Here is a 139,903-nt window from a genome sequence, read left to right on the forward strand (position 1 = left end):
TCTTTGCTTTTACCCATGTTTCTTCTATGACACCTTGGTAATGAAAAGTCTTTTTATAGAACATCAATTTACTAACCTAGCTGATATTAATTTGCACTGATAGGGAGTATAATTACTTACGGATTTCAGCTGGTTCCTTGCCTTACCTTGCCTTGGAGTACTGCTTTTTCTAAGTGTGTACAATACTTTTTCCTGTGTCATTCCACTTTATTACACATAACTTTATTTATGGACTTTAATGTTGTGAAATCTTTATATTTCCGGATGTCTTGATTTAATACTGACGTCTGCTGAAAAATTCATGTGAATAGCCTCATTGGAAATATATTTACTGAAAAAAATGGTGACGTGTCCAATACTTATTTCCCCCACTGTACACACAGTTGCAATCAAAATTTATTCAACCCCCATTGCAAATCAGGTATATTGTCGAAATTTACAGACTTTCAGCTGTTTGCAATGAACAAATCAAACAAAAGCAATTGAAATAGTTCAATGCAATGAATGCTTCAAGTGGTTTCCTCAAATTCAACTGAAAATGCTACTTACAATGATTTCTCCAGTTTCAAAATTATTCAACTCCTTCATGGCAAGCATCTTTAGTACTTAGTAGAGCACTCTTTTGCAGTTATGACCAGCTGGAAATGAAATGCATAACTTCTGGCAGCATTCCTGAGGAATCTTAGCCCATTCCTCATGAGCAATGGCTTCCAGTTCAGTAATATTTTTGGGTTTATGTGCTGCAACTGCCTTCTTCAAATCCCACCAGAGATTTTCTAGTCAGGTGACTGTGATAGCCCTGTAGAATCTTCCAGGGCTTCTTCTGCAACCAAGGCTTGGTGGAATTTGAGGTATGCTTGGGATCAATGTCCTGTTGGAAGGTCCAATGACGCCCAAGCTTCAGCTTCCTCACAGATGGCATGATGTTTTCTCTTAGGATTTCCTGATATGTCAATGAATCCATCTAGCCTTCCACACGCTGCAGGTTTCCAGTACCAGAAGATGCAAAGCAGCCCCAGAGCATCACAGAGCCACCACCATGCTTGACTGTGGACAGAGTGTTCTTGCTTCATTATTCTTCCTCCAGACATACATTCTTCCTCCAGCATGATCCATCATGCTGAATAGTTCCAAGTTGTTTCATTGCTCCACAGAACAGAATCACAGAACTTCTTTGGCTTATTTATACGATTTTGACCTGACATTTCTTGTGTTTTTGGGTCAGTAGTGGTGTATGTCTTGGAGTTCTGGCATGGAAACCTTCTGCATTTAGTACGCACCATACTGTGCTCACTGAAACCTCAGTGCCTGTTGCCACCAAGTCTTCCTGCAGGTCTTCTGCAATCACTCGAGGGTTTTTCACAGCCTGCCTTCTCAGAAATCTGGTTGCAGCCATTGATAGCTTCCTTTTTTTTGCACCGTCCAAGTACTTCATAAATTTTCTGTCCCTAGCCAGTTCAGGTATTTCATGTGTTCCAGCTCAAGCACACCTGGTGCAACTAATGAAGCCCTTGATTAGTTGCATCAGGTGTGCTTGAGACAACACCTGTTTTGCATATTTGTGCTGCTGTGAGGGATTCTATTCAGGGGGTTACATAATTTTTAAACTGGAGAAATCATTATAATTTGCATTTTCAGTTGAATTTGTTGAAACTACTTGAAGCCTTCGTTGTGTTGAACTATTTCAATTGCTTTTGTTTGATTTGTTTATTGCAAGCATCTGAAAGTCTATAAATTTTGACAATAAACCTGATTTCCAATGGGGGATGAATAATTTTGATTGATACAACACCCACACATACAAATCAGCCATAACATTAAAACCACCTACCTAAATCAGCTCATACCGATCGAGGCACAGACTCCACAAGACCTCTGGGGGGTTGCTGTAGTATCTGGCACAAAGATGTTAGCAGCAGACCCTTTACATCCTGAAAATTGTGAGGTGGGGCCTACATGGATAGGACTTGCTTTTCCAGCACATTTCATTGATTAGGTAAGTCAAAAATGTGTCAAAGGTTTTACATATCATGGTAACATCCACATGAAGGCCAGGACTCAAGGTTTCCCAGCAGAAAACTGCCCAGAGCATCACACTTCCTCTGCTGGCTTGCCTTCTTCCCATAGTCATGTAGTGCATCATTTTCTTCCTCAGGTAAGCAAAGCACACACACCCGGCCGTCCACATGATTCATCAGACCAGCCCACCTTTTTCCATTGCTCCATGATCCTGTTCTGATGCTCACATGCCCATTGTAGCCACTTTTTATGCATGGTGTTCTGACATCTTTCTATCATAGCCAGCATTTTCAGTTATTTTTGCTTCAGTAGCTCTACTTTGGGATCGTAGCAGAGCGGCTAGCCTTAGCTTTTCATGCACATCAATGAGCCTTGGTTGCCATGACCCTGTCACTGAGTTCACCAGTTCTCTTTCTTTGGACCACTTTTGGTAGGTACTAACCACTGTACACCAGGAACTCACCACAAGAACTGCCGTTTTCGATATGCACTGACCCAGTCATCTAGCCATCACAAGCTGGCCCTTGTCAAAGTCATTTAGTATGTGTATATATACACACACACACACACACACACACACACACACACACACACACGTGTATGTGTATATATTTTTCTGAATGTTTGCTCTTAAACAAGCTATTTTACAGTGAACTTTAACTGTACAACATTAAAAATTTTTTTTAATGAATTCTATGATGTTTGCCACAATATTAGCTTTCTACTGATGATTTTCTAATGTGCCAGAACATTTATACATTGTAAAACCAGTAAGTGGAGTAGACCTCTATTGTACTATACTGTACTTCTTTTGTACGCTTACTTATCATTACTCTCATGGAGAACATGTAGAACATCTATGGTTAAAATTTACTTTCTCATCCCTAAATAGAATGTGAATATTAATTGGTCAAGACCACCTATTTTGCGTTCATCCTATGTTCATCTTGGATGATAATTGGCTGGCAGATAGAAATTTATTAAACCAAGCTTATCTGTGAGTTTGGAATTAGAACTATTTTTTTTTCAAACAATTTGCCAAATATAAAAAATATCACCACAGAAGAATGAATATGAAGTCAGCCAGATGAACCCCTGGTCAAAGCCAGAGAAGGGAGTGACATCCTCCGCGAAGTCAGAGGGGGGGAGCGAAATCCTACTCAAATCCAGAAGGGGGAGTGACGTCCTCTGCGGAGCCAGATGGGGAAGTAATGTCCTCCACAAAGTCAGAGGGGGGAGCAACATCCTCCATGGTGCAAGATGGGTGAACGACATCCTCTGTGAAGCAAGAGGGAGGAATGATGTACACTGCGAAGCAGGGGGAAGGAGGATGTCCTTAGCAGAGCAAGAAGGCAGAGTGATGTCTTTAGCTGAGAAAGGAGGTGGAGTCATGTCCTCAGTGGAGTAGGAAGGCGAGCAGAGCCAGGTGGCATAGTAACATCCAAGGCAGAGCATGGAGACAAAGTGATGCCTATGGCAAGGCCATGAGCCTTAATAGCATCTTCTTTGGGGCAGGGAGGGTGGGTCGATGGTTCCAGCCTAGTAGGGAGCGCCCTAATCAAAAACTTTCCTTATGGGGCACATGACTTCAAGCCATACCAGTGTGGCACTAACCCATTTTCCCTTGCTTTGTTGCTCCCACATCAGATGGTTCTTCTCCAAGAGCCCCTGATGGAACTAAAAAAATTCTGCTGCATCCATTGATTGGTCAAGCTTTCTGCTGGATGGTGATACACTGAGAAACTAGAATTTACTAGAAAGAATTTAAGGCATAATGAAACCACAAGTGAGAGTGATTAGTTAGGCATGTGATATGCTGGGGCTGATGGGTAGTGTAATTCTGCACCCTTTGGCACTACCATGACATAGATAAGTAAATTAGAACAATTCTAATAATTAAAAAAAATCACTAAAATGTTGTTATGAGAAAAGGTGTTTCTGCAAACATACCCTGCTCCCAGCATCACTTCACTTCAAATGATCACTTCATGTTAAAACTATAATGAATTCAGAATTGAATTCCCTTGCACTGCTATGAACTATGATGACATATTTTGGATTACTCTTAATAAACATACTGATTTAATGCACTTGCATCCTGCATCTCACTTACTATAGAAGACTTCACTGCTAGAGGATGTAGCAAATCAGTCAGCCCCCATGCAGACTGTCAACTTCAGTATGATTTCCCTACAGTAAAGATGACAGTTTTCAGTGGGGGTTCAGAGAAAGCTTCACCTACTCTACGCTGCCTGTGGCCACCTACTCCATGCAGTTCGAAGCCACCTGCTTTATGCAGCCTCCTGGTCCACACCGCACACTGACTCTGCAGAATATGATGTTGTCCCACTGAGCGCTGACTCTGCAGAAGATGCCTCTCTACTGCCTGGTGACTCTGTGGAGGATGCTGGCTCTGTGTCGCCTACTGACTCTACAGAGGATGTCATCGCTTCACCTCCTGCTGATCTTGAGGATGTTGTCATCATCCCACCTCCTGCTGACCACGAGGATGACACTGTTGCCCCATCTCCTGCTGACTTTGAGGATGATGTTGTTGCCCTGCTTCCGACTGACTTTAAGGTCGATGTCATCACTCTGCATGCTGCTGACTTTTTGGATGACGTCATTGTTCTCTCTCTGGCTGATTTTGAGGAGGATGTCATTTCCCCACCTCCTGCTCACTTCAAGGATGACATCATCATCCCACATCAGTGCTCTGCCAAGGATGTCACACAGCCTTTCTGCTCTGCTGAGGACATTGCTATGCCTCCCTCGTCTGCCAAGGACATTGCGCCGCATCCCTGCTTTGCCAAGGTTGTTGCTCCATCTCCCTGCTCTGCTGAGGACACAGCTTGTTCTAGGAAACACCCACTTCTGGGCCCTGGGCAGCTTGTGGACATTTTGCCTAGAGGTCCAGACTTTTTTTGTTTTTTGGCCCTTTGGGAGCCATGCGTTAAAGGGTGGGGGGGGGGGGGTTCATTGCCCTATGGTGTCTTGATTGTTCTCACCTGTGTTGTATTACTGTCTCTTCAGTTTGCCTATGTATACCTTGTTTTCCTAGTTCCAGTGTGAGGTCTTATTGTGCACGCCTTGTCGTTAAGTTTAAGCCTTGGTTTCCAAGTTTTCTAGTATCCATGTTCTGTGTTTTCTGGTTTACACCCTTGATTATTTTTCCCAGTTTTTGATAATGGATTATCCTTGTGTTTCAATTTGTGCTTTTCCTCTGACCCCGAGGCAACTCGCCCCACCTATCAACTATAATGACAAATTTTGGATTACTGCTAATAAACATGCTGACTTTATGCACTTGCATCCTGCATCTCACTCAAACACATTATACCAACCTTCTGCATACAAGGAAGACATGTATCAATTGAACTACTAATTCCTCTTTAACAGGGTTTTCACTTTACGGTATTCTTAGACACTGACCTATTTGTGCTAGCATGAGTATATGTTTTGAACAGAGATTACAAGCTGCCCTGGATAAGAGCGTCTGCCAAATGCTGTAAATGTAAATGCACACCTCCTTTAATGCCCATTGCTTTTGTTTGCATGAATCAGTGCCTTAATGAAGACTAGAAACTAATGTAGTCCAACCTCCTGCAGCAATGTATGACTCGTACAACGACACACACATGCACACACACACACCTAAAATACCAGCAGCTGGGAGCGACATGACTTCTGATCTGCACTCTATATAATGGACTTAATAGGAGAGTCAAAATGCAGCACTTCTGTTACTATACTATGCTCTGTTATTATCACTTTGTTTGTATTTCCTCATATGTAAGTCACTTTGGATAAAAGCGTCTGCTAAATGAATAAATGTAAATGCATAATCATGTGCACACCTAAACAAACCTATTCCTGTGCTTTGTTTTACATACAGGGTGTCAGCCAGTATAAACAACATACACTGATTCATTATGTTATAAATAATAGTAGGAGTTGAAGTATGTACCAAGGTCCAATGATGTACTGAAAATCTGGCACAATGCTTACAGCAGTATCTCAGTATTAACATCTTTACTTATAATTCAAATCAATTCAATTCAGTTTTATTTGTATAGTACTTTTAACTATGAACATTGTCCCAAAGCAGCTTTACAGATATATATAAATTCAGGATATAGATTTTAAATGTATGAATTTGTCCCCAATGAGCAAGCCAGAGGCGACGGTTGCAAGGAAAAACTCCCTGAGACGATATGAGGAAGAAACCTTGAGAGGAACCAGACTCAAAAGGGAACCCATCCTCATCTGCATGACACCGGATAGTATAATTATAAATAAGATAGTATAGTTATAATAATTATACAATTCTATAAATATGCTAATACTGCATGGTCAAATAGTGCAGTTGTGTAACCTGGAAAAATTTATGACAGTTTTTAAATGAAGTCTGTTTTGCTGAACTTTTCTCTGTTCACTGATGGAGACTTGACTGCAAAAGTGTTTGTGGTAATTGCAGTGCTAAGGCTATAATAGTAATTGTAGTCATAGCCATCACAGCATAACTATTCAATGGTTGAATGAGAACCAGTGTAAAGCGCGTTGTAGAACCACTAAGGTTAAAAAAAAAAAAAAAGCACAATATAAGTGCAGACTAAATGTTCACATGAATTGAGGTCCAAAACCATGGTTTTTAAGCAGTACCATTCTCAGCAATCTCAAAGATCTTTGGGCTGCACCATGTGAGGCCATCCTCAGCAGCATCATGTATCTTCCAACTGATGAGGACTCCAAACAGACATAGGGCATCAGGATGGATCAGGCAGGTACGAAGAGCAGAAGGGGTCAGGATCACTGGTATCTCAAGAGCATCATGTGTAGCTCGACAGAAAGAGAGAGGGAGAGAGAGGGAAAGAGAGGGAGAGATTGTTAGGTATGCTTATTGCCCTATAATGGTTAAGGACGATGTACTTTGTGTGATTGAAAGCAGGGACTCTGGCCAGAAGGTAACATAGACATGAGGGTACCCAGCCACTCCACCATCAACAAACATGGGTGAACGTATGAAAGTGGGGGGAGGGGGGGGGGGGTGGAAAAGCATCCAAACATCCCAGTTCACCACAACACTCTATGCCTGTGATTCCTCCAGATCTGCTCCTTTACTTAAGAAAAAAGACTATTCACAAAAAGCTTGACTAAAGAAATATGTCTTCAGCCTGGACTTAAACACTGAGACTGTGTCTGAGTCCTGAACACTAATTGGAAGGTTGTTCCATAACTGTGGAGCTTTGTAAGAGAAAGCTCTTCCTCCTGCTCTAGCCTTCACTATTCGAGTTACCAACAAATAGCCTGCACCTTTTGATCGATGTAGGTGTGGCAGATTATAAAAGACCAGAAGTTTGTTAAGGTACTGTGGCGTGAGACCATTCAGTGCTTTATAGGTCAATAGTAGTATTTTATAATCAATGCAAAATTTTACTGGGAGCCAATGCAGTGTGGATAAGATAGGGGTGATGTGGTCATATCTTCTGGTTCTAGTAAGGACTCTTGCAGCTGCATTCTAGACTAACTGGAGTTTGTTTATGCACCTACTGGAACATCCAGACAATAAGGCATTACAGTAATCCAACTTAGAGGTGACGAAAGTATGAACTAGTTTTTCCACATCATGTAGTGACATTATATTTCTTATCTTAGCAATATGTCTGAGACGAAAGAAGGTCTTTTACTGCTGCACATGACAAAACAAAAAGGCCATCCAGAGTTACTATGTAATCAGAAAACTTACTTCTAGCTGCATGTTGTCCTAGTACAAATACTTCTGTCTTGTCAGAATTAAGTAAAAGGAAGTTAATAAGCATCCAGTGTCTAATGTATACATTTACCTTTATACATTCCTCAACTTTATTAAGCTGGTTTCTGTCATCTGGCTTTGCTGAAACATACAACTGTGTTTCATCAGCATAACAGTGGAAGCTAATTCCATGTTTACAAATAATTTGACCCAGAGGTAGCATATATAAAGAAAAAAGTTGTGGGCCTAAAACAGAACCTTGTGGAACACCAAACTTTACCTCAGTACACATAGAGAAATCTTCATTTACATCAACAAACTGATAACGATCAGTCAAATAAGACCTGAGCCAGGAGAGGGCCGTTCCCTTAATGCCAACAATGTTTTCTAGTCTACCAAGGAGAATACTATGCTCAGTTGTAATAAATGCTGAACTAAGGTCAAGCAATCCAAGCAAGGAGACACAACCCTGATCAGAGGCCAGTAGTAGGTCATTTACCACTTTAACCCGCACTGTCTCTGTGCTATGATATGGCCTAAATCCTGACTGATACATTTCATGAATGTTATTCCCATGTAGGTAGGAGTATAGCTGCTGTGCCACAAACTTTTCTAAGATCCTGGAGATAAAGGGCAGATTTGATATTGCCCTAGAGTTGGGCAATTGACAGGGGTAAAGGTCAGGTTTTTTTAATCAGGGGTTTAATAACTGCTAGTTTAAATGATTTAGGTACATAGCCAGTGCTAAGGGAAGAACTGATTATCTTTAGAAGGGGATTGGTTACTTCTGGAATAATCTGTTTCAAGAAGCATGTAGTTAAGGGATCTAGTATACAAGTTGATGATTTTTATGAAGAAATTAATTAAATTAGTTGGGTCTCTCTAAGGGGAGTAAAACATTCTAATCGTTGATCTGATATTGTTATTATTATCTACAGGGTTAGTTATAAGACTGTCTGGTTTTAAATTAATAGTCTGATTTTTTTGTGTAATATTTTCAATTTTGCCAGTGAAAAAATTCATGAAATCGTTGCTGCTATAGAATGATTGTGTGCATGTTTCTGTGCTGGTTTTATTCCTAGTTAATTTTGCAACAGTATTAAATAAGAATCCAGGGTTATTTTTGTTATCTTCAATTAGGGTGGAGAGATAGACTGATCTAGCTGCACTAAGAGATTTTCTATAGTTCAGGAGGCTCTCCTTCCAAGCTATTTGAAATACTACCAATTTGGCTTGATGCCATTTATGTTCTAATTGTCGAGTGGTCTGTTTTAAGGTGCGTGTGATTGTTATGCCAGAGTGTTGGCTTTTTCTCTCTAATTATTTTTCTTTTAAGTGGAGCAACCTTATCTAGCATGTAGCGGAACGTTGACTCTAAACATTTAGTTGCCTGATCAAGTTCTTTGGGATCAGACAGTAATCCAATCATAGCTGATAGCTCTGGGAGGTTATTGTTAAAACTCTGTGCAGTAGCTGATGTGAATGTACGTTTGATGCGGTAGTGTGGCAAGTTGCAAATATTCTGATCGATACGCAATTTAAATAAGATGAAATGCTTCAGACTGTGGATGTGTGACTATATTTTATATATTTAATCCGTATGTTAGTATCAGTCAAGAGTGTGACCACCATTATGAGTGGGTCCTATTACATTTTGATTGACCCTTACTGAATCTAGAATAGAAACACACAACTGCTGTTCTCAGAGGGTTTTCCAGGTTATCAAAATGAATATTAAAGTCACCAACAATTAAAGCTTTGCCTAGAGAAACAACCAGGTTTGAGATAAAATCTACAAATTCGCTAAGGAATTCAGTATATGGCCCGGGGGGGTCTGTAAATAATAATTAGCGGAATCAACTTGTTTTTGTGGCTACATATGTTATACTAGTATAAATAACATCAAAAGAGTTTAATTAATGACTCGGTTTTTGTTTGACACCTAGCTGATCATTATAAATTAGTGCGACACCTCCTCTGCCCGTGAGACGGGCTGATATATATAACTGGATCCAGGAGGACTAGCTTCACTTAGTACTATGTACTCATTTGGTTTAATCCATATTTCTGTTAAACAGATTATATTAAACTCCTGATCAGTGATGGTTTCATTAACAATAAGTGCTTTAGAAATAAGAGATCTAATATTTAACAGTCTTAGCTTCAGATCAAAGATGCTGGCTGTGCATTCAGTATGATCTAATTTTATGTTAATTAGGTTACTAAAACAAACTTTATGAAAATTTCTACATTTTTGTTTAGCGCGGGGAACAGACATAGTCTCGGTATTGTGGAACCAAGGTGAGGACTCAGTGCAGCAGTCGGTCGGTTTTGCGTGCTTGCCTGCTCCCTGGCCTTGGCTCTGGATTGTCACATATTAAATAGGCCTGTTCTGAGAATATTTGCTATGCTACAAGAAATGAGATCAGCACCTTCCCGAGTGGGATGGATACCAGCCCGCCCTAACAGGCCAGCCTTGCCCTCAAAACTACTCCAATTAGCTATAAAGCCCACGTTGTTTTCGGTGCACCACCAAGACAGTTCTGGCATTTCAGCAGTTCAGCGACCATAATCTGCTGTAAGATATGCCACATCACACCACATTGGGATGCCACCCAAAAGAAGTTAAGTGTGTTAAGAACTGTCTAGTGAGAAGAGCAAATTAGAGCCTATGATTCCTTCCTAGGCCTTCAAGCCTAAAAATTGGAATACCACAGTAAAAATGTGAACCTCTTACTTTCTCAAATGTGACTAAATGAATACTGGCATGTGAGTATATTATTACTCCTCCATTAAAACCTTGTTAAGGTATATTGAGGTATATTGGGGATCATGAATAGGGTTCAATAAATTGAAACCAATATAGCATAATTTATAATTTATAAATAACAAGTATTTAGAATGTGTACAACAGTTTCAAACAATGAATGGCTCACATCATGACCTTTATTCCATTGATAATCAGAAATGTAAATATGTTCTCAGTAGTTATATCATACACTTTCTGTGAAACTGTCAATCAAAGTAGTGTGTGCTGATTTATGGCCCTTTGTGCTCCCCTGATCAACATTTCTGTAGGTAACCTAATTTATGACCAGGGGTGGGGGTAACCCTATCGACTGTATCAGTGGGTCAATCTGGCCCCAGTGTGTCTGGGCTGTGGTGGAGGGGGGAGTGTGTGCATGAGTAGCCCCCAACAAAGGTGTTTATGTTAATGAGCCTGGTTTTTGGGCGAAATACGTCTGAAAAGCGTATCAATGGTTAATATTGGGCATGCGTTTGTGTTACTATGTGGGGGTATTTCGTTTGTGTAACCACATTGTTAGAAAAAGCATGATGTTTGAATGTGTACATATATGAGTAGAATATTTGTTTGTGAAATAAATGAAAACAAATGTTGATTACGTTTTTAGGGAGCCCGGTTTGCCTTTGAATAAAAAGTTTAGGAGGTAAAGCGTTTTTTAAAAAAAAAAAAAAAAAAAAAAAAAAGGAATCTGTTGAAAAGAATCGCACATATTACGTGTCTTTCAAACATAAACTTTTAGGAGGTAAAAATTATTAAAAGAGCTGTTTAAAAAGAATCGCGCATATTACAGGACTTCTAAACAAAGATCCTTATGAGGTAAAAATGTTAAAGTGTTGGCTAAAAGAATCACCGTATTGTTTAAACTAGAAGATAAATTTTCACAAGATGTCTTCCATTTGATGGCGTAAAGCATCAATGATGTTAAAACTGAATCACCTCTCCCTCTCTCAAAACCCTGCCCACACATATGTGTTTCAGACACACCTCTCTCTCTCTCTCTCTCTCTCTCTCGCTCTCTGTTCTCATTTCTCACAACTCCTGCATTTCAGGCAAGGGCAGTTCCATTTCAGCACAATATTCTGGGTTTAGTGCCCTTTGAACTAGGATTGTTTCACTATGTATAGCCCCTGTGAGCATAGGCTGTGATCTAGAATGACACAGTGGAAGTTTACTTTAAAGAGGAGGCTGAATGCACTCATCAGGTTTCATTTGGTCTAATATCTAGCCAATGGTGGCTCAACTCTTACTATCAGGGCGATGGATGGATGAAGCCCTGCCTTAACATTGTACTCCTCCATAGCAGCAGTTTCATAGCACGTTTGATAGCTAGAAAGTTATCTGACTATTGTAATCCCAAAGTCGGAATCTCAATAATTGATATAATTCACAATTTTGTCACATTTCCCCATTGTCATGAAGGGATCAACATCTAATATTGAATGTTCCAGGCTGACTACTTCACACCAAAATTCTTTGATCTATACCCAATATAGCCTTTTCTTGTCGGCAGAGACATACCAGAGACATGACCAACATGGTATTGCAAATAAAGAGCTGTATTACTGATCTTTACTGCAAAGTTTCCAGATAAATTTCTCTGTTGCATGAAATCTGTAATATAACGCTGTACTCCAGTGAGATTTCTATCTCTACCAAGGTAGGGGTAAAAAAAAAACTTTGTAGGAGAAAAAATCTACCAGACATTGGATGACCATTATACTTTTGTTCTGTTCGGTTCTGTTCAGTGGAACAGAGTGGCGAGCGAAGGCACTTACCTGCAAGCAAATCCAGATTAATCAACAGCAATAACTACTGTGTCTCCAACAACAACAATATCATATTTAACATTGCAGTAAGCACCCAATGAGTCTCAACAAAGGGTGCAGATTTGCTTGAGGGTAAGTGCCTTTGTGACCATGTTCGTGGTTTCCTCTGCAGTGTCTTGAAGGATCTAAACAGTATAGGGGTAGATGCTAGTGCAAGAGGCTTATTCAACATGAAATATATAGAAGTTATTTAAAAAGAACCAAGGTGAAGGTAGAAACAAAGCAAAAAGTGCCAAGATAGAAATATGGCTAGAGATTGCCATTTGGTGTTAATGAGTATGTGAATTTGTGTTTGTATTGTGCCTTGCAATGGACTGGCGTCCCATCCTGTTAAAGTGTCGCATACTAAGATACTTGAAGCATGATTCCATATGCCTCCATACATCACACCTACCTCCACAGTGACCCAAATGTACTTTATTTAGCTGAGCAGTGGGTGGACTACTCAGAAGATCCAATAACAGAGAGAATTCTCTGTCTTTTGTTAGTTCATCAGAGGACAGTGGACCAGTGACATTGTTTGTTTGTGTGTCTGTGTGCGTGTGCATGTGTGCATGCGTGTCTGTCTGTCTGTCTGTCTGTCTAGCTCATGTTCAAATTATTTAGCAAAAGCAAATTGGAGAACAGGTATCATGTGTCTGTCAGCACATCACCACTGAAACTATAAACTACACATCCCAGAATCCAGTCCAATGAACTACAAAACAGAATGCTAATTGCACTCACCCACTGTCAATCAGCACTGTAACTACACAGTAAATCCAGACACATACTTTGAAATGTGGCTTGCCTGCCATTCTCAGTGATGGGCCTAAGCCATTATAGTTTATGTAGTTTTATTCCACTTTGAACTATGTTTTGCCTGAGTATCAAGTTTTTGCCATTTTTCTATACTGTAAAACTAGGGCACTTCTCTGCCAGGACAAATTAAATTGTAAATAGCAAAATATATTTTTATTATTGAACATCTATGGTAACTGAGGAATAATCCATAATCCATCCTTCCCTCCATCCATTTTCCATACCACTTATCCATACCTATCACAGGGAACTATGGGCACAAGGTGGGGGACACCCTGGATGGGGTGAATAATACATAATGTTACATATTATTACAAATAAACCGTACAGAAGTAGCTTGATAGTGTTATGGAAAAATCAACATTAAAAAAGACAAATAAGAATGCCATGAGACTTACACATAGACTTAAACATATTTGAGATATTAATATGCATAATTGTTACTAACATTGCCCTGTGCCAATAGGAATGAAAAGAATTTATAAAACATTTCTAGCAGAGAAGCATGTTTTTGTGTATGGATGTGTCAGAGTATAGTGAAGGGGTTAATGGGTAAGTGTAGCTACCACTTGCACACTGCCAAAGTACCAATCTACAGTATGTATCATACTTGTTTTTAACAAAGGTAAGACCTGCCCACTGGGTATGTTGATTTTCATTTTAATGTTGTCTTTTCAAAAGTGTATTTTATGAACATAAGCATGCTGTTTAGTGGACAAGGGTCTGAGCTCTAACAGATTAAACTCCTTATGCCTTTAATCCCAGTGACACTGCCTGGAGGGTGGATAGAGAAAATATCGCAATAGCATAGTGACTCTCACAATACAATGGTCAAATACGAAGTGGGAGCAATTCAGAATGGAAGAAAATATAACTGTTATGGATAAGATGAATGCTGACTAACAGCAATAACTAATCACTTATTGTCTATGTTATCATTCTCTCTCTCTCTCTCTCTCTCTCTCTCTCTCTCTGTCTCTCTGCCTCTCTCTCTCTCTCTCGCTCACACACACACACACACACACACACACACACACACACGCACACACACACGCACAGAGCCATATCCTCCACATGCTCATTTCCTTTTCTCTCACCCTTTCAGAACACCCCCTCCCTCTCCTAACTCTTATTCAGACCTTCCACAACATCTCTCTCACTTTTCCCCTCCACTCTCACTCTGTTTTTCTCTTTCTGCTCTCATTCCGCGCTTACATGCTCACTGTCCCGAAACATGAAAGGCGTAAAGCCCTATGGGAATTTCTACCAGGCTGTGAGTGTCATCCACATCTGTGACTTCCACAGAGGACATCAGCATCAACAGCAGTAGCATCTTCTGTCTAGACATGTACTAACTATCCATACTGCTTCATTCGTCATGTTCTATCTTTTGGCAGATCTATCCAATTTTATATCCATCCATGGTGGGGCTCCAGCCATCTCTTAAAGTTTCACCTGTTCTCATTGTGATATTTATGGTGAACAGAACTTAAACTCTGAGAACTACTGGTTTCTGCTCCTTTTTGCCCTGGATCTGAGGAGTTTCTAAACTGATACAGCTTCAAAATGTTTTCCTTCTACTGCACTTTATGTCTGATTGCACGACTGGAGGACAGTCACAAAGAATACAGATTTACACTGAGAAAGAAGCCTCTAGCACACCAGTTCTGAAGGGTTATATATGTAAGTATACAGACATGCAAACAGAGGTTTGTTTTTTCTTTCAAGTGTTGGTCGGTATGTACAAAATGGTTAAGATAAAAGGGTGAGTACTGTAAAAAGGTTTTATTCTGCATTAAAGTGCTCTAATTCATCTATTCTAGAACCCACCAGCTTTGCAATATATCCAACCTTAATCTTGATGTAAATAGTATTGAATTCTATATGCCATGCAGGAATCTGTGTATGGGCATGTATATTTAATAAAGATTAAGCTTAAAGAAAGGAAGAAGGGAAGAGAGTGATCCATAAGGTTAAAATGTGTGTAGATTTTGTGTTGCTACTGGAAATCAGGGACACTGCTTTGTCTTGGTTCAACAACTTGTACCTTAAGACTGAAAACTAAATCTTACCCCTGAAGCAAAATAAATAAATTAATTAATTAATTAATTAAATTAAATTAAATTAAATTAAATTAAATTAAATTAAATTAAATTAAATTAAATTGAATTAAATTAAATTAAATTAAAATTGGAAATGAAAAGAAGGTTTTATCATTTTTAAATATTTAAAATAAAGTAATTGTTCATTAAATTGAATATTTAATATTGAAGATTCTGCACTATTTCTAGGTCCCTATTTAAATGTAAGCAAATTTGTGATATTGACCATGTTAATTGCTTTATACAAAAGGTCAGATTTTCCTCATGAATAATCTCTTCTATTGAAGCACATGTTCAGACAACACTCCGTTGGATTTTATCTAAAATGGATCATAAGATTTTGTACAAACTTATGGAGTCCATGCCAGCACGAGTGCACACTGTCATTAAAGAAAAGAAAAAAAAGGGGGACATACCTAAGATTCTACTTTTCACTTAAGCTGTTGTCAATAATGTAATTTATAATGAAAATTGTATTAATTATAAAAGGATGCAAAATATAAGCATTTTCACTAGTGGTTTCAGACTTTTGGACCCCACTGTGGATATAATGTTAGGAACTACAATATACATCTATATTAGGAAATCAGAACATACTTGTAAATCTTGTTCTGACTCCAAATCCCTTGTCTCATACTTTTTTACAATAATTTTACAATAAATTATTATACATTTCCATGGCCTATAACAGCTTTATAACATTATTAGCTATTATCTTATTACACTGGAGCTTTAACAGTTGAAGAAAGGATTTTTTGTATGAAGGAATACGTACATTGCTACACTAGTTCTGACTCAACAGGAAAACAAAAAAATTATTGCACACCATCTTACCAGACTTTAAAAATGACAGTTGATTTATTCAGTTTTAGAAAGGCAGATAATTAAGAAATAGGAATCTTCAGAGATGTTACTGGATCACAAGGTATGGATCTCATCTGTTGTCTTATGATTACACTGCTTGAGGAAATCTGTTTCTTTGACCTGTAGGGAGATAATAGTCTGGTTCCAGAAGTGTAAGGACCATTCCAGCTTCAGTGTGACGATGCCTCCCTTCTATTAGCCCCTTCTATTCCTCTGGAGCACATTGACCTAAACAAGTTCTTTAATAATAAAGGAATCACAAAACATTCCCCTCACCCTCACCTACATTCCCCTCACCTACCCTGAATTGTTCTTCTATTGGAGTGTTACTTCAACAAGGCTAGTGCCTTTCTTTCATGGAAACAGCTGGGGTTCATTCGACTAACCACATCTTCGGCATTAGCAAGAATCCTTTTCTTGTCCTTTTCATTGAATACTGAGGACTCAGTGTACGGACTGTGAAATGTCATATCCCCCTGCCTCTGGTTCTGCCTCACTAGAGTTAAAAAGTGCATGCAACATTAATCACATATCTGATGATGCTGGATGGCTTAGCAAATGCCCTACCCATGTTCCAGTTCTTTCTCAGTGAGGTCTTTTGTGACATGCTCCTCAGGTATATAATAGTTTATAGAGATTATATCGTGGTTTACTCATCCAGCCTGTGGAAGCATGTAAGTCATGTGAGAGCCATGTTGGCAAGACTGCAGTTATAGAGAAATGCAACAATAATGCACTGCATGAGGCAGGGGTTCATTCAACTCCACACCTACACTTATACACAATACACTTATGTCCTGGTTTCCTTGCCAAACCCACAATAACCCAGATATGCTACCTTATCCTTCTATCAGCTCACATTACTACTGTATGTACCAACCAGCAGCAGTCCTCTGTTGTCCTTGTGGACCTTGTCTCTGACCAAGGTATGCAGTATACCTCATAGGTGTAGAAGGCTTTTATGGAGCATCCGGGCATAAATGTCAATTTAACCTCTGACCACCACTGTAAGTCCTGCAGAAGATCATTGGTGTGGAGCAGGGGACTGTTGTATCTCCCCTGAATATACCCAGAACTCCCTAGTCCACTAGTCCATTCGGCTATAGGTCACTTGCCAAACACAGACTCCCAAGCTTATGAGTCCCTGCTCGTCTTCTGATGGGCTCTGCAGTAGTGAAACAAACACCATCATACCATCTCTGTCTACAAGCCTTTAAACCAACAAAGCAGAGTGAATTACATGGTCATCTGTTTTTCAAGTGCTTATTTCAGTGATTTCCATGGCAGGTTTCCAGGCATGCTGTCTCTTGTCTTTCAAAAGTAATTGGTCACCAGTTTCCATAGAAACAAAAAGCTATTGTGACTTACACACTGTTTCCTTGGCCTATGAACACACTGATTCATGTGTGCTCTGTCTAATGAAAGGAAAACAACAGACTGGTACACTACCGAAAATTTGCAGATTCTATAAGGTGTATCAAATGAGTCTATCATAATTAGCTCACTCACCTTATAGACAGGTGACAAATTGAAGGAAAAAACTGTGTCTCTATTATGCTGTTGGGACAATTTACTGCCATGATTTGGTTTCCACTTGCCCCCTTATTGCTAATCACTGCAGTTATTCTGGCTGATCAACTTTATCCTATGATAAAACATTTCTACCCTAATGTGAGTGGTCTGTGTAAATGTCCCTGAATGACAATGTTCCAGTCCACAGGGCATGAGGGACTATGAAAATGTTGTGAATCATATGCTATGGCCTTTGCAGTACAGTACCAGAGCCTTGTAGCATCCGTGCCAGGGTGCATCCAAACTGTTCTGGTGGCTCATGATGACCCAACACGTTACTTATATACAGTAGACTAAGACTTTTTTTCCTTTGTCACATGTCAAATGTACATGCACATTAATCTTTTATTTTATTAGATGTACCCTGTTTCATTACTACTGAATTGTCAGTACAGGGAAAATAGTTTTGTAAAATAACTGTGTGAACTTAACCTGGTTGACCAATTGAAATTGATATAGGATTTCCAGAAAGGGTAAATGTCTCCCTCTGCTGGTTGAAAACACAAACACACACACACACACACACAAACACACACACACACACACACACACACACACACACACACACACACACACACACACACACAGGGCTGTAACACAATTCCATCTGTATCTGTTTAGTGCTGAAAATATGTCTTCGTATTCTGATTTAAAATTGGAGTGGGTGTGTTCTGTACCAGAATTTTTTTTAAATATTATTATTATTTTTAGCCTTTTTTTGTTAACCTTACCACTATGTCAGGACCAGAAAGCCTGTGAAACTTTCTGATACACTTTCTTTGTGATGTGAGTAAATAAGCAAGCTAATTATGTTTCAAAACAACGTCTTTCCCAAAACAGTTATTTAGGCTACAGTTGACAACAATAGCCATCTAATAATAATATATCAGATTTACTTCAGTTTTAGTGATTGTTATATTTCAGAAAGATCAGAAAAATTCACTAGACAAGTTATCAGAATCTACTATAAAATTGGGAAGCATTCACAGTGCCGTTGTGAGTCAAACTGGGATGGATAGTTTAAGCTGCATATCATTATAATACGTATATGACTTTCTGAGAACAAGAATGATCATTTACATTCACGGCATTCTGCAAAGCAACTTACATTGAACTCATTTATACACCTGGGCTGTTTAGGTTTAAGAGCCTTGCTCAGTGGCAGCTCAGGTCCAGCAGTGGCAGCTTGGCTGTCCTGGGATTTAAACTTACGATGTTCCAATCAGTAGTCCAATGTCTCAATGTGAATAACGTGTTTGTATTCAGTTACACCCCTAATTTACAATTTTTGATCCATGTGAGGAATTTTCATTGACATAATTTTTAACATAGCTGATTAATGCTACTGTATGCCTATACTTAAACCTAAGTCTAACCTCTGTAACCAATAGGAAACCATTTGGCTCTTTTATGTTTTTAAGTAGAAGATGCAGGTTTTACAAAATATATATATTCAGATCCTTGGAGGGACTTATATATTTCAAGCAATTTCTCTTTTTTATACCAATGTTTGCCAGCCTTATATGGAATTATCTTTGTAACCAGAAGATGAACTGATTAGATTTGGAATTGATATGCCAGGGTCAAGGTAACAGCAAGGTCAAATGTCTGAAATCGTTTTTATTCAACAGCCTTCTTCCTGTTTGAAGTATATTTTAAGGGTATTTTAGGCATACAAGTGAATAACAAGAAGGACTAGCCTGTTGCCGTCGACTTCTACAGGCTGAAACTGTGGTTATGTAACGTTAACCTGATATACATTTGGTCTAGTACAGTGTATTGTCCTGAAGATACAACAAAACTGTCCCCTTAAAGATAAAAACTTTCAGTGATTTTGATTACTATCTTTTTCCTCCAGAAAACCAAACACTTCATGAGCTGCTACTAGGGACATACTGACAAGCGAACCATGGACAGAAGTCAAATGGACAACTCCACTATCAGTTACAACACTTCAGATAGCCACCTGGTCACACATAGCCTGTGGGAGATCATCACTATTGCTACGGTCTCAGCTATAGTAAGCCTGATCACAATAATTGGAAATGTTCTAGTGATGCTGTCCTTCAAGGTAAATAGCCAACTGAAAACTGTTAACAACTACTATCTACTAAGCCTGGCTTTTGCTGACCTTATCATTGGTATGTTTTCCATGAATTTATACACTTCCTATATACTCATGGGCTATTGGTCACTAGGTAGCCTTGCATGTGACCTCTGGTTGGCTATGGACTATGTGGTTAGCAATGCCTCAGTTATGAACCTGCTAGTAATTAGCTTTGATCGTTACTTCTCCATTACAAGACCGCTGACCTATAGAGCTAAGCGAACGCCAAAGCGTGCTGGGATCATGATTGGACTGGCTTGGCTGGTGTCCTTCATCCTGTGGGCACCTCCAATTCTGTGCTGGCAGTATTTTGTAGGCAAAAGAATAGTACCTGAGAGACAGTGTCAAATCCAGTTCTTCTCAGAGCCAGTGATAACTTTTGGGACAGCAATTGCTGCATTTTATATTCCAGTTTCTGTCATGACCATCTTGTACTGTCGGATTTATAAAGAGACAGAAAGGCGCACTAAAGACCTGGCAGAACTCCAGGAAGTCAACCATTCTACAGACTCTGACATTAAAAATCAGCCTCAGATGCCCACAATTAGGTCCTGCTTCAGTACCACGCCCAGAAGGCAAAACCAGGTATCCTGGGCGTCCTCCAGCCGTAACAACACTTCTAAATCTGCTACCACCTTCAGTGACGAGTGGTCTAAAGCTGACCACCTTACCACTTTTGCCAGCTATGCATGTTCTGAAGAAGAGGAATGTGCTCCTGGAGTCCTGGTGGTCTACAGGAATCATACATGCAGGGAGAACAAAACAGTCCTGTCCAATAATGGTGAGGAAGAGAATTTGTTCCTATCACCAGGTAAAACCAACTCTGAGTCCATGAGCATGCAGTCCATAGCCTTGTCCTCTAAACCTAACAACCCAATGCTGAAGAGCCAGATAACCAAGCGCAAGAGGATGGTTTTGATCAAAGAAAGAAAGGCAGCACAGACTCTTAGCGCTATTCTGCTGGCCTTCATCCTCACATGGACACCTTACAACATCATGGTGCTTATCTCCACCTTCTGTTCAGATTGCATACCTCTGTCTCTATGGCACCTGGGCTACTGGCTATGCTATGTCAATAGCACTGTCAACCCAATGTGCTATGCTCTCTGTAACAAAACCTTTCAAAAGACCTTCCGGATGCTCCTCCTCTGCCAGTGGAAGAAGAGACTGGAGGATAAACTTTTTTAGCAAAGACAAAACCCTCTGTTAGACAGTAAGTTCTCATGACCAAATTTGAACAAAATAATAATTAGAATCTAAAAGAATGTACAGATGAGACTAGGGATGTCACGATACCAAAAATCTAGTAGTCGGTACCGATACCACCAAAAGTACACGATACTCGATATCAAAGTCGATACCACGGTGTGGTATAAAAAATAAAATTAAAAAAATTTAAAAACTCTCCTGGAGGACATCCTCCTCTGGATCTCTGGCTGATACTGGCAAAGAGAGGCAGAGGGGGAGAGAGAGGGGGAGAGAGAGGGGGGAAGGTATTTTAGTTATCAAACACTGTCTGACAATGAGTCTCCGGAGGTGCACTCCTAAACGCGCGCACACACACACAGACGCTCACGCACGCACACACACACCCAGACACGCGCGCACGCGCACACACACACACACACACACACACCCCTTATACTCTGAATGCAAGCATTAGTTTAAATTCACTGATATGGTGGCAGGCCAAAAATATTTAATAAAGCATATCATGTGAATATTTATTAGTGACATTCAGCTACATTTAGCTGATAGGACACGGGCTGAATGGCGATGTATGGTGACCCATTAGGAGGTAGTTTATAACATCGCAATGCGTTAGCATCGTTAACAAATAACTGGCTATGGCTAACATTACATGGAGCATAATGTTAGCTGGTTTCACGGCTACAATGCCAGCTGCCTCAAACAAATATAATATAGGACCGTCTTTCTGGTGTTTCGCCAAATTCCAGGTGTTTCCTCGCTTTGTTTGAAATGAATGATAGCATCGGTTGCACACCGGAAACCGATGCTAGCTTTCCTCACAACGATTCGGGGCGGAGCTAAACTTGTTAAGCTAAGCTAAACTTCTGTATTTTTTCCCGTGTGCTTGTAGACATTCCTCCTCTTCTTCACCACTTGTGGACCGACTAAAACACTTGTGCGTATTTGGTGCCCCATCAGGTCCGGAAGAATTGCAACCCCGGTACTTATGGTACCTTCGTTACAATGGGTATCAATGGAACTGCAGAAAAACAAGTACCATCACGTTTTAAGAATGTTGGTACCGACTTGGTACCGAAGTACCGGTTTTCGTGACATACCTAGATGAGACAGTATCGGTATAAGGTAGTATGTAATTTAACCATAGATTTTCAGCACAACTACATCTAAAATGACTTGTTTGTCGATTGTTCCACATAAGATAAATATGTGCGTTTCACAAATGTATGATCTGATGTAATGGCCAATGATGTGTAATTGACATTCTTATTTTTATGCTTAATATAGTCTTAGAGGCTATTACTATTTTGGAAATTACACTTTAATCTGAACATTAAAAAAATGCTTGATCAAGATTTTACATGCTCATCAAATGCCTTTTCCATTCATAAGAGAAGAAACAAATAAGAGCTACAAGCTCAAACAAAGTTTTAAGGGACAAATAATAAAAAATAATTTAAAAAAAACAAACAATAACAAAAAAGACTACAGCAAACAGGAGCTATGTTCACTTAAGGAGACTTTGATGCTCAAGTTAATATTTTTGTGTAATGTTTTTGTAATTCCATCTTTTTTTTAAATTAAACTGATTAGTCAATCCATAAACTGCACCCCTTTTTGCTGTTTTGTTGGTAAGATTAACAACCTCCCTATTTGTGTTAATGTATTATCACATACTGTATATCATGTAAAGATTTTTTAAGGGATATTTGGGTTTATCAATTAAACAGTGATATCACAATATTTCATTACATATTATTAAAATTACAAGTGACAATGGAGGTAATAAACAATCAGTCAGCTGTATTATTATTATTATTATTATTATTATTATTAATTATTTGTGCCCTCTATGCAAACCTCTTTGTATGTATAGTTTGCATAAATATAGATCTACTTCAAAACTTTGCTACTCCCTATACAATTATACTAATTTGATCTTTATAAAAGAACCTCAAAATTGGTCTTCTAATAAATTCTTTCTAAGAACCAGTCCTTTTCAGTTACCTGAGTTTTTATCAAATGCTCAAGAGAATATTTATCATGACTTTCCTGAAGATCAACTCTCCCACAGTCTGAATGCTAATTTTTATCATATGATCAAGAGAAAATTTATCTTCTGTTGATCAGCCCTCCAACATTCTGTATGCTATTATTTTAATCAAATGATCAAAGAGAAAACTTTACATGAATTTGTACAGATCAGCCCTCCCACACACTGAATGCTATGCAATAAGCTCAGAGCTCATCCCTTTTGCAATCTGCAGAACGCACAATTTTGACCATATCTGAAGGCTTTACCATCATCCAGGCATATTTGCACAGGTGTTCCTTGTTGCAGTCCTTTTGCCAATAGATGACGTTTCGGCGGTTGAGGTTGGCACCAGCACAAGCGTCATACCACCACCCCCCACCTGCAACTCCCTGGAACTCTAGCTTGGCACAGTTCTGGAAATAGTTATCATTGTCACGATCCTTGGTGGTAAACTTCTGGTTATCGTGGAGGTAGTTTTCTGGGTCCAGAGTGAGAGCATCGACAGCAGTGCCATGGTACAAGCCCAGACGCAGCCTATACTGTGCATCTTCTCCTTCCACCAGTGCTGGGTCATATTCACCTGCTTTGGTTATGGCATCTTTGTCCACTAGCTTGATGCCCAGCTTGTAGCGAATGGGTCCACTGGTGAGTTGGTGGACGTACTCATTGCCTAACCAATGGTTGCCAGTCAAGGTTCCAAAGCCCAACTTATATTCCTCCCAGGAGCGGTCAAAGTCCACACTGCTGTTGACTGTGATGTGCTGGATCACAGTCCAGCCACCTTCCTGCATGGCACAGTAGGCTACGATGGGTGAGACTCTGGGCTTGATTATGTAGACACCATCCCGTGCCTGACCTCCAGAACTTTCCCACAGGTCATAACAGTCCCTGGGTAACCCTAGTACAGAAAGATTCAGATGACAATTCTATGAAAACTCAGTACTCAGTTTCTAGATAAAACTGCCTTATCAAACAAGTCATGGATTATTTGTTTTGAATATTGGGCTGTATTGTTTGGGACATGGGAAATTTCAGAGCCTGATAAATAGGTATAGAGAAATCAGGGTCGGATTAAGTAATTTTTAAGCCCCAAGCCATAAAAAAATTTAGGCCTTTTAAGATGACAATTTTATACATGCTATATGAAAATGATGGAACTTACACTAAAAATATATATTGAATAGGCCACTATGAAGCAAAACAATAGCATACCTCCACTAAAACCAAAAACAAAGAATGAGTAAGCACGCAGCTTGTATAGGACTATAACCCGAAAATGACAACTGCTCTCATCAATGCTTGTTAGTTCCAGAAAGCAGACTATTAAAAATGTAAATCACCACTATAGCATGCATTTTGTAATTATTGTAGTGTTTATAGCTGGAAAAGATGGTCATACCAGGATCAGCAGTGGCAAACCACACCTGATAGTCTACTAAACAGGTGGAATAAGGTGTGGCTCCTGCTTGATTGGAATAAAACCTGCACCCACACCAGCCCTTTGCGGATAAGATTGGATACCTCTGGCCTATACAGTTAATCTGGCCGTGACAATACGAAGAGGTTCAGTCCATGGTTGGTAACAGTTCATTCTTTTTGTGAGCTGATTTTGTCTCTAATGTCAAGAGCTTGGACATGTAACTTAGAAGAATCTGATTATATTCTGTGAGAACTGTGACCTCTGTTCTTATTTCAAAAGTTAGTGTGTACAACCCACACAAAACAAATTAGACATTTCATTGCTATTTCATAATAAACATCGCTGAAAAATGTCAATTGTATAGGTACATTTTTAAGGTTAACAGATTTGGATTATGGATTAATATATAGCCATAATAGAGCTGTGGATGTTTAAAATGGTAAAACTCAAAAAAGTATTATAGGGCATGGGTTCTAAAAATGGCAACACAGAGAAAGTGTTTTCCTACAGTTTCCTTAAATATAATTAAAAGTGTAGTAATTTATAAAGATAAACAAACAAACAAGTAAATGTCGATAACCGCACGCATGGTTTTTACCTTTATGTCCTACGTTCTGAATGAATTTTTGCTCTTCTGGAGAAAGAAGATGGATGTTTTCAGCTTGCTGCTGTGCAGCTAGTACTCCAGCTGAAATGGCAATGCTCAAGAAAGCCATCACTTTACCCTCGAAAAGCATCGTTCTTTACTAGTATGAGAACAATAGAAAGATTAATAACCATAGCATGAAAGTCCATTTAACTAGATTTCACTCTGAGTTTGTAATGCACTTCAAGTGAGGAAAATTTCAGTAGTAGTCTGTATACAATGTAATATACATCTATTATAAGCTATATATTCTCATTTGTAACTAGGGGAACAGGGATATTTTTAGTAAAAAAAAATCCACATACTCACCTTCACCATATATCACGTTTGCCACAGACAACTTACAACACACACAACCCTTACTCTTAGACAGATAGCTGAAATGAAAGAAAGTTCCAATCTGAATCTCAGAGTCCACACTGACTCTGTCACAGGCCACACACCCTGGCCCTATCAGCATTGGACTTCAGCCTCTTTTTCATGTAACACTGGAACACACCAACGATTAAAGACTTTAGGCCTATCTGTGTCATCTGGAACAGGACCAGACTGTACCGTTTTTAAGAATATTTTATGTCTGTTACTCTGTAATAACTTCTCCCATAACTTTTATTTCAATAAAAGTAGGAAATTGCATAATTTAGGCAGTATAATATTAACCCATTCTTTACCAATATTCAATATAAAGTATTAGGCTTATCTCTGTTTGGATTTGGATCACTAACTAGAGTGATCTAAAGGATATAAATCAGGGATCTGTATACTTTTTAATCTCACAGCTCACATGCTCCTTTACTGTATAGGGGTTATGTTTGAGTCATATCAGCTACAAAATATTTCACAGTCAGTGAGACAAATGTCACAACAGATTGATCTATGTTGTTTTATTGTCAACATGGTAGTGTATACAGTGGTTACAAGCTCTTAAAAGCACCCATAAAAAAACACCACATATATATTTATTACACTAATCTAATCTGTTCTTATCAGCAAGTGCCTCAGAGTTGGCAGATAACCAAAATCAGCAGGGCCTTCCCTGACAGATTATCCCTTATAGACCCTCTTACTTTCACTAGTGATATATTTAGCCTTCACCCATTCAACTTCCACAGTGGTCAGCCAAGGCTGTTGCTTTTTAGAGACCCCGATATCTAATCTAGCATTCTAAAGCTATTTAATAGCATTCAGACCAAATAAGTACAATACATGAAATAAGCTAGAAGATAAAATGTTGCCCTCACTTCATGCTAATAAAATTATATTATTATTTAAAATATGTAACATTAATAAAACTTTGACTTAAATATATTTTTTACTTATTTTCTCAGAATCAATAAATAAATAAACACTCAATAAATACTATCACAAGAGAAAATGTATCAAGAGAAGGTATTCACAAACCCAATTAATATAAACACACTGACCTAAAGCACCGTTAATGTTAATAGTTTCAAACATATTTCTCATATATCAAAGCTTGTGGCGCACAACTGGTGATACTACAGTAATTTAGCAAAGGACTGAAATGGGAAAATCAAAATGAAACAAAGGCATGAGTAACATGTCTTCTTGTTCACATACATGCTATCTCCTACGCGGACCACTGCCTCTGTGTCCCTTGTGAGTTCCTGATTTACCTTGGCTCTTAGGTGGGGCAAAGAACTTGGTCATGAGCTCAGACACATCTGGAAGCTCAGGGCTGGGATTGAGCACATTCATTGACTGTTCCATTTCCTAATAAATAAATAAATACATAAATAAATAAAAGATACAGTAGTCCAGTAGAGTTCACTACCAGAAACATATTAAAACATAATACTAATTTTGTCCAATTACATTTCTCAAACAGCATGCATGTGTCATTGTTCACTATGCCAATCACATACTTAATATTGTACTATTTAAGTCAGTATCAGATGTTAAGGAACGTTAATCATGTATACATACATAACCAATTGAATGAATGAAAAATTATAATGATCATTATTATCTAAAGAGAAAGATGTTTTTGGGGATGGAATGGCCATTCATAGCTGATTAAGGGCATGAGGATATATTGTTTGTTATTTCCCTTTCTGTGTAACACAGATGTTTGGTAAAGATTTAACACTCCAATCCAGGTTTCAACTATTTTAAAGTACTTTTATAAGGAAAAAACTAGACAAGACTGACCCTTCTCATCCCTGGGTCATTCATGTTGATAAGCTTTGGGAGAAGAAGAATGATCAAAAGGGGAAGCACCATCATGAGAACCTGAGGAATGTGGAGAAAACAAGTGAGCCATCCTATCATTTGTCAATTGATTACTATTAAGGTAGTTAAACTGTCATTCAGACTGATGCCATGTCAATGGAAGAGTAAGGGGAAAAGTCATTACCCTTGTTACCAATCACCTAAAAGATAACTAAGGCAACTCTGACCTAAGGTTGGAACTATTTAGAGATACAGCTGGTTTCTGACCTAATGTAGTAGATGGTGTGAATGCAGGCCTGCACATATAGGTGTTGTGTGCTGAGTCCATGCAAGTTTGTAGTAATGTAAACTAAGAGGATTAGTTTAAGTATTATTTAGCTGAAAAGATGTAATCTCTGATAAATCTCTCATTTCCAAATATATCTACACAAGGGCTTTTAAATTGTGATCTTAAGGTAGACCGGCTTCCTATGTGGACTACAGACTCCAGTATTTCAGTGTAAGTAGCTTTCTCTCTTATCTGCATCCTAACAGGTAAATACGTAATAACAACAAGCTTACCATAGGGTTCATGAAGAAATCAGACCAAACCCATGTGTCTCGTTTTGTAAAGTATGAATGCTGTCCTGTACATCTCATCTGAATAGGGTAAGGCAACTGCACTACCTCAGATGGCTTGATGTAATTGACCCTTCTGGCACTATAGATAAGTAAAAGCATAGGAGAATTATAGCATATTATACCGTAATGCAGGCATACTTCCAGACTCAAAAGAATTACGCATACTTGCTCACCGAACACTGAAAATAACCTTGTATCTATTTTAGCTTTCTTTACTGTAGGCTAAGATACAATAATAATAGAATAGTCTTTATCAAGAGTGTTAGAGCATAAGTACGAAACAGTGAGAAAATGACTTTCAACGCATTTTGAAAGACATTATTAGAATGCTTCTGATATTGTTTTGTCCGAGTTTTGTAAATGTGAAAAGAAATATTCTGAACTCACACATTAATCAGTACACATGTTTGTATTAGCACTGTATAAACAGCTACAATATACTATACTGTAAAACTAGTATATTATAACAAATTGATATCGGGCTCTGTTACAAAATGAGTAATACATTATGATGTGTTAGGTAAACCTAGTATACTTGGGTATGTGTTAGGTCATGTTTTTGAGGTTAGGGACTGTACTACACTCAATTACACGAGTCATACAAGTAGAGAGAGCAGGTTCAGTTGATCTAACAACCATGACACATTCAAAGTCACTGAGCTAAAAATGTTTCCCCATTCTGATGATTGATATGAATATTACATGAAGTTTTTGACCTGTACCTGCATCATTTCATGCATTACAGTGCTTCCATATATTTGGCAGTTTGTATAATTGCATGAATGTGCAGGTGGCCTTTTTAAAGAGGAAGGTATGTGTAATAAAAGCAAGTTATTCCATACATAACACAATCCTTTGTGTCTGTTACCCAACTTCTGACTAGAACTTCTTCTTTTTCTCTGCACTATATGGCCAAAAGTTTGTGGACACCTGACCATCACACCCATATGTGCTTTTTGAACATCCCATTCCAGATGTAGTCCCCTATTCACTGTTATAACAACCCCCACTCTTCTGGGAAGGCTTTCCAATAGCTGTTGGAGTGTAGCTGGGAGGATTTGCATATTCAGCCACAACAGCATTAGTGGTCAGACACTGATGTCGTGTGAGGAGGCCTGGGGTGCAGTCAGCGTTCCAGTTCATCCCAAAGCTGTTCAGTGGGGCTCTGTGCAGGACACTCGAGTTCTTCCACTCCAAACTTGGCAAACCATATCTTCATTAACCTCGCTTTGTGCATAGGGGCATTGTTATGCTGGAAAAGATTTGGGTCCCTTAGTTCCACTGAAGGGAATTTGTAATGCTACAGCATACAAAGACTTAATACAACCTTGTGGTTTAAGGAGGGTCCACATATGGTTTTGATGGTCAGGTGTTTACAAATATTTGGCCATATAGTGTATGCACATTGTTTGTTTGTTGTGCCAAGACCAGAGACTTCTTTCTATAAGAAATCAGTTATAATCTATGGTGACCAGAGTTGGGTATAACGCATTACAACGTATTCTAAATACTTTCCGATAACGCAGTAATGCAGTACATTTAAATTTATGTAATTTGATTACAGTTACTGATGTCAATAAAATTATGTTACTTGTGTTACAAATTTTTTGTTAAGAAAACAATATTAAGTAAAATGCATTTTTAAAATAATTCACGTTTTGTGCGGCTGAAAGGGGTGTAACCTGGCCTGGGCATTGTAGACCCGAAGATTTTTTCTTTAGCCTCAAATAATTATCCACTTGGAGCGGTTTGTTACTACATAACTGATTGTCAGTAAAAGATGGCGGTGTTGTAAATTTAAATCTTCGAGACCAGATTTAATTTTAAATCTTCGAGGCGAGACCAATCAAACAGGGTTTACAGGAAAATATGTGGTACAAGTAAAGATAAAACTGAAACAATAACATCCTCTCATGCTAAGCAGGGAAACAAGGTGTGTATATATATATGAGTTCCATTTTACATGAACATGGTATGAGAAGGAGAAGGAAAGATTATGTACTTTGCATGGCACTGTAGCAGCTAAACCCATTCCATGCTAACTTAGTTGTGCTTCCACTTGACTAGTGACACCAAACTAGCCTAGTTAGAAAAGTGTTATATTTTATCGGACTGGTAGTCCTACAAACAGTGACAACACCCGAGGCAAGTTTTATGATAAATCCAACTTTTTCTGATCATGTCATACATTGATGTGTGCTAAAATTACTGAAAGAACTGTGAGTTTCACACAAGTAACTTGAAAGTAAAGTAATTAGTAATCTGATTACTTTTTCCATGGAGTAATCAGTAATGCAATAAAATTAGAATTTTAAAGTAGGAATTAGTAATCTGCAGTGGATTACTTTTTTATTTGAGTAACTTACCCAACACTGATTGTGACAAACCTGTTCTATTCTATACCATTCTATTACAAATGTCAATCTTCTTTCTTCACCTAACACGTTTTGATATACAAATGATCATGACAATGCAATTAATATGCAAAGTAATCTCTGACCCCATCTGGTGGCTTCTAGCGACATTTTAAAAAATAAATAAATAAATTTCGCGTGCATTATACTACTTTGCCCCGAAAAGGGCTGACAACACTACGTCAGTTTGGTTGGTGCACAGTGCACAATCACTACAGTGTGACAAATCTAGCAACTGCACTGGACACTTACAAAATCCCATTCTAAAGATAAAAAGGAAAGAATGAGAAGGTATCAACATTTCGTATAGTATTCTTTATGTTACAAGAGGCATACCGCATTTTGCCTGCTGCAGTAATGTCAACTCTGACAGGCTCGAATCTGTACACCGGAGACGCAACGTGGACCACATAAGATCCGGACGGCACATCATTTACTGTGAAACTGCCATCAAGTCTAGTGGGACAAAGTAATGTTAAAAACATACGGCATGATAGTTGGTGCATGGGTATTGTAGCTGTTCCCCAACTCAAATAAGTTATAAAACCTGACGAAGCCAACATGCTCCTCTCCATCCAGCAGCACGTGAGCGAGCGGAGTCCACTCCTCAGTTCTCACGCCGTACACGAGCGCGCGGCCCTCAATGCGGAATTTCTCGCCACTTTCCGCTACTGCGTTAAAGCGCGTGCATAACCCCAACAACAAAACCGTCAGAACTACACGGTCACAATATTTAAAAAGCATCTTGACAAAAAAAAATATTTATATATATTCCTGTAAACGTTCATGAACATTTCATTTTACACTCGGTCTGTGTCGCGCTTGTAAGTTTTTTTTTTGCTGACTATGTAAATCTAAATTAAACTTTTGACTTCGGCCCACGCCTACGTGATGACGTAGAAACAACGCGTCGACCCCTGAGTTTAAAGTCCCAAATATAACAGTAATAATTTATGCGGCAGTCGTTGTCCTTTAATTGTAAAACAAATTTCACGGACTTCCCTCAGTATACAAATATTTTATGAACATAAAACAGATAGTTAAATATTAAGCTATTCAGATGTGTATAGCAATATTGTGGCAATTTATTGGAGCCCTAGAGCTTTTAATTCCTATAAATAAGGCCCATGTCGACATTATTTTGTAAGCGTACTAGTTTGGGGTTATTGAGCCTTGGATTAAAGTGGTTCAGTTTAAGTGACTAGTCAAATAGGTAATAACTGTAAGATCTCAATGAGAAATACAATAGCACTGATAATGGTGCATTGTGATATCCTTTAACCAACATAATAATAATAATAATAATAATAATAATAATAATAATAATAATAATAAATCATGGACCCCACTTTGAGAACCACGTATGTAAGATAGGGTGAATTCAGGTGAATTGGGACATCAGGTAAATTGCGACAGTTAAACATAGCAGCATTTATTTTCTAGTCTGATAAGTGAAAATCAGAACTTTTGTTACTAAACCCTTGCAGTGAAAGTCCCTGATACAAATAACTTAATTTATGTGACATCATAAAACAGGTGTGTGGTCAGCATCAAACAAGAAGCTATGGTAGGAAAATGGACATTTGATTGGCTATTTCTTTTCCATAAGGTTACAAAATTGTCATGACTAATATATTCTACATATTTATGATGCATAAATACATAAGATGCACTACTGTAACAAAATCATAAGGTTAGTCAAAATCATGCACAGATGTTTTTAATTGAATCATTTACAAGAGCATGGTTCAGGTGAACTGGGAGAGTCTTAAAATACAATAAGTGATGAGATTAAAATGAAGGGATATAAGGGATGCACGAAACACCCCATAACTACAGTTTGATGTGTTGATGGATTTCATGTGTATGTAATGGTGCTTTTATGAAACATCTTAATAAGCTTAGCTTTAAATTGGTGTACTGTGTTCAAATAGTGTGTTCAGATTGAGGATGATGTTTATTTGTTTAAGTCCTGTTACACTGTTGCTGCAAGTAATAAATTATAAAATGTCACTTACATTTTAGTGGTGGTTTTCTACTATGATTATTACTTCACACTGAACTTTAGAAAACACTGGTGATGTATTTGGAAAATATTGAAGATTTTCTAAACCATGCTATTGCTGTTATTGCTATAATACATGAATTTATTATTATTATTGTTATTATTATTATTATTATTATTATTGTCATATATAATAATTGTTGTTGTTATTATTATTAATAATAATAACAATAACAATAATAATTTTACTTTTTTCAGTTTTTCTTAGTTTACTGTGTTTATAAAATATTACAATATGTTGATGATGAATTTGGAGATTTAAAAAAATCCTTTTACTGAAATGTGATTTATTGATGCCATTAATAAGTATGCTTCAAATAAATAATGTTTTAAATATGCAATTGTGGATGAAAGTAGAGGCCTAAATCGATGTATATGTTTTCTTCGAATTCACCAAACATATCATTAAAAATGGGTTTCAGTCAGTTTTAACAAAAGGGTAATCCATGCTTCTTTAGAATATGATTGTGATGAGGAGGAGGGAGGGGCCAGGGTGTGAGGAGGCACACCTGGCACTGAGTTGAATAATCAGTGGAGAGAGTGATAAAGGCGTGGCTGGAAGTGCCTGCCTCCTCCTTGCACATCTTTGGAAGTTTGTTACATTGGTGCTGAAGCCCGGGAAGGAGGAGCCGAAGCCATCCACCAGGAGGTCCAGTGGCAGCGCCCAGTGTCATGGGGGATCACGTCCCTGCTGGCTGAGGACCCGATGACAGCATGTCTGGGGACCCCATTTTTCTCTTTTTTTTCTCTCCTCTCTATCCTTCTTGCTCTGTCTCTCCTGCACGCTCCTTCTCTCTCCCCTCTTACTCCCCTTGTCTCTCCTTTTACACCCAGGATGCTGGGCCAGCCGGCCGAAAGAACATAGCCGAAAGGGCAGCAACGCTCCTCCCGAAGGGGGGAGTAGGCCGAAATCTAGCCACGGAGGAGTGCTACAAGGAGGAGGGAGGGGCCAGGCTGTGAGGGTGCACGCTTGGCACTGAGTTGTATAATCAGTGGAGAGAGCGATAAAGGATCGCCAGAGGAGTAGCGCGAGACCCACATCACACATTTGTGTTTGAGCTATTTGGGTGAGTCTGTTGTGTTTGAGCTCTGTTCATTTTTATTATTTATGTTTATGTTCAGCCAGTTCCTGTCTGCTCCTTGCCTGTCCTTGAAGTTTGCTACATTGGTGCCGAAAGCCAGGAAGGAGAGTGTGAGGAGGAGGGAGGTCCAGTGGGCCAGGCCAGGTTGGGCCAGGCCAGGCCAGGCTGTGAGGGCACATGCCTGGCACCGAGTTGTCTAATGAGAGGGAGAGAGACGCACATGTGCATTGTTTAAATTATGTTTGTGTGTTTGTTAGGTTTGAGATCGGTTTATTATTAAACTTTACGTTTATGTTCAGTCAGTTCCCACCTCTTCCTTGCCCATTTTTGGAAGTTTGTTACATTGGTGCCAAAACCCAGGAGGGAGGAGGGGCGCACTGTCTGAGAGCCCTCACGACTGTGGGAGGATTGTGGTGCCGAGAAAGTGTGGTGCTGGATGCACGCCTAGCACTGGGTTGTCTAATCAGTATGTACAATAAGAAAATTCAAAAAGTGGTCAAAAATATCTGAATTCACCCTAAAGTTATACAAAAGTTTGTGGGTAGTGTTTAACATTCAGCAAATATTGAATAAGGTTAGAAAAGGCTTCAGGATAGAACTGTAGGGCAAACCTACATCATCTGCAGTTTAAAGAAACAAACAAACTAGCTGGTGCATTATGGAAGCTCTAAGAGGCCATGCAACTAAAGAACAAAGAACTGCACCAAACAAAAAACTTTTTAAAACTTTGTTAAAAAAGAAATGATCAGGCTGCAGGCATTTATGGACTCTTTTCAAACATTTAAAAATAATTATATCAGGAACTTAATATTAAGAGACCATGAAATGATAAGGTTCTATTAGGGTAAATGTCATAGGCCGGGCTAGGCTCCAGTGTTTTCCCCATTCCCGTTTGTTCCACGGTTTTCTTTGTGTTTCTGATGTTTGTCTTTCCCTCTCATTTCTGTGTGTGTTTATCTCTGGGCATTGCGTTTCACTTCATGCCTGTTCCTGATTAAGTGAACAAACCTGGTTTCCATCTCCTCATCAGACGCCAGTGTATTTAAACACTGGTTCTCCCTCACACCACGGACCTGAGTTCAAGTCCCGGCCTCGACAAACACACCGAGCCATACACCTTCCCTACACATACCACTACCCTTCAATAAAACCTGTGTAACCGTCAGTCATAGTGGCTGCCCTTACAAAAAATCCTGCAGGAATATTATTCAGCTACAGAATTTTCAGTTCATTTTCCTGTAATAATACCTGCAGGAATTCTCTGGAGGAAAAAAGTCATATGCAGCAAATATATCCTCCAGGAATTATGTCCTGCAGGTCTATTTAAAACACACAATTCCTGTGCTATTGACCTGCACACCAAGGCAAATTCAAGTACTTGGTCATGCCTTTCAGTCTCAACAGCTCCCCAGCAATGTTCCAGACCCTGGTTAATGATGTCCTCAGAGACAACCTGAACCACTTTGTTTTTGTGTACTTGGAGAACAGACGATGTCTTGATCTTTTCTTGCACTCCAGCTGAGCACACTCTCCATGTCCTTCAGGTCCTGCAATGACTGCTAGAGAACTGCCTGTTTATGAAAGCAGTGAAGTGCAAGTTCACCAAATGGCCCAGGCCCACCACCCTGAAGCAGCTACAATGGCCTGGGGTTTGCTAACCTTTGCCACCACTTCATCAGGGATTACAGCCAGGTTGCAGCACTCCTCACCAGGCTCACCTCCACTCCCTTTGTGTGGACCCCTGAAGCAGATCATGCCTTCACTAAACCCAAAAAGTTGTTCACCTTAACCCCAATGTTAATTCAGCCTGATCCCTCTCAACAGTTCTTAGTGGAGGTAGACGCCTCAGACTCGGGAGTGGATGTGGTCCTGTCCCATCGTGCAGCCCCAGACTAGAAACTGCACACGTGCCCCTGGTCCCACATTGCCCTGGACTTTGTCATCAGTCTTCCACCCTAACAACGTAATACCACCATCTTTAACATCATAGACTGCTTTTCAAGGCAGTGCATTTTGTGGCTCTCCCCCCAAGCTTCCCACAGCCTGAGAGACTGCAGAACTCCTGTGGACCACAGTTTGTATCTCGGGTATGGAAGTCATTTTGTAATGCTCTTGGTGCCACTGCAAGTCTGTCCTCAGGGTTTTACCCCCAGACCAATGGTAAGGCGGACCAGAACAATCAGAAGATGGAAGTGGCTCTTTGATGTATCATTGCCAGCAACCCCTCAACCTGGATCTCCCAGCTACCCTGGATCGAGTACTCCCTGTCCAGCCATGCTACCGGTATGTCCCCGTCTGAGTGTTCTCTGGGTTATCAGCCTCATTCCACATCCAGGAGAACAACATCGCAGTTCCCTCTGTGTTAGCCCAAAATTGCAGTTGCCACAAGATATGGAGAGAGGCCTGTTCTGCCCTTTTCCGCTCCGCTGACTGCAACCGTTGCGTGGCTGACAGCCATCGGACTCCTTCACCCAACTACCTGCCAGGTCAGAAAGTGTGCCTCTCAACCAAAGATATCCTGCTCATTACTAACTCCAAGAAACTCTTTCCTTTCTATATAGTCCCCTTCACCATCAAGAGCATTATTTTTTTATATATATATATATATATATATATATATAATATATAATCCCTCTGCTGTCAGACTCTCCAGATACATACAAATCCTCCCTTCCTTCCATGTTTCCCAACTAAAGCTGGTCCAAATCAGCTCTCTGCCAGCATTCATCTCCCCTCTGGCTCAGTTTGAGTCCCAGCCTTGCCAGAGACACAAAGCCACATTTTCATTCCACCTTGATCCCCCTCCCTCGTGGTGCACATACAAAGCGCCTGACTCTTACATCGCAGACTCGAGCTCGAGTTCTGCCCTCGAAAATGCACCGAGCCATGCTACCTTCCCCACACATACCAATCCGCACTATCCTTCAATAAAACCTGTTTAACCTCATGTCTGTGTTCTGCTTCTGGGTCCAAAGTTCTCATTGGTTATAACAGATAAAAACAAGTTAGTGATTATTTACATGCCACTGAATTTATCTGAGAAGATTTACACCAAAATACTGCTTATCTGCTTGGGAACTGTTGAGGATCTGGATTTCATGGAAGAAAACATTAACAAATTTAAATCACAGATTTTTTCACATAATAATGACAGGGGTGACACAGGAGGTGCACAAAGTTGTCAAAGGTGCCACCACACAGCTCCAGGTTCCCTGGTGTAATTACTATCCACTCTCTCCATGTATGTGTGGGTTTTCAGTTTCCTCCCATTGACCTCACATGCAGGGTGTATTCCTGCCTTGTGTCCAATGTTCCCCAAACAGGCTCCAGATCCACCATGACCCTGACCCGGATAAAGCAGTTACTGAAGATGAATGAATACTATTCATCCTATTTTAACATTGGGTCAAGTTAACATATGATGCTCTGCACCACTTGAGCACAGATATCTCTGATTCCCATGTACATCACTAGCCTAAAATGCAGTTGAACTGATTAAAAATATGGATTTCACTTATAATCCATGTTCCAGTGATGAATGAAAGATAAAACATGTATTGAAGTGCTTCTGTTGTTGGTTTCCCCTGTATCCACAGTCCATGAAATTGCTCTTTGAGTGTGTTTATTTGCAAAATATATTAGAGGATACACTGGATTAGGTTTGCTGCTCTGCAATAAATCAATATTTAATGTAGTTTACTTAATTTTTCAAATTCAACCACTGCAGTCGTGTGGCAACAATTCCTGAATTACTGACTGGCAGAAGAAAAATTCTAAACTGATACCATAATGATTCAGAGATCAGATTTTTTTTTTTTTTTACTATACTTGCATAAGGCTGCACACATCACTCACACAAGATCAAACATGACATTTTATTACATATCCTCACTTTCCTCTGACTAAAGTACATTTAAAAAATGAGGCAATGTATACATCACATATATAAAAATAGATTAAAAAAAGAATAATGAGTCTCTTCTCAGTTACAAAATAAGCCTGCCAAAGGAATCAGTTTTTGTAACAACATTCAAAGCTAAAGGATAGGAGACACAATTGCTCATTCATTTTGGAGCTAACTTTTTTTAATATAGGGGTTTTAATCCCCTTTATATTAAATATTTTTATTCTGCAAGCTTTATTACATTTGTATTAGGTTCATTTGAAAAGGTTTTTACATAGTTTTCAACTTGTAAGTAGTCATTATCTTATAATCAAATACCAACCATAAAAAGTTAATTTTAGCTAATATTTAAATTCAAACATGTTTCCTTCTCATTTATTAAAAAGCTGATCTTATGGAGGCTACTTATGTAGGCCAATATAATAAATAACACCAGTACAGACAATTAAAATTTATTACAAAACAAATGGCAAAACAAACAAAAGGTTTATAATGTGGTGTTTATTATAGCGGACATAAATATCTTGGCTGTCTCTAACTTTGCAAATATACATATTGCCAAATGTACGTGGATACCTGACCACCACACGAATATGTGCTTGTTGAACATTCCAGCTAGATTTACACCCCCTTGGCTGTTAAAATGACCTATACACTTTGGAATATGGCTGTGGGGAACATGGAACATGGCTCATTTAGCAACAAGAGCATTATTATAGTGAGGTACTAATGTCAAACTAGCAGGCCTGGGGTGCAGTCAGCGCTCCAGTTCATCCCAAAGGTGTTCAGTGGGGTCAGGACTCTGCAGGCCAATCAAGTTCTTCCACACCAACCTTTGCAAAACATGTGCTTATGGAGATTGCTTTGTTCACAGGGGCACTGTTATGCTGGAATATGTTTGGCCTTAAATATGCCCTTTAGTTCAACTGAAGGGAAATTCTTAATAATATAGCATACAACGGTATTCAGACAATTGTGTGCTTCAATCTTTGTGGCAACAGTATGGGGACTGTCCACATATAAGTGTCATGGTCAGGTTTCCACATAACGTTGGCCATATAGTTTATATATATCCATGTCAGTTCTTATTTGCAAAGAGTAAACAAAGAGTTTCTATATTCTCTGAAGTCATCTTGAAACCGATAAAAAGTTGCAAGGGCCAACATGGCATCCTCCTTCTAAATAGCAAAGACTTCTGGGTGGATCATCTTCCCAATTAATACATGCATGTTGTCCATCTCTCCTTCCATTGTAACCATAATGCTCTTCACCACTGAAGCGTCTTTTGTTGAAAAAGCAAGATAACTCCAATCAGATATAACTATAAAACAGTAAAATGAATTTCTGGAATCTGCGTAAAGCCTATACACCTGCAATTATAATACCAGACTATACACAAGGTGATAATCTTAAATGTATAATTCTTCATAGCTTTCCCAGACTGGACTGCAACACACCCTCAATTATGGAAGCTGGCACTTGACTTGAAAACATATGCACAGCATATCATACCATCAGAATCACAAGCATCAAGGCAAAATGCCCATTATTGCAAAATGTATCTATCATAGCTTCCCAAAGAAAATGTCTTCAGCACATATAGGCACCACAACCTTCTAATGTCAGGTGTGTCAAACTAGTGGTGAAAGTTGACCAAAACAGATTTGTAGAATGTCTAATTGAGATGAGTGAAAAAAGCAGAATATCTAACAGAGAAATTACCATGAACAACATTGTCAAATTGCACTTCCATCACTACATAGAGGGCATACTGAAAAACAGATTAACACACACTGTATTAAGAAAGTATTAACTTGTAAGTATTTGCTTGAATATTTTTTAGCATCACTATAGTGTTCCAGATTGATCTGTGAGAACATGTTTACTTTAAGGGCTGATTTATACTTCTGCAAGCATATAGCTGCAAACGTAAGGGTGCCATGTGCAGACACGTTCACAGAGTAAAGTCTTCCTACTTGGATGCAACATGAGTGTGTCCTCTAGGGGGCAGTGTCACAAGGACCACACCAGAATGTGAAGAAAAAGAGAGTGAGAAAATAAAACAATTGGGAAGCAGCACATAAACAACTTGTAGAAAAAGTATTGGATTTAATATGGGAACCTTTTATTGTTTCCCATAAAATAATCAGACTATCTTTGTCCTGCTCAGAAACAAATATATTTTTTTGTGCAGTCTGTATTACCAAGATGGACTGCAAAACATACCTCTGAGGCAGCCACTTATGTGACAGTGTTGTGGTTTGGCTCAGATAGGTTTGTCTAGGTCATTGGATTTGTTCAGGCATAGTTCAACTTTCAAATTAAATCAAACAGATGAGTGAAAATATATATATTTTTTGCATATTGGTAACTTACCAAATATTGCTTAGTGTGCTTAAGTTCAGCATTCCAAGAACTTATGCTCTCAGTAATGTCTAAAGGATTAAAACAAGTGAAATAAGCATAGAAGGTGATGCAGAATTAATTTTACATCTCCTTAACATATTCCTCTCTATCAGCACAGAAATACACTATATGGTCCAAAGTTAGAGGCACATGATTGTCTAGAATGCCTTTGTATGCTACAGCATTACAATTTCCCTTCACATGAACTAAGCCCTTGAGCACATAGCAAGGTCTATAAAGACATGGTTTGACAAGGTGGGACTGGAAGCGCAGAGCAGACTTTAACCCCAGTGAACACCTTAGTGATAAATTGGATAGCTAACTGCTCGCCATGCCTTATCGCCTGACACCAGTGACCAACCTCACTAATGCTCTTGTGGCTGAATTGGCACAAATCCTGGCACAAAATCTTTACAGAAGAGTAGAAGCTTTTATAACAGCAAAGGTGGGACCTTCTTCTGGTCATATACAGTGCATCCACAAAGTATTCACAGCGCTTCACTTTTTCCACATTTTGTTATGTTACAGCCTTATTCCAAAATGGATTAAATTCATTATTTTCCTCAAAATTCTACAAACAATACTGCATAATGACAATGTGAAAGAAGTTTGTTTGAAATCTTTGCAAATTTATTAAAAAAAAAAAAAAAGAGCACATGTACATAAGTATTTACAGCTTTTGCCATGACACTCAAAATTGAGCTCAGGTGCATCCTGTTTTCACTGATCATCCTTGAGATGTTTCTACAACTTGATTGGAGTCCTGTGGTACCTGTGGTAAATTCAGTTGATTGGACATGATTTGGAAAGGCACACACCTGTCTATATAAGGTCCCACAGTTAACAATGCATGTCAGAGCACAAACCAAGCCATGAAGTCCAAGGAATTGTCTGTAGACCTCCGAGACAGGACTGTATCGAGGCACAGATCTGGGGAAGGGTACAGAAACATTTCTGCAGCATTAAAGGTCCCAATGAGCACAGTGGCCTCCATCATCCGTAAATGGAAGAAGTTTGGAAGCACCAGGACTCTTTCTAGAGCTGGCCGTCTGGTCAAACTGAGCGATCGGGGAAAAGGGCCTTAGTCAGGGAGGTGACCAAAAACCCGATGGTCACTCTGACAGAGCTCCAGCGTGTCTCTGAGGAGAGAGGAGAACCTTCCAGAAGAACAACCATCTCTGCAGCACTCCACCCATCAGGCCTGTATGGTAGAGTGGCCAGACGGAAGCCACTCCTCAGTAAAAGGTACATGACAGCCCGCCTGGAGTTTGCCAAAAGGCACCTGAAGGACTCTCAGACCATGAGAAACAAAATTCTCTGGTCTGATGAAACAAAGATTGAACTCTTTGGCCTGAATGGCAAGAGTCATGTCTGGAGGAAACCAGGCACCACTCATCACCTGGCCAATACGATCCCTACAGTGAAGCATGGTGGTGGAAGCATCATGCTGTGAGGATGTTTTTCAGTGGCAGGAACTGGGAGACTAGTCAGGATCGAGGGAAAGATGAATGCAGCAATGTAAAGAGACATCCTTGATGAAAACCTGCTCCAGAGCACTCTGGACCTCAGACTGGGGCGAAGGTTCATCTTCCAACAGGACAACAACCCTAAGCACACAGTCAAGAAAACAAAGGAGTGGCTACAGAACAACTCTGTTAATGTCTTTGAGTGGCCCAGCCAGAGCCCAGATTTGAACCCAATTGAACATCTCTGGAGAGATCTGAAAATGGCTGTGCACCGACACTCCCCATCCAACCTGATGGAGCTTGAGAGGTCCTGCAAAGAAGAATGGGAGAAACTACCCAAAAATAGGTGTGCCAAGCTTGTAGCATCATACTCAAAAAGACTTGAGGCTGTAATTGGTGCCAAAGGTGCTTCAACAAAGTATTGAACAAAGGCTGTGAATACTTATGTACATGTGCTTTTTTGTTTTTTATTTTTAATAAATTTGCAAAGATTTCAAACAAACTTCTTTCACATTGACACTATAGGGTATTGTTTGTAGAATTTTGAGGAAAATAATGAATTTAATCCATTTTGGAATAAGGCTGTAACATAACAAAATGTGGAAAAAGTGAAGCACTGTGAATACTTTCCGGATGCACTGTATTATATTGCAGCATAAAATATTAATTGATAACTCATGATATATTTTTCAAAAGTATCCTTATATACTCACCTGTTATTTTAAGGGAACTCTGAAACCAGTCAACACCGACAGATCTGGGCCTTTACTGGACAGATATAAACACTTGAAGATATTAAACACAGCATACACAAAATTAGCTGTACATACTACACTGCCTGGCCAAAAAAAGGCTGCTGTTTGGATTTAAATAAGAAAATACTTTCTCCGCTTGGATCATTATTAGAGATACCCGATTATTCAGGGTGATATCGGCTGATACAGATAGTTATGCCTTTTATGCCTTCTTTTAAATTAATAATAATTAATTCCACAATTCTGAAGGAAATGCAAATAAAAACTTTATTCTCACCATTTCAACAATCAACAAGTTGTTTCACAGTACCTGGTCTCATAAACAGAAAACACATTACTCAAATTAACATTAACAAAATTCTGAAGATTAAATTAAGATTTCTTAACTTATTGAATGTTATTAATTCATATTTACAGAATTAATTGACTAAATTAAAAAAAAAACCTCCTGTTAGTCTCACATTCACTCACCACAAACAAAAGCATTTCTACTTCATCATTGACATCAAACTGGTAATATATAATATAAACTTTTTTTATATATTAACATTAACTGGATATGAAATACAGTGCTCTACAAATACATTTTTTGTGCAATACATACTTTGTTGTCAACTCATCTTCATTTAAATCTTGGAACGGTGTACTGGCCCTTTAATTCAGCGTGGCAAAAAAAAAAAAAAAAGACTCAACGCCGAAACTCCCGCTTCACTGCTGCTCACTTCCGAGTGGGAAAAATAGCCTTTATCAGCCGATACATCGGTGCATCTCTAATCATTATTGCACTGATTAATATGTTTCAGCTGGCAACAATTCTTTTAACTGTAACTGATGCAGTGTGTAGCTTCTCATTTCGTAAACAACCATGTCAAAAGACGTATCCCATAGTCGTGGAAAATATGTTACTGTGTTTCAGAATCTGCAAATTATTGGCCTGCATCAAGCAACGAAAACAACTAAGGTGATTGCTGAAATCCTTTCTGAATTGGGTTAACTGTCCAGCAGGTTATTAAAACCTGGAAAGAGTGTGGTGAACTGTCAATTTTGAGGAAGAAATGTGGTCGGAAAAATGAATGTTCAAAACCGGATATCTTTAAAACGCTTGGTGGTCACATTGTATAAAATCGACAGTAGAACTAATGGCTATGTTTAATAGCGAATGTAAGAGCATTTCCAAACAGGCATATTCCAGGATGGCAATGCCAAGATTCACCAGGCTCAAATTGTGAAAGAGTAGTTCAGGGAGCATTAGGAAACATTTTCATACATGAATTGGCTACCACCATCCTGACCTTAACCCCATTGAAAGTCTTTGTGCTGGAGAACACTTTACAGAGTGGTTTGACTCTCCTGTCCTCAATACAAGACCTAGGCCATAGATTAATGCAACTCTAAATGGAAATAAATGTTGTCACATTGCTCAAGGTTGTCAAAACAATGCCACGATGAATGTGTGCCATAATCAAAGCTAAAGGTGTACAACTTTTTTTTTTTTTGGCCAGTGTACATTGTTAATACAATCATCCATTTTACACATAATTTTTGATATCAAACCCAACTTCTTCTGGACAGTGATTGGAGTACATGGTTTGTGGAATGACTTTTCAACAGCAAATGTCCCATTGAGTGGATCGATGTATTATCTGACACCATTTACCTTCAGACTGTGTTTTCTTCTGATATGCACATCAAGATTCTTTTTGTTAACTGTAATTCCACAGTGAGTGCATCGAACTTTTTTCTGCTTTGCTAGTAAGGCTGATTTGGTGATGGACTCTGGTTCTGTGATGTACACTAATTCTGTGGCAGACGATGGTTCTGTGACAAAGGTGAATGCTTTAGATAAGCATGGAGGAGGGCTAGGAGATGGTCTAGCAGATCGTCTTTGGCATGCTGTTAAATGCTTGATTATTTGAACTTTTCTTATCACCGTTGTTGTGCAGTAACAGCAATGAAAATGTGCTTGGTCTCTACAGCTCAAGTTGCATTTGACTATGATGAAGTCTAAAAGTCAAAGTAAAAAACAAAACACATCTGTAAATAACAATGCTTTCAAATAATGACAGAAGTAGGTTTGATGGAGAATAACCCACATGACTCATGGAATACATGCTAACAAACATTTAAAACAATAAAACATAATTACTTTTATGTTTCACTGCCAGGCTTAGGTGGTTGAACACATGGTTTTTAACATGATGTAGCTCATTCGGATGGTACACTTCAGATGTGCAGAATGGACAATGGTATCTGAGGTTACTGCAACATGTGGTGCACCGTTCAACTGGAGCTTCCTGTCCCCTCTTCAAAACTGTTACATGCATCTATGAATGAATAAATATAAAACATTACACAATTACTTGAGTACCTTGTGAGTCGCATGCTTGAATAAGGAATTGAGCAAATCTGAGTGGGAGATTTACCACGGAGTAACCCAACTGTAATAAACACAACATTTTCAAAGACTAAACCTAACTGTAGTTAGTTGAAATGATAATAAGGGCAGTTAATATCTTGCTAGATTTCTACTTGCCAAAAGCATGTTAAATTTACCAGTTAACAGAGCATTATTCTATCTAGGAATGGGGAAAAAGAAAATACACCCTCCTTCAATTCTATGGCTTCACTGACCAGGGCCTATTGTATGGTCATCACCAACTTCTATAAACAAACAAATAACCTCAGGTTTCAACACATTTCAATATGTAGTAATTTTCCCCCTAAAAGTAAACCAACATTCAGAAACCAGGCAGGAAAAATAAGTACACCCTTCCTACTTCCATAATTATCAAAAGAGAAATTAGCAGCCAGGTATTATTTACAGGGTGTACTTATGTTTTCCCACCTGGTTTCTTAATATTGGTTTACTTTTTGGGAACAAATTACTACATATTGAAATCTTTGCTTTTTTGTTGTCACCAGAGGTTTATTTGTTTTCATGAGGACAACACAAAGGACAACATACGCCCTTGTCGTGTGCAGATTGAGCTTGTGAAAAGACCTGCGAGTCTATCTGCGCGAGCCCACCGAGCAAGGACACTGACAAGACACCACTCACACTGCTAAGTATACTTTTCTCCCTTTCTTCCCCTCACTGTTTATCTACTTACACACTAACATGTGTCATCAGTTTATACCTGTTATTTACCACAGTCACAGACCACGGCACACTCCCAGAAAACTGGGCAACTTGGACAACCTATGCTCTCTGAATGTGGCCTCTACAGATTCCCTCTCATTCTCTATAGGACTTTGGAATTGCCAATCTGCCGTCAACAAGGCGGTCCCAACAGACGAGGGGGTGGTACAGGTTTGCTTCTCTCCAAAATATGGAAATTTACGTATCTTTCTCCCCCTTACGCCTACATTTCCTTTTAATTTCATGCTATTGCAGTCACTGACCCTGCCAAAATGCACTTTCTTGTTGTTCATCGTCCTCCAGGTCAACTGGGGAAGTTCAACGATGAATTTGACATGCTACTGTCCACCATCCCGAATGATAGAACTCCTCTTGGTGACTTCAACATTCATCTAGACAAGCCACATGCAGCTGACTTTCTTGCTCTCCTTCCCACATTTGACCTCAAGCAGTAACCAGCAACTTGCAAAGCCAGCAGCTCGACCTCATCCTCACACAACTGCACCACACACAATCTTCTCATAACTCCTCTCCACATCTCTGACCATTTCTTTATCCAGTTTTCTATTTCTCTCCCCTCACCCCCTCAATGTCTCCACCCTCTATCTCCTTTCATCTTTGCTCCGTTTCCCCCTCACACTTCTCCTCCACTGTCACAACCTTACTTCCCTCTGATAGCCACCTCTCCTCACTGGACTTAAACACTGCAACTGACATGCTATGTTCCACTCTAACATCTTGTCTTGACAGCATCTGCCCCCTAACCTCCAGACCCGCTCGCACATCACCCCCTAGCCCCTGGCTCTGCATAACAACCAGGCCAATCTAAGAGCATCTGAAAGGAAATGGCGTAAATCTAATGATCCGACTGACTTAACCAATTTCCAAACTCTTCTCTCCTCTTTTTCCAATAGCATCTCCACTGCTAAAGCCACATACTACCAAGAGAAGATTGGCAGCTCTTCCAACACCTGCACTCTCTTCAAATCCTTTTCTTCTCTTCTCTGTCCACCTCCTCCCTCTACCTCTCTCACTGCAGATGATTTTGCCACTTTCTTTTCCAACAAGGTTACATCAATCAGGAACCACTTCTCAACCCCAGACATGCATAGACCGGCTCCTCCTCCATGTAACTCCCAACTGACTTCCTTCTCTCCCCTCTCAGAGACTGATGTCTCAAAACTCCTCCTCTCTAGCCATCCCATAACCTGTCCCCTTGACCCTATCCCTTCTCACCTTCTTCAGTCCATCTCTCCCACACTATTACCTGTACTCACACACATCTTTAACACATCCCTCTCTACTGGCACATACCCTACCTCATTTAAGCAGGCCCGGGTTACCCCACTGCTTAAAAAATCATATCTCTCAGACAGATCCTTCAAGGTATTGTGGAGGGGAGGTATTTCTGAAACTCAGCAACTCATAACTGGGGTTCCTCAGGGGTCAGTTCTGGGTCCACTGCCTTTTTCTATTTACACTACATCTCTGGGGCAGGTGACTGAGTCTCATGGCTTCTCATACCATTGCTATGCTGATGACACCCAGCTCTATTTGTCCTTCCAGCCTGACGATCCATCTATCTCTACACGAATCTCTGCATGCCTATCGGACATCTCGGACTGGACAAGGGAACACCACCTTAAGTTCAACTTGGCAAAATCTGAGCTTCTCGTCATCCCAGCCTGTCCCTCAATCAACCACAACCTCACGGTACAGCTCGGCTCAACCACACTCAAGCCAACCAGGACAGCAAGGAACCTTGGGGTGATTCTTGAGGACAGCTTGACATTTACAGACCACATTTCAACAACTGCACAGTCCTGTAGGTTCATTCTGTACAACATACCTCACAGAACAGGCTACACAACTACTAGTCCAGGCTCTTGTTATCTCAAAACTGGATTACTGCAACTCACTACTCTTGGGCCTCCCAGCTAGCTCCATCAAACCCCTTCAGAAGATTCAGAATGCAGCAGAACATCTCGTCTTCAACCAGCCCAAGGAACCCATGTCACACCCCTCTTCATCTCCCTCCACTGGCTTCCTTTAGCCGCCCGTAACAAATTGAAGTGCTTCATGCTCACATACAAGACCTTGTCTGGAAGAGCACCCTCCTACCTTATCACTCTCCTGAAGGCTTACGTTCCCTCACGCAATCTGTGATCGCTCAATGACCGATGCTTAGTAGTACTTACTCAGCTTGGCTCAAGGTCCCTTTCCAGAACCTTCACATTAACTGTCCCTCAGGGATGGAATGAACTTCCAACCTCAATCTGGACCACAGAATCTGTCACTATCTTCAAAAAACAGCTAAAGACCCACCTCTTCCGTGAACACATAACCAACACCTAAAAAAAAAACCTTACTCTGGCACTTACACCTCTACTCTGCACACTTTGCTTCTTCTAGAACTCAATTAAAAATCTTGTATAGTAGCACTACTTGAATTGTTCTCTGCTTGATATATCGCTTTGCTTGTATTTTCTCATTTGTAAGTCGCTTTGGATAAAAGCGTCTGCTAAAGGAATAAATGTAAATGTATTTAGGCCATAATAAATAAAAACAGAATTGAAGGAGGGTGGGGGGCGCACGGTGGCTTAGTGGTTAGCACGTTCGCCTCACACCTCCAGGGTTCGAGTCCCGCCGGGACCATGTGTGTGCTCGGAGCTTGCATGTTCTCCCCGTGCTGCGGGGGTTTCCTCCGGGTACTCCAGTTTCCTCCCCCAGTCCAAAGACATGCGTGGTAGGCTGATTGGTGTGTCTAAAGTGTCCGTAGTGTATGAATGGGTGTGTGAGTGTGTATGTGATTGTGCCCTGCGAAGGATTGGCACGCTGTCCAGGGTGTACCCCGCCTTGTGCCCGATGCTTCCTGGGATAGGCTCCAGGTTCCCCGTGACCCTGAAAAGGAGTAAGCGGTAGAAGATGGATGGATGGATGAAGGAGGGTGTATTTTCTTTTTCTCATGATTGTAATTTTGCACAAGCCAGCTTGCAATCCGTCAAGCCTCCCAGTTCCATCCCCTGGACATTTGATCCTGCAGCAAGGACCATCTCTACAATTACTGTAAACACTACATCATTATGCATTCATCCACCTCAGTTAATTTTTAATTTTGCACCTGTTTATGGAATGACTTTTAACAGCAAATATCCCATTGAGTTGATACAAGTATTGGATGGACAGGTGGTGATTGTCTGTGACATCTCTTACCTTCAAACTGTGTTTTCTTCTATTATGCATATCCAGATTTTTTTTGTTAACTGTAATTCCACAGCGAGTACACTGAACTTTTTTCTGCATATGAACATGCTTTGCTAGAGAGGCAGATTTGGTGATTGACACTACTTTGTTCACTGATACTGGCTCTGTAACAGACACTGGCTTTGGGACAGACGGCGGTTCTGTGATGGATAGTGGTTCTGTGACAGATGCTGGCTCTTTGATAAAAACTGGCCCTGTGATGGAAGCTGCCTCTTTGGAGGACACTGGTTCACTGGCAATTGGCTCAGTATCAAAGGTGGATTCTGTACAGGGCCATGGAGATGGGGTAGAAGATCGTCTTCTGCATGCTGTTAAATGCTTGATTATTTGAACTTTTCTTATGACTGTTGCTGTGCAGTAACAGCAATGAAAATGTGCTTGGTCTCTGCAGTGCAAGTTGCATTTGATGATGATGAAGTCTAAAATCACAGAAAAAAACACGTCTGCAAATAAATTATGGAAATATCCTACATGACTCATGGAATACAACCGAACATAACATAGTTACCTTCATGTTTCACTGCCAGACTTAGGTGGTTGAACACATGGTTTTTTACATGATGTAACTCGTTTGGATGGTACACTTCAGATGTGCAGAATGGACAGTGGTATTTAAGGTTACTGCAACATGTAGTGCACCGTTCAACTGGAGCTTCCTGATCCCTCTTCAAAATTGTTACATGCATCTATGAATGAATAAAATATACTGCATGTAAGGAATAAAACATGACAGGTAGTGCTGTTACTGTATAGGAAAATGATCCATGCAGGGTCGTGGGATATGTCCTGATTACCACACGAAAGTGTATTATTTTTCTATAACAGCGTGTCTCGTTTTACAATTTTTAATTTATTAATGAATGACATGCTTGACAACTGTTTGGCCATGTGGGATAAATTGGTCGGACAAGTCCACGCTGCAGCGATTACCATCCTTGGGAAAATGAAGCCAGGAAACGGGCCATCAACAAGCAAGTTTGGTGGTGGAATAAAGAAGTACAAATGGCTGTGAAAAAGAAGAAGCAGGTTTTGTAAGTGTGGTTCCAAACCTGCACTGATGAAGACCCCCAGTGTTACAAGGTGCTAAAATTGGCTGCCAAGCGAGCAGTAATGGCAGCCAAGGCTGCTTACTACAACCATGTATATGACGAATTGGACAAGCTGGAAGGAGAAAAAAAAAAATCTACCGCTTGGCCATCATCAAGCCACTCGGGACATCGGCCAAGTCAAGCACATGAAGGATGAAGACTGTCTCCTCCAAGACCCACCCGCCATCCTAAGTCAATGGAATGATTACTTCTCCAAAATCAGCAATGAGGAATTTGACCACCCACTGATCCAAAGTGCTGATTTGGTCTCTGGACCTGTGCCACCAATTACCATTAAGGTGATCGAAGAAGCGACAAAGATGATGAAAAATAGCAAGGCAACCGGCCCAGACAACATCCCAGCTGAAGTGTGGAAGATGCTCGGCCACCAAGGCCTTATGCCTCTCGCTGCCCTCTTCAATCGAATCATGAGGGTGTGGCTCCAGCCGCTTGGACAACCAGTACCACGGTGCCTATCTGGAAGGGCAAGGGCGATGTGATCGAATACTCCACTATCAGCCGATCAGTCTCTTGTGTCACGCCATGAAAATATTCAAATGAATTATCGATGCCAGGCTCTGCAAGATTGTCGCCATCACTCTGAACCAATGTGGCTTTGTCAAAGGGAGTGGAACGATGGACGCCATCCATGCTGCATGGTTGCTTTTAGAAAAGCACCGTTAGAAGACCAAGCCTGTCCACATGGCATTCCTTGACCTGGAAAAGGCCTTTGATTGTGTCCCACACAAATTCATGCACGCCCTACGACCCCACGATGTCCCTGAAGCCTACGTCCAGTGGATCCAACTACTCTACCACAATTAGGGATGCACCGAAATTTTGGCCGCCAAAAATATTCGGCTGAAAATGGCATTTTCAGTTTTTGGCCGAAAGAGAAAAAAGGCAGAAAATATGAGCCAAAAATATATGCCACCCCGCTCCTCATTGCTCAGACTTCACTTTCGATCTAGCAGACGTTTATCACTGCGCTACCCGGCAAAGGGCGATTATGTCAGAGGTTTGGAAATACTTCAAAGTTTCTAATAAGGACATCAAATTTGCCATCTGCAGTGTTTGTTCATCAGAAATTTCAAGAGGGGGTATAGTGCCAAAGCACTTTTCCATGACAGGTTTGATACCCCACCTGAAAACACAACATCCCATTCAATATGCAGAGTACAGTAAAACAACAAAACAGAATAGAGACCCTCTGCTATTCTGTGTTTTGCCTGTTGTTTTCATTAAAATGATTGTGAAGCATATTTAAACTTTTTGTATTTGTAAGATGCTAGCCTAGAGCTGCTAAGTTCATAACTTAACTGCTGATTTGCATAATAATTAACGTTACTTTATTTGGATACTTGGATAAAAAATATGTTAAATTTGATTGTTACAGAGCTGAATGAAGAATACTATATTTAATATTGTTTTTGTTTTGGTGTGTTAATTTCAATAAAAGTGTGATAATTTTATTGGTTTGTAGTTTTTCAATTCAGATTCATTAAATTCATGAAATTAATTAAAAAGTCTAATATTAACACAATTATACAAAAAAACTATTTAAAATGTTGTTTTTTTTATTATTATTCTTTTTTGGTTTCGGTTTCCGGTCAAGTGTATCCTGAATTTTCCTTTCGGTGCATCACTAACCACAATGTCATCAGTGTGGTTCGGTATGCATTGGGAACATCCCCTCCCTTCGCCAATAATGTTGGAGTACATCAAGGATCAGCCCTTTTGCCCCTCCTATTCATCCTCTGCATGGACACTATGACGTATGACCACCAATCGCCTCATCCATGGTCACTCCTCTACGCTGACAATGTTTTTCTAGCGAATGGACAACGGCAAGAACTCCAAGAGCAAACGCGGCAATGGAATGAACAGTTCAGCAAATTTGGACTTCGATTGAACATCAATGTCCCTACGCCTCAAGTCGTCCAACAACGGCAGGGAGTCACGCCAATCATGGCGAAAATGCTGGAAGGAAGGCTTAGATAGTATGGGCACGTTGTACACAGCAAAGAATACTCGGTGCTGAGGACAGCCATGCATCTCGACCCTGATGGCCGGCGACCACGAGGTAGACTCAAAAACGATGGATGTATTGAATCCAAGAGGACATGCAACACGTGAATGCCACCCCAAAGACAAATGGAGACAGACGTACCGACAAGCAAACCCTGCCATAGCGCGGGAATAACACTAGGAAGAGGAGTCCTTGCTTGCAATAACTGCATCAACCCTGTGACTCACTGACATCACCAAATTGTTTACTGCAGCATCTTTCAGTTGTTTGTTTTGGGGGTTTCTCCCTTCAGTCTCCTCTTCAGGAAGCGAAATGCTGCTCGATTGGGTTAAGGTCTGGTGATTGACTTGACCGGTGTTAAACCTTCCACTATTTCTCCTGATAAAGACCTTTGTCGAGCTGGCAGTGTGTTTTGGATAATTGTCTTGCTGCATGATAAAGTTCCTCACGATTAATTTGGATGCGTTTCTCCATAAATAGGCAGACAAAATGACCATGTGAACTTCTGAATTCCCATCCCCTGGACATATAGTTCTGCAGTAAGGACCATCTATAAAATTATTATAAACTCTACATCGTTCATGCATTCATCCATCTCAGTTATTTTTTGATTTTGCACCTGAAATCATCTTTGGAACGTGAGTAGTAGAGCATGATTAGTGCAATAACTTTTTAACAGTAAATATCCCATTGAGTGGATCCAGGTTGTGATTGTCTGTGACATCTCTTACCTTGGGGTGCACGGTGGCTTAGTGGTTAGCACATTCACCTCACACCTCCAGGGTCCCACCGTGGCCCTGTGTTTGTGGAGTTTGCATGTTCTCCCCATGCTGCGGGGGTTTCCTCCGGGTACTCCGGTTACCTGCATGGTAGGCTGATTGGCATGTCCAAAGTGTCCGTAGTGTATGAATGGGTGTGTGTATGTGAATGTGCCCTGTGATGGACTGGCACCCTGTCCAGGGTGTACCCCGCCTTGTGCCTGATGCTCTCTGGGATAGGCTCCAGGTTCCCCGTGACCCTGAAGGAAGGATAAGCGGTATAGAAAATGGATGGATGGATGGATGGATCTCTTACCTTCAAACTGTGTTTTCTTCTGATATGCATATCCAGATTTTTTTTGTTAACTGTAATTCCACAGTGAGTACACCGAACTTTTTTCTGCACATGAACATGCGTTGCTAGCGAGGCTGATTTGGTGCTTGACACTAATTTCGTCACGGACACTGGCTCTGTGACGGACACTAGTTCTATGACAGACACTGGTTCTGTGCTGAATGCTAGTCTTGTGATGGAAGCTGGCTCCGAGATGAACACTTGCTCTGTGATAAATTCTAGCTCTGTGTTGGACACTGGTTCTGTAACAGATGCTGGCTCTGTGATGGACACTGGTTCTGTAACAGATGCTGGCTCTGTGATGGACACTGGTTCTGTAACAGATGCTGGCTCTGTGATGGACACTGGTTCTCTGGCAGCCAGTGGCTCAGTATCAAAGGTGGAGTCTGTACAGGGCCACTGAGATGAGACAGAAGATCGTTTTCTGCATGCTGTTAAATGCTTGATTATTTGAACTTTTCTTAACACTGTTGTTGCACAGTAACAGCAATGAAAATGTGCTTGGTCTCTGCAGTGCAAGTTGCATTTGACTATGATGAAGTCTAAAAGTCAAAATAAAAAAACAAATGTCTGTTAAAAAAAAAATAATAATAATAAATCATGGAACCAATGATTCATGGATACAACCAAACAAAACATAGTTACCTTTATGTTTCACTGCCAGGCTTAGGTGGTTGAACACATGGTTTTTTACATGAAGTAACTCGTTTGGATGGTACACTTCAGATGTGCAGAATGGACAGTGGTATTTAAGGTGACTGCAACATGTAGTGCACTGTTCAACTGGAGCTTCCTGTCCCCTCTTCAAAATTGTTACATGCATCTATAAATGAATAAAATATACTGCATGTAAGGAATAAAACATGACAGTTAGTGCTGTTATAGGAAAATAATCCATGCAGGGGTTGTGGGATGTGGCCTTTATGAAGCAAAGAGCAATTACCACACAAAAGTTTATTATTTTTCAATAATAGCATGTCCCATTTTACACTTTTTTTTTAGTTATTAATGAATGACATGCCATGCTTTACAACTGTTCATAGTTACCAGTCCATACAGGATTTCACGGTGTTTGTTGCGGCCAAAAATGCTTGATGTTACCGCGTCTTTTTTCAAAATTTGCGATGCAACTTGTGGAGTTTTTTGTGCAGCTATTTTTTGCAGAAAACTACTTGAAATGGCAAAATTGCAATTGCACTAAACTGTTTTGCATGGTCTTTCGCAGTCATGTTTTTTTTTTGGCAAGTGAGACTTATTCGCTGTACTCATGTTCGACGCGCATGAATCAAAGAGGGATTTGGCTGAGTGCTCGTCTGGAACCAAAATCTGCTGTAATTTAGAAAAACTGAATCTGTATAATTGCATTTGCATAATATTGTAGAATTTGCTTAATTTTGCATTCATTTCTGCGATCACAAAATCCTGGAGGGATTGAGTTAGGTGTGATGCAGTGGAATGTCTGCGAATCAAGTTAGTTCCTGTTATCACTTACATTAGAGCAGCTATAAACAGTTGCTTCCTCACTTGTCATGATACTGAGACATCAAAAAAGTGCAAAGTCCTCTCTCCTGAAGACTCTCCCATGCCAGGAAACCTGCTCATTGTTATGAAGAACTAACGCTGCAAACTACTTCCATAAATGTTAAATAAACGACTCCTTACACAAAGCTTCACCATATCAACCATTATTTTTTTTTCTTTGTTAAATAACAATGCCTTAAATCAGTTTATTATTAACCTTAAAATTATGTGGCAGTAATACATACAGGATCTTTAGAATGAGCTGTTACTATACGAAAGATTAGAAAAACAAACCTGTGATTTGAATTACAGTCAGACTACTGTCAGGAAATGCATACAAAGTAAATCAAAATCTTTTGACCAATCACATTCGAGAATTCACTACTTCAGTACCTCATAGGTTGAGTTAAATGCCATAATTAGTGATCAAGTAAATTTGAGTTGGGATTTGCCAGAGAGTCATCTTAACTTCAGGCTAGTCAGCTTGCAGTCCAGTAAGCAATTTAGCTACCTATTAGCAAGCCAGAAAGCTCATACACCGCTTACTTAATTCAAGTACCAGCCTTTCAAAATACAAACTAGTGTAAATTATGTACTTACTTTGAAGGATATTGTCTACGATATCTGATTTGACCAGTTTTTCCAGCTGTTTTCAGTATGAAAAGTAGCTAAAGCTTGCTCGCTGCAGAACCAATCCGGGGGGTGGAGGTGCACCCAATCCAACTCCTCCCATAACCCCGAGAACGTAAACAACAGTGCGCGTGTGTGGCTGAGAAACAGGTAACGTCCCAAATACTCGGTTTGAAACCCCTGCACCCTCGAGGACGCGAGAACTCACTCACCATAGGTTCACAATGTGCTTAGGTCACCAAAGTGCACACTTGCTAAGAGAAGGCAGATCTGTTGGCAGTATTTGGGACAAGGCCACTCTATGTCAACTGCTGTTAGACAGCCTGAAAACGGACCTCTTCTTCCTGCTTCTTTATTATTTTACCTCCTCCAAACTTGTAACAAATGCGAAACCTGTTACACACCTCTCTTCATGAGGTGTGCATTTTCCTGTTTTAATTCGTCGAAATGCTTGCTAGTCACAGTCTGTCTGTAATCTAGTTTAGCTAGCTAAGTTCTTTTTTAGTTCTTCTAGCAGAGCTGACTAGCTGCTCGCTAGTTAACATTAGTTAAATGAGTAAAATAGGTGGGTGGACAAAAAATGTAGGTGCTCTTATGAGCGGTTATTATAATCTTTAACAGTTTGCCGGCTAGCATTACTTTTGCTGTAGGTTAGCAAAGCCAACTAGCGTGCTAGATATCACGGAACAGAAAGTCGTTCAGCTGAATAAAGCAAATCCTGTTGAAACATGTCAAGCTGTTGTCTCCTACAGATGTTTATTTGATCCGGGGTAAGTAAATTGCCTACGAGACTAATTAAAACAAAGGCTGCATGGAACATAGTTGTAATGACATCACTTTGAAATGTGAGTATTGAATGTTTTGATGTAGAGTATAATCAGTTATCGACGCGTGCATTTTGACACACATCTTTTTAATTGATTCAACCTCAACAGAGAATTGTTTATTCGACAAGTCTGTCCACTCATGACCACAACATTAACTAAAACATAACATCTTTGAGGAAAAGCTTGAACCCACACAATCATGTCACGTTAAAAGCCAGTTTCCTGATATACAGTGGCTTGCAAAAGATAACAAAATGATAAATAAAATAAACATATTGTTTCTGTCAGTATTTATGTGTGGGGTTTTTTTTTTTTTTTTTGCAAACTCATTTTCTGTTACAATGTAAAAATTAATTATTGGTCAGCAAATATTTAAAATGAAAATGCTCCTTGCATAAGTATTCAACTCCACTGGTACCTGAAGCTCTGGACGAAACATATCGTCTTAACGAGGACGCAGTTGACTAATAATTGGCCTTCACCTGTGAAATATTATAACAGCTCCAATTTTCTGAACACAAACCACCTCAGCTGAACTGTCATCAAAGAGACTTGTCCGTCTGAGGGAAAGGAGTGAAAAAAAGGGCTAAGGGGCATTCTAAGTAAGTAACAATAAATTAATGTAATTTTGTAACTTCATTTTCATAAAATTATATCTAAGAGGTTGGACATCCCTGTAAGCACTGTTGGATCAATAGTGAGTAAGTGGAAGCTGTATCACACCACCAACACACTACCTAGACAAGATCCTCGCTCAAAACTCGACATCTCAAATCAGTTACTTATACTATGCACTAAAAGTATGTACTCTTTTTCTTGTGAAGAAAAAGTACATTCTTTTGATTTTGTTTGAAAAGTGTAGGGAAGTATTGGGGCATACTTACACATCATGTTGTCTAGTTACGCACGCTGTCACCGTAAACAAACTTCTCGTTGCTTTCCAGCTTTTCTTCATTCATTATTCCTTATTTAATTTACTATTCCCTTGATTTATTTTTCCACATTTCATTTACACCACTCTAAAATGCGTCCTTGAATTCGGCGAATCACACAAACCGCCACAAAACTCCTCCTCCCTTGTGCAAGGAGTTGTGGGCAATATTAGCTGAAAAATTGTCCACGTATCCACATTTCGAAAAATCTCCCGGGAATAGTAGACCATCCGGGTACCTTTAAGATACTCATTTCAACATGCTACAATTTGGGACACACTAATTCTAATCTTCAATACTATTTGGATGGATAGTAGGCAAGTTGGGATGCAGCAAGAGACTGGTGATGGAAGCCACAGTGAGGCAAACAGTCACACTGAAGGAGTTACAGAGTACAGCGGCTGAGAATGGAGTGAAGGTGCATCAGACAACCATTTCAAGAGCTCTGCATAATTGAGGACTGTATGGGAGGGTGGCTAGAAAGAACCTGTTGCTCAATAAGAGTCTTATGGAAGAATGAGGATGACCCAATGAAGATGTTTTTTTTTTTTTATGGTGTGATTAGACCAAGATGGAGACACTTGTTCGAGACAAGGTTCAAAGTGCTGTGTGTGGTGCAAACCTAACACAGGCCATACTTCAATTAAAATGATCCCTAAAGTGAAATGTGGTGGTGGTAGCACCAACTAGAGCTTGAGAGAAAATTCACAATTCAAAAAAGCAGGACAACGATCCCAAACATGCAGGAGTGGTTAAAAACAAAAAGGTGACTGTTCTACAGTGGCCAGATCTGAATCCCATTGACAAGCTGTGGCATTATTTGAAAACTGCAGTCAAAAAACAACATCCAACCAACCTGAAGAACCTGGATCAAATCTGCCAGGAAGAATGGGTGAACATTACTCCCAAAGAGGTGCAAAGCTGGTATGAACTTACCCGAACAGACTTAAAACTGGTTCTACTAAGTACTAGTCTGAAAGGGTTGAATACATATGCAAGCATTACAAACTGCATTGTTCAGTTTGTAAGATCTGCAGACAAATAATGAATTTTTACTTTGAAAATGAGCATAGTGGTTTGCAGTAAAAAAATACTGGCTAGAACAGTCTGTCATTTGTCATCCAGACAAATCTGATGGCTGTTTAGGGGGTTGAATACTTTGTATATGCAAGCATTGTGTCATGTCAAGTTATGTGTTGTGATATACACGTTAATTTCCTTTTTAAACCTAACTTGAGTGAAAACACATTAAACTACAGTGTATTTTTAAAAAAAGATTTTCCTCAAAATCTGAATCTGTATTCAGAACCAAAAATCTGTTTCAAGAGATTTTTTTAAATTTACATGTTCATTCCTATCCCTAATTAGTAGTATTTTACAGAGGAATTTCTCTAAATTTTGACCATTGATGGGTTTACTTATTCCAACAAACTATCTCTGTAAAGTCTCCACAGTAATAAATGTCCATATAAAAAAAAAAATATATATATATATATATATATATATATATATATATATATATATATATATATATATATATATATATATATATTTTCCGTCTGCCGCGCGGACGGAACTAACTATATATATATATATATATATATATTATATAAAAAAGTTTCAGTGCAAATAATACTTAAGAATATAATCAATCAACTGGCAAAGCTTGTGATGTGTTATTTTAAAAATTACCTTATTCACCTGGAGTGACAATACCATTTTATAATCAGTGTTTTGTTTTTAAATTTATAGATGGACAATTAAGTCAAACTGAAATCTGTTTGTGTGGTTAGTGAACTGTTGACCTGAATAATTTGTTGCATTGTGCTTCTTCATCAACCAAATGCAACTTGTGACAGAAATATTGACAGTGCTCTCCAACAACATTAATGTAATTGGGCGGAGGACTATCATGAAATCGATGCAAATACTAAAGCAGCATTATGAATGCATGCATTTTTTTTTTCTCTATTTGGGCGAAATACACCAGCACGCAGGAAAAGCGGAGAAAGACTGGCTTTCTGCTCATTTCAGATAATGCAGTTCATATTCCCATGAGGCATGAAGAAAGATTGTAACTCACTTCTCCAAATGACACCTGACACTCATGTTTCCTTTTTTCCTGAGTCACTTTCCTGCATTTTAGTCACATTGTTGCTGCTGTAGTTGTCTTGATGTACAATGTTTGTCACTTAAATGCATCTCATCTTTTAAAGGTATCTTTTAAATTTCTTGAATTTCTCCAATTATTAAAATGTGGAATTACAGTCAGATTATACAGTCTTGTATTAACAAATTGGAGCCGAGATTAATAGCAAAATAAATTGCATGCTGCCTCTTCTATTTTGAAAGTATTTTGGTAGTTGGCATTATTATTATTATTATTATTATTATTATTATTGTTATTATTATTATTGTTGTTGTTTGATAATACTACTGCTATTACTACTAATTCTTGGTATTAATTACTACAACAGTTGACATTTTCCAGTTGTTAACTCAGAGGTTTATTCAAATTAATTTTTAATTCAACTGGATCGCTGAAGGAGCAGAGTTCACACAAAGTTATATGTTATAAGGGATTATGATCTTGTGACATTTGGCTGAGCTTACGCATGAGATCATGCGGTTGTGGTGTGGCCACTATGTAACAAGCCTAAGTTAAAGCAGTTGTCTCTGTCTTCTCTATTGTCCAGGAATGAGGCAGAAGAAGTAGAATAAAATAAGAAAGATGGCTGTCCTGCATCTTTTCTTTTTTTGGGGTCTGCTTTCTTTGGCCTCTTGTGTGCCACCTATCTGGTCCCAGCCTGAGCAGGTGCACATTTCCTATCCAGGTAAGAATTTTTGTACTTTATTGTACTCATGATGGTGTCTTCTCTTTCTGTGGTTTCGATAATGTGTAAAGCAAGTGCTATTAAGAGAATTTTCATAATTAGCAATGCAGTAATTGCATTGCAGTGAATTGTATTTTATTTAGTTCATTTTATTGTATTATTTATGTATTTATTATATTAAATTAGTGTGTTCGTGTTAGTGTGTTTTATAATTAATTAGTGTGGTAACCACTATGTGTGCGCTCTAATTAGAAAAAAAGCGCAAATTCTTGATTACAAATGAAATTTCCATGATTAACTATATCGAACAATGCATAGATTTTTTTTTTCTGTATTTCTATATTTTATCTATATATCTTATAAAATATATTATCCTCTTGGTAGTTTTGTAAATTATAGCAGATAATTGATGGATTAAACATATCACACTGATTAATTATGATCACACACACACACAGAATGCATCATACACATACAGTATAAGAACATTTAACTTGCGTTTAAGACAGTTTAGCAATACATTTTAAAATACTTCTTTACGGTAACTGTCACTGCGTTTTGTCCTTAACACAAGTCTCAGTGCTAGTAAATATCATTTTACCAAATTACAAAAGCAGCATTATAAAATATTTCAAGAGTAGATGGTACCATAATACTTAATACACAGGAGTTCTGAAAGAAGCTTTAAATGTTGTTGGCTTTAGCAATCATGTTCTGCAAAAAAAATGGACCCTGCAGTAAGCACTTAATTTGAGGAACAAATCCATTGCTGCAGCATGTGCATTGGGGAAATTCTGATTGTTACATGACAGTCATGTTTAAATTATATATATAGTTTTTGCAAAGTTAAGCAGCCTGTGACACCACTGTGGTTGATGAGATAGTGTATTCAAAACATTCCTCATTTCACAGTATTTTAACAGGGAAGTTGTCAAGAAGCAAAACATTTAATTCTTCTGCAGTAGAATCAAACTGATTGTAATAGTTGCAATCTGAAAAACAAAATGTTTGCCTAATAAAGAAAAATTAGTAGTTGTTGAGTCTTAAATGATTGTGAATAACACTTCCACAGGTGTGGAGGGTTCAATGTTGATCACTTGGACAACCTTTGACTACACAGAGAGTGTGGTGGAATATGGACTGTGGGGTGAGAAGCTCTTCAGTCGTACTGCTAAGGGAAACTCCACTCTGTTTATTGATGCAGGCTCAGAGAAGCGCAAAATGTACATTCACAGAGTCACAGTGCCAGAACTCAGACCTGGGGCTAAATATGGTAAGCATAATATGCACTGCAGTGGTGTGATGTGGTGTGAGACTGGTATTTAAACAACTGCTGTTTAAAGATGGTGCTTGAAAGTATGTGAATTTTCTATATATGTGTATAAATATGACCTCAAACATCACAAGATTTTCACACAAGTCCTAAAAGTAGACAAAGAGAACCCAATTAAACAAATAAGACAAAAATATTATACTTGGTCATTTATTTATTGAGTTACGGTGTGATGTTATACCTGCATTCTGTACTGGACTGTATTGATAACTTTATGCCATACTGGTGTAGATATATACGTAAAATTGTGTAAGCCTGTTCTTGGATCATAAAATTATCAGATTTCTCAAATGTCAGTATATGAATATCAGGACAATGATCCAAAAATCCATGCTTAAAAATAGTTGCTTTCAGAATTTCACAGTTCAGTGGGTTTGTGTCTTGTAACATTTACTGAATGTAAATGTGTGTGTGTTTTACAGTCTACCACTGTGGTAGTGAGGAGGGCTGGAGTGATATTCTCTTCTTTACTGCTCTGAATGATAGCACAAGTTTTAGCCCTAGATTTGCTCTCTTTGGTGACATGGGCAATGAAAACCCTCAATCACTGGCCAGACTTCAGAAAGAGACACAGGCCGGGATGTATGATGTCATCCTGCACATTGGTAAGATTTATAGCCATGAAATTATCTTCAAAAGAAAATATTCATTTAAAATATAAAGTTTTTGATCACCTGAAGTTTCTTCTGTTTTATTACAAAACATAAAGTTGTTTTATTACTAAATAAAATAATCAACTGGATGTTTCTTGTGTTTTATTAGTTGAATCACTATTATTGCCAAAGACAAAATGATTCAGAACAGCATTAAATAAGGAATCCTAAATCTGTGTGGAAATTATTAACCGTTTCCTCTCAGATCCTAATGGGACTATAAATGAGTGCTTTTTAAGGTGTAAACCCATTAAGCCTGTAGATCATTGGTCACCAACCCTCTTCCTTGAGATCTACCTTCGTGTAGGTTTAATCTCCAACCGAACATTGGCTACGTTTACATGGACAGCGGTAATCTAATTATTGACCTTACTCTGAGTAAGACAATATTGTGATTAAGGTGTTTACATGAGTTACTTTTAGAATACTCCTCTAGTGTACCCGTTTTACATTTTATAGGACATAATTCGATTAACAGCACACGTCATTACGTCACCGCGCCACGCCGTCCGACGTCCCTCCAGAATTTCACGTATCAACATACAGTTCATCTTTGTTATGGTACCGTATATAGTTTTAGGTGTTTTTATTTAATTTTTTTTACGGACGCTTCAAGAGCAGTTAATTATTTGTCATGCTGTACGTGCAAATAGACAACTGCTTGAAGCTGTGGGCTGCATCCCAAACCGTGTAATTACCGTCTATATAGTAGCCGAGATAGATGTATTTCTCCTACTACAGGCCTATAGTAGGCAAGTACGCGGTTTGGGAGGCAGCCGTGCTCTCTTTTGCCATAAAACGGTTGAGCACTGCCATGTGTGATCGTGTCCTGTCGCAAAATGCGGTGAAAACTCTCACACGACGTTAATAATGTGATTAAGGTGTTTACATGTCTGTAATACACGTCGATAATGCGACTATAACAGGAGTACTCCACATGTCTTAATTCGATTTGTGTTTACTTCGAGTATGACCTTAATCGGTTTAAGGCAATTAAAAATTGCTGTTTACAAGGTAGTTTCTTAATCAGAGTATTGTCTTAATCAGGTTAATAGTGGATGACTGTTGTCCATGTAAACGCACTGATTTACTACGTTTACATGGACAGCAGTAATCTAATTATTGACCTTACTCTGAGTAAGCCAATATTGTGATTAAGGTGTTTACATGAGTCGCTTTTAGAATACTCCTTTCATGTTCCCGTTTTACATGTTATAGAACATAGATCGATTAACAGCACACGTCATTACGTCACCGTGCCACACCGTTCGACGTTCCATCCAGAATTTCACGTCTCAACATAGAGTTCATCTTCATTATAGTACCGTATACAGTTTTGGGTGTTTTTATTTTACATTTTTACGAAAGCTTCAAGTGCAGTTAATTATTTGTCATGCTATACATGCAAATAGACGACTGCTTGAAGCCGTGGGCTCTGTCCCAGATCACATGCTTATGTGGTTACGGTTTGTGTTTACTTCGAGTATGACTTAAATCGGATTAAGGTAATAAAAAATGGCTGTTTACATGGTAGTTTCTTAATCAGAGTATTGTCTTAATCGGGTTAATAGTGGATTATTGTTGTCCATGTAAATGTACTGACTGTTTTAGTTTATCAAGAACTTCTTTAGGCAATGATTAGATGGTCAGGTGTGCACAGTTATGGTTGGAGCTAAAGTCATCAGGAAGGTAGATCTTCAGGAACAGGATTGGTGACCATTGCTCCAGATAATAGACTCTTAAACAATGCATGTATTGTAAAATATATTTAAGTGATAGTTTGGCCTTTTCCAAGTATATGATTATTTCAATAAAAAAGTCATTTCTAATGTTTCTCAATTCAGCATATAATAATAAGCAATTCCTTTTTCATTTATTGCTAAATGGTTGAATGTTAAAATATACAGTGTTCAGAAACTTTTGACTGGCAGTGTATTTAGATTTAGATGGCAGTGTATTTACACTCACTTTATTAGGAACCCTATACTAACACTGGGTAGGGCCTCCCTTTTTTCTGAAAAAAACCTCAATTCTTTGTGGCATGGATTTCACAAGATGTTGGAAACATTCCTTTGAGATTCCATGTTGACATGATTGTATAATGTAGTTCCTGCAGATTTTTCAGGTGCTCATTCATGCTACAAATCTCCCATTCTACCACATCCCAAAGTTGTTCTATTGGATTCAGATCCAGTGACTGGGAAAGCCACTGAAGTACACTGAACTGCCTACTGTCGTGTTCATTAAACCAGTTTGAGACGACTTTTGCTTTATGACATGGTGCATTATCATGCTGGAAGTAGATATTAGAAGTTGGGTAAATTGTGGCCATGAAGGGATGCACATGGTCAACAGCAATACTCAGATAGGCTGTGGCCTTCACGTGATGATTGATTGGTATTAACAGGCCCAAAGTGTGCCAAGAAAACATTCCCCACACCATTACATCACCTCCACCAGCCTTGTTGACACAAGGCAGGTTGGGTCCATGGATTCATGCTGTTGGTGCCAAATTCTGACCCTACCATCTGCGTGCCTCAGCAGAAATCAAGATTCCTCAGCCCAGGCTACATTTTTCCAGTCTTCAGCTGTCCAGTTTTGGTGAGCCTGTGCCCACTGCAGCCTCAGATTTCTGTTCATCACTGTCAGAAGTGGAACCCGATGTGGTGTTCTGCTGTTGTTGCCCATCCACCTCAAGGTTTGATGTGAGATGCTTTTCTGCTCACCACAATTGTACAGAGTGGTTATCTGAGTTACTGTAGCCTTTCTGTTAGCACAAACCAGTCTGGCCATTCTCCATTGACCTCTCTCATCAACAGTTTCCGCACACTGGATGTTTTTTCTTTATTGCACTATTTTAAGTAAACTCTAGAGTCTGTTGTGCATAGAAATTCCAGGAGATCAGCAGTTATTGAAATACTCAAACCAGCACGTACAAAATCACTGAGATCTCATTTTTACTCCATTCCGATGGTTGATGTGAACATTACCTGAAGCTACTGGCCTGTACAAATGAGTAGGTGTAAAGGCGTTCTTAATAAAGTACTTTGTGGGTGTATATAAGGGTGGAAGTCATGAGAGGGATTCAGAAGTGAAGCCAAAATGTCTGTGAAGCCTTCTAGTGGCTGGCTGCAGTACATTTTTAACCTCGCCCAGTCTCATTTTAGTGAGTGGGAAAGTACCCGAACTTACATTTTAAGTTATCTATATAATTAAGTTATCTCCACAAATTATTTTCAGGAAAAGTGTTGTCCTTTTACAACTGTTCAGTTGACCTTGATATTGATTCCAATATTTTTATTTATGATAAATATATTTTATAGTCAAATGATGATATAGAAAATGGCTTGTTTGAATAGGTGAGTGACAGTTTTGGACATGACGGGGGGGGGGGGGGGGGGTTGATGTCTAAGCTAGCTTGCTGTAACAATATAACTAGCAAACCAATGTGAATAAACAAAGTGATAAACCAAGGCAGCCAACACTAGCTACATTTCATAATAGTTTATGATTGACTATATGACCTTAGGAAACACTCAAAGTAGCTTGATATGGTTAGCCAGTGACAAATTTTTAAAGGTACTGTCCTAACACAATGAATGGAGCATAAAATAGTGCACTTCGCCATTCAGATGGGTAACTTACTGTAGGTGTAAGAGCTAGATGAAAATTGTGGAGTGCAGCAATTTCTTTCCTTAGAAATATGTTGTGTTGAGTGTAAATGTTTCCAGTTTACAGGTATATTTTCAGTTAGTACCATACATTAAGCTTTTCTAACAATAAAAAAATCAATATACTTGCAAAAATTATACATCTACAATTTAGCATTTTACATAATTTAATAAAAGATAAAAATACAAGATTTTATTTTATAAAAGCTGATGCACCGTCTTAAGTTGCACTTCAGGTATCTCACAGTGTGCGCAGTCTGGTCACGAACAAGTACAGTGTCCATCACCAATACGGGTGGGCGAGAGGTGGGTTGTCTGACTAGCCGTATGTACTCTGCATGCTTTGGCTCCAAATTTTGCAAGGTGGTGCCTCCCATTTTGACCAAATAAAGGCTTCACAATGGGAGTGAATGGTGAGATGTTGTCCACTCTGATATTCAATCATTATTTTAGACTGACTCCTGAAATTTAGTGTTCTTGAAACTTGTAGAGAATATTTTACAAGTGTTTAATAGTGCCCTCTGCTGACCCAAAAGCTATCAATCAGACAGAAGTTCTTACAAGTCAAAGCCCATTAACATTAGATATTAGTATAGGTCCTATAGGTCGATATTAGTATAGGTCCTATACTATCGGATTTTAAAACTATCAACACAAGTACACAACAGTAAGCTTTCTTGAGTTCTAGTGGGGCTAGTAAATGTTCATGAGACTTCATTAATATGATCTATTCATCACATTTCTGAAATGTTGTTCTTTCTGCTTGATTTGCAGGAGACTTTGCTTATGATATGCATGAGGTAAAGTTACACCAAGCACTTGTTTTAATGAACAGTAATATTTAAAGCTGCTTATAGCATGTGTTTCTCTATTACTTTGTTTGGCAAGCAGTCAACAGTAATAGTTGTATGTGCTTTCAGTGTAGTATCTGTTAAAAAAAAAAAAAAACAGTCAAGCTATGAAAAATCCCCATTATTGCTTGTTGCCTAAACAGATCTTCAATTTTTAAAATGCACCACTGCTACCCGTGGTAGAAATCACTGTGGAATTTACTAAGCCTGCACCCTGTTTTCTGTCCCACTCTTTTAAGTGTAATTTGTTGTTGAAAATCTGCTGGCTCGAACATTATGGTGTGTTGATCAGATAGAGGCTGCAGACTGTAGTCCACCATAAAAACAATATGATCGGATAGTCTTTCATGAACTATTTTCACAAGCGTACTCCTGTCTGATTTTTTTTTTTTAAACAATAAAAGTCTTTTTTCCAAACATGTTAATATGGAAAATCCCTGACTCTGTAATGATGCCTCCATTTTTCCCAAAGGGAATAACATTGAATCAGAATATTACAATATTTTGTACAACCAGTTCTGTGAAGAAATCCATTCCACTACTTCCAGAGTCCTAGAAAAACATAACAGGAGCTGTCAAATTGCTTGAAAATTCAGCAAACTATTAGAGTTTGCACCATTTTATCCCATAATTACCCTCATTATGATATTTGTCAAAACAGCTGGTTCAGATTTAATGAAGGTCTTTTTGTCCCCTTTTGAGGTAATGATAGGGCTGTGAGTGAGTTGCCTGGAAAATTGATTTAGTTTAATGGTAGTCCTTATTTTTATAGCCTCCTCTCTCGGCTGCGCTTACTTTCTGTCATTGCTGAGGTTTCTCAGTTAAACTTGTCAACAGCTTGGCCTTCACTATTCCTCTAGTAAAAAAAAGGACATTAACCAAATGTAAGACATAGCTGTCAACACACATTTTACTGTTTTACTAAAGTCAATGCAATATGGATGTTGCCTTTTTATTGTATTGCCACTAATGTATTCATTTAACAGTCTGTTTCATGTTGCATTTCAGTAAGCGCTTCTAATGGTGTCTTTGTCTTTCAGGACAATGGCAGGATTGGGGATGAGTTCATGAGACAGATTGAGTCCATTGCTGCCTATGTGCCGTATATGACCTCTCCTGGTAATCATGAGTGGGCCTAGTAAGTATTATGATTATTTCCGTCATTATATGTTAAAGTTTTGTTTTATATATATATATCTATATCTATCTATCTATCTATATATATATATATATATATATATATATATATATATATATATATATATACACACACACACATAATCGTACTTATGAGTACATACGTACTTATGAGCTCATTTTATGAGTACACTTTTTTATTAATTATATGTCATAAATGTCATAGTTTATCAAAACATAAAATATATATTTTTTCGAACTAAACTCTAACGACTTTGTGTGGATGTAAAGTCTCATTCGTTGGATGTATAGCAAGTCTGAAGTATAGACAATATCTATTTCAGATCTGCTCTGATTTCCCTGTACTCCTTGTTCCCCACATTCCTGTCCACGCATATCCTGAACAGGCTGACGTTAAAAAGGTTTTTTGGCTGAGCTCAAATGCATATTCCATAAACTTATGAATAGTTGTAGCATTAAACACTCAACCTTCTCATGGACCACTGCTACTGTCTGGAAAGAGAAGCAAGGCAGGGGAGAAAGGGTGCTGTTGCGATCCAGAACATTTTGTGAGGTATTTGCTCTGCTTTTGAATTTCAACGAGTCACTTTGACTTACCCAATGAGCCACTCACAACGTAAATAGACTAGAGTAAGCAGTATTACCTCCTTCAATACCAAAAAAGGAAAGATTGTAAAATTAATTAATGGTTATTTTTAATAGTAATAGTTGTCCATACCACAGTCGTTTTCTGCTCCCACTACTCTGCAGCACAGGACAACTGGGATAGCTTTGAGATTGCTTGTAGAATGATTAACAGAAAAAGGCTGATAAACAGTGACAGGGAAAGCCATTAAACTTGTTTTTGATCATAATCCGGCAGGGAAAAACTAAAGTTTGAGTCTGTTTTTTTTTGTTTTGTTTTTTTTTGTTTTTTTTAATGAGTGAGCAAACAGAAGATTTAGACTTGTCATTTTTTTGGTAAGTCACAAAACTGTGAAGATGGATTTAACGATAATTGGGCTTGAGAAAAGGCATTGCCAGCTTTTGTTTAACTCTATGAAACATTGATTAATTTATTATCTTTATTAATTAATTATCAACATTAGATTATCATCATCAATAGTCCTAACAGAAATGGGAAAATGTACGCCTACTTTCATACCGTTCATGGATTTTTAAAAAAAATTGTTTTCTAGCACAATTTTAAATTTCCTTTTGATGGGATTTGAATGAAACAGTAGAACTATGTGATTTTTTTTGTATTAGTACACAAAGCCTGCATCAGTCCTGTCAATCTCATATGTACACTGGTGGTGTCAGCGGCTACCCAGCCGCAATCTGACACAAGAGGGGGCTATAAAGTTGTCTGTCCTTTCAGTTCTGTACACATTTACTCAAAGTTTTTGTTCACACTAAACTAATCACATAATATTTCTGTCATTCTGTCCACCCTCTGGACATCTCTTTATTAAATGCATAGTCTGTGGTCTTGTAATCAAACCTGTTTCCACATACAGTTATATATAAATATTGTATACAAGTCTATCATATCTTGTCCTATAAAGTGCAAGATTACAGGCCTACCTCTGTCCTAGGGATTATTACACACTGCTTTTTCGGTTTAAATCTTGCCAGTGTGTTGTTATCCAGTAGAAGATCTCAAATCTTGTGTCTGAATGAAGAACTGCTTCATTGCTTCATTTTTTGAGATAGCTGCAGGACTTTATGTAGTGATTGCTTAGTTGTTGTTGTTATTGTTTTTTTGTGTGTGTTTTTTTGGCACCACATGTCTGTAATGGTAATTTAATTCTAAATTCTTAGCTGAAACATTATCAGCTCTGGGAACATTATCAGCATTATCAACTCTGTCCACAAACAAGAAAATGGTATTGTCTCATCAAGCTCCCTTTGACCTGTGACCTCTTCTCAACTACCATGACCCTGTACTTGTCACCTTATACCCTGAATGTCTGAAATCAATTAGGGGCTCCCCTGCTTTGTACTGTCTAAGTTCAAGATGCTTTTATAAGTTCATTCATTGCAGTACTATTGAAGAGTTGGTCTGTTACAGCCATATCTCATAAAGCAAAAATGACAAATGGACCAACATAATTTTTTTTGAAAATGGAAAATTTAGTACCTGTGCTAGCTACAGCATTCCTAGAAAGTTATTTCTGTTGCAACATTATGCCCAGCTAAAATGTGTTACCATTTGTTTATTTAGATCAGGAGGATACCTCTAACTGATTGAAAAAGCAGACACTGGTATGTTAGTAATTTATTGTGTTAATTTTTTTCCAGCAATTTCTCACACTACAAGAGCCGTTTCAGTATGCCAGGGGAAACTGAGAGCCTGTGGTACAGGTATGAGCTTTAATTACCATCTCATCCTCTCCATTCATCACATGCCTGTTTTATGTTCAAAGCAGATGTTCTCCTTTGTGAGTTGCATAAGAATGTTGCATTCTAACCAAATACCAAGGAACTGACAAATCAGGTAGTTATGCTCTGGATTAAGCACTTGGCTCATATTATGTAAAATTCTACCTTACCAGTTCGGGTTCTCCTATACGCTCCTGAAAGTTTTCGAATTTCTTATAAACCCTGTTAACGAAATTGCTAAGAAGCTTGAGCTGATGATGGCATGCTTCATGAGTAATAATCATTTGATTCATATCATTCGATTATGATATGGCTGATATGTTGTAAACAGATAAATTAAATCACAATTGCCATAATGTTGCCAGAGCAATATAAAATACATTAAAATGATATAGCTGTATAAGTGGGGAAAAAAGGCTAAATGCTTACTTCTTGTAAAATATGTAACCTTTAGAGTAATTGTCAAGCAGTATTACTTTGATTATATGAGACAGCTGAGATTAGATTAGAAGTTTATTTGCACTGCATACCACAATTTTCTTGTGGCCAAGTAGCATAATTATCAAAACAGGATCTCTAATGGTATTGCATTACATCTCTTAATAGTTGAGTAATATCCAGTCATTGCAACCCCATTTTTAAGTGCTTTGTCATGACATTTCTAATGCATTAACTTGGTGACTTGTGTTGCCAGCTGTAACAATTGTTTGTGATATATTTTTTAGTGACACAAGAATATTCGGCTTATGTGCCGTTGTTTTAGATTTAGGAGCTTCTTTTTGCTCTAAATAAAACACTTATCTGCCTAGTAGGGCTTACTTTTAATTATAGGATTTTTTGTGAATGTGGACCCTGATCTTCATTGTGTGTGAGTGGAAAATGGGCTGTGAGCAGAAAAGCATCTCAGCATGCACAATGCATCAAACCTTGAGGTGGATGAGCTACAACAGCAGAAGACCACATTGGGTTCCACTCCTGTCAGCCAAGAACAGGAATCTGAGGCTAGCATGGGCCCAGGCTCATCACCTGGTCTTTTTCCAGTCTTCAACTGTCCAGTTTCAGTGAGTCTGTGCCCTTGATAACCTCAGAACCTTCTTGTTCTTGGCTGACAGAAGTGGAGCCTGATGTGGTCGTCTGCTGTTGTAGTCCATCCACCTCAGGGTTTGATGTGTTGTGTTTTCTGAGATGCTTTTCTGCTCACCACGGTTGTAAAGAGTGATTATTTGATTTACTATAGACTTTCTAGCAGCTCAAACCAATCTGGTCATTCTCCTCTCCACTATCTCTCTCATCAACAAAGTGTTTCAGCCTGCAGACCTGCCGCACACAGGATGTTTTTTGTTTTTTTGCACCATTCTGTGTAAACTCTAGAGACATCTGGTACCCATCTGGTACCCACATCCATGCCAAGGTTAAAGTCACAAAGATAAAATATTTTCCCCATTTCGTACAATTGATGTGAACATTAACTGAAGCTCTTGACCTGTATCTGCATGATTTTATGCAGCCGGAGCCACATGCTTGGCTGATTAGACAACTGCATATATGAGCATGTGTACAGGTTTTCCTAGTAAAGTGGATAGTGAGTGTATTTGAAGGTATAAAGCTTCATTCCTGACCTTTTCACTTTCAGAGAACATTTTTATTTAAAAGGTGGTTAGATTCAGCTACTGAGCTTTGAGTTAAACACATTCTGTTTAAGAATTAAAACCATTCAAATAGGCTCACAATACAAAAATTAGAGCATACAAACACCAGAAAAAAAGGAGTCTGGCTTTTTCCATAAATTACCTACATTATTGTTTCGTTTTATGCATATTAAGCACATAATGTGCTCCAGTGCATAACAAATTAGCTATATTGTACTTAAGTAAAACATTTTTAGCTTAGCATTTGAGGTTTCAGCCTAAGCATTTTAGTTTTGCTTCTGCCTGAGCACAAACATTTCCAGATTTTCTTTGGAAGTATGTCTCGTGTATAAAGGCATTTATGTTTGCTTCTGTGTTTTAAAAGTAGTCAAACCTTTTTATGTCTTCCTCTGTGTGCAGCTGGAATATTGGGTCAGCACACATCATCTCTTTCTCTACTGAAGTCTACTTCTACCTTGAATATGGTCTAGGTCTCCTCTTCAAACAGTATGAATGGCTGCAGAAGGACCTGGAGGTATGTGCACAAGACGTGCTCAGTCTGAGCTAATTGTAGTTCATCAAAAGAACTGATTTTAAACTTATTTTTAAACAATTCACTGTAACACTGGAAATGTTCAAACCAAGCCAACTGACTAAAGGATGTTCTAATAATAAATAAATTGTTTCAGTTTAGGTTCGTCAAATTTAAATCCTTGCTATTCATCTCCTTTGACTAGGAAGCAAACAAACCAGAGAACAGAGCTGCAAGACCCTGGATAATCACCATGGCACACAGACCCATGTACTGCTCTAATGATGATCAAGATGACTGCACCAAGTTTGAAAGCTATGTATGGATCTTTCTGGAGTCTGATAGCTAAATAGATCCAAGGATTCATCAATTTACCATTTAAGATACTGGTTTAAACCAGAAACCTTTACAGGTATTTTTATGTGGCATTTATTAAAGTAGATCTTTTTTCAGCATGATGCAAGAGTGACAGGATTATTCATATAAAGGCTATGTACTGTATTCCAATCATACAGGCATGGCTAGCATTCATAGATTCTTAGTATTTTACTTACAGTTCAAAAGAATATGAAAGAACGAACACTGTTTACACAGGCAAATTTAGTTGATTTTGTACCCAATGTATCTGGCTGAGAAATGCCGATAATGTCGAGAATAGGGCTGGGCGATATATCGATATAATATTGATATCATAATGAATGATTATGCGATACACTTTTCTGAGATATCGTTGGTATGGTGATATTTTTAAAAAATGTTTTTAATAATTACAAATTTATGGTACTGAATGGATGTCATTGGTTTTACATCATTTTTTAAAAACAACTTTGTCCTTGTTGGGATTAAAGAAAAGTATAGTCAAACACAGTTAAACTTTTTTTTGTTTGTTTATTTTAATACTGTTTTGCAGACAGTTCGTTAGCTAAATAATATATTGTGATATGCATCGTGTATCGTAGAAAAGTCCTCAAGTTTCGTGATATGATATTTTTTCATACTGCCCAGCCCTGGTTGGGAATTGCTTATATTCCAGCCATTGTAATGGCTATCACATTGGGAGATTTAAATGTTTGTAGGAAAACATGGTGTCTGCAGCTTTAAGAGAGCCAAAAATAAAGTGTGTTGTGTTTCATACTTGTTGCCTATTTTTGTAGTCCTATACAAACCTTAATAACCTGCCGAGCAACAAAACATCTTTCACTGATGCATCTTGGCATCCCTTGGCCATGCTTCCAAACAGATAAAGCCATGAATGTCTTTGCTCTCAAAACATTAACAGAGACTTCAATTAAGAAAGTAATGCAACACGTTTTTTTTCAGGGCTACTTTGCTATACAAAAATTCAATAAGTATTCTTATTGAAGACCTTCTGTTCAACACAGAGCACATGCGCACATAGTGTAGATATGATTTTATGTAAATATTGTAATGAGATATGCGTTATGTATATCTGACCCCCCACCCTCTCCCCTTCCCCCAGACCTACAGGCAATACTATCGTCACTCGGTAATGACTAGGCGGCATGATATGCTGAAGGATGTGAACTGGTCGTGAATTAATTTGTGGCCACAATCACCATTCCCAAAGTGACTTTCAGGCTTAGTAAATCGCATTGTCGGTCCAAAATTAATCGATTTACATTGACACAGCCCTGTGTTTTGCACCTTTAATTAGAAACTCTGCAATTTGCATATTATTTAAGTAAAATGTGTTAAAAGTTTAAGACATAATTTTCTGGTCATATGACAGTCCTCTATAGACTCTGTTAGTAAATCGGCTTTTTTTTTTTCAAGTGTCAAGCTTGCACATGCCTTTAGACATGCAAAAATTTTATTAAAGGCCTGTATGTGCACATTTTTGCTTGTGTTTTAAAGGAATATGAACAATGTAATGTAACTCTCAGTCTCTATACTGGATTTTCATAAATGCTTAATTTCAAGATGCATTTCAAGGTCTTTCTTGGTTTCCAAAAGAAAGTCCAGAAAGAAGATTTGCACTTACATTTATTCATTCACATTTCTTTTTTTTCAGGTACGCCATGGACGCAGTGACATAAAGCCGCCAGCCCCTGGCCTGGAGGACTTATTCTATCAGCATGGTATACCTCAGTGACTCCAGATACTGTTTGTTTCAGCAGGCTGCACACATCTAATAATAACATCTTCTCCTGAATCACTGTAAAACTCTTAAGTCACTGAATACGAATATTGCGGCAAGCTTCATATTGCCAACTAGACAAAATGATTCAGTGCTTATAGTAGACATTACAGCATGCATAACATGAGATTAGATGTCCCGATTGAGCCTCTGTTCATTTAAATGGGTGGAATGTTGCACGTAAACCTGCAGAACTTTGAGTATTACCAAAGCATCCCCTTAGGTTTGGCCACAGTAAGCAGTGTCTGAGCTCTGGTCTGAGTGGAATGCTCTGGATTTCATCTAAGAGTTTATTTACACTTGAAAGCACGGCTCTCTTGCCAAGCAGAAATTTCTCTCAACTTTCATCATAACCATCTTGAAGGATCTGAATCTCTTAATAAAGCAAATTTTTTTAGAAACCCGATAATATTTTTGTAATACTGAGGTGACTCCTCATAGCCATAATTTGATTTGGAGTTTGTTTATGTAAAGTGTTGTTTTTATTATTTTTTTTAATTATTATTATTACTCAGAATGTAAATTATTTGGCAATGATGTAGTAACACTGTATTATTGTGTGGACATGTTGATAAAGGAGTGGATCTGGAGCTTTGGGCACATGAACATACCTATGAGAGACTATGGCCTGTGTATAATTACAAGGTATACTCCACACTCTGTAAAAACAAATGTCATAAATATCAATAAAATGGTCAGACAAAATTTTAGAAATTAAATAAAATCATGTACATTTTTTTATTATTATTATTTTGTGATCACAGTCTGTTGTTGCTTTGTCACAGGTGTTTAATGGGAGTGTTGATAAGCCATACGTGAATCCTAAAGCACCCGTGCATATCATTACTGGCTCAGCTGTAAGTATGTTTTTCAATTACAAGTACTTTATTGTAGGCAAAATCTATATTTATTATTCCTTTATACTTCTAAGGGTCATTCAAAAGTTTGCAAAGAATTAAGCAAAATTTGTTAAATAAATAAATAAATAAAAGGACAGTGTCTAAAATACATAGATTACATAGAGTGGACTCCTCTCCTGCCCAAAGCCCTCCGGCACACCAAAACATGGTTATTACAATATAAATGATTTGATTAGAATTAAAATATAAATTAAGTTTATTGATATTATTGTATTCTCCTGCCAAGTTTTAACTGCTTGCAGTGGATATTATAACAATATAACAGTGGTTTGTGGAACCATAATCTTCACCTACTTGCTCAAAGAACATAGGCACAACATAGGCAGTGCTCCTAAGTGGAATGGGCTGTATGCAGAATTAAAGTGAAAAGTTATTTTATTTAGTAGGAGACAGTTTTCAATAATATCTAAACCACCACCTTTAAACACAAGCACTTGCCTATAAATATTGAGATTACAAAAGGCAGACTGAACACTTGGATGTCAAATGTGATATAAAAATGGAAAAAAAAAGTCTAAAGTGATGAGTCATGTGAAAAATAAGCGCACCTTATGGAATTTTTTTATTATTTATTTATTTTTTTGTTACATATTTAGACAAGCAAACATTTGATCCTCTTTGAAACATTGCTATTAATAAAGGTGATGCACTCAAAATTGATGTTTTGTGGTAATTTTCACAATTTAAATGAACAAAAAACAGATTAGTCACATGGAAAAAGTAAGTACATCCCTACATTTATCACACCTTCAAATCCATAAAACTAGAATCAGGTGTTCAAGATTGGGTGCCAGTGATGAGAACCTGCTTATTTATACTTCTCTCATATCTAGTGTCTGATGTTTCCTTTGCTATTGAGGGGTGTGGTGTCATTATGCCAAGATCTAAAGAGTTCTGTAAGGCCGTCACAAAAAAAGGCATGGATGCCTATGAGTCTGGCAAGGGATTTAAAACATCTCCATATTATTTGAAGTACATCATTAAAATGTAAGGAAAATAATCTACAAATGGCACAGATATCAAACGGCTGCCAATTTGTCCAGGACTAGCCATCCCATCAAGTTCAGCCCAAGAGCAGACCATCTGATGCAAGAAGTAGTCTCCAAGAACCCCAACATTTCATCACTGGATCTGCTAGTAGGTCCTGCAACTTACTAAGTAAGTCAAAGTGCATGCTTCTACAATCAGAAAGAGACTGAACAAACTTGACCTGCATGGGAGGCATGCCAGGAAAAAGCCCTTGCAAGACTACAGTTTGGAATAATATGCTCTGGACAAATCAAAGATAAGAGTTCTTTGGCCACAGTAACAGCAAATATGTTTGGCATAGAGCAGACAGCTTTTCAGGAGAGGCATGTTATACCAACTATGAAGCACGGTGGTGGAAATGTAATGGTTTGGGGTTACTATGCTGCCTCACGAACTGGACAGCTTTCATTCATTGATTCAACTATGAATTCTGCATCATATCAAAGAGTGCTTGAAGATAATGTGAGGCCATCTGTTTGAAAGTTTAAGTTGAACAGAAAGTGGGCTTTTCAACAGGATAATGATCCCAAGCACACTAGCAAATCCACCAAGGAATGGCTCGAAAAGAAAAAATGGAATGGCCTAGTCAAAGCCCGGATTTTAATCCCATTGAAATGTTGGGGGGGATTTGAAACGGGCAGTACGTGCAAGAAAACCCTCAGACATCTTCCAACTGAAAGAATATTACATGGACGAGTGGTCAAAAATTCCAGCAAGCCTGGTGGACAATTATGCAAAACGCCTACAAGAAGTTATTTCTGCTGAAAGGGGCAATACTAGCTTCTGAGGCCAAGGGTGTACTTATGTTTTCCACAGAAGAATATGTATTGATGTTTCTGTTGAATAAATGATTGAAAAGGCTAATTTTCCTTGTGGCTTTGTTCAAGTATATCAACTTCTTTAATAGGTACTGTTTCAAAGATTATTCAAATATTTGCTTGTCAAAATATGTAAAAAAAATAAATAAATAAATAATAATAAAAAAATTTCCATGGGGTGTATTTATCTTTTCACAAGACTATATATGAATGAGAAAATTCAAATAAGTAATCTAACAATAATCTAACAGTCTGGTATATATCGTGAATATATTGCTGCTTGAATAGTCCAAGTTATAATTATCACAGTAATTACTGCAAATTTAGTTTAATTTAAAAATAATTTCCTTATTCAGAAGCTTATAAAATAACACTTGATCCAGCACATCCTATTATTATATCCCACAGTTAAAAGTACTTCAAAAGTACAGTCAGGTCTATAAATATTTGGACATCGATAAAGGTATTGTTATTTTAGCTCTCTACCACAGTATATTGGGGTTGAAATTAAATAATGAATATGATTTCAGAGTGCAGACTTTCAGCTTTAATTTGAGTGTATGTACATCAAAACTGGGTCAATGGTGTAGGAACTACAGCACATTTTACATGTGGAAAACCCCAGGGATCCGTAGAGAAATAAAGAACCTGGCAAGGTGGAATAGAATGCTAGTTAGGTGACAGTGATTGTATTAATCCCTGATAGCTGTCATGGCATTAAGAACTAGATCTGGTTTAGTGGGAAAGTTCTGGACAACGATTCTTGTAGCATAGTGGTATTTATTGTAAATGGTACATCATACCTCACTATGGAACTTTGTTGGAAGAGCTCGACATGTGTGCGTGTGTAGGTATCCAGAGGGACATCCTACCCCTGATGGTTATCCAGGGTTCATAGAATCACAATTACATATGTAACTAGCATTATGTGGTGTTAGCCAGGTTCATGGCTGAACTTCATAGTTTGGAAAAACTAAATGAAAAATAACTTACCTACAAGGCAACAAACAAGATGAAATGGACCATTTCTCTTCTTGTATTTGAATATAATGAAAATCAGAGCTTGCTGTGCTTGTCAGCTGTGTACTGTTGATGTTAGAGTAGAGTCCTTGGAGACATGGGGTTCAACAGATTGATTGCTGTAGTTAGTGGACTTGGATTTTTCCATGTAATTTTGGACCATTTGTATTGTTCCATTATTTATAAAGCCTTTACACAATGTAAAGGGCAGCTGGGGGGTGGGGGGTGGGGGGGGGATAAAGTCAGACTATAAGGTTTTCTTATGATGAAGTAAAGGAAAGAAATATTATAAATATTAATTGCACAGAAACAAAATGTGACTGGCTTTGGCAAAACACTGTTGGTAAGGCAACTGCTGGACAAACAGATACACACTTTCACCTCAGAGTTGTGTTCTGATTGGCCAGGATTAGATTATGTTTGATTAGATCCAGGCACCCGATCCATCAGGTTTGATTATATCCAGGCTTTTTCGTTCCACAGATGTTTTCCCTGAATTTATACAGCCTCATTATGTATAGCCTGAATTATAATAAATATAAGGTAATTGTTTTTAACCTAAACATTTAAAACCCAAGATATTAAATATCTTTAGATTTAATATTAAAAAATACATGAGGCATATTGTTTTTCTTTCAGGCAACATGAATTCGGTTTTTTTTGTTGAATCTGATTTAAGTCATCTTAATTGCTTAATCATTTTTATAGATCTGCATTAAGATGACTCAAGTTGGTGTTAAGGACTTTAAAACCCTTTAAATGAATTCGCTTATATCTTTAAACTGTCACATCAGGGATTTGAGGCGGATGCAAATGCAGACTATAAGTGAAATGTTTAATAAAGTATCCAACAAAGCACAACACAAGACTTACATGGAACAAAGACAAGCATAGCATGATGCATGGAGACAGAACAAGCAACGCAAGACAATGTGCAGAATGTGACTATATATACACGCCAGTGTTAATGATCTAAACGTGAAACAGGTGAATTGAGACATGTAACATGGTGCAGTGGTTGATGGGAAACGTAGTTTCTAGTCCTTCTCCAATATTACTTGACATAAACCTTAAAATAAATATCTACTAGGAATTTGATCATTTAAGAATAAAAAAAATCCCTGTTCTGCTCAATGTTGACTGAGTTTTTTTTTTCTCATGTGATGAGCCAAATAAATAACAAGCCAAGCATCAAAATGATACAGTCCATATATTTGAAAGGCTCTGAAAAGAGATAATTAAATTAAAAGAATGTCAAATACTAGATATCTCAGGAGACTACCAAGGACAGTAAGGCCAATGTTTCTGTCTTTCTTAGGGGTGTCGAGAAAAACACGATGGGTTTATCCCCAAGCCTCGAGACTGGAGTGCCTTCAGAAGTACTGATTATGGCTACACACGTATGCACCTCATCAACTCAACACACATCTACCTGGAGCAGGTCTCTGATGACCAGGTAAAAAAAAACAATATCTCCCTGGTCTCTATTCAGAGTAGTAAACATCACTCAGCAGTGTCACCAGTGGCTAAAACTGTAACTCAATTTTGTATGTAGTGTAAACATAAAAATAAATAAGGGTAATTTTCACAGAAAAGGTCCTGGCAAAAAATAATCACTGTCTGTAAAATGTCTATTGATTTTGCAGTATGTAAAATATATGGTGCATCTATTGAACAAACTGCAAAAATTTAACTAAGTAAAGTAATGATAAAATATACATGTTTTATTGGTTTGAAGGTTGCCTACATTTCACATTAATAGCGTTTTACATAAACATGTCATGAGGTTCTTGTGAATGCTCATGACACAGATAACATATTTCAATGACTACGTTTACATGGACAGCAGTAATCTAATTATTGACCTTATTCTGAGTAAGACAATATTGTGATTAAGGTGTTTACATGAGTTGCTTTTAGAATACTCCTTTCATGTTCCCGTTTTACATGTTATAGAACATAATTAGGTTAACAGTCCGCATCATTACGTCACCACGCCACGCCGTCCGACGTCCCTCCGGAATTTCACGCATCAACATACAGTTCGTCTTCGTTATGGTACCGTATACAGTTTTGGTTGTTTTTATTTAATTTTTTTATGTACGCTTTAAGTGCAGTTAATTATTTGTCATGCTGTACGTGCAAATAGACAGCTGCTTGAAGCTGTGGGCTGCGTTCCAAACCGCGTACTTACCGTCTATATAGTAGCCAAGATGCATCTATTTTTCCCCACTACAGGCCTGTAGTAATCAAGTATGCGGCTTGGGATGCAACCGTACTCTCTTGTTCGCCGTAGAATGTTGAGCACTGCCATGTGCGATCGTGTCCTGTCGCAAAATGCGGTGAAAACTCTCACACGGCGTTAATAATGTGATTAAGGTGTTTACATGTCTGTAATACACATCGATAATGCGACTAAAACAGGAGTACTCCACATGTCTTAATTCAATTAGTGCTTACTTCGAGTATGACCTTAATCAGATTAAGGTAATTAAAAATTGCTGTTTACATGGTAGTTTCTTAATCAAACCATCGTCTTAATCGGGTTAAGAGTGGATTATTGTTGTCCATGTAAACACGCTGACTCACATTTAATGTTAACTGTTTTGTCGATAGTATGTCAGATTTCTTTTTTAAATGTTGGATGTTATTCAGATCTCAAATAAAATTCCAAATGTGCTTTCATTCATGTGGTATTTCAGTGTCTGCATGACATGGATCAGTATTAAAGCCCTGTAAAATGCTGAGTTCCAACACTACTTGTGCAGAGCACTGTGAGGCTGGGAAATGATAGGAGATTTGAATTTGATTCTTAAAGCAACAGGGAGTCCCATGAAATGATTTTGATAAGTTCTAAAACTAGATGAGCAGTCAAATTTGTAATGCTTCCTAGAGGATATATAGCTTATAAAGTATGATGAGCAAATAAGTTGGAGTAAGTAAATGACTATAGTGTGTGAGAATTTGAGCAGTCTCTCTACTGCAGATTCTGATGGGTGATGTAATGTGATTAAAAAAGCTGTGTTTGACAGCGATGATCACATAAATTCTTAACTAAACTAGTTGGATGTTAGGATAGATGGAACATTAGGCAGGTAAAAGTAGAAAATGGGATTTTGTTTGACTTGGTGTACAATTCTAACTCTGGAAATATTTCCTTACTTAGCAGGACAGTGAAAAAATAGTGATTCAGTACGCACTACTAGAATAACAGATAATGAATATGGAGAGTGAATATTTATGGACAGTAATTATGCCATGAGCAATGATGTGGCTTTTATATAGACAACCTTGTGTGAGTATGGCAATGTGTAGGTACATGATACAGAACTTTTTTTTTATCATATTAAATGTCAGTAAGTTGGATTGAATAAATGTCAGTAAGCACTTGGATTGAATAAAATGTTTTATGTCTGTAGTTCTATATTCCAGCAGTAACAGTATACCACTATATACTTTTTATAGCATACTTTTATTAATTTATACTTTAAATATTTTGTACTCTTAAGTATTGACTTATAGAAAATTGTCAAACTAATGACTCCAACAAGAACCATGTCACTTAAATCTTTCTTTTGTCCCCAGTCTGGAAAAATTATAGACAGCTTCACACTAATAAAGGAAGTTCATGGACCCGAGGCCTGGATCTGAAGACTCCAGCGGCTCTGAGAAAGTGAGCACAATCAACCTTTTATTCAGCAAAATGAACTTTAATACCACATGTGCTGGGTTTTAGCTTTGGAAACTGAATAAATGGATACTTAATTAAAATTGGACAATATGCATGAGTGCATGTGAAGTTGAAAAGGAGATGCCTCTTCCAACTGAAATGCTGTCTTGCCAGATTTACAGTAAGCAATGTTAGATAAGTTTACCACATTGGAATGCGGTTTCAAATTAAATACATCAATCATTTATACAAGGGACTAAATCTGAAATAGATTTCCTTTGAATGAACACTGACACGAGATCCTTCTCTTACCTCATTTTGTCTATTTTTAAAAATTAAAAATTAATGCTAAACACATTGTTGAAACATTTAATTAAATTTATTAATATCAAAATGGAAACTATGTTCTGATTGCACTATGATTTTTGGGAATTATGTCTCTGGAACACTAAATGCTGCTCCTTTTTTGATTTGCTATTGAACCTCAATAAATCAACCATTTTGCAAGACATTGATAGTCACTGTCTCTTTAATGCTTGCTTAGAGCAAAGTTTTGCATTGCCTCAAAGACCCAAAATGTAAATTCCATCTAATTATTATTATTATTATTATTATTATTATTATTATTATTATTGGCTTTGATTGGCAGCCAACTTAATAAATATGTTATGTTACTCACATTTGTGGTAATTTGTAGTAATTGCCAACCGGCTGAATAAACTGATGGTCTGCGGCAGTATACTGTACTATTCTGAATAATTTTATATAATTGTCCAGTTACCTTTGGACCTCTTAGAATACAGTCCCCTTTGAAAGTATGTAACAAGGCCACGGTGGATATAAAAAGTCTACACACCCCTGTTAAAATGGCAATTTTTGTGATGTAAAAAATTTAAACTAATATAAATCATGTCAACTTTTTCCACCCTCAATGTGAAATTACAACGTATAAAAATTAAGTGAAAAACAGTCAAACATTTTAGGGAAAAATAAAAAACTTACAGTAACCTGGTTGCATAAGTGTACAAACCACTAAACTAATACTTTTTTGAAGCAGCTTTTGATTTTATTACACCACTCAGTCTTTTTGGGTAAGAGTCTATCTGTGTGGCACATCTTAATTTGGCAATACTTTGCTGCTCTTTCTTGCAGAAACGTTCCAGATCCATCAAATTTTAAGGGTATCTCCTGTGCACAGCCCGCTTCAGGTAGCTCCACAGATTTTTTTTATTGGATTCTGGTCTGGGCCCTGCTTTCGTTCATTGTCATGCTGAAAGGTGAAATCCTTTTTCATCTTCAGCTTTCTAGCAGACACCTGAATGTTTTGAACTAAAATCAACTGGTATTTGTAGCTATTAATGACTTCCTCCACCTTGATAAATGCCCCAGTTATATCTGAAGAAAAGCAGCCCTAAACCATGATGTTGCCACCTCCGTGCTTCAATGTGGTTATGGTGTTCTTTTGGTGATGTGCTTTTTTGCACCAAACAAACCTTTCAGATTTATGGTATTATTATACCTTTTGGAATTGGTGATTTAGTTGAGCTTGGATGTTTGTTTTTTTGAGGCAGGGCTTCTGTCTATCCACCCTACTCCATAGCCCAGACATGTGAAGAATATGAGAAATTCTTGTCACTTGAACAGAGTAATCAGTACTTGTCGGATGTTCTTGCAGCTCCTTTAATGTTGCCATAGGTCTCTTGGCAGCCTCCCTGGTAAGAATTTGTCTTTTCTTGTCTTCTCCTTTTGTAAATTTTGGAGGGATGTCCTGTTTTTGCTGATTCACTTTGGTGCTCCATTTTCTCTATTTGTTGATGATGGCCTTCACAGTTTTCCAAAGTACATTTAATGTTATGGAAATTATTTTATACCCCTGGAGGAAACTCCTGAAGCAGAGGAAGCGCACACAAAAGTGCACAGGGTGGAGGCTGGAACCAACCCCCAACTCTGGAGGTGTGAGGCAAATGTGCTAACCACTAAGCCACCTTGTCCCCCTTATTTGGATGTCCTCAGAATTCTTTACTGCTTAATTCATAAGTATTCACCCTTTCAGTGTGAATTGTCCTTTTGCAGCAATTACAGGCTTCAGTTGTCTCTGGTGTGTCTATATGAGCTTTACACATTTTGATCAAAGTCTGATCTTCACAACACATGTTTGTGGAAGTGTATCATGGCACAAACAAAAGAGATTTCTGAGGACTTCAGATAAAAAGTTTTGATGCTCAGCAGGCTGGAAAAGTTTACAAAACCATCTCTAAAGGGTTTGGACTCCACTAATCCACAGTCAGACAGATTGTTTAAAAATGGAGGAAATTCAAGACCATTGTTACCCTCCCAAGGAGTGGTTGACCAACAAAGATCACTCCAAGACCAAGGCATGTAAAAGTCTGCGAGGTCACAAAGGAATCAGGGTAACTCCTAAGCAACTAAAGTCCTCTCTCACATTGGCTGTTAATGCTCATGAGTCCACCATCAATAGAACACTGAACAACAGCGGTGTGAATGGTAGGGTTGCAAGGAGAAAGCCACTGCTATTTTCCACTTTGTTATAACGGATTTCACAGTGCTTCTAAGAAGTTTCAAAGCTTTGCCTATGTTTTAATATCTTTCTCCTTCTTTTTTCCTCTTAATGACTTCATCTCAAAGCTGTACCGGCAGTTCCTTGGTCTACATGACAGCAGGACTGATCTGATCTTTTATTTTAGCTGTGAGAAACCCCAAATTCAGAGATATTTATTTTGCAAGCATCCTTTTTTTATTTGGGGGGGTCACTTGGAGCAAATTGGATCTTGGTGGTGACTATAAAAGTTTCTTTCTTTTCTTAATGTGTTGTTTATCTGTTAAAGAGGAACTTAAGCTTGCTAAAGACTGTAAACAACATAGTCCTTGAGCACAGTATGATAAATAATTATTAGTGCAACAGCAGGCCAACATGTTCAGCAGTCAAAACAAATGCTCTGAGCGTATGCTGTGGTTCGACAGTCAGACGCATTGTGGTGGATCCTCAAACTGTTATTTTGACTCTGGAGTTGTCTCAGCCACTGGCAGTGGATAGTGTTTCTCCCCCATCATGCGAGCAAAGCTGAAGTATGCTTCACAGTATCTGTAAACCAGCTTGGTGGAGGCCAGATGGTTTGTGGTAGCTTCATTCCTGCTGAAGCCAGCATGTGTGCTTTTTAACCACAGTGCTACTACTGTGGAGCATTCCACCAGGGCAGTACAAAGAGCATTTGCTAGTGTAGAATCTGAGATGTCATTGTTGAATACCTGTGTTTAATAATACTCCCATCATCCTGCAAAATTTCTTGGAATGGAATGCTAAGGACTCAGCACACAGCTTTTGAAAAAGTGATCATTTCTGACATTTACTGCTGGGAACAAAACTGCAATATTACAGTGTTTTTACATTTCTACAAATATGGAAACATGCATATGGAATGATTTTTATACATAATAGGCAGGGAATTCATTAACATATAAATGAAATTAATTAACACAATGGCCCTCATTTATCAAGCTGGATGCAAACGGATTGATTCATAAAATTGTTCATAGGGGCATTTGCACAAGAATAGTGGTATTCATAACAATCCAGTTAGGAAAATCAGTTCGTATCAGTGAGAGCCCTATAAGGAGGCTGCTAATGTGAACCTACTCTACACTATTTATATAAGGAATATGTTAAATATCTTATTTATTTCATTTACACACACAAATTAAATAAAAATTTTGTGATTGACATTTCATAGCTGCGGTAATGGCTGAGCTGCAACACTCCTTTTAGGAGGTGCCCTTTCACCATTTAGTCACTGGTATTTTTTAACATACATATGTGAGTACAAAGAAAATTTACTGAAGCTTGACTTTTACTGAATTTCACTGAAATTTGTACATCTGAAATTTTTAGTTTAGGTGATAGGATTCAGCATTTCGACATCTAAAGTGCCATTCTATTAGGTTTGATGTTTTTTCTTTCTTTCAATAAACCTGTAAGTGGTTGAGCTCTGATAGATATTTACATTAAACCTGCTCAGATAGCTTTGCAGTCTTAGAGTAAACACTGAATAGGCCGTGCCTTGCTTTACATCCTTCAAGATTTTAAGACACATGAATAGGTTACACTTTGTTGCATTCAATTGAGCTCCAAAAAATCTGTTTCTGCTTTGAAGAACGATCCTGAACATTAATACCCACTGTCACTGATATCTACTTTTCGGGACATTCAAAACTTTTAGAATACTGAAAGATATTAGTGATTATTAGATTCCATTGCACTAGAGGGCAGTATTTTAACGCAATATTTATTTAAAGAAGTGCTTTTATTTGTATTTTTGGGTGGGGAGGGGGTCACTCGGAGCAAGATTTATGTTGAGGAGACTATCAAAGTTTTTTGCTTTTCTTAATGTGCTGTTTATCTGTTAAAGAGGAACTGAAGCTTGCTAAAGACTGTTCATAAACAACATAGCCATTGAGCACAGTATAATAATAAAAAAAAAACTCTGTTTTGAAGAACAATCCTGAACATTAATATCTTCTGTTACTGATATCTACTTTTCAGGACATTCAAAGCTTTTAGAACATTGAAAGAGTTTACTGATGATTACATTCCATTGCACTAGAGGGCTGTAAGGACGGAGAGCAAGGGCATTTAACTCTGACCTTTGATCATCGGGTTCTCTAACTCCACAGCCCTATAGAGTTTCAGGTCCATCCTATTCCCAACAAACTAGTCTCATTAGATAATTGTGATTATACACTCCATAAGTAGGGAAATGTTTAAAATGCAGGGCAGCCGCGCTATAAGTCTGAAATTGAGAAACCCTGGGCTAGAATGCTTGAACCATAATGGAAGATGAATAGACCTGAGCTCATCTTTTCAAATGGTGCCAAACAGTTCACTACTACCACTGCCTAATGCAGTGCCCTGCCATTTAGTCAGTATACAGGAGCTTATTTTTTATTCCATCTACCTGATGTGTTTTTTTTCCTCGACCTGGCAGTGACATTCTAGATGGAATACATACCTAAGCCAGCAGGGTGACATTCCAAAGTGCTAAACCCTAACATGCAATGCATAATGGAACCATTGAAAGAGTGAACTCATCTCCTCTGTAAATCAGTGGGGGGATTGAGGAAATGGCTGTCTACACAGAGCTCAGGTGTAGGCCTTCCTGTTATCTGCTATTGGTTCTGCTTAGATTTCCATTAGAAAGGTACAATAAGGGCTACATAACAAGACACATGATTTTGCCAGGATAGTGAATTGTGAAAGTCCAAAAGTTGGCGGTTGATGATAATCCAATGTGATTATCATGAAGGTGCACAGTCCCAGCACACATGCTTAGGGTACATTGGGTGCAGAGCACCAAAGCTGCTGGATTGAATCACCACTCAACACAGGAAGTAATGGAATGCAGTGGGTGAAACCGCATGCTTCTTATGTCCAATGTTCTAGTGTCCGGTGTCTCAGACTGCTAGAACATCTCAGTCCGTTCTTGATTTTACTGTGATCATTTTTCTAGCTTGAACTGTCTAACAGTCTAATATACCTGAATTACCCAGTCCCTCTATTAATGCAAGCAAGGAAACTTTAAAAAATGTCTACTACCACATGTGTTTTCTTCATTACCACATACCTGCAAATGATAGAATGTGAGCTCTTACTTGCTTATTTTGGGTATATTTAGCTTTTAAGAAATCTTCAAGGAAATTATCAACACTGATTTTTTTTCAATTGTTTTTTAAGTAAAAGAATGTTTACAATATTGATGATTGATCTGCAAAAATATAACTTTTTTTATACATAGAATGTATAATGTATACACAGTTGTAAACTATGGCCAGTTGTTGGTTGTTTTATTGATCTTGTTAACTGCCCACTGTATTATGTAGTCAATAGGGTGCCTCTAAAATTTAGAGCTATACAGTTAACCATTCAGATTTACATTTACATTTATTAATTTGGTAGAAGCCTATATCCATGGACACTTGGAGGGTAAGAGGTTTCCAATCCAAGCTTATTTTTGTGCATTTGTTTAATTAGAGTCTTGCACAAAAGTAGTAGCAGTCCTGTATATGAAATCACAAATGTCCGGTCACAAATTCAGAAGCCCAAAAATAACAAAATCCTGAAACATTTAACAAGGAAAATAAAGTTAATTATAATAATTAATACAACTTGTAAAAATGAATAATGTCTAACAAACTACTGCAGTGAGTATTTTGATGGTCAAAGGAATTTGTATATAAAAAGTGAAATTTCTATATATACATGACAATGTTTGACAGTCCATATTTCTGCTTTCATTTTCTCATATTTACATCTAAATGTTTTAACTTAGAACATGCCACTTTTTGTTAGAACCCACCCATTTCTTCAAGTGATAAAAAAAAAGGAAAATGTGATTGATGTTTCTTGCTGCCCAGGTGTGCCCTGTTAAATTATTTAAAGAATTATTAGCTTGTTTAAAGAATTATTAGCTCTGAAGGTCTACTCTTGGTTTGAGCCTTAGGTTTAGCCTGTGAAGACTGCATTTGTTGTTAAAAAGGATATATCAACATTTAGATCAGAGAGCTGTTTATGGGAGAAAAGTCATTTTGAAGCTGAGAAACAAGGTAAAATCTATCAGAACCATTCCACAAACATTGGGCATAGCTAATACAACACTTTGGAATGTCCTGAAAAGGAAAGAAACCACTGGTGTACTAACAGCCAAACATTGAACAGGTCGGGTCTGCCAAGGAAAACAACAGCAGTTGATGACAGAAACATTGTGAGAGCTGTAAAGAAAAACCCCAAAACAACATTTAATGACATCTTTCACAGGGCCAGTGTTAATTTTCACAGCAAATTTGGATTTAGTTTTAGCCAGTCTTTTGACTAAAATTCCATTAGGTTTTAGTCATATTATAGTCGTCTGCATTGTTTTAGTTTTAGTCTAGTTTTAGTCGATTAAATATCATAAGATTTTAGATGACTAAATCTACAGGAAATTTAGTTGACTAAAATCTAATGGGTTTAGTTAAAGTGTAATGCATTATTTAAGCATTTCTCTTGAATTTCCAAATGCATTTTCTAGGGGAAACATCTATTAACCTATTATTATTAATGGTATTAAGATTTGAATGTGCAATACAGACACAAATTTAACTGTTGTGATAAATAACATCTTAATTTTATCTTAAAATTAAATTAAACCAGTTCTCATTTTTATAAAAGACCAAATTAGATACGAATTGTTTATAACAACTTGCTTGACATTCTACATTCTTTCAAGCAGAAGTGTAACTATTAAATATTAAAAAGAAAAACTGCATTGGCTGTAATCAGAGTTGGGTATAGCGTGTTACAAAGTAACTGAACGTCAGCAAAAGAACACAGCAGTGTTGTAATTTTATATCTTCACTGAACGGAAGTGAGACCAATCAGACAGGGTTTACAGGAAAATACGCGAAAACACTCGTGTCTTATTGGCTGACACCTCTCAATTCTGCCAAACGCTAGCTCACACAGTCAGTGTGAGGAAAAATGGATATATGCTGATCTTTTTAAAAAAAAAACAAAAAAAAAACAGTAACATCCTCTGATGCTGAGCAGGAAAACAAGTTGAGTAAATGTCTATATGACTTCCAGTTGATATGAGCAGAGCGTAAGGAAAGATAATGTACTTTGCATGGCACTGTAGCAGCTAAACCCATACAATGATAGCTTAGTTGTGCCTCCCCTTGGCTAGCGACACCAAACAAGCCTAGTTATAAAAGTGTTATATTTTATCGGTCTGGTGGTTCTACAAACAGTGACAACACCCGAGGCTAGTTATATGATAAATACAACTTTTTCTGATCATGTCATACATTGATGTGTGCTAAAACTACTGAAAGAACTATGAGTTTCACTTTGTAGTATATTTTTGTAGGTTTGATAGGTTTTGAAAATATCTTGAAATTAAAGTAATTAGTAATCTGATTACTTTTTACATGTAGTAATCAGTAATGTCATCAATTTAAAAATTTAAAGTAGTAATTTTTTTGAGTAACTTACCCAACACTGGCTGTAATGCCATACATGCCTTGATTGACTGTGCAGTGTGTGAGTGTGTTACTTCTTCAAGGGACAACAATGTGTTCAGTTTTATTTTGTTCAACACAAAGTAGCATGAAATAGGAATGAAGCTGTCAGTCCTTTTTTTTGTCCACAAGCCAATTGATACTCTCTGGGCAGCAGTCCTGATCTTCATGATTGGTAATCCTGTGCCCCCAATCCATTTTGCAATGGCCTCCTCCTTGTTCTAATGTTCTTTGGAGTCACTTTTGTACTTTGAAGCACTTAGAATATTCTGCTGGGATGCACTAGCTTTATTTGCACTCAGTGGCCCATCCTTGTCATTGGAGGTCTTCTGTATCTGTGAGGTTGAATAAGGGGAAATAATCAAGTTCTGATTTTTCTTTCTCACCCACTCCCCTCTCTCAATAATTCACACACACGCACACAACTCCAAGTTGTCTCTATACTACACTTCTGCTTCTTTCTCCCATCATATCTCACATTAAGTGTACCACATTTCTTCAAACATGTATTCTTATTTTTCTTATATATTTGTTTAAATTTGAGGACACTTTAAACTTTACACTTATCTTTAGCATGTCAATCAATCATTTAATTTACAATCTAAGATTAGCAACTCTGTGTCACTTCTCTAATAAGTACAGGCCAGCAGTGGTTTCTTTTGACTTGTATTGTATTTCAAGTTTAGCGAAAACACACCAGCTCGGGTTAGCTGATAAAATAACATTAGCTTGAAAAAAAAAACAACAAAGTTTGCATGAATTTTTGGATGACTCATGTGCAAATGTTGCTTCAAGTTTGTTATGTTTTTATTTGTGAAATTTATCTCTTTCTTTCAGACGTGGACATTTCTGTACAGTTTATGAGACATGCAGCAAGTGTATGCTAGCTGATGTCCTGCCGGGTAGATCAGTATGTTGCTATTCAGTTGTGTGATCTATCCTCCCTACCACACAAAGAGATTAGTTCTGAATGGATTTCTTCCCAAATTGTCCCTCCCTAACATTTTCTTCTCATTTTTATTCAATGTATAGTGAAAACAAAAGAATTGGCCTTGCTGTTCCGATGCTTTTGGAGGATACTGTAGTTCGCTAGCTAGATGTGTCCTTTATAGGCAACTTTTCAGTAAGAACATGACTTAGATATCTAGCATTAGATAGCAAGTTTCTTGATGTAATTTTTAGACAGGCAATGTTCGCTTGTTAAAGCACTATAAATTAGGCATCTTAGCTAACTAACAAGCTAAACCTGTTAAATTCTTATTTGATATGACAATTAGCTATTTAGCTGAGAGGAAATGGGCACTGCAAAGACAGAGCATTTCAGACCATTTATCTCACCTGATTGCCTGTAACCACAACTGTCTTCTGTTGACATGGAAAGGTGTCCAATTTAAAAGTATATAGTAAAAAAAAAGGGGTGGGGGGTGGAGTGTTTATGAACACTTTCCTGATTCTGACACTCAACATGACATTTTAGAAAAAAATTCTGGTTTGCTGTTAAAAATCACTATAGTCTTCCACTATGTTTCTGCAATCAGGAGGTGTGACTGAGGTTACAGTGTCATGTCTCAATCTAGGGTTCTGGACATCAAGGCATGATGCTCCTTTTTCCAAAGAAAGGAATAGAGTTCAAACTGTCAGTTCAAACCTTGAGTAATCTTTAGCTTCTAAGAAGTAGCTTTGTCTGGTGCTACTGAGTAAATAATGTTGCCCTTCTGCACTATACACATTTTATGATTCAATTTTTTTTTTTTTTTAATAATAATGTATCTGCTGTGTAATGAATATCAGCTGCAACAAAAGGTCTTGGCTCAGTAGGAAGGAACATCTACAGCTGTGCTGGGAATGAATTTTTTTATTTTTGTTAATTGTTTGCAGATTTCATTTCTTTTTATGTTTTTAAACCATCTGTTAAATGAAGAAAAAGACTGTTTTATAATGACCCCCCCCCCAACAAACCTCAAAAAAGGGACAGAACACAGTGCAATGAGCATAGGTATTTGGGGGGGGGGGGGGGAGCATGTGATTGCCTCATACTGAAGCTTTTTGTATTAAAAATAAAAAGATGAACATGTGGGAACACAGGGGAAATGTGATCTTAATTTTGTGTGCTGCATTTTTATAAAAGAGCATAACATTTTATGTTCAGGATATCTAAGCCTTGTAGCAGGACTGCAGTTGTAATTTGTTAGTTTCTTCCCTTTGAATTAGGTGAATACAATACTGGGAATGTGTAATATTCTTAATTTAAGCACTTGCTGCTTTTAAAATATCTACCTAAATCAGCAAATGTTCATTATACAAAGCATACCAGTGCAACTGGGAGCATATGCAACACACACACACACACACACACACACACACACACACACACACACACACAAATAAAATATGACAGAAATGAACCATTATTAAATTATATGGCCACATGTTTGTGGACACTTAACCATCATAACTATATGTGCTTGTTTGACATTTCATTCCAGATTCCCCCTTTGCCGTTATAATAACCTCCAATCTTCTGGGAAGGCTTTCCACTAGCTGGGTGCGGCTGTTGGGATTTGCTCATTCAGCCACCAGATCATTATTGAGGTTGGGCAAGGAGGCCTGGGACACAGTCAATGTTATAGTGTATGTTTAATTTGCCTTTTACACTATATGGCTAAAAGTTTGTGGACACCTGACCATCACACCCATATGTGGGCCTTCCCCAAACTGTTGACACAAAATTTGGAGGCACACAATTATATTGGATGACTTTGTATGCTGTAGCATTATGATTTCCCTTCACTGGAACTAAGGGATCCAAAGAAGCTCCAGCATGACAATGTCCCTGTGCACAATGCAAGGTCTATGATGATATGGCGGCTGTGGCTTAGGTGGTAGAGCAGGTTGTCCACTAATCACAGGGTTGGCGGTTCAAATCCCGGCCCACATGCCTCCACATGCCGAAGTGTCCTTTGGCAAGACTCTGAACTCCATGTTGCTCCTGATGGCAGGCTACCTTCCAGAAGCCTTATTATAACAGCAAAGGGGACTAAATCTGGAATAGGATGTTCAAAAAGCACATATAGGTTTGATTGGTCAGGTGTCCAAAAACTTTCAGCCATACAGTATAGTATACCTTTGATTTGGTAAGCAAGGGACACTTTTACTTTACTCTCTCAGTAGCCTATTAGTGAAAGGCAAGATGAATGATGAATAATGAGTATATAATAATAATGAGTATAATAATGAGTAAGTAATAATGATGAATGATGAGTAATTATTGAGCATGCAATTTATATTGCCCAACATAGTGATGGATGACAACAAGATTTTCATGTTTACACCCCAGAGGAATAGGACATACCGTGTCTGATAGCAAGTTTCTTTAAAAAAAAAAAAACATTTTCAAGAATGTCTGTCATTAGGCATGCTAGTTATTTTAAAAAAAAAGTTCTCATGAGAATGGTTTTTATTAGAGGGTGGAAAAAACAGGTCCTACATCAACATTCCTATTTGGCCAGATTAACGACTCTACTGAAATCAATCAGAAGCAGCTTAGAACAACTGAAAATTTACCCAACATTGTGTTTTATTCTAGTGTCTCTACATTAAACATTTAGCAAACGACCATAATAACAAACTCTACTTTTATTACTATTGCTACAATATTTACACAGCTACTTTAACTGTTTACGCTCTCCACTTATGCACTCAGCAATGCCTTAAACTCCCTGTCTTGTGCAAAAATATCTTCAAGCATATACAAACATGTAGACAAATTTGATCAAGTATCAGTCAGTGATTCAACAGTGATACTTACTGTACATGGATTGATTACCCTGTATTAGGATAGGTGCTGGGATATGTTAGACAAACAATCTCTACACATGTACATGTACATTTTTTGTGGTGACTTACTCTAAAGAGAGGTCTACCAAATAGGTGTATTGTGTAGACTAAAGGACATCAGTTGCATCAAATATGAGTCTAAATATGGTTTTCTTCATTTTTATATCACAGAAATCTGTTTATAAAGAGACAGGGAAAAAACCCTGCAAAATATTTTCAAGAATTTGTTTAGCCTGAGGCAGTTGTCCGGGACAGCACTGACCTCAACATCCAGCTTTGTTCTCACTGTGGCCAAAGGGAGTGAACAAAATAGGAGCCAAGAGCAACAGCCCCTGGCATGCAAAAGATACTTCTTGTGACTTTGTCACAAAGAAGAAACTGGGGGAAGAGAAAATATGGCTCCAATTTTTTCAAATATGAAAATCCAGAAGTCCCTTCTGGTTGTAATTTAAGACTTCTCTGGCTGCACATTTTTCATTGAGGCTGATTAAAAGGCTGGATCTGCTAGGAGATTGAAAGCATTTTGTAATGGCTGAGTGTTTGCTGCCTGAGGCTATATGTGAAGGCATTAAAAAGTGTGGAAATTTATCTTGAACTGCAGTCAGTCTGTATTGAATATGTAGCTTAATTGTATATTAGTATACTAAAAGTATACATCAAACACTGTACATACTTGCAATCAAAAAGAATTCGAATTTAGCTGGAGATTCCCAAGAGAAAGACAACTACTAAAAAGGAAAGTAGAGAGGAAAATATTTTGGCCAGAAAAAGCCAGTCTCGCCATATTGTCGGTCGTCTAGAGATTGAGTTAAGGGAGCAAAATTGTCTGTGCTCTCTGGGTGGGAGGGATGGCCTACTCTCTTCTGTCAGTAACAGTGGCCAATCACACCAAAATATTGTTTTGAAGCAAATAGTCAGAATGAAATCTAATCAATTTCGGCAAACATAGGCAATGGCAAATGAAGGGAATATGTAATTGCAGACAGTGTATCCAGGATGTACAGAAGATGATACCAGAATTGCATCACAAATTAAAAAAAATAAAAAATTAAAAAAATAAAAGGCACAGCAAAATAAAGCATTTTTGGCTGCAACAATTACAAAAAGCTCTACAAAATTCTGTGTGGACTGATTTTATGTGGTGACCAAGGACAAGTGGCATGTTAAACAGTGAAACGTCCCAGTGCGGTTATACTAAATATAAACTCTCTTGGAATGCCGCACGACTAATCAAATTAGTGAACCAGAACGAACTGTTGTATAAAAAGGTCATGATGTACTTTTGCAAAACCCAGACTCTTACAGCATTGCCGAAATGTTATGGCTGCAATGCATCATTGTATCACCACGATCAACATACATTATTTAGCCCTAGTTCTATGATGGCATTTTATAGAACTTGCTGTCAGCTTGCTGGATCACCTCTCCCTTGTGTTCTGCTACCTCATGTTTTGCAAATTAATGTCCAACCTAATTTATGTCGTCCAATCAAGCTTGAGCATCATGCAAACATAGGATGTGTTTAATTTTATCAGGGTATATTACCCAAATTATATTTGATAAATTTCATCAATTAATGAGTATAACATAATACAATAAGTGATGGAAGGAGTCCTAATGATTTGAGTTAGAAATAAGGTGACGTTTGAACTCACAATTGGCCATTTTCAAGAAAGGCAAAAAGGGTAGAACAGATTATAGCAAATGTTTGCATGTACTTGCATTTGGCAGCAAATACAGTAGTACCCGGAGGAAGCCCCCGCAGCACGGGGAGAACATGGCCTCACACAGGGCAGTGGTGGGAATCAAACCCCCAACCCTGGAGGTGTTAGGCAAATGTATTAACCACTAAGCCACCTTATCTATCTATATATAAAATCAACCCTTAATTATGCATAAAATCATAAAGTAAGGTTAATTAGCTCTATAAGTAATGTGCATAGTAAGCAAACTAGCAGGCACAATAAAATAGCAAATTTACCTCAACTGTCCTGTATAGATGGAGTAGTTTACAGTCACCCTATTCAGGGTCGTGCTGTGTTTATATTTTGTGAAATAGAACAAACTAAATTTGAAAATTTGCAAGCAGCCATCAACAAAAATGATAACTGTGTGACCAGGATTTAAAAAAGGACTTGCACATATCTCCATTTCAAAGAAATAAAGAACGAAAGGGAAAAAAAGAAGACCAGAGGTGGGTTGTAACGTGCTGCATTTACTTCATTACATTTACTTGAGTAACTTTTGATAAAAAAAATTTACTTTTAAGAGTAGGTTTAACTTGCCATACTTATACTCTTACTCAAGTTAATTTGTAGTCAAAGAAATGTACTTTTACTTCGCTACATTTGGTGGCGTTACTCCATTACTGTTAAATGTTAATGAATATATGTAGTAATATGAATAATTAGTTTATATTACGTATTATGAGGTGGAAAGTCTCACAATACTGCTCAGTCCTGGAAGATAATGGCTGAAGAGGGGGAAGAATAGAGCGTGACGAACACACACACACACACATAGTCTACTCTTTTGTTCTCTGTTACCTTGTTTAAATAAAAACGTTGACAAGGTTGTGTTGTTAACATGTGAAAGTAAAGACAGTCAGCTGTTGGGAAAATGTTTCTGTTTTTTTGGTGTGTGTGAGATTTTGTGTTGAAAATGACAGGTTCTGTTTTATTGTACCATCACAGGACAGGGATATGGTGCTTCATCTTGAACCCAGGTTTTATATCATATAAACAGAACAGACAGACATTCAAGGAGAGATGTGACTTACAGTTCTCCATGTAGTCTGAGATTCAGGATTTTCCCTTCATTTTAATCAGATCTGAAGTAATGAGTAACTATTTGAGTAGTCTTCTCATTGGATATTTTATTACTCTTACTCAAGTAATTAATAACATTATTACTTTTAATGTTACTTCAGTAATTATTTTTATAAGTAGTTTAACTTGTACTTGAGTAAAAGTTTGAACTTTTGTATGAGAACATGTTGAATCCTATGTAAATATTTAACTTTTTCATGACATTTAGCTGAATAGGTTTTTACAGTGAAAGTCTGTGAATGTGAGAGCTGCACTGGAATCATAAAGACTATGCTTATAATGTACGTCCTTTCAACACACTTAGTACTGTTTGATTAAATAGTATGCAATTGTGGAAGAGTAATAAATTACAATCCCAATATCACAATTTCTGTAAAACTGCTTTGTGTCTATAGTTAAAAGCCTTTTAGAAATAAAATGTAATTGTATTGAATTGAAGCTCAAGAATGGTTGAATCTTGCCTACTCTTACTCTAAGTGACAGTGAGAAACCTTCACTAAACCTATCTGTGCTCCTGCACTAAAGGAAAAGATGCAGGAAGAGGATTTATAATCAATCCCAAATGGTTAGTTAGCCATCCAAAGGTCAAATATACTTCCTGAGACTCAGATGTCCCATAACAAGACACTGGTTGATCTGGGGATGGTTTTTATTTTCTCAGTAGTTGTTATTTCTCAGAAATCGCTGCTGTTTAAATTCCAAAATTTTCTTGGTGCATTTGAGGTTAAGATCACAGCAACTGCAACTACTTTGTACAAATAATATTTCCCACACTGTAGCCAATTTAAATCATCTTCCTTGACCACATTTCACACAACCAGATCAAATTCCTTAACTTGACTGGAATAAGCTAATTACTCTCTCCAAAGTCAGGCTTAACCCTCATCCATCACATCCATTGTCTGCTTACTTGTTCAGACTCAGATTCAGTACAGAATCAAAATCATTAATTTGGATGTATACCTTCCTATCTCTGTATTTAACCCAAATCCTGTTATTTCATGGAATCAAATAGATCCTGGGACAAGAAAACTTATGGGCTTTTTGCTAAGCCTGAACACAGTGATTTGCCCCTTGTCACACTCCAGCCAGTCTGGATATCAGAGGTCTTCCTGCATCTGTGGGGTATCCCTTTTCCAAATTCTAAGACTAACATCACCCTCCTGGTGGTATATCTCTTCACCCTTTCAGTCAGTCCTAGGGTAAATTGGTTCCTTCTGACATATTGCTATCAGTTATCCAGGTGATAAAATACTCCAGGCGGTCTGTGGTTCTATGAAAACTGGATAACCTCCAAGGTTCCCCATCACTCTGAACCACCGGCAACTGGTCAAGATGTCAGCTAGAAGGTTATAGGGACAGCTAGCCACTGACAAGTATTTTTTTTCTTAATTAAATTTTGTTTAAAAAAAAATTATGTCACATGGTTTTGGTCATTATGTCATATAGTCAGCATGTGAGTTTGTGGAGAGGTCTCGGCATGTGTGTGCATGCATCCCAGAAGGGATCCAGGTGTTCAAACACTGTGGTTATGGTATGTGGTGTTCATAGAATCACAGTTACATATGTAACTTGTGTTATATAAAATAGGATAGGCTGTGCTTAAAGTTTGAAAATGTTTGCCATTGTGTCGACACTGTGAGGGTGTGCACTTTTTGGTCCAAAAGGGGTTTGAAAATACCACTGTGCCAGTACATTTTAAATGTTGCACCCCCTTATATCACTCCATGTACTTTAGCAGTGCTGCCTTTATTTATGAACATGAAAATAGCAACTTGTGTACGTATGTACCAAACAAAAATAACTACACACTTGTTTGTACATGACAAATATATCTTGCTCTTGCTGTTTTCACTGCTTTCTCAGTTGATATTTTGCTCTTTTTTTGCTGTGTTCACCTAATGTTGACTACAAATTAAAATGTGTGAAAACAAGGTGAGATCCTGCTTAAAAGAACAAGCTTCTCTTCCGTTGTATAAGTATGCCTATAAAAGGAAGGGGAGGAAGTTGAAAGGTTGTCATATGAGACTGGGAGACTTTGCTTCATGGGCGGCCTGAAAGGGCCCAGCTGCTGAGTCAGTGAGTCATAGTCTCTGAGGAATGCAGTTCTCACTCCCACTCTTCATTTAAGATAAAGTGTTGACTTTTGGCATGTCTTTGCACTGAATCAGCTAGCACAGATTTGGGCTGCTGTAATACTCATGAGCCCCCCTGATAAATTGTCTATTTGAAGCCATTTGGAGGAATGGAAGTCAGAAAGTCAGGAAAAAAATGTGAGAAACTATGTATTTCTGGTAAGCTCAATGTGTCACAGACTAACCAAGCACCCTGACTTGGAAGTTATTCAAAATATTAATGTTGTGTGTGATGTTACACAGCATGTAGTATCCAAGGTAACAGGACAAATAAAGGTCTTTGCAATACTGTCTTAAGAAGAAATATCTAGTGTAAAATCTGTAGTAGGTACCAGGTCATGAGTTCAGGTTCCTGTCCATCATACACTTGAAGTGCCATATTATGCTGAAATGTAGGTAATAAAACTTTGCTACTGCTACTTTGCTTTACATCTTGCTCTGATAAATAAGGCAAGTTCATTTCATGTACTTCATTACCATACTGTATGTTCGCATTTACCAAAATCTCAGCCAATTGGATCAAACCCTATTTAAAATATTCACATGCCTTTGCTTCTTCTTTTTGCATTTTCTCATGCATAATACTAAAGCCCTGTATTGTCTAGTATGTTGTACAAAGCTCCTGAAGGCATAATATGAATGACTTCTGATGCAGTAGATACATCTTTAAATCTTCTAAGTGATTCAGTTGAACAGCTGTGAGAATCTGAGTGATCCAGATGAATAATCTTATCTGGAATCAGTAGTTACATCACTCTGACTGATTTAACTTTAAAATATAAAAAAAAAATCCAGTTCCCAGAAATTGTGAAACGGTGCTTGTACAGAGGGGGCTTAAAACACAGGAAATGCCTTTGTTACATTTGACAACCAGTGGAAACAGTTCTAAAACACTGCCAGACTTAGAATTGAGTTGCCAATCTATGAGTTCCTTCTATACTTATCAGTAACTGTGCTTCTGGTCACCCATACAGCAGTTATGTCTGATAGTTTCAAGAAAAGGAAACTCCTTTTTTATGATGTAAATCTTAAGCCCATAATTACCACAATGCTCTCTGGGTATGCCCATAATGTACTTAGAGTGCATTGCTGTGTTCTTTGCCATGTGAAAAAGCTATAAGCTGTCCTGCAATCGGATAACATCCCAATATCGTTAACCTAATTTCAGCTCTACATCAAGGCCTTGAACCCTGTAAGTTGCAGATAGACAATATCATCACATAAGGAACTAGGTTCATATTTTGGAGTCACAAGATATGCCTGCAGTTTTCACATGTATGAATAAGACCCTCCAACTGATTGTAGTCTAACCTACTAGAAACAAAATACTTTTTTAAAAATGCATGTAAATGTTAGAGAAAATGAGCAGGACAAACTATCACTTCATCATCATGAACTGGGGCTTGTTAAGTCAGCCTAATATCTATAGTATCTATAGTACAATACTGTGAAAAAGTATTTGCCCCATGCTGATTTCTTTTGTTTTTGTGTATATGTCATACTAGAAATTAAAAATCGAAGATAAAACAAAGGCAACCTGAGTAAACACAAAATGCAGTTTTTAAATGATTGTTATTTATTGAAGCAAAAAAATAAATCAAACACCAACTGTGTGAAAATGTATTCGCCCCCATAGTTACTAATTACCCAAATCTATGAAACTGCATTCAAAATGGCATTAAGCTGGACTATATGCAACCAGGCCTGATTACTGCAAACCCTGTTCAATCAAATCAACACTTAAATAGAACTCTTTCAACAGCATGAAGTTGGTTAAAAGGTCTTACCCTGTAATACACTATACCAAAGTTGAAAGAAATTCCAGAAATTATGAGGAAGAAGGTGATAGAAATACATCAGTCTGGGAAGTGTTACAAAGCTATTTCAAAGGCTCTGGGACTCCAAAGGACCACAGTGAGAGCCATTATCTCCAAACAGAAAAACTCAGTACAGTAGTGAACCTTCCTAGAAGTGGCCGACCTTCCAAAATTCCTCCAAGAGCACAGCAGCTAATCACCCAGCAAGTCACAAAAGAGCCAAGGACATCATCAAAGGACCTATAGGCCTCTCTTGCATCAATAAAGGTCACTGTTCATGACTCCACTATCAGAAAGACACTGGGCAAAAATGGCAGCCATGGAAGAGTGGCAAGGTGAAAACCACTGCTAACCCAGAAGAACATTAAGTCTCATCTGAAATTTGCCAAAACATACTATGATGATGATCAAACCTTTTGGGAGAATTTTCTGTGGACTGATGAGTCGAAAGTAGAACTGTTTGGAAGACAGGGATCCCATTACATCTGATGTAAACCAAACAAAGAATTCCACAAAAAGATCATCATACCTACGGTCAAGCATGGCGGTGGAAGTGTGATGGTGTGGAGATGCTTTGCTGCTTCAGGGCATGGGCAACTGGGCAATAATTGAGGGAAACATGAATTCTGCTCTCTACCAGAAAATCCTAAAGGAGACTTACAGTCTTCAGTCTGTAAGTTGAAACTCATGCACAACTGGATTATGCAGCAAGACAATGATACAAAGCATAGGAGTAAGTCCTAGTCCTAGAATTACGTGAAAGACTGATCTACAGTTATCAGGAGTGTTTGGTTGCAGTTATAACTGCTAAAAGTGGCACAAACAGTTTTCAGGTTTTTCAGGACATTTCTTTTTTGCTGAGTATATATAGTTTAGATATTTCAAAAGTAAAAGCTTTTGGAATGTTTTTAAAACTATTTGTGGGCATCACACACTCAGCCCACAAAGCAAATCAGTAAGCTCTCTTATGAACAAGTGCCACTAAATGTCATTATTCTCTAATTTAAATATTTACAGCATTATAATCTAGAATAAGAAGCCTGAGATCATGCTTGTTCTATACCATACTTCCTAACCACCAGGGCTGCTGAAAATGACTTGCAAAGGAGACCTTCCAACAAAGCCACTAAGTATAATGCAGTAAAAAAACAAACAAACAAAAAAACATACAGCCATCTTTCCCATTCTTCTTCTCACCTTGTACACATCAGACCAACTGTACATGATATAGAGCAGCTTGTGAATATGGTCTAAGCTACAGGTAACTCCAAAGCTGGTCCAGTGATACCTTCCTCTCATCTCTTCTAAGATGAGTGGCACCCACTAATTTTGAGTTTCCTTGTTGACAGTATTAACCTTTCTAGCGATTAGATATCGCTCACTGCACTTGTTACCTCTATGAACTTTTTCTGTGTTGTTTCAGGACTCATGTCTCAGTCTCATTTCTCTGCCCCTTGGCACTATTTCCTCCAAGTATTTCGCACCCCCCTCTGTCTAGCCAACCAGTGGGCCTGTGTCTATAAGCTAGCTAGTATGGTTGAATGGTTTTCCCGTGGTGTATGACATAATTTCACTATTGAGGCTGCTAAGTTATCTGGATTCTGCTAACTCGCAACAATGGGGTGGGAGTCAGGTTTTGGTGCACTCTGTGCACTCACCGAATGCACTTTTTTGCACAGTGATAGTAAGCGTCAATGAAAGAACCATTCATTCTGTACTTTTAGGTCATGGAAAATAGGTCCCATGTTCCACCCCAGAGGTTCTAACTGTCTTGCAGAAGTGATGGAGAGTTACACCCTCAAGCCCCTAGTAGGTGCTTAAGCACCCCATCTATCTCATGGGGCAGACCTTAAGCAGTACCCCTCACCACAGTGCACTGCCATGAAGGGCCACGAGCCCCTAGTCTTCTTGGTGCTCATGGCCTTGTCTCTTCTGATGGCCAGTCATCAGAATATTGCCATACTTGAGGGCAGGCTCCTATGTGCCACACCAAGAAGCAAGGCCTTTCTTATGTTTCCACCCTTTCATACATATTGAAAAGAGCTTTTTAATATGGGTGAAGAGACCACCAAAACAGACAACACAATTCAGTGGCATAAAGGTAGATTTGCTGTGAATGCTAGCCACCGTGTCACACCTATATGTAGCAGTCTATTCAACATACATTTATTATTTACTTTTATGCAGGGCTATCTTGTGATACTAGGAGAGAAGTGGAGTGGATTGGGAGATGTTTGGAAATTTATGCAGGGCTGTATATCATATACTAACAGCCTTTTTAACTGTGTGGCTGGAGAACAAATTATAAACTTAGAGCAAATTCTACCCTGTTTTTGGTATGTCTCCTAGACATTGTGTTATCACAATACTATTTCAACAAGCAAAAAGCTATGCCGACATGACTATTTGGTTTCATGATGATTTGTCAGGCGGGAGGTCGAAAGCCCTGCTGTTCCCTGTACTGTTTATCATTCTGAGGCTGCTACCGTTTCCTCTCTTCAGTGATCTAAAGAGCATAATGTCTAGTGTGCTTAGACAGGCACAGCCAATCAAGTAAAATTAGGTTTGCCTACCACTTATTTTTAACCACTTTAAGCTTTTTATTAAAAAAAAAATACATAGCATGCTCGCTTTTCATGACTAAAATACTATTTTCTAAAATAACATTTTTGCGTTAAAACCGTTCGCACTGTCTGAAAAAGAACTTCATAGCTAAACAGTGAATGAATCCAAATGCAATTTCCGTCCAGCTCCTGTTTTTATGTCGAAGCCTGGGAATGGAAAAGACATTCTGAGCCAGGACCTGCCTGAAAGACCAGCATGCAGAAAAACAGCAGTTGCATGAAGAACTGAACTTCTTTCCAAAATATTACATGTGACACGAACAACGCATAGGACCATCAGACACATCTGTGATAGTTTGATATTGGTTCCAAATTCATTAGAACATGATTAAAACACCTGAATAAAAATGAAAAGTTATGTTTTGTTAACTGTGCTATTGTTTGGTGGAGTTTCTTTCATGTTTCTAAAGTATTTGTTGTACTTTTAAACTAACATGCTATAATACCAATTGAACTCCAGATCCCAGTGTAGAAGTGGACAGTCCTTTATAATGATTATACCAATGAACGAGCCTGCTTCATATAATATTCATTGATTGAGTCATCTTAAGTAATCACTGAGTATGAGGTAGTGCTACAATTTTGTTAAACAGTAAAGTAGCTGTGGCCACCAACTCTGTCCGTAGAGGTTCAAATTTTCTACAGAATTCAGACTGAGCCCTAATTAATCACCATTATTCCTGATTCTGACCCATAAATAAACACCGTAACTCAGCCACAAACAACTTTTCCAAATTAATGAATTAGGGCTGGAAATGAATTATGTAGGAATGTTGTATACAATTTACTAGATGTCCACCTGAGAAATGTAATGATTGTTTGGAATATGCTGTGTGTAATTATAAATGTTTATTGTATACATTTTTGGCCACCTGCAGCAATTGACAACTGGGGGAAAAGACATTTGAGAGAGAAAAATTATGAACAATGAAGATATTTTTCAGAACATCTTTGGCAGTTTCAATATGGATATTTTCATCCCAGGTTGCCGTAGAGGAATAATCATGAATATTTTACCATATCAGGTATTACAAGTGTGCAATTTCTAGCGATATTAGTCATATTTCTAACCACATCTGCTGCAATTTTAGGATATACTGCAAAGAATAGACTTCATAACTTTTGCTCTTAACCCAAGCAAACATTCCAGGGCCCCCAGTGACATTAAGTGATTTAGCAGAAGCTAACTGCATGTCTGCAGCCCTGTGTTCTTCACATGATCAAATGGATTAGAGCCCACTAAGTGCTTTTCTTTTTTAGGCACAAGAGCAATGGAAACTGTTCTCCAAATGACCATGTGTGATTACCATTCTGTAACACTCAAGGGAGATTAGAAACTTATGAATGGCTGTACTGTATTGTGAGGAACGCAGCCTGACAAACTACAAATTTAAAATCATAACAAATGTAACCCCTATGTATGTGTTTTAATGTATCAGTTCTTATTTATTTCCTTATTATTTCCTCCATCCATCTTCTGCATAATTGTAAGACATTAAGTATACTAGTTGTAACCACTAGAGGGCGCACTGCTGTAGAGATGGCAATAGTTGAAGATTCAGTATTTTGCTTTGAATAATAAATGAAGGAAACTCTGTGACTGAAGCAAATACTTTGAACTGGCTCAACACTTCTCCTGTTTATATGAATGGATAAATGTTGAAAACTGCATGAATACTCTAGATGTGGTAAAATAACATAATATGAAATGTCACCCCAGTCTTTTGTTATTGACCAAAAATCATTTAGAACTGTGTTCATTTTTGCTATTGAATTTAATCGACATGTTGTGTTGTCTATGCATTCAAGCCTTTTGATGATCCTGTAATGATTTGTTTTTATTTTTTTTCCTATTTATTTTCACAGATAAAGATTCAAATACCAATGTTAAAGCCCCTGTTAACGTCATAATTAGCTTCTTAATTTTAACCATAGCTTATGTGGATGTTTTTGTTTGTTTGTTTGTTTGTCTGTTTTTCAGTTATACGATTTCAGATTTTTTTTACTGCTATTTATTCTAGATTATTTGAGTTGCACAGGACATCAGGCCTACCAATGTACCATTAAGAATTAGGTATCTATTTACTTACTTTTGCACCAGAATTGTTAACAGATTATTAACTATTCTTAACAGATGCCTTTGTTATTGGGGAGACTCCATTGGAGTGTACAGAAAGTATATTTACATGAGGATATGTGTATCTGGAATTTTAGTGCTATCTAAATCTGTCATGTTAGTCATTTTTATGGCCATTTTATGGACATTTACTTATAGGATAAAACGACATGAAGAAATAACCCTGAATAATACAGTATATATTCCATCTAAGTGACTGAATACTGGTCAATGATTTGTAAATGTTAAAGTTACACTATATTTTGCAGTCAAGTCTCCATCAGTGAACAGCTGATAACAAAATAGACTTCATGTGAATTTCCTGGTTACACAATTGCACTTTTTGACCATGTAGTACACAGTTATAGAAGAGAATTATTTATTAATTTGTTGGCACCAAGATGAGGATGGTTTCCCTTTTGAGTCTGGTTCCTCTCAAGATTTCTTTCTCATATCATCTCAAGGAGCAAGATCATTCAGTGCTTTATAGATCAATATTAGTATTTTATAATCAGTGAACGTTCGCCTCACACCTCCAGGGTCGGGGGTTCTATTCCCACCATGGTCCTGTGTGTGCGGAGTTTGCATGTTCTCCCCGTGCTGCGGGGGTTTCCTCCGGGTACTCCGGTTTACTCCCCCAGTCCAAAGACATGCATGGTAGGCTGATTGGCATGTCCAAAGTGTCCGTAGTGTATGAATGGGTGTGTGAATGTGTATGTGATTGTGCCCTGCGATGGATTGGCACCCTGTCCAGGGTGTACCCCACCTTGTGCTCGATGCTCCCTGGGATAGGCTCCAGGTTCCCCGTGACCCTGAAGAGGATAAGCGGTATAGAAGATGGATGGATGGATGGATGGATGGATATAATCAGTGCGAAATTTGATTGTGAGCCAATGCAGTGTTGATAAGATAAGGGTGATATGGTCATTTCTTCTGGTTCTACTAAGGACTCTTGCTGCTGCATTCTGGACTAACTGAGCTTGAGAGCTTGTTTATGCACCTACTGGAAGATCCACACAGTGATTCATTATAACAATCTAAACTAGAGGTAACAAAACAGGTCATAGTTTAGTTTAGTCAGTTAACTGCAGTGTTATTGTGCCAAATGTATGGATGAGTTTCACTGCTGACCAAATAATTCTGCAATGCACAAGGCAGTTGAAGGCTGCCAAGATTCCTCATGAGACTAAACAAGGAAAGTACTATGACTGAACATGCTTTGTAGGCTGTTTGCTCTGTGATGACAAAGATGACAAATATTTCACCACTGAATAAATTGCAAGAATCTGAAGTACATTTTCATGTTTAGATTTGGGTGGTACATATATAAAAGCAAACTCACGTGTTATATATATATATATATATATATATATATATATATATATATATATATATTTATATGTGTGTGTGTATATATATGTATATATATGTATATATAAGTATTTGGGGCATTTTTGTGCTGATTTATTTTTTGATCCAAAAATCCTAACATATCAACAGATCAGCAATATGTATTTATAAAATAGTCTGTACCTCATGATGATCCCTTAACCACCTGAGGCACATACTTTACCAGAGCACCAGAGGAAAATAAAACATAGAGAACCTATGCTCATGAATCTTGTGAAAATGGTACGCACCATTTTTGCCCTAATTATGAAATTAGGGCAGATTGAAAAATATTATATGTTTATTAAATGTTAAATAAAGTTTTTGTTTATTATTGTTATATAGAAGTGAGTCTTAATATTTCTATTTTGCATTCTTTTTTGCAAATAGGTGATACAAGTTTATTACAAACATTTCATTTTTCTACACAATCTCCATGATTTTCAGTGCAAGTGTCCAATCAATTTATGAGTGTCTGGATTCCTCTAGAAATAAAAAATGATTGAATTCTAATTTATGACACTTTTCATTTCCTTTTTCACTTGACTAACAATTTGTATTTATACAGGTCCCCAATAATGTCACTGTATCTGCACAGTACTGGTACACAACAGTGTATTTGCATAGTAGCAAATAACTAAAACAACTACTACAGCAGAATGAGCTAGCGCAATCAGAACCACAGCTGGATTAGAAAGAAACTGTCCTTGTTTTCTTTGTTTTTAATCAATTTTGTTATTCAGTGAATAGTCTGTTTATACTTAGTAGACCAAAACTGGTCTCCACAGACCAATAAGTAAAATGTAATAATTTCTACCACATTTAAAAAAAAAACAACAACAACAAAAAAAAAAAAAAAAAAACAGATTTTTGGCTCATACTCTGATGGTTGTATTACATTTTAGCTGCAGTGATCTATTTTTTTTTTTTTTGGTTTTGTTTTCTTTTGCTTTTAATTTCCTCATATTTACATCTAGATGTGTTACATCTACAATTAGAGCATGACACCTTTTGTTTGAACCCAGCCATTTTTTCAAGTGATCACAAATATTGGAACAACAGCAGCTGATGACAGGAACATTGTGAGCTGTGAACAAAACCCCCAAAACAACAGTTAGTGACATCACCAACAACCTTCACAAGGCAGGGGTGAAAGTATCACAATCCACCATTCAAAGAAGACAATGCAAACCACTCATCAGCAGTATGAATCAGAAAGCCAGATTGGAATTTGCAAACAAATACAGAGATGAGCCACAAATGTTCTGGAATGAAGATAGACCTCTACCAAAGTGTGGAGAAAGATTGAATCTGCTTATGAGCCAAAATATAGAAGCTCATCAGTCAAGCATGGTGGAGGTAGTGTAATGGCTTGGGCTTGCATGGCTGCTTCTGGAACAGGGTCACTAATCTTTATTGCTGTTGTAACTCATGATGGTAGCAGCAGAATTAATTCAGAAGTCTACAGAAACAATCGGTTTTCCAATTTACAGAGAAATGCATCCAGTCTAATTGGGAACTTCATCATGACTATCACCCAACATAATCCATGAACATCACCAAGACAAAAACCCCAAAATCAGTGCCAACTCAACAAAGTATCAGGGCAAAAATGTAGAAGGTTTTAGAGCCTTGTCAATCACCAGACCTTAACCCAGTTGAGCATGCATTTCATGTCCTGAAGAGGAGACTGCAGGGAGAAACCACCCAAAATAAACAGCAACTCAAAGAAGCTCCAGTTCAAGCCTGGAAAAGCAACACACACACAAAAAAATGCAATAGTTTAGTGATGTCAGTGGGGCTCTGGCTTGATATTGTTATTTCAAACAAGGGATATGCAACCAAATATTAAGTGTTATCTACTTTCATTTACTTTAAGACTATTTGTTCCTATAATTTGCTAACTGAAAAATTGTGTGGTCTGCCACCAAAAGTGCCATATTCAAAGTTGTTTAAGATATCTAGATGTAAATATCAATGTATAGCCAAAAAAATTAGAATTGACCTTGCTTTTCCATTACATTCATAAGGGACTGTAAATAATGTTTGGAGTTTATCTTTCAAATATTTAGAAAAATTAATAATAATTTAATAGTTTATAAATGTAACCCTGGGTGGCACATAGGGTAGTGTTGCAGACTCACAGCTCCAGTATCCCCAATTCGATCCTGAACACTCTGGGTTTTCTTTGTTTTTGCCAATTATCTCTAACCTCCCATATAAATTGCCCATAGGTGTGAATGTGTTCACATTAATACTCTGAAGCCACTGCATCCCTGTCTAGAATTAAGTGTTTACTGAAAATGAGTTGATTAATGTAAACTAACTTTCACATAGGCTTAGTTTATCCTCCAAATATAAAAAAAAAATCATTAAGAAATTTGTCATACTCCATCTGTGATGTGATGATATTGCCAGGCTTTTAGACAAACCCAAACTTTTTTTAGATTCTGAAAAATAAACGTGTATTTAGATTGTGTAAGAAAACCATTGTAGTGTAGTGTAAGTGGCAAAGAAAGTTGTTGTGTTGTGTTATTGCTATGATCAGTCTTCTGTTCCTAGCTATCAAGTAGATAGTAGACAAGTAGACTTTATACAAAAGTATAATTTTTCATGTAGAACTGGATAGCTTAGTTTCCTGCTTTCTGCAATAGTGAGCTTCCACTTTTACATATATGGTATGTCAGATCCCAGGTTCTATGTCACGCCAGCACCACAGTCCATGAGAAATTCCCCTTGCCAGAACACACCATGGCCCACAAACATGGCCACAATGGCACGGTCACAGTCACCCAAGTTCTAAGGCTGTTAAAAATTGACTTCATTGTTTAACCTTTTGATCTTTTGTTAAAAAAATTCAACACAAGTTTATATATATATATATATATATATATATATATATATATATATATATATATATATATATATATATATATATAAACTTGTGTTGATTTTTTTTTAATTAATTAATATTTAATATTTAATTAATATTAAATATAGGTGTATAACAATTACTGGCACCCCTATGAATTCATTTGAGAAAAATATATTTGAAGTATATTTCCATTGATATTTTGCAATTATTTAGTACACCTGGGTGACTAGGAACAGGAAACTGTTCAACCATGACTCCCTGTTTCACAGGGATATAAGTATGAGGTAACATATAGGTCAAATTCCCATTTATAATAATGTGTAAGACCAAGGAATATAGCCGTGATGTGCAACATAAAGGTTGTTGGGAAGTGACAAAAGGGGAAGTGGCTATAAGAAAATAGCACAAGCATTTAAAATGCCCATTTCCACCATCAGGGCAATTATTAAGAAGTTCCAGTCAACTGGAAATGTTAGGAATCAACCTGGAATTGGATGTTTATCTATATTGTCTCAATGCACTGTGAAGAGCATGGTTTGAATGACCAATAAATCTCCAAGGATCACAGCTGGAGAATTGCAGAAGTTAGTTTAGTCTTGGGGTCAGAAAGTCTCCAAAACTATAATGCGAAGTCACCTACATCACCACAAGTTGTTTGGAAGTTGCCTCTGATCTCATCCAAAAACAAACTCAAGCATCTTCAGTTTGCCAGACACTACTGGAACTTTAAATGGGATCAGGCTCTGTAGTCAGATGAAACCAAAATAGAGCTTTTTGGCAATAAACACCAGAGGTGGTTTTGGCGCACACAGTTAGGTAGCCATATGGAAAAGTACCTTATGACCACGGTTAAATATGGTGGTGGCTCTTTAATGTTTTGGGGCTGTTTTTCTGCCAGAGGACCTGGACATTTTGTTAGGATACATGGCATCATGGATCAAATATCAACAGATATTAAATGAAAACCTGACTGCCTCTGCCAGAAAGCTTAAAATGGGCCATCCAAAACATACATCAAAATCAACACAAAAATGGTTTACTGACCACAAAATCAAGGTCCTGCCATGGCCATCCCAGTAGAAAAACCCATGAAACCCATAGAAAACCTGTGGGTCGAACTGAAGAGGACAGTCCACCAGCATGGACCTTGAAATTTAAAGGATCTGGAGAGATTCTGTATGGAGGAATGGTCTCAGATTCCTTGCCATGTATTCTCCAACCTCATCGGGCATTATAGGAGAAGACTCAGAGCTATTATCTTGGCAAAGGGAGGTAGTACAAAGTGTTGACTAAAGGGGTGCCAATAATAGTTACACACCAATATTTAACAATTTTTTTTGTTGATAAACCTATGTTTTGTTGGCAATTGTTTGATATCCATAAGAGAAGAGTAATTTGGGGGAATTTTTAAACAAAATATCAATTGTAATCTAGTCCTAATCATAATCAGTGAGTCCTAATCATAATCAGTGACCTAATAATTCAGTGATTGGTGTCTCATAACTTGTACAGAAAAGAAAAAAACATGTTTTGTATAAAACCATAATAAAAGAAACAAGAGAAAAGTTTCAGGATTATTTTCCATTGTCATTTTCAGATATAGATATGTAATAGTTGGCAATAGATGACAATCACAGTTGAAAAAACTTTGACAATGTTTATTATGAGTGTTAAGATAAAGGTTTAAATAAGGTTGAATTTAAAATTAATAAAAATGAGTCAGGTCCACACTGCAAATCTTTCCTATCAGGACTTTTAAGAAACCATTTTCTAAAAGAGTCTGCAATGCATAACCTGAAGCTCAATGATTTTTGCAGGCATCCTTCCCTTGTGTGAGATTAGCAAAAAAAACATTTCCTGTTACCTCCTCTTACTCATTAGGAGAACTAAGGGATTTGTTTTTAACACATTTACATTTGCAACATTTGGAAGGCATCCTTAATCAAAATGAGTTACAAAAGTCCTTACTAGTCTTTTTTTAAAAAAAAACAAAAAACGTTAGTATAAATAGGTCAGGGTATAAGAATACTAGCAAGTCAAAACCCTGTTACAGAGCAGTAAGTACAGCTTAAAAAAAAAAAAAAGACATGTCAATGTTTTAGTGCTTAACACAGTTCTCTGTGTTTTCTATTTTCAAACTAAACTACATAAAGGATTCAGCAGTCATGTTTCTGCATTCAGTGTATGGTAATGTAATCACATATCTCTGTCTGCTTTTTCTGTTTTTGTTCATCTTGGATCATGGCACCAGTGGCGCCTGGAAAACGTATATCCCTGCAGGAGGCCGCACTTGACATTTTGCGCATTGAACATCAGAGGTTCAAAGTTGTGTTATATTACGTCTCCCAATGGGAGAAAAGTCCAGAAAGCCTTAAGTCACAAGCTACAACTGTCCATGAGGGATAGCAACATAAACACAGCCAAGGAGCTCAGGGCCCTATTTTGCCTGACACAGCACTAGTGTGCATGCCTCTCCTCATAGCAGAGAAGCTTGTGGTGTAGTGAAGGCTGCAGTATAGTGAGAGTTTAAATGCATGAGTAACATTGGAAAGATACGAAACTCCTGAGCCAACTTCATTGCCAGTGCTAAAGTTGTCGCTCATCTATCTGCCATTGGCTTTTGGCTTCTCCTTTTTGTCAGATTACAAAATGTAACACAATCAGATCTATAAGTACTTGGACATTGACAAAATTATTGTTATTTTAGCTGTCTACTACAATATATTGGAGTTGAAATTAAACAACACATATGCAGTCTAAAAATTTCAGCTTTAATTTGATATTTATATCCAAATCAGGTGAGCAGTATAGGAATTACAACCATTATTATATGGTTATATAGCCTCCCAATTTTAGGTGCTCAGAAGTAACTGGACAAACTAGCAATCATAAATTAAATTGCGTCATGCTCATGAAAGGATCAGAATTTGATGCACAAGACTATAGTGATATCTTGTTCCCTTTCAAAGGGAACTCCACATTGCGTTTAGCATAACACTATGGGAGCGCCCCTCGCGCACGACCGGCATCTGAAGCTTGTGTAAAATCATGCCTATTTATAGGCCTGCCATGATCAGGTGAAGTGGCAATTAAGCGTGTTTCGTGATATATATGGCACCTGTGAACCGCGGCATCAGCCTTATTATCTTCAGTGAGACTGCATGTCGGTTGTTTGGGTAAAGAAACAAAAAGATACTTCATTTCCTCTCTATCTTTTCTCAAAATCTCTGGACTTTTCTATCCCTTTAAAAAGAGAGAAGAAAAAAAAGGAATGAGCGAGAGAGAACAATATGAGTGAGAGAAATCAGGAAGTGTGTTACATGCTCCCGTTTCATCACGGGGAGTAGTGCACACTTTCTGTGTGAAGTGTCTAGGGCTAGAGCATGCGATGGCAGCCTCAAGAGGCTGGGCATTGTAACGCCTACATTATGTAGCTCCGCCCGCAACTCTCTCTCTTCTCGGAGGCTGAAGCGAGTTGGGTTTCAGAGCCTCGTGGGATCAAGTCCGGGGGATCTCTTATGAATCCGGAAGAGGAGCCAGAGACACGTGTTGCTCTATATCTTGCTCTGTCTTCCAGGTCCGGCTCTCTGCTGGATTTTGGAGCTCGTATCACGACTCCTCCTTCCACTATGGAAAGTAGTCTTGCTTGTGGGTCACTGTAGACAATGACAGTGTTGCAGGCCTACCAAGCAGACCTGCTGAGTGAGCTCGACATATGGCGGCATTCAGCCAGTTCCTTCCCTGTTGTGTTGAGTTCCACAAGTGGAGCCCGGGCCAGCACTAGTGCGAGGGAGACACAGAAGGCAAGTATGGCAGCCCGCCAACCCCCGCAGACAGTCAGGGGAACCGGGCGGCCACAATCAGGGCCTGCTACTAGGCCTGCTCTGAGAATGGTCATAAAGGCCAAACAGACAAAGAAGAGCGGTCCTGTGGAGACATGGAGGGACATATCAGGGGACATGAGGTTGTTAGGGCAGCTAGCCCCCAGTGCTACTGTAGGGCCTACCCTAGCCAAGGCTGTCCCAAGTTTTCAGTGTTCTCTGGTCAGCAAGCTGTCACAGGGCAACGAAAATCTGATGCTTTCCCTCCAATAGAATGTGGGACAGTTAACGTCACTAAAAGACTGTCTGGCAGCATGGAAACTACAGCCAAATGTGTCTCCATGGGTTCTGTCTACCATAGAAAATGGTTACCTGGTCCAGTTTAGAGCTCGACCCCCTGGTTCAGAGGTGTGCTCACCAAAGTAGTCAGAACGGACCAGAGACCGACGTTAGCGCAGGAAGTAGGTCCCTCTTGGACAAAGGGGCCATAGAACAGCCGTTATAAGATAAGATAAGATAAGATAACTTTTATTGATCCCACACTGGGGAAATTCCCTCGTTACAGCAGCTCAATTACACAAAAAACAGATAGGAAAGAATACACATTAAATAGGAATAGAATTGAAATAAAGTATCTAAAAATATATATATACAATAGGAATTGAAAAATAAGAATTAAATTAGTAAAAAAAATAATAATAATGGCAATATGTACACTATGGACACCTCAATGTATTTGTATAATTTGAATATGTGCAGATGTGTAACACCTTGTTTATATACATGAGTGGATAAATGGATTATTAATAGAGGGCTGAACAACAAATAATAATAATGTGTGGGTTGCTGATGCAAAAAAACTGTTAGCAGTGCTACATTATGTTGTTGTTGCATTAAAGAGTCTGACTGCTGTAGGGATGAACGACCTGCGGTAGCGCTTTTTCTTGCACTGACGGTACAGCAGTCTGTTGCTGAAGGAGCTGCTCAGGGACCCCAGAATCTCATACAGGGGGTGAGAGGAATTGCTCCTGATAGATGCCATCTTAGCTAACATCCTCCTCTCCCCCACCACCTCTAAGCTGTCCAGAGGGTAGACCAGGACAGAGCTATTTGAACCTCAGAAAAGTATGCTTTCTCCAGTGCAGTGGACAACTTTTCTCGGGGTTATAAGGATTCTACTACGATGAGGGTGTTTCTATCCCCAACATGCGTAGGGACAATCCTATCAACATTGAGCATGATAAAGCTGGATCTTGGCATCCCCTCCAGTCTCTATGGAGACTATTGGAGCTTATGTGCAGCCAACGTCATACCATTTGGCCTATAGCACAGGAGACCTTTCAGTGGTGGCTGAGAAGTTGGGGGTTTCGTCCAAGGACGAAACCTCTGAGAGTAGTCAGTGTGACTCGGTGATGCCTATGTGCTCTGAGAATTTGAGTGTCCCCAGTTTCTAGCCTTGGGTCACACTCTAGGGGTGTCTCCTTAGCGCAAGATGGTAATGACAGACACCTTCCTCACGGGCTGGAGTACGGTCTTAAACAGCTGCCCAGCTCACGGTCTCTGGAGCGGTCCTCATCTGAAACCGCATATAAATTGCCTAGAAATGTGGGCCATATTTCTAGTACTGAAATTCCTTCTTCCTCAATTGAGAGGTCACCATGTTCTTACAGACAACACAGCGGTGGTCTCATATATTGACCACTAGGGAGGATTATGTCCACGACCCCTGTTCAGGCAGGTGCAACTTATTCTTTTCTGGGCAGAAGGAAAGTTTGTCAGTGAATGCAATGTACATTCTGGGAATATGGGGGCAGACATCCTCTTGAGGCAGGGGCTGAGGCCCAGGAATTGGTGGCTCCATCCACAAGTGGTGGAGTTCATATGGCAAGGTTTGGCCAAGCATGACTGCATGTGTCCGCCTCTGACGAGACAACACACGGCCTGCTGTGGTTCGCCCTCACTCCTCCCACACAATTATGGCTGAGTGCCATGGTGCACATGTGGCTGAGGTCACATCTGTACGCTTTTCCCCCGATCGCTCTGCTCCCACAAGTTCTAGCGAGAGTTCGCCAAGACAGTATATGTCTGCTGCTAGTAGCACCTTATTGGCCAGCTCAAATATGGTTGCTTGAACATGGTTCTCAGAGATAATATCCCTGCTAGATGGCACTCCTTGGGAGACTCCCATCCGCAGGGATCCACTGAAGACCCAGTGAACTGTGCAATAGCTACATTCCTGGAGTTCTTACAAGAACGTTCCTCAGAGGGGTGGTATCCTTCTACGATCAGGGTTTACGTGGCCGCCATTTTGGCCAGCCACACCCCTGTTGATGGAGCCTCTGTGGGGCAACATCCTCTAACTTCGAGGTTTATGCATGGTGTCAGGCAGCTGAGGCCCATCTGCAGGCCACGCATACCTTCCTGGGACCTTTCTGTGGTCCTGGAAGGTCTGTCAGGTGCCCCATTTGAGCCCTTAGAGTGGATCTACTGTCTCAAGCCGGAGGGCTGATTTACCACCCTCGGCCAGAACTATGGAAACTGTGGGTCTGGCCCCTGAGGGGCACCAGCTCATAGATTCTGGTCTCACAACTGAGGTTGTAGAGACCATGTTGAATCCTAGAGCACCATCCACGAGGAAATTGTATGCGCTCAAGTGGCGGCTTTTGGTCTTGTGGTGTGAGGAACGCCAACTAGACCCAGTGAACTGCGCAATAGCTACAGTCCTGGAGTTCTTACAAGGATGTTTCTCAGCGGGGTGGGCTCCTTCTACAATCAGGACTTACATGGCCGCCATTTCAGCCAGCCACGCCCCTGTTGATGGAGCCTCTGTGGGGCAACATCCTCTAACTTCGAGGTTTATGCGTGGTGTCAGGAGGCTGAGGCCCATCTGTAGGCTGCACATACCTTCCAGGGACCTTTCTGTGGTCCTGGAAGGTCTGTCAGGTGCCCCATTTGAGCCCTTAGAGTCAGTCTCTGAGAAGCTTCTGACTATAAAGGTAGCTCTTCTGCAGGCCCTAACATCTCTCAAGCGAGTAGTACATCTGCAAGCTCTCTCAGTTGCCACTTCCTGCCTTGCCTTTACCCCTGGATTAGCCAAGGCCTTCCTGTATCCTAGGCCAGATTATATTCCTAAAGTGTCTACATCTGCTGCCCAGCCTGTAGTGCTGCAGGCTTTCTGCCATCCTCTGTTCCTCACACTGGAACAAGAGAGAATGCACCTGCTGTGTCCAGTAAAGGCTCTCTGTACTTACATCCACCGCTCCGGCCAGTGGCGTAAGTAGGAGCAGCTGCTGGTCTGCTTTTGATGCTGTGTCAAAGCAGCACATCTCTAATTGGATAGTGGAAGCAATCTTTATCACTTATGAGGTGCACGGTCTCGCTATGCCTCTGGGCATAAGGGCTCATAAAGGCTTAAAGGCCTGCAGGGTGGTCTATGTCACACACATTCATTCGTTATTACAGCCTGGATATTCATTGTGCCCCGGGCTCGAGTGTCTTGCAGTGACCCTCTGGCTTGGGTCTTTTTGAACAGGCCGTACCCTCGGTATGACGGAGTGGGTATTCTCGTTCCCATAGTGTTATGCTAAACGCAACGTGGAGTTCCCTTTGAAAGGGAACGTCTGGGTTAAGCATGTAACCCTGTTCCCTAAGAAGGGAACGAGACGTTGCATATCTTTGTCATACTGGGGTAGGCCTGTGAATTGTGTCTTCGCTTCAGATAATAGATTCTGATGGCATGGTTCACAGGTACCATATATATATCACGCAACGCGCTTAATTGCCACATCACCTGATCATGGCAGACCTATAAATAGGCATGATTTTACACAAGCTTGTGAGTGGCACTCCCATAGTGTTATGCTAAACGCAACGTCTTATTCCCTTCTCAGGTAACAGGGTTGCCTGCGTAACCCAGATGTTTTGTCTTATATTGTTGGGAATATTTTTCTGAATATTAGGGTCACTAATACCCAATGAATAGGGTCTGAGTGGCAAAGCATGTCTAATCATTGTTGATAATTTTTTTGTCTCTTTATGGCTACACAAATGGACACTTCCAACATAATATTGCACCATGAAAAAGGGCACATTTAATGCAAAAAAGGTTTCAATGCTTAATTCACTTGAACAGTCCATGGATTTCAACCTTATCAAGCATTTTTGGGACTCGCTAGAATGGATGTTTTCATCTATAGCTGTGTAACCCTCTTAAGAGGAATTCATTATATTACCAGTAATGAATTTACAGTCAGCTGGGTTTTTCAGAATATGTTCCCTCTTTTGTCGGGCTATAGCACAGTATGTGTGGTGAAGGGAGTGACTTAAAGCAGTCTCTTTGATTTCTGCGTTTTAGCCTATGTAATTATAATGGTCTATATGTTGTGTGCCCCTTTAAGAAACCTCGCACAAACACTAAAGTTGGGTGTAGGTGTACTTGGGAGAAACATGGGTTTTGCCATCAAGTTTCATGTCTCTTATTTTATTGGATGTTTAATTGATTTGCCCCACCCACAACATAGTTATGTGTGTTTTAATTGGGAGTTGAGGGTGGGTGTGAGAATCGCGAGCAAGAGATTCGTGAGAGAGCGAAGATGAGAGAGGAGTGAAGAGCTCGTCTGGAAAAAAAAGGAAAAAGAGAAACAATAACCTGCGAACTGCAAGGTGGATTTATTTCTTGATAACCAGATTTTGTTTCCATGTTATCTGCTGTTATAGATTAGCCATTGGTTTTATTTCTGGTTTGCATTGTCCAAGAGACTTGAGAGACTTGTGAGCCACATACGGTAACACTGCAGAGTCTCTTTTGGTGGTTGTGTTTTACTGTTTATTGCTCTTCATTGAACATCAAGGGAGAGTCAAGCAGAGACACCAGACAGATGCTTTATCCTGGGCAGTGATTCACACACTCCTATTTAAAGTACCAGCATGTTTTTGGACAGTGGGAAGGACCCAGAGGACCAGGAGGAATCCATACAGACACGTGGAGAACAGGCAACACTCCACACACAGTAACCTGGAGCTGTGAGGCCATGCTGCCCTTGTTTTCAGTTCTTGAATATATTTTATAATTTCTTGTAGCCTAAGGGAAGAAATATGATAATAAATTCATAGCCTAAGAACAAGTATGGTTACACAATAACTAGTCAAGTTTTTGTATTATTTGTAGACTTGATTAGTTTTATTCCTAATATAGTTTTATTTCAATTATAGTTTCAATTAACATATTTAGGGACAAAAATTGCTTGACTACCATAAAAATACTCCATATACTGTATGTAATTAATTATTAATGAAAAATTCTTTTGGAAACACTGACAAATATGCTGGTAACAATAGAAAGCTATTGTGAAAGAATAGGCTAAAAATAGGCGTAATGTTTTTTTTTAACATAAACAAACATTTTTCTACATAACTTAATTAATTAATATCTAAGTGTTAGTACTGACTATGAACATGTTATATTGAAATGTTTGTGAAACAGTTGTATCTATCTGCAGTATGAAAAAAAAGTATTTTCACATGTATGGACATTATGAGTGTAATAAGTAGAGCTAGTGTTGCAAATAAAATGGTTGCAAATATTAACAAAGGAACCTTGTGATGAGCAAAAGTAGCAAATAAATATTACCATCAGGTTAATGCAGAAAAAAATACATCTTTGCATGGTTCAACACCTGCTACAGGGGAATGGTGCAATATGCATTTAAGCAAATTAAAAGAAAAGAAAAAAAAAGAATTTTGGACATGCAAAGGCTTGAATATAGTGATTCAGTACTACTTATCATCTCTTCTTCCATCCATCCATTTTCTGTACCGTTTATCCTACAAAGGGGTGACTGGAGCCTATCCCAGGGGGCTCGGGGCACAAGGCAAGGGACACTTTTGACAGGGTGCCAACCCATTGCAGGGTACAATCGTACACATACTCACACACTACAGACAATTCAGAGATGCCAATCAGCTTACATTGCATGTCTTTGGATTTGGGGAGGAAACCAGAGTACCCAGAGAAAACCCCTGAAGCACAGGGAGAACATGCAAGCTCCGCACATGCAGGGTGGAGGTCGGGATTGAACTCCCAACTCCAGAGGAGCAAGGTAAATGTGCTAACCACTAAGTCACTGTGCCCCCTCTCAACTCTTCTTTTACAAGATAAACCTGCGGCAGACTTAGGGATCAAACTAACACTGTTTAAGAAATTAACTAGCTATGCTACTCTTGAGATTCAATCTATATGTATTACACTATAGCCTTACCGTAAATGCACTCAATCTGTCTTCAAGCATGGTTTAACCCTTGGGAGACCCAGGTATTTTCAGACACTCTGATGATTTTGGCATGCTCTAATATTGTTGTCAGTTTGAACACATGTAAGCACTATTTTCAAAGTCACATGACTTTTTAGTATTCAGCACAAGTTTACCTACCATAATATCTAACTAGTATGTGTTTCATGATGGTACATTAAAAATAAATAACTGATAAATGAACCAGATGTAACTGGGTAAAAAAAAAACAATCATCACTGCCAGTGATGACATGGTCCCCAAAGAATAGAAAGAGGCAGATGGAGAAAGTGAGAGGATTCCAGACAGCACACATTTTTTATTTTTTCAGGGAAAAGATGAAAATGAGCCAAAAAATTCAAAGCATTCCACAAGTTTTTTCCATCTTCCAGTAAAGAGTCTGGTAAGTGCCTGAGTAGCTGACAGATGTTTCCTGTGTTATCTGTTTCCTTTGTTGCCTTAAAAAATCTAATTGTCCGAGTCTTGGGTTTTCCACTAATTCACATTACATGTTTTGTATTCATTGTTTTTTTTGAATGAAAAATTGCCACTAAATATAAAGTATCATAAGTACTAAATTCAAATACTTTTCAACATGAATGTTTATTTATGTAACAAATGTGGTTTGCATTAATTTCAACAAAACACATTTTACATCAGGCAAACATTAGTCTTTTAAATGCTGCTTTCAATTCTATGTTAATCAGAAGAACATGGAAAAAGGACATAATCATCACATTAAAGACATAGTTCTGCCAAATGATGTTCATCACATGATCATCCAAACATTATTATAAGTATATAATAAGTAATTTTCAACATTCACTTAAAATGATAAAGCCCTGGTCAGTAGTAGCCCAGTATTTAAGATTCTGTAGTTGTGTTAAGTTCTTCCATTGAAACCTTGGGAAACCAAATCTTCATGGAGCTCGCTTTGTACACAGGGGCATTGCCATGCTGGAGCATGTTTGGGCCTGTTAGTTCCAGTTTAGGGAAACTGTAATGCTACAGCATACAAGACAATTCTGTGCTTCCAACTTTGTGGCAACAATTTGGGGAAGAAGCACATATGGATTCGGTGAACAGTTGATAAGTTCAACAAAACAGACTGTAATCATTTACCTGGTTACACAATTGCACTATTTGACCATGTAGTATTAGTACATTTTTAGAAGGGATTTATTCATAATCCTACTATCCGGTGTCACCCAGATGAGGATGGGTTCCATTTTGAGTCTGGTTCCTCTCAAGGTTTCTTCCTCATATTGTCTCAGGTAGTTTATAAATAAAACTGAATTGAATTGAATTTGATGGTCAGGTGTCCACGAACTTTTGGCATAATGTGAATGTTGTTCTTTTGCCTTTTTTTTTTTTTTTTTTTAGCAAGGCCATATTTTAGTTATTTCTTGAAAGCTTTTAATGCCTACATTTACAATTGATTTCCTGTTTTCAGAGAGACAGCATTCAAATGTTGCCAGTGTCCTTCAATTAGTGATAAAGACTGTGCTACAAAAATTTTTTATTTTTCATAAAGCCAACACAAGGTCATTTCCTTATTAAATATCCATGCATCCATCCATCCATCCATGTTCTATATCGCTTAACCTAGAGGGTCACGGGGAACTTGGAGCCTATCCCAGGGATCATCGGGCACAAGGCGAGGGTACACCCAGGATGGGGTGCCAATCCATCGCAGGGAACAATTTCTTTTCGTGTCGTGGTGGAAGGATTAGCCACTCAGCAGTGTGATACTGAATGTTGCCCAGGGTGTGCCAGGGGAGGCTCCTTCCCACACCCATTCATACACTACGGACACTTTGGACATGCCAATCCACCTACCATGCATGTCTTTGGACAGGGAGGAAACCGGAGTACCTGGAAGAAACTCCCGCAGCATGGGGAGAACATGCAAACTCCGCGCACACACAGGGCAGCGGTGGGAATCGAACCCCCAAGCCTGGAGTTGTGAGGCGAACATGCTAACCAGTAAGCAACCGTGCGCCCCCTTGTTAAATACTTCAATGTTAAATGCCTGCTCCATATGCTGTTATTATTAATACAAATGCAATTATTCGTAAGTTTCATATTTATTCTTTTAAAATGCAGTATTTAGATCATGACTGGTGTTCTTTTCCCCAGAACTCAATATCGACATTAAATAATATCTTCCGTTTTACATGTCTGTATCTGTATTTTTCTTAGAAAGACAACATCTGCTCAAACTATTGTAATCCTGTAAAGTAGCAGTAATGCTAGTGCACTATTTTTCTTTTCATTTTGTTTACATGTCTGTGTTTCATAACAAAATATAAATATATTCCAAAATGTCATATAAATGCCTATGTGGTATATCGAAAAACATCATGGCTGGAAACTTGAGTTTTTCCACACACACAAAAAATCATCATCTGCCTGAATTGACATGAAGACTATTTTGTGCATGAGTGTAAGATTACTTTGTTTTCACTAAGGACTTGTGACAGTTCAGTATATTTTTCTGCCTCCAACTATTTCCAGTTGCACAAGTTAAGTTCGGCTTCACTTGCTCTGAGGTCTCGGCATTCTCTCAATACCCCCCATGGCTCAAGCAGCAGTCAGGAAAAACAGGGAGACAGAGATTTTAATAGATTTTCAAGACAGTGAAGAACATTAACAGAAGCCATCATTTCTGTTCAAGCACCATCTTAGTTGTTTCTGGAGTCTCACTGCCCATCTCTTTTAGAGGTTTCAATTGGAGGGTGGTTAGGGGTTAAACATGGATTAAGGAGGTACAGGAGACCTATACCTCTATACTGATAGCACAGAAATTAGATTAAAAGAGGTTTTAACTAACTATAATTGAGTAGCCAGACCAGTTTGCTTCAGCTAGCAAGCTCAGTGGCAATAATTTCTGTAAAGTTACATAATGCACAACAATTTTGAGTACTTTAAGGTTAATTTGTTTATATAAGTTGAAATACTGAGAAAATGCATTGATACTGTACTTGTACCATTCTGAAGATTAGGACGATGAGAGGAATCATAGCTGTAAACCATACTTTTGGCCATATCGTGTATATTGGCCATTCAACAGTCCTCATTCACAACCCCATACATTGTAAATTCTGTTGAAATACTAATGACCTATTTTGACTGCCCAACAATTAAAAAAAAACAACATTGCCACATGATAGATATAAGTTGATGTTCTATTGAATTCATTGCTTTATAGACATTGCAGTGTGATCAATGCCCTATTTAGCTTGGTGAAGTTATTGTTGCAGTTAGTGGTCACAATTGGGAGCTATAACAAGTGCTAAAAGATGACCTTGAGGCAGAAATCACTTTTGCCCCATGCTCACTCTATAAATATTTTGTTTATAAGTTGGACAAGGGCAGAGGACAGGACATTCAATAATATTATATCTTCTGTGTTTGTCTCAGACACTATGAATATTGTGATGCAAACCATACCTGCTGTAGCCAACACAGTTGAAGATCTTTTAAAAATTCAAAATTGATGAAAATTAACATTGCCATCTTTTTAGTCCATAGTTTCAGTCCTTAACCTGATTAGAAAGGAGGTGATTAGCCGATTTAATTTACACTGTTATCTAGCTAGTTATGTAACTAGCATGGTTGTTAATATTTTTGGAGTGCTATTATCAGCAACCAGAAAGCATCAAAATTGCACCAAAATCTATGGTCACATGATGCGCCTGTGTGTAACACATGCTTACCTCCCTGTTGAGATTTTCCAGCCATTTCACATAAGGTTGTATCACACAATATTTACGATAAACACAGCCATCATACAGCAATTGTTAACCTTTTCACCTGTGTGCATGTTGGACTACACGACCATGATATGGAGCTATGCCTGCCGTTGATGCTTGCTGCTGTTCTCACTAGACAAACTACACCCAGATGTTTAGTCATTAATTTATTCATGTTTAGTCATATAATTTAATAATTCTTTATAGTAGGCCACAGATTCCAATGCCTTCTGGGCGATCCACAGGCTTTCCCAAGCCAACTATGAGTTATAATCTCTCAGCAGGTCCTGGGTCTACCCTAGGGTGTTTGTCCAGTGGGATACAACTCATGTCTGTTAGAGCTCAAGTTCGAGCCAACTGGGGGCATCCTTTATAAAGGTGCCTCAAATACATCAACAAAAGGCTATCCCAGATTGCCAAGCTCTTCATTTGTTTCCACCACCTGTACTCATGACCTTATTGTTTTATTCACTATACACAGCTTGTGTTCATAGGTGAACATGGTGATATGTACATACTTAGAACTTCATCCAAAAACTGAGCCCCTGCTTCACCACCACAGAACGGTACAGCTCCCAAGGTACTTAAACTGCTTTATGAGGGACAATTGTCTTTCCAATTCTTTTCCTGGGTGAGAGCCGTGGCCTTGGACTTAGATGGGTCCCAGTAACCCTAATACAATCAGGGTGTACTTAGTCTTTTTGTACCTTTCATGGGGATATTTAAGATCGCCCTTTGTGCAATTACTGACTTTCTAAAGGGGGCTATATAAGTCTATGCATGATGTTGTTAGACATCTACACCAGTTATTACTGTGACCATTCTCCTCCATTCTCCTCCTCAGGGGCCCAGTTTAGAGGTTTGCTTCTCCAAGAACACTGATGCTACCTGGGGGTCACCATGCACTTCCTCCAAATACTTTCCAGTGGTGTGTGTGATGGTTATCTCCAGGTATCTTTCAGATTAGTGGTAAGGTGAGTCTTGTTCCTCGTTGTTGGTGCACATTACCAGAGGTGGGTAGAGTAGGCAAAACTACTCAAGTACAAGTAAAACTACTTATAAAAATAATTACTTGAGTAAGAGTAATAAAGTATCCAATGAGAAGACTGCTCAAATAGCAAGTTACTAGTTACTTCAGATCTGAATAAAATGAAGGGAAAATCCTGAATCTCAGACTGCATGGAGAACTATAAGTCACATCTCTCCTTGAAAAGTCTGTTATATAACCTGGGTTCAAGATGAAGCAACATATCCCAGTCCTGTGATGGGTATAATAACACAGAACCTGTCATTTTCAACACAAAATCTCACACACACCCCAAAAAACAAACATTTACCCCAACAGCTGACTGCCTTAATTATCACATGATAACAACACTAACTGGTCAGTATGTGCATTTAAACAAGACAACAGGGAACAAAAGAACAGACCTTGGAACAGAACAGAAGAGAAAGTGTGTGGATAGAGAGAGAGAGAGAGTGAGAGAGAGAGAGAGAGAGTGTGTGTGTGTGTGTGTGTGTGTGTGTGTGTGTGTGTGCACGCTTCTTCCCCCTCTTCAGCCATTATCTTCCAGGACTGAGCTGCTAAAAAAGTGAGCGGTTGTTGCGTCTGCATTCAGACCACTGGATTCAGCACTATAAGACTCACAACCTCATTATACGTGATATAAACTAATTATTAAAACTAAATATATTCTTTCGTATTTAACAGTAATGGAGGAACACCACAGAATGTACTGAAGTAAAAGTACAAGTATGTACAGTATGAGTATAAGTATGGCCAGTTAAACCTACTATTAAAAGTACATTTTTTTTTCAAAAAGTTACTCAAGTAAATGTAGCACGTTACTACCCACCTCTGCACATTACACACTGCCCGTTGTGATTTGGGTGGTGAAATAGTACTGTCCTTATCTATGACTGACATGTAACTGTGGTCCTAACTCCAGATCAGTGGGAGAATTTTGGGTGTCTCTGAAGTCTTGACCTAAATATGAATAAATATGCTACTGGTATTCTTAGCTTTACCTCATATGGCTGATGCTTTTAACCAAAGCACTTTGCAATGTAGACAGAATATAACAAAATACAGACTTTAGTTTGTATAAAATATAGCAGATGACCATTTAGGACCATGCTCAAGGGAGAACAGTATCAGCATAGTCGTGCTGGAATTTGAACTTACAACCTTTTGATCCAACACCAAATGAAACTTGCCAGATTTTCTATACCATTCAGTGGCAGTGTGTCAGATGGCAGATACAGTGACAATTGCAGAGAGTATTTTTTATTAACAATGACTGGCAATAGCAAACAAATCCAAATCACTAGGCAAATGTCAAAAACAGAGAGTAAGCAGTGGGCCAGGCAATGCACAAACAGGATATCAAACGTCAAGGCAAAAATCTGGAAACAAGAGAACATGCTAGAGTCAAAACTAGAAACAAGAAGGATGAATGATGGTATATAGGTAAATACTCATAGCTGAACAAATTCTTCACAAGGTGAAAGTGCCATGAGGGAGCTTATATCTTTGTGCAGGTGATTAAGTCCAGGTGTGTGCAATCAGTTATCGGGTGACTGTGAATGTGACAATGAACGTGACGTGTGGGTGTTTTAGTCCAAGGTGTGCATGTTTTAGGTGGAGGTGCATTGTGGGAAGTGAAGTGAAGTTCAGATTCTGGCGTAGACATGACACAGAGTTATCAGACGTATACTGACTACTTGCTAGTCTACTTTTGTTAAACTAGGAATTTAGAATATAAATAATATGATGTGGACAAGAAATGAAGAGAGCAGAGCTGATTAAAGAAGTCAAGCTTCCTTTAAAACCAGTTTGTTTACTAGTGTTTGTGCAAAACTCCAACAATTCAAGCACAATTACTGTGCTGTCGGAGTTCAGTGCACAAATTCTCTAATACTACATACAGATCAGTAACAGATAAAAAGAAAAAAAATAACATAAAGTGTCCAAGGTGTAAGCCCCTTGGAGTAGATTCTTTTAGTAGAAGAAGAAGTCCTCTGGAACTCTTCCAAAATATATACGCAGTTGGTGTTTAAATGATGGTGATGTAGAGCACAGTCTAACACATTAGTCCAAAATTTTACATATACGTTTAATTTGGTTGACATCTGAAGAATGCAAAGGCCATAGACTTGATTTAAATCAATTTTATATTTTCAAAACATTCCATGACTCCTCATGCCCTGTGGATGGGGGCATTGTCACCCTGAAGGAACACCAGGATAAAAATGTTTTATCATAGGATAAATGTGATCAGTCAGAATAATTTTGTATGGACTTACAGTGACACTTCCCTATAAGGGGACAAGTGGACTCAAACCATACCAGCAAATTCCCCAGACATTATAACAGAGCCACAGATTTTCTATATTATAGGTTATTTCCATCTATATGGTGGCTGTACCAAATGGGAAAACTAAAGTTTGTTACATTGTGACAATATACAGCTCTGGAAAAAATTAAGAGACCACTGCAATTTTTTCTTAAATCAGCATCACTACATGTATATGTAAAAGACGGGTTCAATCCTGGCTTTACTGGCAGAGGCATACAGTTAGTGTCAGGTTGCTTCCATCCTTAAAATTTCAAAGACGGTAGTCTAAGAACAAGGTCAAGCAGCAGACATTGAGGGCAACAAAGCTACAGACTGGCAGAGCGCGAAAATGACTCTCCATTGAACGGGATGACCGCCAACTCATTTGAATGTCACTCAACAACCATAGGATGACATCAAGTGTCCAATTCAAGGCTGGAATCAGGCAGATTTGTCTTTGTGAAGGACGCATGAATCAAGCCACATACAAGGTTGTCCTGGAAGAACAACTGCTCTGACAATGTTCCCCAATTGTGAGGATTGTTTTTTCCAGCAGGACAATGTGCCATGCCACACAGCCAAGTCAATCAAAATGAGGGTGGAGGACCACCATATCAAGACCCTGTCAGCCAGGCCAATCTCCAGACCTGAACCCCATTGTAAACCTCTGGAATGTGATCACAATGTGACGTTGGATGGTCACAAGCCATCAAACAAAGCCGAGCTGCTTGAATTTATAAAGTAGTGGCATAAAGTCACCCTACATCAATGTGAAAGACTGGTGGAGAGCATGCCAAGACGCATGAAAGCTGTGATTGAAAATCAGGGTTATTCCACCAAATATTAATTTCTAAACTCTTCTTAAGTTAAAGCATTAGTATTGTGATGTTTAAAAATGAATATGAACTTTTTTTTTTTTTTTTTTTTACATTATTTGAGGTCTAACAACACTGCATCGTTTTTGTTATTTTGACCAGTTGTCATTTTCTGCAAATAAATGCTCTAAGTGACAATATTTCAATAGGAATTTGGGAGAAATGTTGTAAGTAGTTTATAGAATGAAACTGTTCAATGAAAACTGAATGGAAATGTTCATTTTACCCAAACACATACCTATACCAAACTGAATTTTGCTGTGGTCTCTTCATTTTTTCAAGGGCTTCATTAGTTGCACCAGGTGTGCATGAGCTGGAACACATGAAATACCTGAACTGCCTAGGGGCAAAAAATCCATGAAATAACTGGATGGGGCAGAAAAAGGAAGCTATCAATGGTGAAGCCAGATTTCTGAGAAATCAGGTTGTGAAAAACCCTCAAGTGACTGCAAAAGACTTGCAGCAAGACTTGGTGGCAACAGGACCTGAGGTTTCAGTGAGCACAGTAAGGCGCATACTAAACGCAGAAGGTTTCCATGCCAGAACTCCAACACGTACACCACTACTGACCCAAAAGCAAGAGAAAAGTCGGGTCAAAATCATATAAATAAGCCACAGACATTTTGGGATTCTGTTCTGTGGAGCAATGAAACAAAACTGGAACTTTTTGGCATGATGGATCAGCGGTATGTCTGAAGAAAGAAGAATAAAGAAAAACCACTCTGTCCACAGTCAAGCAAGGTGGTGGTTCGGTAATGCTTTGGGGCTGCTTTGCATGTTCTGGCACTAGAAACCTGCAGCGTGTGGAAGGCAAGATGGATTCAGTGAAGTATCAGGAAATCCGAGGAGAAAACATCATGCTGTTTGTGAGGAAGCTGAAGCTTGGGCATCATTGGACCTTCCAACAGGACAATGATCCGAAGCATACCTCAAATTCCACCATGGTTTGGTTGCAGAAGAAGTCCTGGAAGATTATACAGGGCCATTTGAAGAGTTGAAGAAGGTGGTTGCAGCACGCAAACCCAAGAATATTACTGAACTGGAGGCCATTGCTCATTAGGAATGGGCTGAGATTCTTCAGGAAAGCTGCCAGAAGTTATGCATCTCGTTTGCAGCAGGTCATAACAGCAAAAGGGTGCTATACTAAGTATTAAAGATGCTTGCCATAAAGGGGTTGAATAATTTTGGAGAAATCTTTTATAAGTTGCATTTTCAGTTAAATTTGGGGAAACCACTTGAAGCATTCGTTGTTTTGAACTACTTCAATTGCTTTTGTTTGATTTGTTCATAGCAACAAATTTGGTAGAGAGCAGAATTCTTGTTTCCCTCAATTACTGCCCAGTTGCCCAAACCCTGAAGCAGTAAAGCATCTCCACACCATCACACTTGACTATAGGTATGATGTTCTTTTTGTGGAATTCTGTGTTTGGTTTACGTCATATGTAATGGGACCCCTGTCTTCCAAACAGTTCCACTGATCATCAAGATGTGTTTTTGGCAAAATTCAGACGAGCCTCAATGTTCTTCTGGGTTAGCAGTGGTTTTCACCTAGCCACACTTTCATGGATGCCATTTTTTCCCAGTGTCTTTCTGATAGTGGAGTCATGAACAGTGACCTTTACTGATGCAAGAGAGGTCTGTAGGTCCTTTGACGTTGTCCTTGGGTCTTTTCGTGACTTCCTGGATGAGTAGTTGCTATGCTCTTGGAGGAATTTTGGAAGGTCAGCCACTTCTGGGAAGGTTCGCTACTGTGCTGGGTTTTTTACATTTGGAGATAATGGCTCTCGTTGTGGCTCTTTAGCGTCCCAGAGCCTTTGAAATATCTTTGTAACCCTTCCCAGACTGATGTATTTCTATTACCTTCTCCCTCATCATTTCTGGAATTTCTTTCAATGTTGGCATAATGTGTTACTTGGTAAGACCTTTTAACCAACTTCATGCTGTTGAAAAAATTCTATTTAAGTGTTGGTTTGGTTGAACAGGGTTTGCAGTAATCAGGCCTGGTTGCGTCTAGTCCAGCTGAACCCCATTATGAATGCAGTTTCATAGATTTGAGGAATTAGTAACTATGGGGGCAAATATATTTTCACACAGGCCCAGTTGGTATTGGATAACGTTTTTGCTTCAATAAATAACATTATCATTTAAAAACTGTATTTTATGTTTACTCAGGTTGCCTTTGTTTCATCTTAGCTTTTGTTTTAAGTTCTGAAGTAATTTAGTATGAGATATACACAAAAACAGAAGAAATCAATACTTTTTCACAGTAGTGTTCATGTTCAATATGTTCAATATGTTCATGAAATTGTAATATTATTCTGAATTCTGAATGTGGAACTTCATTTAATTCTAAAGTAAAAGACAGACACAGAGAGAAATATAACATTACAAAAAACCCAAAACTAAACAGTGGTTAGAAACATTTATAGTCATGTATAGGTTCTACTTAAGAATGTTAAAATGCCCCCCCCCCTTTTCTACAGGACACTAAAAAAAGGTTTATTGTTTAACATACAGATAACTTAAATCACCAATAATCCCACTCTTACATATACTACAAGATTGAAGAGGAGCTCTAAAGTGGGACAGTGAGGACAAGTGTTCCTTATAGACAGATGGCTTTATATAGACTTAAATGACTTTTTCGAAAGCTGGAACCACCGTTCTGGCACATCATTATGTTTTGGAATTGATTGATGTGTAATAGTGGGTGGTTCACAAACTCTAACAAGTGGAGTGATACAGAAATGAGGAAGTTGCTATACCTCCATTAGCCTTTGCCCTATAGTGCCTTAGTTTATCATTTTTCCCAGCTCACAGCCTTATGAAAGCTTCACGAAAGCTTTATGGACCACCATGTAATAATAACAGACATAAGACTAATAGGCTCAGAAAACCTGATGGAAAGTTATCATCTATATGAAAAAAAAGATGTAGCCAATGTAACAAACTGTTTATCTTTGATACAAATTTTCAGATCAAAGACAGAGCAAATTACTGGTCAGTGTGTGGATTATAATGAGTGTATTTAGGTTGCATTGCACTGGTTAATAACCTATTCATACAGCATACTGTAAATTTTCGTTTAAATTGTATGTTGATTTTACATTTGTACATGCTTTTTGTTTATTCATAAGAAAAATGGGCAAAAAGAAAAACCCCATAAACTGTTCAAACTTTTTTTGGGAGTGGTTTATAATGGACTATATTATACAGGCAGAATAAAAATCTTAAAACCTAAAGTGGTAACTAGATTGTACTTATGTGAGCCACTAACTATGGTTAGTTAGTGGTCCTCTAAGACAATAGTTCTGCTTTTGATACTATCTCACACAGTATACTTATTTCTCAGCTTTCTGCTATTGGAATTTCTGGCATTTCTTTATCTTGGTTCATTTCCTACCTCTCTTATCGTCAGCACTTTCCATTCATCAATTTAAATCTTCCACTGTTTCTATTTCTCAAGGTGTTCCTCAGGGTTCTGTACTTGGTCCACTGCTTTTTATCATCTACATGTTTCCCTTAGGTCACATTATTCACCACCATGGCCTTAATTTCGATTGCTACGCTGACAACACTTAACTCTTCTGCTATTTTCCCTACAAATTCCTTATCTGAATGTATCAAGAACATTAATTCCTGAATGACCAGTTATTTTCTCAAACTCAATACTGAAAAAAAAAACAGATGTGTTAGTAGTAGCATCTCCACATGTTCTATCTTGTCTTCCTGTTCAGTTAATTGATATTAATGGTGTCCTGGTCAGACCCTCCTCTACCATCTGCAACCTTGGTATTATCTTTGACTCCACAATCTCTTTTAACTCACACATCTCCTCTCTCACAAAAACAGCTTTTTATCATTTTCGCAATATTGCTAGATTTCGCCCCATTTGTAACAAAAAAGATGCCGAAACCCGTGTTCATTCCTTCATCAGTTCTTGGTTTGATTATTGTAATACTCTCTTTTCTGGCCTTCTAAAAACAATCAAGAAAGTTCAATACATCTAGAATTCAGCAGCCATGGTTCTCTCTCATTCTAAGAAATAATCACACATCACTCCTGTCCTGCCCAGGTTACACTGGTTACCTGTTTCATATCAGATCCAGTATAATGTGCTCCTTATCACGTTCAAAGCCTTACATTAAGTGTGTAGAAAGGTGCTTTTAAAAGTAAGTTATTATTATTATTATTATTAGTAGTAGTAGTAGTAGTAGTAGTAGTAGTAGTATGTATTGTTCATTTGTTTCCAGTTGGACTGATAAAAATACTGTAGGTGTTAAATTCATACAAGACTTTTTGCTAAGTAATACTGAATCCATCTGTAGTGCAAGACTCACATCTGTCAATTCTGGACAAGCTCCAGCTCTAGCGTAACACAGGATTAAAACCTTATTAGATGTATTGGTATGCTCCTCTCCTACCACTGACCATAAATGGAGATACCACATGAGTTTTTACTAAACACAAAAGCACTCGTCATATTACTGCAGTAAATTTATTTGCACATTTTCCAGTTACCCACTGGATTCATCTTCCATAACACATTATTAATGAAATATGACCCTAATCATATGTATGCTCAAATCAAATGTAGACCCTTTTATTGATTACTGATTCTTGCCAAGATCCTATGATTACCATATAGATTGGCAAGAATCAGTAACAAATAAAAGGGTCTACATTTGGACACAACTTACACAAAATACAAAAACTGAATAAATATCTCATTCTTCCAAAAGCATATTCAGACTCACCCACTATTGTGGTCTAACAATGAGATTAAGATGAATCTCAAGTATCCAAAAGGAAACTGTATCTGTCAACTGGGAAAGATATATAATATACAATTTGTCTACAAATGAACAATAAACTTTTATTAAATAATACATCAATTCATATTTTTTTTGCTATGCAACTTACAAAAAACTTTGATTTGTTGTGGTTTTCTACATCTCAAACATTAAGAATTGAAAAATGGAGCAGTTGGTATATTTTTGGCACTCAGGGCCAACCAGTTGTTCATTGTGCTGGTGGAGCTGGAGGAGATAAGGCAGACTCAGCATAATCCAACATTGATAGTATAGTTTTGAGACTTATTAAGTGGCATAGCATCCCATCATATTATATGTGTCTCAAGTATAAAACTGTAGGTTTTGTTGTCATGCTCCAAGAATCACAAAATAGGCTTTTTTTTTTTTTTTTACCACATGAAAGTGCTATCCTGCTAACAGCACTCTAAATAGTATTGCTGTGACAACAAATGAACTGGTAGCATCCTGCATCATGATTCCTACTACACACATTCACCAGTACACATTAATGCAGTGCAAACAAAATATGTCTTTTCAACATGGTTGCATAAATGAAAAAGTAACACTTAATAAGAGTATCACTTTTCTTAAATGCTATATGACATTTGCAGACACTCTTCCAGACACCTTAAATAAACCTACATACATATTTACTATAAAGTATTCCAATAGCTGTCAGCTGTCATAAGACTGCTTTTGCCAAATGATGTCAAGACCATGTACATGAATTTTGTTTGTTATGTCAGAGGTGATGATTTTTGTTAAAACCTACATTATATTTCACTATATTATACAGTCATGTGAAAAAATAATTTAAATTGTTGGGTTTTTTGACATATTTGAAAGCAAACATTTGATCCTCTTGAAAAGAGTGCCTATTAATAAAGCTGATTATCAAATGACACATAAAACTGACATTTTGTAGTAATTTTTACAATTTAAATGAAAAAACAAACAAAACAAAAACAGATCAGTCACATGGTAAAAGTAAGTACACCCCTTTGTCATACCCATTTATCACACCTTCAAATCCAAAAAATTAGAATCAGGTGTTCAAGATTGGGTGCCAGTGATTAGAACGTGCTTAGGGAGTACAGGTGGAACCTGTATTATTTGTACCCCTCTCATTTCTAGTGTCTGGTGTTCCCTCTGCTCTTGAGGTGTGTGGTGTCATCATGCCAAGATCTAACAAGTTATGTAAGGCCTTCAGGGAAAAGATTGTGGATGCCTATGAGTCTGACAAGGGATTTACAAATATCTCCAAATTATTATAATCATTCCACTATAAAGAAAAAAATCTACAAGTCGTACAGATTTCCAAAGAACCCCAAATTTTCATCACAGGATCTGCTAGTAAGTCTTTCAACTGATGGTGTCAAAGTGCATGCTTCTACAATCAGAAAGAGATTGCACAAATTTGACCTGCATGGGAGACGTGCCAGGAAAAAGCCTTTGCAAGACTACAGTTTGCCAATGAGCATATAGGCAAAGACCAGGCCGTTTGGAATAATGTGCTCTGGACATACGAAAGAGATAGATCAACTCAAAGATAGAGTTGTTTAGTCACAGTAACAGCAAACATGTTTGGCGCAGACCAAAGACAGCTTTTCAGGAGAAGTACCTCATACCAACTGTGAAGCACAGTGGTGGAAATGTTATGGTTTGGGGTTGCTTAGCTGCCTCAGGAACTGGACAGCTTGCATTTATTGATTCAACCATGAATTCTGCATCATATCAAAGAGTGCTTTAAGATAATGTGAAGCCATCTGTCCAAAAGTTGAAGTTGAACCAAAAGTGACAAAAGTGTCAGGATAAGGTTGATAAGTGCTTACTTTTTCCACAGAACAATGTCTCATCTATTGATATTTCTCTTGAATAAATGATTAAACAAGCAAATATTTCTTGTGGTTTTGTTCACCTATATCAACTTCATTAGTAGGTATTGTCTCAGAAATGACAATATATAAAATCTCTAAGATGACATAATATAATGTCAATTTGTAAGGAAAATGAAAGAAATTAGTGTTTATGACAGCTGAAATTTTGAAAATGAATATTTATAAATATTTATCCAAATAAATAACAGTGAAATGGACCAAATCGTAAAGAATAAACTGTTAAGTGGTGGTTTTATGCGTCATGGAAATGCAGCAGTCAGTAAGTGAACTGATGACTCTAAAGTGCCCCTAGGTGATTTTATTTATTTTTTTTAATTCCCTTCTGTGCTTTTGCTCTTGCTTCAGTCTTTTACACTGTCTCCGGTCTCTCTATGACTACACAAGGAACTAGTATTTTATGAGTGACATTTTTCCAAGACCTGAGACACAGCACCAGTTAAGGCCAAAATAACTATTGAATTCTACTAAGGAATCAGTTCCAAAACTTTATGTGCAATAAATCAATGTATTGTAAAGCAATACATAAATCTGTCAATTTTTCATTTCTGATAAGCTATTAAAGTGTAAAACCTATTTACATTTCTGACTACATTCATAGGAACACAGTCTTTTGTCGAGACATGAAAACTGCTACTACTGGCAACAGTGGCACCAAGAAGGCAAAACAAAAAGTTATGCATGATAACTGACTCATCGTATGATGCCAAGCCCCAGGTCAGGATAAAAAAGCTGTTATCATCTGTCAGGAAGGAGCTGCAGATCATGTTCAAGCCAGTAATAGCCATAAGGCATATGGTGCACTGAAGAAAGTGAACAGGACTCTAATAAATCACAAAGAACCCATCTTGCCAGAAATCAAGTCAGTATACACTCATTGTTTATACTTAGTCATACCTGTGACTCAGTACTGCTTGTCCAAACGAGGGACATTTGTAAGTTGTTGTGGAGAATGCACTTAAGATAAACAGTACAGTTGAAATAAAACAGCAGAGGTAAAGTACTTCAAACCAGGGAAGTGATAATAAACTCACTAGTTTTAAGATTGATATTAGTTAGGTATTACTGAAAGGAAAAATAACACATAATAAAAACATCTCATTCATAAAAATGTTATGTGAAATGTTTAAACTGGAAATTATTGATTGCCTGAACTTTTAAAATGAGAATGCTGAACTGCAAGGGTACAGAGTTTGTATGTTGAAATGTTGAAAGTATTATTAATACTGTATATTAATAATATTATACTTTTAAAAAATCATATCCAGTTAAACTGTCTTGAGTCACTTAAAAACTTAAAAACAAGCACAATGCTTGAATAAACCTTCATTCATAACTGGTCATTCACCTTCAGTAACTCCTTTATCCTGATCAGGGTCATGGTGGATCCATAGTGTAGACACTGAGAATGAGGCAGGAATACACATCGACTCCCAATACCATGTACACACACAATTTAGCACAATGTGTATGATTTAACACAGCCAATCCACCTACTTGCATGTTTTTGAGACGTAGGAGGAAAACAAAGAACCCTGAGGAACCCACATGGAAAACATGCAAAACTCCACACAGACAGAGACCCTAAAGCTGTAAGACTGCAAAGCTACTTGCTGCCCCACCATGCCACGTAAATTAACGTATGCTAGGCACAGGCGTTGACTGCCACAAAATTCCCACAATTAGCTACAGGCTACAAGGCAACAGTCATACTGCAGTGTTAGTTGTGATCCAAAAGAGAAATTTCCACCAATTTTGTAGGTATGGCAAAACATATATGGTCCTGGCACTTGTGGCCCAAATGCGCATGCTTATCAGGGTGAGGACTGCTTATTCTCTTGATCACTTTGTTTTTGAATTTGTTGGAAAGTGTATAAAGCTTGGACTGTAGACAGTAGTTGTCTTTATACAGTGAAAACGACCTCATATAATTTAAGCCAACAATCCCATTTACCACAATTGAGACTTTGTTGCAGGATATAAATTGTAACTTTAGAAAAACAGCTACAAATAAGTTCACAGCCATTTTTACTGTATTTTACTGTACTGCTTTTACAATAATTTCACCTGAGAAACTGACTAAATTGGCCTGGTTTAATTCCCTGCCTGTACAGCTCAGTTTGTGGAGTGAACAACTACGCCATAGTTTGACATTTACACTGTACATTTAATTTCATTTATTTAAATTAAGCTTAGCTACAACAATATGCAAACAGAAATTAGGTCAGGATGTCTGAAAGAACTGAAAAGAAACAGACTTCATTTTGGGTCTGTGATGTTGATGAGTGATTCTAAGCAGAAAGACCTGTTTTGACCACAGTGCAGTATTTCTAAGCTGTCTGAAAGTTAGCAGCCAACTTTTGTCTACTATCCAAACAGGGAGGGTGTGCAAGGAAGCTGCTCCTATCCTAATCTGGCAAGTTGTCATGCTCAACCATGCCTCTGAATATGCTGAAGTCTTGGGCACGTTTCAACATACCTGTATTTACGCTTCACTGTGATTCTCCAGAAGCAATGACGATATTGCCCAGTAACTGAACATCCACACACACACATACACACACACACACACACACACACACACACACACATCATTTTCATCTGTGGATCTGTACAGAAGAGTGTGTTAAAATTTAATGCCAAGCAAGGGAATGGTCTTTCTCAAGGTACTGTATAGCAGGATGATGACTGCTGCGGTTTTTCTTTTCCACACATTTCTGCTGTCCACTACTATGCCATTTGGAAATTAAGGAACATAATGTTCTAGACAAGCTATTAACAATCTCCTCCTTTTCGTCTACAGCACATTTGTGAATGGTCATATGCCCTCAATGCAATTAAATATGTAATTCACATACAGTCCCCTCAGAAAGTATTGGAATGGCAAGGCCAATTCTACTGTTTTCACTATACCCTGAAAACAATTACATTTGAGATCAAAAGATGGATATGAGATTAGGTTTTCAGCTTTTCCATCCATCCATCCATCCATCCATCTTCTACCGCTTATCTTTCCTTTAGGGTCACAGGGAAACCTGGAGCCTATCCCAGGGAGCATCGGGCACAAGTCGGGGTAGACCCTGGACAGGGTGCCAATGGTTTTCAGCTTTTATTTCCTGATATTTACACCAAGATGTGTTAAACAACTTAGAACATACATGGCACCTGATTTTTAAGGTGAGCAAAATTATAGGAACAGATAAAAATAAAAATAATAATAATAATTATATATATATATATATATATATATATATATATATATATATATATATATATATATATATATATATATATATATATATTGATGTGTGATATGTTATTTAAAAAAATAAAAATACAACAGTATTTTTCATCACAGTAGTGATCACTGAAAATTACAGTCCTCTCCAAAACTATTGGAACAGAAAAGCCAATTCATTTGTTTTTGGTGTAGACTGAAGACATTTGGGTTTGAGATCAAAAGATGAATGTGAGAAGAGACTTTAGAATTACAGCTTTTATTTCCTGATATTTATATGTCGATGTGTTAAATGACATAGAACATAGCACATTTTGTATCAGACCACCTGGTGAGCAAAAATATTAGAACATGTGACTGATAGGTGTTTCTTATTACCCAGGTATGTCCTGTTAGATTGCTTGTTTAAGCAATAAATAGCTCTGGCCATCTACCCTTGGTTTTAGCTTTCAGTTTCACCTGTGAAGACTGCATTTGTTGTTGAAAAGGATAAGCCAACATGAAGATCAAAAAGCTGTCTATAGGAGAAAAGCAAGTCATTTGAGAAAATTTGAGAAAAGAGGGAAAATCAAGGATCCAAAACACACTGGCAAAACCACAAAGGACTTTATATGGGGAACTGAAGTGAGAAGTGAGAGTGAAGTGTCACAGGCTTGATGTAGTTATTGCAAGCAAGAGACAAGCAACCAAACATTGTGTTATTAACTTTAATGTACTTCAAGACTTATCTGTTCCTATAATTTTGCTTCCCTAAAAATGGGGTGGTCTGATACAAAAGGTTCTACATGTTATGTTGTTTAACACATCTAGATGTAAATACCAGGAAATAAAAGCTGAAAACCTAATCTCATATTCATCTTTTGATCTCAAACCCAAATGTCTTTGGTGTATAGCACAAACAATTAATTGGCCTTGCCATTTCAATAGTTTTGGAGGGGACTGTATATGGTGTGCAAAATGTTTTATCAGGGATTACAGTATACATTAATAAAGGTGTATAAGTTTAATTTTTTAAATAAAGTTTTATACGTTCTGCCTATTTACAGAAGAAAGCCTTATAGCTGAAGAACAATAGACTCTCTAGTGAACATATGGTGTACCCCCTACATTTCTGAAGCCTTAATTATATAATAAGCAGTACAGATTTTTGATATTTAGTTTAAATATGTTGTGTGTATATGTATCAACTCTAATATTCGTGCTTGATTGTGTATTAAATTCGATATGAGGTAGCTTTTATAATTTATAAACCATGTATGCAGTGTCATAGTTTTTAAATAACGTTTAGAACACACACACACACACACACACACACACACACACACACATATATATATATATATATATATATATATATATATATATATATATATATATATATATATATATACGGTATCTCACAAAAGTGAGTACACCCCTCACATTTTTGTAAATATTTGATTATATCTTTTCATCAGACAACACTGGAGAAATGACACTTTGCTACAATGTAAAGTAGTGAGTGTACAGCTTGTGTAACAGTGTAAATTTGCTGTCCCCTCAAAATAACTCAACACACAGCCATTAATGTCTAAACCGCTGGCAACAAAAGTGAGTATACCCCTAAATGAAAATGTCCAAATTGGGCCCAATTAGCCATTTTCCCTCCCCGGTATCATGTCACTTGTTAGTGTTACAAGGTCTCAGGTGTGAATAGGGAGCGGGTGTGTTAAATTTGGTGTCATCGCTCTCACACTCCCTCATACTGGTCACTGGAAGTTCAACATGGCACCTCATGGCAAAGAAATCTCTGAGGATCTGAAAAAAAGAATTGTTGCTCTACATAAAGATGGCCTAGGCTAAAAGAAGATTGCCAAGACCCTGACACTGAGCTGTAGCACGGTGGCCAAGACCATACAGTGGTTTAAAAGGACAGGTTCCACTCAGAATAGGCCTCGCCATGGTTGACCAAAGAAGTTGAGTGCACGTGCTCAGCGCCATATCCAGAGGTTGTGTTTGGGAAATAGACGTATGAGTGCTGCCAACATTGCTGCAGAGGTTGAAGGGGTGGGGGGTCAGCCTGTCAGTGCTCAGACCATATGCTGCACACTGCATCAAATTGGTCTGCATGGCTGTCGTCCCAGAAGGATGCCTCTTCTAAAGATGATGCACAAGAAAGCCGCAAACAGTTTGCTGAAGACAAGCAGACTAAGGACATGCATTACTGGAACCATGTCCTGTGGTCTGATGAGACCAAGATAAACTTATTTGGTTCAGATGTCAAGCATGTGTGGCGGCAACCAGGTGAGGAGTACAAAGACAAGTGTGTCTTGCCTACAGTCAAGCATGGTGGTGGGAGTGTCATGGTCTGGGACTGCATGAGTGCTGCCAGCACTGGGGAGTTACAGTTCATTGAGGGAACCATGAATGCCAACATGTACTGTGACATACTGAAGCAGAGCATGATCCCAGCATGTATTCCAGCATGATAATGACCCCAAACACACCTCCAAGACGACCACTGCCTTGCTAAAGAAGCTGAGGGTGAAGGTGATTGACTGGCCAAGCATGTCTCCAGACCTAAACCCTATTGAGCATCTGTGAGGCATCCTCAAACGGAAGGTGGAGGAGTACAAGGTCTCTAACATCCACCAGCTCCGTGATGTCATCATGGAGGAGTGGAAGAGGACTCCAGTGGCAACCTGTGAAGCTCTGGTGAACTCCATGCCCAAGAGGGTTAAGGCAGTGCTGGAAAATAATGGTGGCCACAAAAAAATATTGACACTTTGGGCCCAATTTGGACATTTTCACTTAGGGGTGTACTCACTTTTGTTGCCAGTGGTTTAGACATTAATGGCTGTGTGTTGAGTTATTTTGAGGGGACAGCAAATTTACACTGTTACACAAGCTGTACACTCACTACTTTACATTGTAGCAACGTGTCATTTCTTCAGTGTTGTCAAATG

General features: G+C 38.3%; 5 protein-coding genes across 11 annotated transcripts; 2 read left to right on the plus strand and 3 right to left on the minus strand.

Annotated features, from left to right (window-relative positions):
• The first annotated feature begins 19,666 nt into the window (after positions 1-19,666).
• chrm5a (cholinergic receptor, muscarinic 5a) lies at positions 19,667-21,037 on the plus strand. The gene has a single exon (XM_053633850.1). It carries the CDS (start codon positions 19,667-19,669, stop codon positions 21,035-21,037), a length of 1,371 nt encoding a protein of 456 aa, XP_053489825.1.
• Positions 21,038-21,516: 479 nt separating this feature from the next.
• On the minus strand, positions 21,517-25,528 carry zgc:194887 (uncharacterized protein LOC571819 homolog). Its single transcript, XM_053633628.1, has 3 exons — positions 25,469-25,528; positions 25,112-25,259; positions 21,517-23,991 (listed from the first exon to the last, which is right to left on the minus strand). The coding sequence occupies exons 2-3, from the start codon at positions 25,248-25,250 to the stop codon at positions 23,297-23,299; spliced, it is 834 nt and encodes a 277-aa protein (XP_053489603.1). The 5' UTR covers positions 25,251-25,259; positions 25,469-25,528; the 3' UTR covers positions 21,517-23,296.
• A 1,204-nt stretch (positions 25,529-26,732) lies between these two features.
• Positions 26,733-31,210, minus strand: LOC128613069 (ER membrane protein complex subunit 7-like). Its single transcript, XM_053633629.1, has 5 exons — positions 30,935-31,210; positions 30,724-30,843; positions 27,914-28,052; positions 27,332-27,412; positions 26,733-26,893 (listed from the first exon to the last, which is right to left on the minus strand). Exons 1-5 carry the CDS (start codon positions 31,129-31,131, stop codon positions 26,744-26,746), a joined length of 687 nt encoding a protein of 228 aa, XP_053489604.1. The 5' UTR covers positions 31,132-31,210; the 3' UTR covers positions 26,733-26,743.
• Positions 31,211-33,499: 2,289 nt separating this feature from the next.
• On the plus strand, positions 33,500-106,008 carry acp7 (acid phosphatase 7, tartrate resistant (putative)). 6 transcript variants are annotated; one of them, XR_008386693.1, is made up of 16 exons: positions 55,158-55,619; positions 59,305-59,442; positions 60,515-60,715; positions 61,198-61,380; positions 65,874-65,899; positions 66,991-67,088; positions 69,392-69,454; positions 71,521-71,635; positions 71,838-71,951; positions 73,665-73,731; positions 74,368-74,435; positions 74,576-74,647; positions 78,896-79,033; positions 81,163-81,250; positions 82,400-82,455; positions 102,682-106,008. XR_008386693.1 is itself a non-coding variant. In XM_053632076.1 (15 exons), exons 2-14 carry the CDS (start codon positions 59,340-59,342, stop codon positions 81,226-81,228), a joined length of 1,314 nt encoding a protein of 437 aa, XP_053488051.1. In that variant the 5' UTR covers positions 55,158-55,619; positions 59,305-59,339; the 3' UTR covers positions 81,229-81,250; positions 82,400-91,257. The 6 variants fall into 6 exon arrangements, 5 of the variants coding, with proteins under 5 accessions (XP_053488054.1, XP_053488051.1, XP_053488049.1 ...); XM_053632076.1 differs by lacking the exon at positions 102,682-106,008 and having other exon boundaries at positions 82,400-91,257; XM_053632079.1 differs by lacking the exons at positions 55,158-55,619; positions 82,400-82,455; positions 102,682-106,008 and adding an exon at positions 33,500-33,519 and having other exon boundaries at positions 81,163-81,756.
• LOC128612177 (uncharacterized) lies at positions 42,319-55,050 on the minus strand. 2 transcript variants are annotated; one of them, XM_053632072.1, is made up of 7 exons: positions 54,820-55,050; positions 53,344-53,521; positions 52,660-53,240; positions 48,977-49,154; positions 48,418-48,911; positions 44,212-44,389; positions 42,319-44,069 (listed from the first exon to the last, which is right to left on the minus strand). In XM_053632072.1, exons 2-7 carry the CDS (start codon positions 53,519-53,521, stop codon positions 43,705-43,707), a joined length of 1,974 nt encoding a protein of 657 aa, XP_053488047.1. In that variant the 5' UTR covers positions 54,820-55,050; the 3' UTR covers positions 42,319-43,704. The 2 variants fall into 2 exon arrangements, with proteins under 2 accessions (XP_053488047.1, XP_053488048.1); XM_053632073.1 differs by having other exon boundaries at positions 48,418-48,887; positions 54,820-55,047.
• Positions 106,009-139,903: the final 33,895 nt, after the last annotated feature.

The sequence above is a fragment of the Ictalurus furcatus genome, chromosome 9 (assembly GCF_023375685.1).
Source record: "Ictalurus furcatus strain D&B chromosome 9, Billie_1.0, whole genome shotgun sequence".
In the NCBI taxonomy this organism is placed as follows: domain Eukaryota; kingdom Metazoa; phylum Chordata; class Actinopteri; order Siluriformes; family Ictaluridae; genus Ictalurus; species Ictalurus furcatus.

Bases quoted from the DNA above. Each gene is read 5' to 3' on its own strand.
- chrm5a (XM_053633850.1), top strand. From the start codon at position 19,667: ATGGACAACTCCACTATCAGTTACAACACTTCAGATAGCCACCTGGTC.
- zgc:194887 (XM_053633628.1), bottom strand. From the start codon at position 25,250: ATGCTTTTCGAGGGTAAAGTGATGGCTTTCTTGAGCATTGCCATTTCA. The intron at 23,992-25,111 runs GTAAAAACCATG...TTTCTGTACTAG, and splicing joins TCAGAACGTAGGACATAAAG to GGTTACCCAGGGACTGTTAT.
- LOC128613069 (XM_053633629.1), bottom strand. From the start codon at position 31,131: ATGCTTTTTAAATATTGTGACCGTGTAGTTCTGACGGTTTTGTTGTTG. The intron at 30,844-30,934 runs GTTTTATAACTT...TTGTCCCACTAG, and splicing joins GAGCATGTTGGCTTCGTCAG to ACTTGATGGCAGTTTCACAG. The intron at 27,413-27,913 runs GTAAGCTTGTTG...CACATTCCTCAG, and splicing joins ATTTCTTCATGAACCCTATG to GTTCTCATGATGGTGCTTCC.
- LOC128612177 (XM_053632072.1), bottom strand. From the start codon at position 53,521: ATGCATGTAACAATTTTGAAGAGGGGACAGGAAGCTCCAGTTGAACAG. The intron at 48,912-48,976 runs GTAACTATGTTA...ATTTATTTGCAG, and splicing joins TCTGGCAGTGAAACATGAAG to ACGTGTTTTTTTCTGTGATT. The intron at 44,390-48,417 runs GTAAGAGATGTC...ATTCATTCATAG, and splicing joins GAAGAAAACACAGTTTGAAG to ATGCATGTAACAGTTTTGAA.
- acp7 (XM_053632079.1), top strand. From the start codon at position 59,340: ATGGCTGTCCTGCATCTTTTCTTTTTTTGGGGTCTGCTTTCTTTGGCC. The intron at 71,952-73,664 runs GTATGGATCTTT...CTTTTTTTTCAG, and splicing joins GCACCAAGTTTGAAAGCTAT to GTACGCCATGGACGCAGTGA. The intron at 79,034-81,162 runs GTAAAAAAAAAC...TTTTGTCCCCAG, and splicing joins AGCAGGTCTCTGATGACCAG to TCTGGAAAAATTATAGACAG.